At 40.1% G+C, this 144,179-nt stretch overlaps 2 protein-coding genes across 5 annotated transcripts; one reads left to right on the top strand and one right to left on the bottom strand.

Annotated features, from left to right (window-relative positions):
- The first annotated feature begins 33,414 nt into the window (after positions 1-33,414).
- On the top strand, positions 33,415-87,574 carry APPL2 (adaptor protein, phosphotyrosine interacting with PH domain and leucine zipper 2). The gene is made up of 21 exons (XM_065938359.1): positions 33,415-33,662; positions 41,638-41,736; positions 52,481-52,540; positions 53,097-53,168; positions 58,596-58,683; positions 62,585-62,626; positions 62,739-62,797; positions 63,766-63,912; positions 67,190-67,272; positions 70,470-70,628; positions 72,231-72,419; positions 73,838-73,880; positions 73,968-74,024; positions 74,125-74,213; positions 77,834-77,992; positions 78,165-78,217; positions 79,770-79,944; positions 84,011-84,047; positions 84,236-84,376; positions 85,157-85,204; positions 86,458-87,574. Exons 1-21 carry the CDS (start codon positions 33,609-33,611, stop codon positions 86,590-86,592), a joined length of 1,989 nt encoding a protein of 662 aa, XP_065794431.1. The 5' UTR covers positions 33,415-33,608; the 3' UTR covers positions 86,593-87,574.
- WASHC4 (WASH complex subunit 4) lies at positions 86,790-143,478 on the bottom strand. Of its 4 annotated transcripts, none has more exons than XR_010663475.1 (34): positions 143,351-143,478; positions 140,371-140,510; positions 139,437-139,490; positions 139,274-139,339; positions 138,455-138,500; positions 137,923-137,990; positions 134,676-134,758; positions 133,125-133,167; positions 132,375-132,478; positions 131,678-131,798; positions 129,931-130,054; positions 129,701-129,828; positions 128,704-128,864; positions 124,369-124,495; positions 120,749-120,874; positions 118,828-118,935; positions 118,186-118,332; positions 117,990-118,069; positions 116,701-116,806; positions 116,055-116,171; positions 114,753-114,921; positions 113,929-114,083; positions 111,423-111,497; positions 111,066-111,170; positions 108,757-108,891; positions 106,689-106,797; positions 102,445-102,511; positions 101,869-101,955; positions 99,042-99,189; positions 96,190-96,286; positions 95,386-95,582; positions 94,960-95,059; positions 90,817-92,959; positions 86,790-86,917 (listed from the first exon to the last, which is right to left on the bottom strand). XR_010663475.1 is itself a non-coding variant. In XM_065938347.1 (34 exons), the coding sequence occupies exons 1-33, from the start codon at positions 143,409-143,411 to the stop codon at positions 92,892-92,894; spliced, it is 3,522 nt and encodes a 1,173-aa protein (XP_065794419.1). In that variant the 5' UTR covers positions 143,412-143,478; the 3' UTR covers positions 86,885-86,917; positions 92,884-92,891. The 4 variants fall into 4 exon arrangements, 3 of the variants coding, with proteins under 3 accessions (XP_065794419.1, XP_065794409.1, XP_065794397.1); XM_065938347.1 differs by having other exon boundaries at positions 86,885-86,917; positions 92,884-92,959; XM_065938337.1 differs by lacking the exon at positions 86,790-86,917 and having other exon boundaries at positions 90,457-90,943; positions 92,884-92,959.
- Between the last annotated feature and the right edge of the window lie 701 nt (positions 143,479-144,179).

The raw sequence follows: 144,179 nt of genomic DNA, 5'->3' as shown, positions 1-144,179 counted from the left end.
CATGGGATTCTCCAGGCAAGAATATTAGAGTGGGTTAAAACCCAGGAGTAAAGGTCTGGACACTTACATGGGTTTCTTGTAAAGTTAGTCTATATTAGTTAATGAGCAAGTGCCTTCACCCATCTGAAAGGAAGGGTTTCTTTGGTTTACAGAGGTTCCCAAGAGCCCCAGGCAGATGTTGAGTTGAAGAATACATTCACCCTTTCCAACCCTCAGCCTAACAACTTTTTATTATTGGCACCTGCATCTATCCAGCTTGTATCAGCCTTGACTCCACTTGCCGTTTCCTCACTGCTAACATTAGCTTCCCCTGGAGAAGGCAACGGCAACCCACTCCAGTATTCTTGCCTGGAGAATCCCACGGACTGTAGCCTGTCAGGCTACACAAGATTTGGACATGACTTAGTGACTAAATCATCACCAACAACATTAGCTTCTTCAAATCTCTATTGCTTCATTTGTAACATGGGACTCATTGTATCTACCTAATGGACTCCAGGGAGATCAAACCAGTCAGTCCTAAAGGAACTCAACCCTGAATATTCTTTGGAAGGAAAGATGCTGAAGCTCCAGCACTTTGGCCACTTGATGTAAAGAGCCATCTCATTGGAAAAACCCTGATGCTGGGAAAGATTGAGAGGCAGGAGGAGAAGGAAGTGACAGAGGATGAGATGGTTAGATAGCATTAGCAACTCAATGGACATGAATTTGAGCAAACTCTGGGAAATATTGGAGGACAGAGGAGGCTGGGGTGCTATAGTCCATGGGGTTGTAAAGAGTTGGACTTGGCGACTGAACAACAAAAACAACAATAGAATTGTAGGGTTTGAATGAAATGATGTGTATGAAGCACTAAATGCATAGTTAGTGCTGAGAAAGCAGCCTTTGACACCCCCTGCACTGCTGGTGTGATGTTCCCAGACAGGCCATGTGGTTCTCTGGCTGGACACAAACCATCTCACAGGACACTGACATCAGAAAAGGCCACTCTGAGACCACGATGACACGAGAAAGAAGAAGTTGTGTGCAGCCCGCAAAATAGCGCACATGCCTCTCTCTGCTAAAATGAGTGACTACTACTTCCTTACCAATTACCGCATCATCCCTGATGATGGGATGCCCTCCCTAGAGATAAGATTTATTGAAACGCCCAATCACGGTATTGCTGCTGCTTCCTGATAAGGCCCTTGCTTCATTAGCCTCTCCCCAAGATTCCTCAACCAAAACCTAAATCCTATCATAGGTTCTTTCTACCACCACTTACTGAAATGCGCACAGTTCCACTGGTGTGCACAGTCCCAGCTGCATTGAGCTATAAGCTCAGCCTGTCCAGCCACGGGTGTGTTCCTGGTGAACTGAACAAGCTCCTTTGGCTAAAGGATGCTTACAGTGCTCAATCAATGACTGTTACTACTTTGGGAGTCAGTTTCTTATCCTCTTCTGATGTGCAAAAGGTAAATATTGTGTTTCTCACTGCTGTTAGACTGGGAAATCCTAGCTTCATGGTTCTGAAAGTCTGTGATTCCGAACTTGACACTACCAAAGATAGAATTCATTTATTCTAGTTACTTCATTTACAAATATATAAAAAACAAACCTCACTGATAGGCTCATGTATAGCACCGATCGGAAAGATTGAAGGCGGGAGGAGAAGGGGACGACAGAGGATGAGATGGTGGGATGACATCACCAACTCGACGGACATAAGTTTGAGTAAGCTCCAGGAGTTGGTGATGGACAGGGAGGCCTGGCGTGCTGCAGTCCGTGGGGTCTCAAAGAGTCGGACACGACTGAGCGGCTGAACTAAACTGAACAGCATTGTTCTTAAATTTTGCTGTAGTAAAAAGTCAGTTTCAGGAGAATGGCCAGAGTCATGTGTTCTCTGTTAAACTGATGACATTGTGGGTTAGTTTCATGAAAAAAACAAAAAAATATCTTGGTGGTATTTTTAATCTCTTCTGGGATCACTGAGTACTGGCTAGAAAGGAATCTCAAGGTATCGCAGAATATCTTCTCTTTGTCTAGAATTCCCTGCACGGCAATTGCTAGGTTATTACTTGGCTTATAATCACTCTGCCCTTGTTAGAGCAGTGTGTCCCAGATCTGAAAAGATACAAAGTGTTAACCTTGTTTGTGCAAAGGCCTGTTCTTGATCCAAATTCAGAAAAAGCCTCTTAGGACTGTAGGGACATGTTAGTCCCTTAGATTAGGGAGGGAGCCAGTGACCTTGGCATTATGAAGGGACATCTGAAATAACGGTTGATAGATGGCTACCACTCCCTCTTTAGTTTTCCTTTTATCAAATCCACTAGGAGATGGTTGTTCAATCACTCAGTTATGTTTGACTCTTTGTGACCCCATTGACTGCAACACACCAGGCTTTCCTATCCTTCACCACCTCCCAGAGTTTGCTCAGTCCTTTTAATTCCAAAATTCTATCAGTCTAATATTATACTTTAAGATCCTTGCTCTAAATGGCTGTCATTCTATTCTTCTCCACCCTATGGTTGCTGGTTGAGTCACTAAGTCATGTCTGACTCTTGCAACCCCATGGACTGTAGCCCATCAGGCTCCTCTGTCCATGGATGTCCCAGGCAGGAATATTCGGATGAGTTGTCATTTCCTTCTCCAGGGGATCTTCCCAACCCATGGATCAAACCTGTGTCTCCTGCATTGCAAGTAGATTCTTTACCAACTGAGCCACTTCCATCCTATAATATGGCATAAATTCAGTAAACATTTTCTGAACACCTACGATACACAAGGCACAATGTTAGACATCATGGAGACTATAAAGATGAATAAGACATATCCTCACTCCAAAAGCTCCAGAGAGTGGGTGGATGGGAAGATGACACAAGGATACAGATGAACAGGTTCATGTAGAATGTAAAAAATGAGTCTGTGACCTCCTGTAGGGAGACACCTGGTTAGAAGGAACTTGAGAGAGAGAAGTTGCCATGTAAGAGCTGCCAGCTGCTTTCCAAATGGAAATAGCAAATCATCTTGGTGCAGAGTTTCTCTGCTCTGGGAAGAATCATGTAGGTGGTTTCTCCTAGTGGTATGAAGGTAAGGAAAATTTCTACCTATTGTACTGGAGGAGGATGTAACAGGACTCTGATATGACAAAAGCTACCCTTGGGAGGATCTAGGATATTAAAAGCTGTTAAAAAATGAAAAGTTTTTTAAAGATGGTGTCATCATGACTCTTGTATGTGCATGCATGCTCAGTCACCAAGCTGCGTCCAACTATTTGTGACCCCATGGACTGGGGCCTGCCAGGCTCCTCTGCCCATGGGATTTCTGAGGCAAGAATACTGGACTAGGTTGCCATTTCCTTATCCAGGGGATCTTCCTGATTTAGGGACCCCCTCAGCTTCAGCATGGGCAGGTGATTCTTTACCATTGAACCACCTGGGAAGCCCAATCATGACCCTTATACAAATGCAAGTTGAACACTCATCAAAGACTTGGTTTAGTAGCCATAAGCACTTACAATCAGTTCAATGGAGAATCCATATTGCCACACTTATGTAAGTCAATCATGAGTGCTAAAATAAATTTAGAAATAGGTGCAAAACTGGCTTCTTTGGTTGAAGAGTGGGAAACAGTTGTCCTTATAGTGGAGAGGATTTGCTTTTATCCATGGAAAAGTATTGACATTGCTATTAGCTGTCTCAAAACAATAGTTATAAAATCCCTTTAAGACAGCAAAAGGCACAGGGCCCCATCCAACAGATAATCCAGAATGATGTGCCAGAAAACACCTCGTTTTTCACTAAAGACAAATGGTACTCTTTGAGTTCATCTTAAGGACTTTAACAATTTTCCCTACAAAATTCTCTAAGACACTGAGAATGTTCCACTTGAAGCCCATTGAGAGAGAAGGACAGCAAAGGCCCAAGGAGGAACTCTTTAGATGGAAGGGGAGACATACTCAACAGCGAGGTCTAGGGTGTTGGTCCCAGCATGTGGCAAAGTGGTTCTTTGCTCCAGAGCCCTCAGGCATAGTGGTCCTGATGCAGGAAAGGAGACAGAGTATGTGGATGTGAGTCTGGGACCTGGAATGTTGGAGACCATGAAAGAAGTCTGTACAGGTACTTTGGACAACAGAGGTGTCCTACAATAAGAACTCTGTGCCCCAGGTGGGCTGTCAGTGGTGGTACTGATAATGCTGAAAAGTGGATCCCAAATGGACTGATTAGATTTTTTAGTTCTTCAGCTTCATGAGGCATTTGGAAATAGTCCCCTGGAGTCTGAATATTTCAGAGGAGGCAAAATTCTGAGAAACTGCAACTTTTAAAGAATAAGCAAAGAATTGAGGTCACACATTTCTTAGATAAAACTTCAAGGAGAGTGACAGATGTAGATGCCAGGTTGTAAATGGTTGAGAAGTGAATGGGAGGTTAAAAAGTGTTGACAATGAATCGTAGTGATAAAAGGAATAATAATAACATAGGAGATACCATTTTCTATCTATATAAAGCAATTAAGACTGGTTATTGTTTAGTCAGGAAAATATCTAAAGCATGGAATCATAAACATAGTTCATGGATACCTTGGGCATTATTTGAATTTAAAACACATAATTGTATATACAGTCACCAATCAACTGATATACTATAGCCACAATTTTCACTTGAGTAAAGGTCTGATATTAGAGATCTACATCATGTTTCTTCACTAAACCACACTTGTAAACTATTTGGTGAGCAGAATCCTTCTTGAACTTTACTACCTTCCTCAATCTTTTACACTAGTTTTGCTCATCTTTAATTTCATAGTAATTCTTTTTAGTAATTTACTTCTATCAACTCTTTCTAGTAAATACATAAAGCATTCGAAAGACATTTCACAGAAATACCTCTCCTCTCTTTTTGCACTTCTAGGACATTGGTTTAGTAATAATTATGTTAATATAATAAGAAACACAAGTGGTATATACATGTTTGGGAACAATCGCAACTCAAAAGGTGGGAATAGAAGTGTCCAGACATTCAGCAAGTCATAGATGCATTCTAGGTGTCTATCTGTGCATTTTGAGAATAGAGAGAAGTTTAAGCAGGTGGATGAGGTTAACAGAGCTTCTGTGAAATATAACATTGATTGAGTTCTTACTAGGTCCAAACATGTCAGTGTTGCTTTAGTCTCATTTAATGTCAGCAACTAATGAAGTTTAAAGAGGTTAGGTCATTGTCCAGCGACATACCAAGTTAGTAAGTGGCAGTAACAAAATTTAAACACAGAATGTCTTATTCCAAAGCTGGTATTCTAACTCTTTCTTCATAATATTTCCTTTGGAGAGTGAAGATTTCCTTTGGAGAGCTTTAGGAGTGAACCCGAGGAGAAAGGGCAGAGGCAGCTTCAAGGATACTGTTCCTATTGTTTAGTCATTAAGTCGTGTCTGACTTTTCTGTGACCACGTGGCCTGTAGCCCACCAGTTTCCTCTGTCCATGGTATTTCCCAGGCAAGAATACTGGAGTGGTTTGCCATTTCCCTTTTCCAGGGCATATTCCTGACCCAGGGATTGAACCTGCGTCTCCTGCACTAGCAGGCAGATTCTTTATGCCTGAGCCGCCTGGGCAGCCCACAGCCTCAGAGATACAACATATATCAGTTGTTTTGCCTCTCGGGAAGAGCACCCTGATTTTCTTTTCAGTTAACACTCCTTCCTTGCTCTCAGGTCCACACACATCATATAGGATTTACCCCCTGGCTCTGGCTCTAGTAATAAACACGTGACCCAGAAATGGCCAATGAAAACACTTCATTCCTCTGACCACAGTGATTGGCTAAAATATGGACACATGGCTCACGTCAGGCTAGTGAGGGTCATGCTTAGGACCATTTCTAGTAATACTGAAAAAGTAGAGTACTTCTCCACCCTTTAATTCTCCACTCCCAGGATCACTAGTGAAGAACCATGGAAGCAACAGGCATCACTGATGTTGGCAAAATCCTGTCTGATTATGAAACCAACATAGGAAAGTAGAGTGATGAGAAGAAAAAGACCAGTGAGTAATCAATCAGTTTTTAAGCTTCTGGATCCAGCCATACCTGAACTCTGCCAGAGCAGAGACTAATGATGTACAAAACCCAGTGTAAATTCCAGTTTCTATCTTCAAGGAGCTGCTTGTTGAACTTAGATCCCAAGGATATGTTAATCTATATCAAACAAAAAATAAATTTAAAATATTTTTATCTAATCAAGTGTGTCTTTATCTACTTGTCTGTCTTTATTTACCTCCCTTTTTTCCTTACTCTTTATCATTTCTCCATTACCTTTCTGACCTACTAAAAATGACTAATTATAATTTTTTCTTATCTGGAAATATATTTCCTGTCTCAGTCTACAGAAAGACATGCATGTACAAAAGCACAAATATTTTGGCTGTGCAACCTCTTTTCAAATGAAATCTCATCTGGAATTTCAGGATATAAAATTGTAGCTCTTTGGTTTGAAAGGTGACCCGAGGAGCACAGACAACCCCTGCTATGACAATGCTTCTATCTGACAGGTCTCTGATTTATAATAAATGATGGTGGATCTTGACAAAGTACAGAATAGAATTTTGATAAACCTAACAGTTTTTGAAAGCTCTGTTGAATCTTGTCAAATACTACAAAGATCCATCAAAATGACAGTCTGCACACTCTGCCAATATTGTTTCTTTAAAACAAGCAGAAAATTCATTAAATTAAAAGAAAAAAGAAAATGTAGAAATAGTTGTCTCGTGTCATCATTTCTTTTTGTTTTAACAAGTAGCTTATAAAACAGGAGTTAGATATGGAACCAACAAGGTAATTTGACCAGGGAAACAGTTTCAAACAGATTATATTAGGAAATAGAGAAAGGAGTATCTTTGGAGAGTTCAAGTCTGTATTTTAAGTGCCCGTGGCTGCAGCAAACAACAGCAACTCTGAAAAGAAAAATGTAAGAGTAAACCATTTTAAGCAGTAAATCAACAAAATCATCATCATCACCACCAGCACCAGTGCCATGATCATTATCACATTCATTACCGTTATCAGTATCATCGCCTTCACTGTCCTCCTCATCATTACTCTCAACACAACCACCACCAGCATCATCACCATCTTCATCCCCATCTCTACTGTTTTGATCACTGATCCTGAATTGGACACTATGCAAAGTGGGCCATGTGTAACATCTTGTTTCATCTTTAGCATGGCCCTCTGAGGGAAGTATACCCATTTGAATGTAGAGTTCCAAAGAATAGCAAGGAGAGATAAGAAAACCTTCCTCAGTGATCAGTGCAAAGAACTAGAGGAGAACAATAGAATGGGAAAGACTAGAGATCTCTTCAAGAAAATCAGAGATACCAAAGGAATCTTACATGCAAAGATGGGCACAATAAAGGACAGAAATGGTATGGACCTAACAGAAGCCAAAGATATTAAGAAGAGGCGGCAAGAATACACAGAAGAACTATACAAAAAAGATCTTCACTACCCTGATAGCCACGATGGTGTGATCACCCACCTAGAGCCAGATATCCTGGAATGCGAAGTCAAGTGGGCTTAGGAAGCATCACCACAAAGCAAAGCTAGTGGAGGTGATGGAATTCAAATCCTAAAAGATGATGCTGTTAAAGTGCACTCTATATGCCAGCAAATGTGGAAAACTCAGCAATGGCCACAGGACTGGAAAAGGTCAATTTTCATTCCAATCTCAAAGGAAGGCAATGCCAAAGAATGTTCCAACTACCACACGATTGCACTTATCCCACAGGCTAGTAAAGTAATGCTCAAATTTTCCAAGTCAGGCTTCAACAGTACATGAACCATGAACTTCCAGATGTTCAAGCTGAATTTAGAAAAGGCAGAGGAACCAGAGATCAAATTGACAACATCTGTTGGATCATAGAAAAAGCAAGAGAATTCCAGAAAAACATATACTTCTGCTTTAGTGATTACACCAAAGCCTTTGACTGTGTAGATCACAACAAACTGTTGAAAATTCTTCAAGAGATGGGAATACCAGACCACCTGACCTGCCTCCTGAGAAATCTGTATGCAGGTAAAGAAGCAACAGTTAGAACTGGATGTGTAACAACAGACAGAAAGGTTCCAAATCGGGAAAGGAGTACGTCAAGGCTGTATATTGACACCCTGCTTATTTAACTTACATGCAGAGTACATCATGTGAAATGCCGAGCTGGATGAAGCACAAGATGGAATCAAGATTGCAGGGAGAAATATCAATAATCTCAGATATGCAGATGATATCACCATTATGGCAGAAAGTGAAGAGGAACTAAAGAGCCTCTTGATGAAGGTGAAAGAAGACAGTGAAAAAGCTGGCTTAAAACTAAACATTCAAAAAATGAAGATCATGGCATATGATCCCATCACTTCATGGCAAATAGATGGAGAAACAATGGAAACAGTGACAGACTTTATTTTCTTGGGCTCCAAGATCACTGCAGATGATAATAGCAGCTATGAAATTAAAAGACACTTGCTCCTTGGAAGAAAAGCTATGACCAACCTAGACAGCATATTAAAAAGCAGAGACACTACTTTGCTGACAAAGCTATGGTTTTTTGACTAGCTTTGCTAGTTAAAGCTATGGTTTTTCCACCAAGAGTTTAAGAGAATTCTCTTTTCTCCACACCCAGGAGAGGGAGATTTTTGAACTAATGGAAATAGACAGTAGAATGGTGGCTGCCAGGGGCCGAGGGAGGGGGAAATGTGGAGATGTTGGGGAAGGGGTTAAAATCTCCAGTTGAAGAAATTCTGGGGATCTAAAGTTCAGCATGATGATGATAGTTAACAAGACTATTATATACTTGAAAGTTCCTAAGAGAGTAGATCTTAAATGTAATCATCACATATACTCACACACACAAAAGTTAACTATGTGAGGTGATGGAAGGGTTAACTAACCATATTATGTCAGTCATTTTATAATATATACATATATCAAATGATCAAGTCCTATACCTTAAACTTACACAATGTTACATGTCAACTATAGCCCAATAAAAGCAAAGGAAAAAAAGGAGAGGTAGGTTTTATTATTACTTACATCTAATCTAAAGAAGAAAATACAGACCCAAAAGATTGTGAAATTTTCCAGGATTATAATAGGAATCCTTACTAGTAAAAGTAATCTCTCTGTAATAAACCACTGGATTTCATGCTAGAAAGGACTTTGGGCCTGAACCCTGATTTTTCTAGCTCCCAATATTTGTAATCTGGGGTCTAAAGGGTGCCTTAAGAACATGATCATAATAGCTAATATTTGTTTAGCTTTTACAAGGTGCTTTATATATATCGCTTATATCTCATAGCAACCCTTTTGAGTAGGTGCTATTATTTCCCCCATATTAGAAAAAAGGAAATAGAGGTTTAGAAAGGTTTGGAAACTTGCTCAAGATGACAAACCCAGGTGGAGGCAAAGTCAACCTTTAGATTTCAATCCATTCTACTTCCAATCCATTTTTAACCTGGTACAAATCAGCATGTCCAATGTACAAAGGGATTGTGTTCTAATCTGTTTGTTCAGAATTGGTACCTGTTTTCTCACAGAAACAATTTCTAAAGGGTAGGGCTCCCAGATCAACCCCCAGAGGCTTATTTATGCCTTGATGTTGTTCAGTTTTATCTATTTGCAGGAAAAAAATGCAGGAACAAGATGTTTCAATGGTGGTAATGAAAGTAAATAACAAAAGTAGATGCAGTGAATGAAGAATGCTTTTTAAATCTTAAACATCTGTCTTGGGGAACTCAAAATTGACTAAAAGAGGTAAAGGAGGTAAGTGAAAAGTTTTGTTAAGATTACAAACATTTCTCCCAACCAATTTTGAGCACTTTAGAGGTGATTACTTACTGACTGTTTGTTGTGAATTTCCCATTCCTTGGTCCTGATACACCAGCAACATTAGTTGTATGAGTATCAAAAAAGATAAAAGGTTCTTTTTTTCAGTTTTGCACCGAACAAAGAGGCGTTTGATATAAAATAAAATGCTAGAACTTTGGAGCCATACAGACAAGGATTAAAAATCAAAGCTCTACCAAACAGAGAAGCAATTAAGAAATCTCAGTTCTACTTTAGCAGGGCTTAAGTGAGTTTGTAAGTGGAAAGCATTAACTTTCGGAGTTTCTGGTCATTTCTCTAAAGAGAATAGGATATGAGATCTTGGGCATTATATATATTATGTAGTTTGAGTAATTGAGTGACTAAGAAGAAAGACTGAAATTAAGACAGGTGAAAATTTATTATGAGAAACCAAAAAAAAAAAGAAATCTAAATGAGCAGAAATTAGCACGTAAAAAGCATCAACTCTGATTCCAGCCTTGAAAAAAATCAGTCTATGAACAAAATGGTACTACTAATGACTGTGAAAAGAAGAGGCATTGAACTGGTAATCTTCCAAGATGTTCTTCTCTGCAGTCAAGCCATAAAAGAAAAAAGATAAGAGATGGTGAAAATGGAACCAGTTACATTTTTTTTGTTCTTGCTCAAACTGCTTTTACATAAAACCAGAAAGCAAATCTTGATCCATTGTTTAAAAATACCCAGAAAGTACTGCAAATCTTTTCTCAAGAATAATTGTTAGGGGACTTCGCTGGCAGTGCAGTGGTTAAGACTTCACCTTCCAGTGCAGGGTGTGTGGGTTGGATCCCACATGCATACTGGCCAAAAATCCAAAACATAAACAACAGAAGCAATACTGTAACAAATCCAACAGGCTTTTAAAATGATCCACATTAAAAAAAATTATTTAAAAATAACGATTGTTAGAAATTGACATTCTCTTGAAAACTCGATAACCATCTATTTTTATTAAATATTTTGCCTCCTTTCAATTTGTACTCTTGCAAAGAAGCTCTTCAATAATGTTGACTGGGAGACTAATAGCTTTAAAATCCAAATCAAACTCTCACCCTGATATTTAAGAACCAACTGAATGCAGCTATTTACAGTTCTTTTTTAAGACAAAAATAACTTTAAGTACAACAGGTCTTTTCTCAGACTGTCAATGATACAGTAAAGAAAGATTTTTTTAAGCCCGTAAAATGTCAGTAAGTATCTTTTGTATGAAAGGTAATTTCTAAAAAGGTATTTATTTCCCCAATTTGAAAAATAAGCATGCAGATAAATCAACAGTTTCTATTGGGTTCCTTTTAGAGTTTTGTAAAACCAAGAAGAGTTTTATCTTTTGACAGCATTCTTCTTTACATAAAAGAAATAATGCTTAGGAGCACATTTCATTATTTACAAATGGAGTGACCATGGCCACAAACAGAAATGAACAGGGAGGTCTGTTAGGCATCTTGAGAGGAATGGTTCCCTTGGAAGGTGGCAACACCCCCTGTTTCCTCACGTCTACTGCCCAGGGGAGGGGGGTCACACATCCCCTGGGTAAAAGGGTTGATCTGGGGCTTGCATTTGGGACTAAACCACAGACTGAGGGCAGAGGGAGCCACGAAGCCATCTGCTGGGCCCCGGGAGTTCTCTTGTGTTACTTCTTCAAAAATTGTTTAAACCTCTGGGCGTAGCAATCTAGATCCTGTTTGTATAATATATACTTAATAATGGGGTGATTATCTGACTTATAAATGGGCCTTTTCTCTCCTGCTGTAGTTGGTAATATGTCACATTCCCAGATCAAAGTAAGCATGGTTTAAAAAAAAAAGTAAGCCCTGTTAAAGCTACATTCAATAAGAGAGCAGTTGGCCTGGTCTCAGGACCCCAAGGACTTCATATATATGTAAAATTTGTTGAAGAGTTGTTGTGTGCCAGGGTTTACTTGACATACATTTTCTGCATTAATGCTCACAGCGACCTGATAAGGCTGGTATTAATCTTTAGGTTTAAATACTGAGACGAAAGAAGGTTAAAATTTTGCCAGGGATCTTCCAGCTAGTCATGGTGTTCAGATTAGTTTACACCGACTACAGTGGTTAATGATGCAGCTACCACCAGTATCCCCCTTAGAGCCCTCGCCGACTGTGTGTGCTCCGGCTGATGGGGCTCTGAGCATGGGCATCTTGGGACCTAGAGGGCTGTTTTTGGAAACCTGTAAAGCATTTTCAAAGACATGTGTTTGCAGCAGGCTGGAAGCACCAGGAAATTATTGCAGCTTTGCCTCACTCCAATGACCCTCCTGCTCTATCTACCCCAAGCCCTGGTCCCTCAGGTAGGATTATTCTGAGATGTGTGTTTCATACTGTTTCCCAGAATTTCCCTATGGTGTTACATTTCAGTTGCCCACTGAGGCCACTGGTTTCATAACACCCTCTTTACTGGCCTCATCCGTTCCCTGTAGCACTTGTCCATTCTCCTAACGGTGTCCCTTGCACTTGCCAATAAGCAACTTAACATTCAAATCCTTGCCTAAGGGTTTGGTCTGGGAAGAAACTCTGAGACAGTCATGTAACCCAGCTCAGATATATAACTAGTCTTCAGATCCATAACTAGTCCTTAGGAGTACTTCTTTTCAGGTTTCTACAAAGACCACAAATGAAGAGTGTAATGGAACACAATATAGAAGGAGAATTATATGCATTTTATTATTCACTTAAAAATAATGGTATTGATTAAGGTAAGGAAAGAATAGGATGATCAAATAGTTAGCTTAGAAACCCTTAGAGTATTGTTGATAGAGAGAGAACTTTAGAGGAATTTGGGAGACCACAGTAAGAATAATGATCACTCAAGAAAATAATGGGAAAATTCTGAAACAATGTGTTCCTGCTTGACTCATAAAGCAAAACAAGTCACTTTGCATCAAAGCCAGACAGGCTTGCCTAATGATGAAATCAAGCTAACTTGCTTAGCAACAAAGCAATGCAACAGAGATAGGAGACATGCCCCCAAACAATAGAACATTGGTGGCATGAGACCTACATCATGCCCAGTGAGCTGAGTGAATTAGTAACCGCAAAGCACGTTCTTTGGTCCCTGAGACATGTTCTTTGTACCATGCCCCCAAAACAATAAAACAATAGTAGAAAATAAGGCCTACAAACTACCCAATGAAATCATCAAGTTAATGACTTCCAAAACAGGTTCTGTGCATACACACACACACACAAAAAAAAAAAACAGTCATTTATGGGAAGGTGACTTTTCAAAATGAAAGAACCTCATTGTACTGACACCTGAAAATATTTTTCCAAAGCCTTACGACAGTCCTGGCCTGACTGTATAGGGAGGAAACCTCCCTGCCCTACCTGGGGGAGGAACTGATGATGGAAACATGATGTCTACTCAAGAAAGACAAAGAAGATCAGCTCCCCCCATTTCTTTCTCTAATTATAAAAACATAACCCACTGAGCAACCAAGGCAGCGAGCAAAATGCTTGCCTGCCAGCTTGTGACCCTTATTAGCGTCCTATTCTAATAAATCACTTCTTGTCTATCACTTTGCCTCTCGCTGAATTCCTTTCTGCGTTGAGACATAAAGGATTAAGGAGCCAGAGCTCTTCAGACACCTATAACCCCTAATGGCTTCAGTATCACCCACTGCCAAGTAGTAGTCTGAAGCCATTCATTCTGCGGATATCCCGTGTGCACAATTCTGGCAGGATGCAATCTCTGCTAATGGACTTTTTCAAGAATTAACTTACATACCATTTTCAATCAATTGCTCCCCTGTGGAGGGGCAGGAATCCAATTCCATTACTCTTGATGGACGGCGTAACTTCCTGGATGCAGTTCAGGAAAGATTCCTCCCCGGGACCTGATGGTAGGTAACATCATCAGCTATAATTTGGGACCACAGGAGTTACTGCTCAAGGCGGCTTTCTTCCCCATTTCATTTTCAATCCTTTTCTTGCTCAGTATGCTCTGAAGGTCAGTGGTTCCCAGGCTCACTTATCTAGTGTCATTTGAGAGATGACGGAGTTTTCTAATGATTTACACTTATGGTTTTTTGAATTTGAGAAGATTCCTGTTATCCTTCTAGTAACTGGGTTTTTGGTTTCCAAAGTGCTTTCTCTAGTAAGAAAGAAAGGAATGGAACTGAAGCTAAACCCCAGGGACCTGGAGATGGAAATTTCCTCAGCACACGGGAGTGGCATAGGGATGACTGGGAACTCCTGGGACAGCAGGCTCCAGTCACATGAGGCAGTACTCAGCATTTGGGAAAGCTGACATGAAGTTGGGGCGGGAGGAGGCTAGGGAATCAGAGACTTGACGTTTTACCAAACAACAACACAATGATTTATTACGGCCCTGTCATTATTTAAAGAGCTTTATATGCATTATCTCGTTTAATACTCAAACAATAAGAAGCATTTTTACTATCACACTCATTTTTTTTCCCAGAGAGTTAGAGAACCTACCACAAGTCACAGAGCAGCAGGGTGGGAACTGAACTTGGCAAGTCTGACTCCAGATTCCGTGGTCCTCAATAAACTACATCACTTTGATGTTGAGACTCGTCTCAGAGTTTCTTCATGTTAATTCCCCCATTCCCAAAAACCACCCCTTCTGTTAATTACATGAAATTAAAATGGAGAAGAGGGCAGGCTTCTCTGCTACCATCGTCACTTATTCATTTGCTTATCCATATATTAAATTGACAACTTTATTGAGCATCAACTATGTGCTAGGTGCTCTGCTCCCTACTTGAGGATACAGCAGGAAACAAGGCAGAAAAGATCCCTCCCCGCTCAGGGGAATTATACCCTTTAGGCTTGAAACTGACAATAAACATATAACAAATAAGAAAACTGAGACAGTGATAAGTTCCCAGGATATTATAAATGATGGAGAGGGTCTAAGGGACAATTTTAGATTCAGTCAGCAATGACATCAGGGCTGAGACCTGAGTCACAAGAAAAGTCTTAATGACAACATCTGAGTAAGAGAGCCCCAGTCAGAAGATAAAAGAACCAACCTGATGTCTTTGAAAACAGATGAAAGGACAGCATTCTTGGAGTGAAGCAAGTGTGGGTGGGGGCCAGGGAGCATAGGTAGGCAGGGACCAGATTAGGTAGAACCTCGCAAACCATGGAGAAGACTTTAGATTTTATAGTAATTTGATGAGGAAACATTGGAGAGCTTGAACTGGGGAGTTAGATGACCTGCTTCACATTTTGAATGCTTTTCATTCCCCTGTGTCACTGCTTGTAGAAGGCAAAGTTCCCACGTGATTGATAGACACATATCTTTGCCAGTGTTGATCCTCAAACAGGTAGCTGCCACTAAGTTCCTTTCCTTATTTCTGGAATTCTGTTGCATGTGTGCGTGTTCAGTAGTATCTGACTCTTTGCAAACCCATGGACTGTTTAGTCCATCAGGTTCCTCTGTCCATGGAATTTTCCAGGCAAGAATACTGGAATGGGTTGCCACTTTCTACTACAGGGGATATTCCCCACCCAGGGATCGAACCTGTGTCTTTTGCATCTCCTACAGGTAGATTCTTTACCACTGCACCACCAGAGGTAATCTAGTGGTACAACTTCCCAGGCTGTGACTTACTCTTACAGCCCATGATTAGGCTACAGTATCATCAGCCAGCCCCTGAGGTAGTGCCCGAACTGTCTGGCCTGTGTGCACCTCAGTGTGTGGAGAGCCTCCTGGGCATCCTCTAGCTTCCCAAAGAGATCCCTAAGCCGTGCCTGCTAATTTGTACCCTAATCTTTGTGACCCCATGGATCGTAGCCCACCAGGCTCCTCTGTCCATGGGATTCTCCAGGAAAGAATACTGGAGTGGGTTGCCATGCCCTCTTCCAGAGGATCTTCCCAACCCAGGGATCAAATGCAAATTTCTTATGTCTCCTGCATTGGCAGGTGGGTTCTTTACCTCTAGCGCCACCTGGGAAGCCTGGAAACATTAAATTCACAGCTCATCTGCATGACAAATATGTGGTATGTGTGGGAGAATCCCTGACAAATGACTCTGTTTGAAAAAATTAATAACATTTGAAAAGGTAATATTGGGCAGATACATATTGAAAAGAGTTTGCACAACGTGAGAGTTGCAAGTGAAGCTTTATTTGGGGCAAAATGAGGACTGCTGCCTGGAAGACAGCGTTTCAGATAGCTCTGAGAAGCTGCTCTGAAGAGGCAAAGGGAGGAGCTGGAATGTATAGGAGTTTTGCATCAAAGTGTATCCATCTCTCTTTACATTTTGTGGTTGAGAAAACTGAGGCCCATGAGGGTTGTATGCTTTGCCAAGGTTACACATTTAGAACATGGCAATGTTGGGCTTTGAACCAAGATCTTTTGACTTCAATAACTGGATTCTCTACTTCAGGACACATTATATTAAAGAAAATGTTAAAGAAGCATTTGCTTCACCTAGATGTCCATCAGCAGATGAATGGATAAGAAAGCTGTGGTACATATACACAACATAATATTACTCAGCCATTAAAAAAAATGTATTTGAATCAGTTCTAATGAGGTGGATGAAACTGGAGCCTATTATACAGAGTAGTAAGTCAGAAAGAAAAATACCATTACAGTATACTAATGCATATATATGGAATTTAGAAAGTTGGTAATGATGACCCTGTATGTGAGACAGCAAAAGAGACACAAATGTATAGAACAGTCTTTTGGGCTCTGAGAGAAGGCAAGGGTGGGATGATTTGAGAGAATAGCATTGAAATATGTATATTATCATATGTGAAACAGATCGCCAGTCCAGGTTGGATGCATGAGACAGGGTGCTTAGGGCTGGTGCACTGGGATGACCCTGAGAGATGGGATGGGGAGGGAGGTGGGAGGGGGTTCAGGATGGGGAACACATGCAAATCCATGGCTGATTCATGTCAATGTATGGCAAAAACCGCTACAATATTGTAAAGTAATTAGCCTCCAATTAAAATAAATAAATTGATTTTTTTTAAAGAAGCATTTGCTTCAGACATAAATACATTGTTGGGAACACAATAATGATATTAAGTAACATTTCTTTGAAACTCATTAAGCACTGGGCACTCAATCCTTGCAGCAACTTATGATATAGGCAACTGAGACACAGAGAGGTTAAACAACCTGTCTAAAGTCACACAGCTAGAGAGTGGCAGGGCTAGTATTCAAACCCCAGGTTCACATGCTTACTAGCACACAGCCCCTCTGGCTAACTGAGTCTACCACCTTGCAACCTCTTGTGCTGGAAACCTAGGTGTGGCTCAGGTAGAGGAAGACCCTGGCCAAGAGGTTGGTGAATTCTTAAGAGTCAAAAACAAAAATCCTCGGACTTCCCTGGCAGTCCAGTAATTAAGACTGCCCTTCCCCTGTAGAGGGCATGAGTTTGATCCCTGTTCAGGAAACTAAGATTCTACATGCCATCTGGAGTGGCCAAAAATGAAAACAAATCACAAAAGTTCCCAAGACAGGAAAGTAAAAAAAAAAGAAATGAGAGCAAAATTGTATCTGACTCAGGAAACGGTAATCCTTCTCAAAAAACTGCAAAAGCAGAAGCTAATTAAAAGTAACTTAAAAGATAGAGAAAGAAAATAGGACCATCTTGAATACAAATCCAGTGGGCAACAAGAAGTTTTATAAATTAATAGTGACATTTATTGTTTGGGAAACTTTTATTGCATTTCCTTGAAATTACATAGTGAAATTATTTCAAAATGGGCCATTTACATTGATTAGCACTGAAGATCCCTCCCTAGCATGAAACAAGAGTCTAACACAATTGCTACTTTTATTTTACTTCATCCTTATTTTTTTCTGCTGAAAGCAGCATATTTTGCATACAGACTTTGTATCTTTCTCTTGAATAGACTCTAGGCTTCTCAAAGTCTCCCATCCCAACTGCAGGAAGGTTTATGTCACGCTTAGCAGTGCCTCGGATGTTTGAATACTTTTTCTTCCCCAGATTCTGATGAACTGAAGTCCTTCTGTGCTCTTTTAGAAAGAAGTTCTTAAAATTATCTTAAATCCAGTTTTGACATGTGATGGCTTCTATGTTTATCGTGCCATAAACATGACAGTTTTGTAGACGTGTCATAAACGTGACAGTTTTGTAGAATCACAGTCTACAGTGTTTAATTTTTTATCCAGATGCATGATAAAGCTTTATCAAGACATTTTTCACAATCGACTATAGGTATTTTCAGATTGTACATGTGAGTTTATGTTAGAATATATGCATGCTGGAACAGAATAGAAAACAAATTGGAATTTGTAACATTACATGTGTTAAACAGAATTTGAGAAACAGAGACCTGATTGAAATAAAAAGATGATTATTTGGGGTTTGCTGGGACTGTAACTCGGGAGATACAGATTCAAGAGGCACTTGAATTGCTTTCTGTCAGACTACAAAATGGAGCAGACCTATATAGGCAAAATCTCAAGCTTACAATTGGTTACATGAGTTATTTATCAAGAATTATAGTTGGATCTGTAAGAAGATCAAACTGGTCAGTCCTAAATGAAATCAACCCAGAATATTCATTGGAGGGACTGATGCTGAAGCTGAAGCTCTCATACTTTGGCCACCTGATGGGAAGAACTGACTCATTAGAAAAGATCTTTATGCTGGGAAAGATTGAAGGCAGGAGGAGAAGGGGACCATGAGGATAGGATGGTTGGATGACATCACCAATTCAATGGATACGAGTTTGAGCAGACTCCAGGAGATAGTGAAGTACAGGTAAGCCTGGCGTGCTGCAGTCCATGGGGTCGCAAAGAGTCGGACACAACTGAGCAACTGAACAATAGTTGGATCCGGCAAGAAGTAAAGGTGTTGTTAAATAAGGATTGGCTGTGATCCAAAATGGTTGCATAGGTACAAGGGGAGACCTTGAGATCATAAGGTTGTAGCTGGCGAGTGATGTTCTGAATATGGCTGGTGATATCCTTGGATCTGGTACAGTGCACAGAAAGTTAGTTCTCGACGGAGAAGAGATGTGCCTGAGACCAGATCCTCAATGTACACCCAGTTCCATGTTTATTTGCCTGAACTGTACTCCATTATTATTTCAATTTATCATCACTTGTATTCAATATAGAAAATTCCACATCCACATTCAAAAGAGGCTTAGTAACTGAGGGAACCCGACATTGCCAGGAATGAGAAAATCTGAGTTCCTCCCATAATAAAGCCCAGTGATTTGGGAAAGCTTGTTGTTAACTTTATAAATTCATTTCCCTATTTGTAATCATAAACTGATACTGGTTTTATTGCTATCACTGAAGCTTTTCTCCCAGAGCTTTGATTACTTTCTCAATGAGATTATTTTCTATATTTTAGCAGAAATTCCATATCATATAAACTTCAGCTAAGTCTGACATTTAGTACTGTTAATCTGTTTCTAAAAAGAATCTTTCTGCCCCATATCAGTTCAGTTCAGTCTCTCAGTTGTGTCCGACTCTTTGCGACCCCATGGACTGCAGCATGCCAGGCTTCCCTATCCATCACCAACTCCCGGAGCTTGCTCAAACTCATGTCCATCAAGTCCATCTCATCCTCTGTCATTCGCTTCTCCTCCTGCCTTCAATCCTTCCCTGTATCAGGGTCTTTTCCAAGGAGTCAATTCTTCACATCAGGTAGCCAAAGTATTAAAGTTTCAGCTTCAGCATCAGTCCTTCTAATGAATATTCAGGACTGATTCCTTTAGGATTGACTGGTTTGATCTCCTTGCAGTCCAAGGAACTCTCAAGAGTCTTCTCCAACATCAGAGTTCAAAAGCATCAATTCTTTGGCACTCAGCTTTCTTTATAATCCAACTCTCACATCCATACATGACTACTGGAAAAACCATAGTTCAACTGACTAGATGGACCTTTGTCGGCAAAGTAATGTCTCTGCTTTTTAATATGCCATCTACGTTGGTCATAGCTTTTCTTCCAAGGAGAAAGTGTCTTTTAATTTCATGGCTGCAGTCACCATCTGCAGTGATTTTGGAGCCCAGGAAGATAAAGTCAATCCCTGTTTCCATCATTTTCCCATCTATTTGCCATGAAGTGATGGGACCAGTTGCCATGATCTTTGTTTTTTGAATGTCGAGTTTTAAGCCACCTTTTCCACTCTCCTCTTCACTGCCCCATATACAGTATGCTAAATTAGCTCTTTGTGAAAAGTACTCAATATTTCAGGGGAAAAAAATTAGGTTAAGACTATAAGTGGTCCAGCCAAGTTTCATCACTGAAAGTAAAAAATGATCATTGCTTTACATTCTTTTCTTCTCCCTCTGCATTCCATTTCTCTCTAACTTTTTGCTTGAATCCACTTACTTACGCCGAATATCCCTTTCCTATAGTGGAGAATGTTCGCAGCAGTTGGCTTTGGGCTCAATTCTGCTCATTTCTAAGAAGCTTCTCTTTATCTATGAAGGTCCCAAACAAAAATTATTTTCCATGAGGCCTCCTCAGGCCATCCCCTGTAACCCTCTCCCCCAGAAAGTTTAATCATTCCTTCCTCCATATCCAGTAACACTTTGTAACCACCGCTGGTACAGCACATAAAACACTGTACTATTTTTATTTGGGGAGGAACTGTTCCTTACTTATCTTTGTACCCTCAGTGCCTAGATTTATGGCATGTATATCAGTGCCAAGCATAATGCTAGGCCTTATTATTGAATTTATTGAAAAAATGCAGTAAAGTTTTAGGGACCTCACTTAAGATCCTTGATTATGATGAATATCATGAGGAGAAGGATGGGTTTTTATGGCAGAGACTGTTTACACTCTTCATTTTCCATTTCCTCCATTATAATAGAACCACTGATTTTTGGTTGGGCATATGGCAATACCGAATAAAGGCTGAATTTCTCAGCCTTCTTTGCTGTTGGGTAAAGCCATGTGACTCAGTTCTGGCCAATGGGTTCTAAGCAGAAGTGTCATGTGACAGCTTCCAGGAATCCTCCTAAAAGGAGGGCAAGTTTATACCATCTGTTCTTTCCTGTGTTTACTTCCTCCTGCCTTGAATTAAATTTGATGGATGAAGTTGAGCAGCCCTCTTGGGTCATGAAGTGACTCAAGGGATCAATGTATGATGAAGCATCAAGACAGAGAGAGGAACAACCTAAGTGTCTGTGGATGGATGAATGGATAAAGAAATAGATAAATATACATTTTTACCTTAAAAAAGAATGAAATCCTGCCATTTGTGACAACATGGATGAAACTGGAGGGCTTTACACTAAGTAAAATAAGCCAGACAAGGATAAATATGGGTTTCATTCATATGTAGAATTTTTTTTAAAAAGTCAAATCTTAAAAACATAGTTGAAAGGTGGTTGTCAAGGGCTGAGGATGCGGAAAATGGGGAGATGTTGGTCCAAGGGTATAAACTTAGCCATAAGATAAATATGTTCTGAGGATCTAATGTACATCATAGTGACTGTAGTTAATAATAATGTACTGTGTACTTGAAATAGGCTAAGAAAATGGATCTCAAGGTTTTTCATTAAAAAAGTAACTATGTAACATGATGAATGTGTTCATTGACTTGATTGTGGTACACATGTATTAAAGCATCAAGTTGTACACTTCAAATATATATACTTTTGTCAATTATACATCAATAAAGTTGGAGGTGGGAGGGGATTAGAGACAGCCTAGATCTCTGAGGACCTCGCAAAGTGCCATCCTGACACTAGACTGCCAATTCTGGGCTCTTATATAAGAGAGACATTTCTATGTTGTAGAAGCCACAGTTATTTGAGGTATCTGTTGCTGCTGAACCTAATCTTGATATTGTATTGCATTTTGTTGCTTCCTTGTTGGTATATTTTGTAATATCTTATATCCCAAAACCTTGCCCCAGAGGTTTAGATGAATCATATCTGAAATCCCTAGACTAGAAAACTGAATTTATTATGTCATCAATTACACACACACATGCATTAGGAGCATCAAGTAGCTTTTGTTATTGACTGCTTAGTGTAGGCCAGATATGATGTTATACTTTATGTGCATGACTTTATTTAATTATTATAAAAAAACTTATGAGGTCAGGACTTTTGTTATCTTATCCTTATCAGTGAGGAAGCTGTAGATCAAGAAGCTAAGTAAACGGCTGGCTGGTAACCAAAGCAGGGCAGTCTTCCCTCTAAGCCCATGTATTCACTGGACCCTTGCTACAGGAGGTCTCAGGAGAGACCTTTCCTCTGTCTACCCGTCAGAGAGCTTTACTTGCAAATCCATTGATTGCCAACACTGTAGATGCCAGGAACTCCAGGAGTGAAATTCTGCTATTGGCCAGGTAACCTGATACCCTCCAGGGAGAGATCCAGAAAACCAAAGGGTAAGGAAGGAATCCCTCTGCTGACCTCTCTAGAGAAAGCCAGAGCCCAGAGGAACTCACCTTGTGGTGAGTAAATTGGTGGGGGTAGTGGGAGGTGAGAGTGGGATTCACAGCACAAGCAGAGCTAAGAAAATGAAATCTGAAGTCAGAATGACACAGCCACACAGCAGCTATCAAATCAGCTTCATGTCTGAAGATTTAGAGCGTCAAGGACCTGAAACTCACATTCACAAGAGAGGCATTCAGGAAAAAAAAAAAAAAGATTTATACGTTTTGCCACCCTGACCACAATGATAACGCCCCAAACATGCTGAAAGGAGTTTGGGGTGGAGACTAGGAATAAAGTAGCCTGTGCTCTGGGAAAAACTGGCAGAACAGGCTTTCAGAGACTTAAAATAAATATTTTCAGGAGGAGGTTTTATGAGCTCGAATTCTTGCATCTTGTCGTATCTACAAAAGCACTAAAATCATTAACAGTGACATCTGCTCCTCATGACTAGCAACAACTCTCTGCCAAACGTGTGTCTGACTGCACGTACCCCCCTCTCCACTAAACCCATCTGTAACACTGACCTTCCTGCCGCTTCTTTGAAGCAGTTCCTCAGAGCTATCTGAGAAGCTGTCGCCCCCTGGGGTATATTCTCATTTTGCCTCCAAAGAACTTAACTCACAGGTCTTATGTTGTGCTTTATTTATTTATTTATTTATTTTTCAGAGAACAGTGATTATGTTCCCTTCATCATCCAAGGCATAAACACTCATTGATTCAAGAAATATGTATTGAGGGGCTACAATATGCAGTGGCTTTGCTAAGCAGGGACTGGGTCACACCAGGAAAGGAAGGAGCCCTCCAAGGATGGTGGCATCAGGTAGGAGACTCAGCTGTAAACAGATCTTTATATTGCAGGGCGCCATCCATCTTTATGGAGGCAGATACAGTGAGAAGCCATCTTCGGGTCATTGAGTGTCCAAGATGATGGGGCAGGAGGGACATCTAGGAAAGAGTTGCAAGAGAAGGAGCGAATGCTCCTTAGAAAGGGAGGTGCAAGTGCCCAGAGAACCTGTTGCCTTCCAGAAAGTGTGTTTTCTCAGAAAGGCTGGAGCCCAGGTGTAAGGACAGAGAGTAGTTCTTAAAGTGATCAACTTCATGAAATGCTGCAACAAATTTACATTTTTCATAGCTCCTGCCCTCACTTTTCATGGTGTTTGAAAAACATGATGGTTTTAGACTCCTCTCCTTTTCGAACTGTGGTGCTGGAGAAGACTCTTGAGAGTCCTTTGGACAACAAGGAGATCAAATCGGTCAATCCTAAATGAAATCCACCCTGAATATTCATTGTAAGGACTGATGCTGAAGGACTGAAGCTCCAATACTTTGGTCACCTGATGGGAAGAACTGACTCATTGGATAAGACCCTAATTCTGGAAAAGATTGAGGGCAAGAAGAGAAGGGGTTGACAGAGAATGAAATGGTTGGATGGCATCACTGACTCAATGGACATGAATTTGAGCAAATTCCAAGAGATAGTGAGGGACATAGAAGCCTGGCATGCTGCCATTCATAAGGTTGCAAAGAGTCAACCCACTGCCACTTTCAATGTGTCAGAGCTCAGCTAGGATCATCATTTAAATGCAAAAAGTGTAGCAAGAGACTGAGGCAGTAGATGTGGTCAGTCTGGACTCTAATAGGCCCTGGAGGAACCCAAACTGTTCAACAGTGACAGGCACTTAACAGATGTGTGTGGAAATTATGACCTCTGCAGACTAAGAAGTCCAAGATCAAAGCGCTGGCCAATTCCCAGTGAGATCCCTCTTCTTGACTTGCAGACAATCATCTTTTCACTGTGTCCTCACATGGTGGGGGAGGGAATGACCTCTCTTTCTTCTTCTTGTAAAGCCAGTAACCCCATCACGAGGGCCCCACCCCATCCCATCCAAGTCTAATTACCTCCCAAAGGCTCCATTTCCAAATACCATCACATTGAGGGGTCACATCACATCACAGCCTTGTAGGGTTTCAACATATAAATGAGTTGTTGTAGTTCACTTGCTAAATCGTGTCTGACTTTTTTGTGACCCCCATGGACTGTAGCCCACCAGGTTCTTCTGTTCATGGAATTTTCCAGGCAAGAATATTGAAGAGGGTTGCCATTTCCTTCTCCAGGGGATCTTCCTGACCCATGGATCAAACCCGTGTCTCCTGCATTGCAGGCAGATTCTTTGCCACTGAACCATCTTGGAAGCCCATATGAATGGGGGGAGTGCATAATTGGGTCCATAGTATGCCCCAAATGAGACTTCATCTCTTAAACATTTCTACAATTCTCTAAGTCATAAATAACTCCTGAAAGTGAGGCTGGTCCGACTTCCCAAAGTATTTGTGTTTTTTTAGCCATGATTAAGTGTGAAACATTTTATCTCAGCTGGGAGAACATCAGGGAAAAATCAGTTCTGTATGAGTCAAAGTTCTTGAATACAGAGGCTTTGTGACATTCCTCTTTCCTAAAGAACACTTAGAAATTACACGAGGGCAGAAGGTCACAGAGAAGTGAAGGGAGGATGGAAAATAGTCCTATGTCACCCAGAACTCAAGCGTCCAAAGAGTTCTGTTCTCTTGTTTGTTAGCCTGAGCTCAACTCTGGAACCAATTGCACAGCAAATGAGACACACACAGTTTTGACTACCAGACATAATATGTGTTACAAGGAAATACCTCTAATTTGTTTATGTTGGCTGTGCAGCATGCAGGATCTTGGCTCCCTGACCAGGGATAGAACCCATGCCCCCTGCAGTGGAAGAACGGAGTCTTAACCACTGCACCACCAGGCAAGTCCCATAAATCTCTAGTTTGTGAGATAGAAACAATTAGGGGAAGGGAAGAGGTTAAAAACAGTAGTCAGCATTGAGTGATTTTCTTGAACTAGGAGGAATTATCTCTGGAATAATTTAGTGAGATGGCCTGAGCTGGTGCAGAGGCCAAAAGGCTGATTTCATGTTCATTCTACACTGATCTCTGCAGTGGCTGAAAGAAATGAAACAACTCTGGCAAGATCAAGCATCCATCTCCTGGTACCTGACAACGAAGCAGAGAAAGAGAATCCTGAGCAGAAGGTGGAAACAGAGATAGTCTTACAATATGTATGGCTGATTTGGTTACCTCTTAGGAGGCTGGGGAAAAGGGAGGAAGTGAAATCACATTTCTTGAGAGCTCACTGGAATATGAGGTCTTAGAAGGAAGGGAGATGGTCCGTCTTGTTCACTAGTTTGTTTCCAGCTCCCAGCATAGGTCCTGACATGCAGTAGACATTCATATTTGTTGAAGGAAGGACAGACCGAGCAGTGGCAACCATTAACTACTTTTGAAGGAATGAATCAATAAGTGAATACCCACTGCATGCCAGGCACTGTGTCATTCTTTCATTCAATTTACAAATGTTTTACTGAATGAGCTCCTATCATTTGCCAAGAACTCTGCTGGACACCATGGATTCCAACAAGAAAAGAGGCAGTTCTTGCCCTCAAAGAGCTTACAGTCTTAGGGACATAGACCTACAGGCAGTGGTGATGCAATATATAATGACCACAGGCTGTATATCAGAGTGCAGGCAAGCATAGAAGAGGTCTTAAATCCTCCTGGAAGAACCAAGGCAATCCCCACAGAGGAGGCGGCCTCTAAACTGAGACTTAAAATGCGTGAAGGATCTCAGACATTTCAGGCAATTAGGATGGTGTGAGAGAAACTTATTCACTACAAGAAGCTCATCTTTGGAAGAGAAAAAAATTCTGTGCAGCAAAGAATTCTATCCATTCTGTGGGAGAATGGATAGAGAAAGGAAAGAAGAGGCTTCCAGCTACTCATAAAAGGTCCAGTATTTCATTTAAAACAGCTTGAACTCACCCTACAGAAAATTGAAATCAAGTTCAGCTTCATGGGTGTGTAGCCGGTACAGTCCCACGGGGCTTCATGCTTGGATGGGCCCCATGCTTGGTCTAATGCTCTGCTGCCAGCTGTTCTGAAATTCTCAGTAATTTAATCTTTCTTCTTATTTATTTATTTAATTGAAGTACAGTTTCTGATGTACAGTATTACTTAAGTTATGCTCACGTTTAGTTGTGTCTGACTCTTTGTGATCCCATAGGCTGTAGCCCAACAGACTCCTCTGTCCATGGAGTTTTCCAGGCAAGAATACTGGAGTGGGTTGCCATTTCCTACTCCAAAGATCTTCCCAACCCAGGGACTGAACCCTCATCTCCTGCACTGACAGACAGACTCTCTACCACTAGCATGTATTATACAGTGATTCACAATTTTTAAAGGTTTATGGTTATTATGAAATATTGGTTAATATTTCCTGTGTTGTAACTTACTTTTTCTAAATTTCTTTTTTTTTTTAATTTATTTATTTTAATTGGAGGATGATTATTTTCCTTGTAGCTTACTTTATACATAGTAGTTTGTAACTCTCAACCCCCCCCATGTTGCCCCTCCTACCTTTCCTCTCCCCACTGGTAACCACTAGTTTCTTCTGTCAGTCTGTTTCTTTTCTGTTATATTTGCTAGTGTGTTGTATTTTTTAGATTCCACATATACATGATATATATGGTATCATGGTATTTGTCTTTCTCTCTCTGATTTACTTCACTTAGCATAAGACCCTCTAAGTTGACCCATGTTGTTGCAAATGGCAAAAGTTCATTCTTTTTTATGGCTGAGTAGTATTCCATCATGTATATATTCATACATATCACATCTTCTTCTATTCATTCACCTGTTGATGGAAATAGTTTTATCTCTGAACTTGTGTTTTGTAAGTGACATCCAATAAGACAATGGTATATACACACAAGCAGAGGAGGTGTATGCCGTGTGTACTTCTGAATTATCTTGCTGCTCCACTCACATATGGCCTTCATTGATGCTCCATGAGCACAAAATTAAAGTAGGCATACTACAGCCCCTTAGGCATTCTCAGCCCCTCAAAGCAAGAACAAGATAAGCATATTATGAAAGGCACCAGCTGCCCCTGAGTGCTGATAGACCATGTGCATTTTAAGAAGTGAGATAAGACAGTTGGGCTAGTTTTGTTCTGTGGGCTATAAATACAAATTATATCACTTCAGTGAATCCTCATATGACTTAAACACTCATATTTCCATTTAAAACTGGCATGCGCAGATGAACAGTAAAGTTCATGCTAACCATTTCTCATTCAAATTTTTCTTTTCTTAGAACATTGTGGCAAATAAAACTACCATGACATGTTGAAAAATAGATGACCAAAAAGGGGAGAACTTTATATTTTAGTAAATTTAATGGCACTTTCCCCTTGCTTTCTCGATATTTTGCACCAGGTCCCATAAGCTATGTAGCTGGCCTTGATGGGGAGCCGTTAAAAAATCTTGAACAGAAAAAAAAAAAAAAAATCTTGAACAGGGAAGAAATACACAAAACAAGTTATTTAGTTATTTTTTCTTTAGAAAAATAACTCTCAGCAGAGCGAGGAAGTTAATACAGAAGGAGGTACAACAAAAAGAAAGAAGACCCATTATTAGCGTCACACAGAAGAAGGATGGTGAGTCCTGTGCCAGGGTCGTGGAGGGGGATGGAGAGAAAGTGATAGATGTGGGAGGAACTTGCAGGCAGAGTTCAAGGGCTGGGTGAGTCACTCCACTGGAGGAGGGGAAGATAACTCGACTCCGGACTCCTGGCTTCAGCTACTAGGTGAAATTATTCACTGAGACGTGGAATAGAAGAGAGAGTAGGGATGGTGAGGGAGGAAGGATAGGTTGAAGGCTGAGGTTGGTCTGGGAGAGGGGGTAGACTCCTTAAGCCTGAATTTATGCAGTACTTCCTCTGTTGTTTTCCGGTAACTAACCCCATCTCCTCCGGCATCGAGGGTGTGGTCCTGACCTGGGCCAAGCCCCTTGTGTTTCGAGGTAGCATGTGCACACACAGCCACAGTTAGTGATCCAAGGAGTGGATAGGTAGGGGTCCTAAAGCAGGATTACCAGAGTCCTTAACTAACTAAAGATGGGAGACATCCCTTTGCTCTTCAGTGCCAGAGATGAGCCTGCAGCTGCCAGCAGACATGATTCTAGAGCCTGAGACTTGGGGCTGAGAGAGGAAAGCCCACGTGGAGAGGATGACTGGTGGAGAGCCAGCCCTGAGGACTTTGAGTTTCTCCTTCCAACAGTTTCCAGCTTCATGCCTGCCCTTCCTGGTTAGACAGCCTCAGAAATCCAGCCTTCCCTCATGCCCCTCCACTTTCTCCCTGCTGTTTATATTTTCCTTAAGCTAATCAGAGTTAGAATTCTGCCGTGTGTGACTGAAACAATCCTACTTAAAACAGTACAGGTGGCCAGGTGCCCATGGAAACAGGCTACGATATGGGAATACTATCATTCCCATATCGTAGAGAAGTGATCTGAGGCTCAGAAGGTTTGGAAAACTTGAATAACTTGCCTGAAAGTTTCACAGCTAGCAAACTACGATGCCAGGACTTGAATACAGGTCTAACTGCAAAGTCAGTTATCTTTTTATAATGCCACACTTTCCTCTTAATCTGTTCATTATTAGCATTCTTTTCTATAAATATGGGGCTTCAACTTTAGGGATGGTCTTCCTACTGAACATCCAAGTTTCTTGGTTGATAACCAAGTGCTATGAGGACCAGACAGTGGTTTCTCTGGAGCATTTCCCAGGCTCTGACTATTCCAATTTTAAAGTCACTGGTAACAGAGAGCCAAGTTGTTCATTTTGCAGAAGTTTAAAGTCAGTGACCTTATGACCAAGACACTATTTTCCTAAACTGTTTTGTTTTATGAGTTCAAATGGAAAGTCAAGTCTTTAATCTTCAGCAAGGAGGTGATGATAAACTGAGCCCATGGCATTAGAACTTGAGAATATGTCTCTGGGAGTTTTCTCAAGCCTGCTTCTCTGTTCATGTCACGTACTCTTCTTCTTTTAAAAACTGAAGTATAGTTAATTTATAATGCTGTGTTAGTTTCAGGTATACAGAAAAGTGATTCAGGATACATACATACAACCAGATTCTTCTTAATGCGGGTTACTATATCAAATACACAGTAGGTCCTTGCTTATCTATTTTATATATAGTAGTGTATATCTGTGGAGAAGGAAATGGCAACCCACTCCAGTGTTCTTGCCTGGAGAATCCCAGGGACAGAAGAGCCTGGTGGGCTGCCATCTATGGGGTCGCACAGAGTCGGACACGACTGAAGTGACTCAGCAGCAGCCGCAGTGTATATCTGTTAACCTCAAACTCCTAATTTATGCCTCCCCTTTTCCCTCTGGTAACCGTAAGTTTGTTTTCTATCTGTGAGTCTATTTCTGTTTTTATAAATAAGTTTATTTGTGTCATTTTTTAGACCCCACATATAACTGATATCATATGTTTGCTTTGTCGAAAATGCTTCACCTAGTATGATAATCTCTAGGTCCATTCATGTCACTGTAAATGGCATTAGTTCATTCTTTTTCATGGCTGAGTAATATTCCATTCCTAAAGGAAATCAATCCTGAATATTCATTGGAAGGACTGATGTTGCAGCTGAAACTCCAATACTTTGGCCACTGGAAAAGACCCTGATGCTGGGAAAGATTGAAGGCAGGAGGAGAACGGGACAACAGAGGAGGAGATGGTTGGATGGCATTACCGACTAAACGGATGTGAGTTTGAGCAAGCTCTGGGGGTTGGTGGGAAGCCATTGGTCTTCAATGGGTAAAAAGATTGTAGCTCCATAGAGTTCAGCTGTCTCTCCCCAGAGGACATGACAACTTTAAATTGCCCATTTCTCTTCTTCCTGTCAGTAACCTCACAGCTGTCCAGGGATTTCAGATACAGCTGGGTGGATGTTTGAAGTCTATCCTCATAAGAGGTTTATAGGGACAGATACTTATAATGAAAAATGTCTCTTGTTTACATAAAAACTCCTCTTACATAGTTTTGCACAGATTAACTATTGAAGAGGAGAATCCTTGGCTTCAGAATTTAATGAGAACCACAAAAAAGACAGTAAAATAAGTGGGAGACAGTGCTTAGCATCTAGCAGGGTATATTTATTAAATGAATGAATAATTGGATAAATTAATGAAATGAATTAACCATTTACAAATGTGTTGTATTCCCAGGTTGGTTTTATAACTTAGTTGTTTTGAATTTGGGATGCATTTTCTCATAGAAACAATTTTATAAATGGTTCTTAAGTGCCAAGAAATGCCACTAAGGCTGTTTAGCCCATAATGTAGCAATAAAACATAGAAAAGTAAGAGTATCATGTAAGAACACAGTTTAAACAATTTTGAATACTGGTGTTTGAGGAAAAGTAACTTTAATCAGGAGATGAGGGGGTGCATGAAAAATATGCTAATTCCCAATGGGACTTCTGAGATCTTTCAAGTATTCTGTCCCCTTTTTACATCTATTTCAAATAAATTTCATGCAATATCTCTCCCTTGGTACAATCTTGTACTATTCTTATTTTCAGAAGGACTTTTACTGTTTGTTTGGTAGGCAATTAACAGCTGTTGTGTTTCCAATTGAATGGAAGGGTAGAAACAAAGCAAGATGGAAGGTTGAGGGAAATTCCTCTTAATTGGAAAGGAGTGGAAGAAGAACTAAAGAGCCTCTTGATGAAAGTGAAAGAGGAGAGTGAAAAGTTGGCTTGAAGCTCAACATTCAGAAAACTAAGATCATGGCATCCGGTCCCATCACTTCATGGCAAATAGATGGGGAAACAGTGGAAACAGTGACTGATTTTATTTTTCCGGGCTCCAAAATCACTGCAGATGGTGACTGCAACCATGAAATTAAAAGATGCTTACTCCTTGGAAGGAAAGTTATGACCAACCTAGACAGCATATTAAAAAGCAGAGACATTATTTTGTCCACAAAGGTCCATCTAGTCAAGGCTATGGTTTTTCCAGTAGTCAGGTATGGATGTGAGAGTTGGACTATAAATAAAGCTGAGCACCGAAGAATTGATGCTTTTGAACTGTGGTGTTGGAGAAGACTCTTGAGAGTCCCTTGGACTGCAAGGAGATCCAACCAATCCATCCTAAAGGAGATCAGTCCTGGGTATTCATTGGAAGGACTGATGTTGAAGCTGAAACTCCAATACTTTGGCCACGTGATGCAAAGAACTGACTCACTGGAAAAGATCCTGATGCTGGGACAGACTGAGGGCAGGAGGAGAAGGGGACAACAGAGGCTGAGATGGTTGGATGGCATCACCGACTCGATGGACATGGGTTTGAGTAAACTCCGGGAGTTGGTGATGGACAGGGAGGCCTGGCATGCTGCAGTTCATGGGGTCGCAAGGAGTCAGACATGACTGAGAGACTGAATTGAACTAAACTGAACTGGAAGAAATGAGTGTGCTATAAACAGCAAACTTGTATTATGTGTCTCAGTATTCAGAATATATGGAAGGTGATACAGAGAGACTCACTATAGACAGAGTAAGACCTGCATGTAGAAAGAAAAGGCCCTACCGAGTAAGTCATGCTGGATGACAATCAAGTCACTTCGGATGACAGTCAAGACTCAGAGGAGGTAGCAATCTTTGGTGCCAGGAAGGGAGAAGAAAGTGTTTGAGTCTGACCTTGTGGAAAAGGATTTCAGTCACAAAAGAGCTGGGAGAGTGTGTGAGGTGAAATTAACTGAATGATGTGCATGAGTGCTAAGCCATTTCAGTGGTGTCAGACTCTTTGCCACCCTATGGACTGCATCCTGCCAGGCTCCTCTGTCCATGGGATTCTCCAGGAAAGAACACTGGAGTGGGTTGCCATGCCCTACCTGTAGGGGATCTTCCAGACCCGTGGATCCAACCAGCATCTCTTACACCTCCTGCATCAGCAGGTGGGTTCTTTACCACTAGCTCTGAATGATACTTGATAGAAAATACAGGAAAAGGAAGAAACACGGTTTGAGCATGATGCTACCCAACAAGAAGGAAGAATATGGTGGGGGAAGGATGGTGGACGATTTCCCCATGGAGCCTACACCATGGCTCAGGAAAGGTTAGTGCTGTCTAGAGCCAGACAGGGAATAATGGCCTTGGAGCTTTCAAGTGATCAGGCAGAACATCACTGGCTTTTCAGAGGTGTTTGCAATTCAGACTGTGCCTTAATATACCCAGGTGTTTCTTATAAAATAGAGAATTTGTATTTTTTTTAAAAATCATATTCTGCTTGCCACTTTTGCTTGTTGGTTTGGTTTTGGTGTTTTTGTTTGTATGTTTTTGGTGACATGTCCTATTACAAAAATCTTAGATTCCTAAAGAAGGAGATTCTGAAACCCTTACCTTTGGTATAAGAAGATACCAAGTTTCATTTGCCAGTCTTCACCATCACCTCCTCTTCCCTCTTTCTCTTCTTCCTCTAGCTTCCATTAACTGACTCTGACCAAATCATTCTTTGGGTCCCTTTAAAAAAAATATCTAAATGACAACACTGAACTAGATCATTCTACCCTAAAAACTTAATTAGGACATTTTCCAAAATGATAAAACGTAGCAATTCACGAGGATGAGACCTAACCATGTTGGCCAAATAGCTGTGGTTTCCCAAAACGTTACTTCTAAATACCACAGATGATTCAGTTACCTATCTTTTTTCCCCCTAGAACTAACCTCTCTGCTCTCAGAGCTGTCCCGAGGGCACGGGGATTTTTCTAGAAAAAGTGGTGCGGGGAGCTTAAGATTTTCACACAGCATTTCACAGATTTTCAAAACCTATCGACTCTTAATCTCGTTTACTCAAAAAGTCTGGGTACCACAAGCAGATAAAACCTTATCTTTCCGCTCTTGTGGCTCAGCTGGTAAAGAATCTGCCTGCAATGCGAGAGACCTGGGTTTGATCCCTGGGTTGGGAAGATCCCCTGGAGAAGGCAAAGGCTATCCACTCCAGTGTTCTGGCCTGAAGAATTCCATGGACTGTGTAGTCCATGGGGTCGCAAAGACTCGGACACGACTGAGCGACTTTCATTCGCTTCCGCTCTTGAGTTCCCCGTCCTGGGCTTTAGACGCATTGACGAGCTTAAGCACCGGCCCCTTAACCACCGACCCTCACACTCTACAGGCTCTCTGGGGCCCGGCGGGGTATGCGGTTTCCCGCGAGAAAAGGGCGCTGGCGGAAGCGGGGCCGCCACACTTCCGGTGGCCGCGTCGGCCGCTCGCCACACTTCCTGTTGATCCTGCTCAGCTGAGGGCTGGGCTGAGAGGAGGGCCGGCGGGCGGACGGCGACGGCCACTGGCCAGGCGTGGGCGCGCGCGGGGCCACCCAGGGCACAGAGCATACGCTCGTCGCCTGGGCCTGGAGCACCCTCGACTGCCGCGCCATCCGCCCTCCGTGCTTCCATCCGGCCCCCGGCCCCCCGCGCGGCACCATGCCCGCCGTGGACAAACTCTTGCTAGAGGAGGCGTTGCAGGACAGCCCCCAGGTACCTCCCGCCGCCCGGGTCCCCCTCGCCCGAGAGCTTGAGGCCGAGGAGGCCCTTCCAGCCACGGGGTGGAGGCGGGGAGTACGCCGGGCCACCTTGGGGGCAAGGAGGGGGCGGGTCCCGGCCCAGCGTCCTGAACCGGGGATGCTCCGGGACATGGCATCCCTCAGGCAGAGCTGGAGACACCGGGAAAGCAAACCCCCTGTCTTTGTGTCCCGACCCCTTTCCAAACTCAGCTGAAACGGGGGCTGCTTGGCCTACACCTGGACTCACCGCTTACTACCCGAGTGCCCTGGGCAGATAATCTTTTTCTGCCTCAGTTTCGTCATCTGTGAGATAGGGATAATGATTGTACCTGCCTCCTAGAGTTGTAAGAATTAAAGAAATGCCTGTAAAGGTGTTAGCGAGTAATGTCTGGCACAGAATAAGAAGGCAGTCTTATTACTGCTGCTGATATGCTGAGACCTGGTGGATTTAGGGCCAGAGTGAAAGACAGAGAGCCTCGACCTCTTTCCCAGCGGTGCCAGACCTCCCCTTGGCCCTGTTTTCCCATTTGTGAAGAGGAAATTGTAACAATACAATACCTCTCTCATTTGTCGCCCGGGGAAACTTCATTAGCAATCCCGAAATGAGATTCAAGTCCTTTGAGCTCTGCAGAAAGCTGGTGTGTAAATATAGTGAGTGCAGATTGACTTTAGTTCCTAAATCAGTGCGTCTTTCCCCAGGGCACCTTTCTTCACCTTCATTAACGTTTCCCCAGCTTCTTATTTACCCTAGTGGCTCTGCATCCCTGGGTTATTTAAGTAGGTCTCTTTATTCCCTAGTGTCTCAACTCTTGAAAAATGAGAGTAAGATTTTAAGAGTAAAACTGTTTTTCTCTCACAACTTCTCTTCCCTTTTTGCTTCCTTTCGATTTCCTTCTTAATGAATTGGGCCTCCTGGAGAAGATCCTTTGATGAACTTACCCACTCTACATCTCTCCACTTCAGACTTAGTAGTCAGAGGACTCTCTGCTTAGAAACTTGTGCCCATTTCTTTGTGATCTTCCTTACATAGTCAAGAAATTGTAAGGAAGCTGTGATTTTTTTGTCTGTGTTTTAATTGGCATCCTCTGGTCTGATTGACTTTTTCAAAGTCTGCTTTGAAGTTTCTGTACTTCTGGCATTTTGATGGGACAAAAGCCCTTGGACTAGAAGTCATTTGGTCCATCCTCACACCTATTGTATGGGATCTGAAGATAATAAAGTGGGATTTCTATCATTTTGAACAAGGATTTCCCCTTGCTTTGTAGTTGGAGAAACTGAGATGCAAAGATACAGTGCTTTCCTAATGGAGCATGGTGATGGCCGAGCCAGGTTAGAGAGGCTGCACTAACTGAATCTCAGTGTTGCCCTCACCGAGGAGTTGACATTCGGAATTTTTGGCTTTCACATCAATGAATTTGCACTAGTTCTGAGTGGTTTTCGGACGTACTCAGCTGTGAGGCAGGCTAAAGAGGACTGGCAAGCAAGTCGGGACACCTGGGTCCTAATTGTGGCTCTAACATTAATTCACCATTTGATTTGGGTGAATTCCTCATCTCTGTCCTGTGACTGGGGCTTCCCAGGTGGCAGAGTGATAAAAACACACGTGCCAATGCAGGAGACACGAGACCCGGTTCAACCCCTGAATCAGGAAGATCCTCTGAAGGAGGAAATGGCAACCCACTCCAGTATTCTTGCTGGGAAATCCCATGGACGGAGAGAGGAGCCTAGTGGGCTACACTCCACGGGGTTGCACAGAGCTGGGCATGACCGAGCGACAGCACGAGCCCAAGCGTGTGACTGGCTCGGTTTTTCTTATCTGCAGAATGAGAAGCAGATGATCTTTAAGGGGCTTAAAGTTTTATCATGCATGAGGAAGAAGAGGTATGGAGGCCTTGTCCTTCGTCTTTAATGTTCCTCTTTATGTGATGAATTTGTCATTGCCTTTGAGACATGAGTGTTACTTATAAGGGTTCTTGGTGAGGTTTGAAAGGAAGCTGACTTCTAGGACACATCAAAGCATAGTGTTCTTGTGTGGGGCCTGTGTCTAATGCATCATAGACTTATAATTGGAAGGAATCTAATCCAACTCCTTCATTTTATCTATAAAGAATAAAAACCATAGCAAACACCTGTATCATACATGCATTTTATGTGCCAGGCACTCTTCTCAATACTTTACATATATTAACTCATCTAATTCAACAATCTTTGAAGTAGGTCCTCTATTAAAATTACCAAGGAGCAGAGAAGTTAAATAATTTGCCCCCAAGATTATACATTATAGAGTGGAAGAGCCGGGATTGGAACTCAGGCAGTCTGCCTGTGTTGTTCAAGTTAGCCCAGCTACCTAGCACCTGACTTTTCTGTTATTGGTGACCTAGAATATTTCACTAAAAGGAAGTGTTCTTAGAAACCATCTATTGTTTGTTTCCTCTTGTTTTATATGGAGTATTTATGAGGGTTACTCTAGTAACCTGGTTGCACAGCATTCATTAATGAACACAGAAGCTTTTATGTTTAAACTCAGTGACCCAAGAGGAGCTGAATAACAGTTCACTGACCTTAGATACATCTATTCACATCCTTTTTTCTTTATAGTTCACAGTGCTGCACAACGTATTATAAGACTAGTTGTTGGGTGTACATGTATTATTTCTGGTTCAGTTCAGTCGCTCAGTCATGCCCAACTCTTTGCGATCCCTTGGACTGCAGCATGCCAGGCTTCCCTGTCTTTCCAGCATCACCAACTCCCAGAGTTTATTCAAACTCATGTCTGTCGAGTCAGTGATGCCATCCAACCATTTCATCCTCTGTCATTCCGTTCTCCTCCTGCCTTCAATCTTTCCCAGCATCAGGGTCTTTTCTAAGGAGTCAGTTCTTCCCATCAGGTGACCAAAGTATTGAAGCTTCAGCATCAGTCCTTCAGTGAATATTCAGGACTGATTTCCTTTTAGGATGGGCTGGTTGGATCTCCTTGCAGTCCAAGGGACTCTCAAGAGTCTTCTCCAACACCACAGTTCAAAAGCATCAATTCTTTGGCACTCAGCTTTCTTTAAAGTCCAGCCCTCACATCCATACATGACTACCAGAAAAACCATAGCTTTGACTAGATGGACCTTTGTCGGCAAAGTAATGTCTCTGCTTTTTAATATGCTGTCTAGGTTGGTCATAACTTTCCTTCCAAGGAGTAAGTGTCTTATTTTTACGGCTGCAGTCACCATCTGCAATGGTTTTGGAGCCCCAAAAATAAAGTATCTCTCTGTTTCCATTATTTCCCCGTCTATTTGCCATGAAGTGATAGGACCAGATACCATGATCTTCATTTTCTGAATGTTGAGTTTGAAGCCAACTTTTTCACTCTCCTCTTTCACTTTCATCAAGAGGCTCTTTAGTTCTTTGCTTTCTGCTATAAGGTTGGTGTCATCTGCATATCTGAGGTTATTGATATTTCTCTCGGCAATCTTGATTCCAACTTGTGCTTCATCCAGTCCAACATTTTGATTGGTGTACTCTGCATATAAGTTAAATTAGCTGAGTGACAAATATACAGCCTTGACGTCCTCCTTTCCCGATTTGGAACCAGTCTGTTTTTCCATGTCCAGTTGTAACCGTTGCTTCTTGACCTGCATACAGATTTCTCAGGAGGCAGGTAAGGTGGTTTGGTATTCCCATCTCTTCAAGAGTTTTCCACGGTTTGTTGTGATCCACACAGTCAAAGACTTTGGCCTAGTCAATAAAGCAGAAGTAGATGTTTTTCTGGAACTCTCTTGCTTTCTCAGTGATCCAACGGATGTCCACAATTTGATCTCTGCTATATGAGAGACAGAATATTTTAGGGATTAAGATACTGTTTGGGAGCCTCTGATCCTGGCTGTGCTAAGTCACTTCAGTCGTGTCTGGCTCTTTGTGGCCCCATGGACTGTAGCCCGCCAGGCTCCTCTGTCCATGGAATTCTCCAGGCAAGAATACTGGGGTGGGTTGCCAATACATTCTGCAGGGGTTCTTCCTGATGCAGGGATTGAACTTGTGTCTCCTTTGTCTCCTGCATCCGCAGGCGGGTTCTTTACCACTAGAGCCACCTGGAGAGCCCCCTGCTCCTGGCTGAGTGCTGGTAAATGCTGGAATGTAGTGACAGATAAGACGAGAGTGCCTGCCTTCTGCTGGTTCACAGTCTGTTCTGGGAGACAGACAAGGACGCAGCAGTTGCAGCACTGAGTGAGCACCACTGTGATAGGAACACAAATGCAACTGTGAGCTGCTGCAGCTTGCCCCTCTCCAGGGGCTGGTCTTTTGCCTGTACGTGGTGTGCTTTTGAGATAAAGGGAAGCGCTGTTGCTTGCTGTTTTGTTATGATATTTGTTTCCTTTGCAGTTGGCACAACTGAAGCACAGACAACTTAAAGATAAAGTTCTGAGATCACAGTGAGAGGTCCAGCTGGGAAACCAGACCTTTCATAACTGATGCATCAGAACATTACCTAGTGGTTTTGTCTTCATTGTGGAAGACTTTTGTCCTGCTGTACTCTTTGTTTATAATACATTTTTATTTCAGTAGACTTGGTTCTACCAAGACATTTCTCTCCCTCTCCCATAATATGGGAATAAGAGTTTTGTTTTTACCTTAAACATATATGTGTAATATTTATCCTTGTATATACTATATGTGATAAATATTGAAATATTTTAAGTATATATAAAATATACACGTGTGTGTATATTTTACAATCACAGCTATTAAAATTGTGCCATTATATAATTAGGTGCTGTTTTTAGGCATGAAAAATGTTTAGGACTATTTTATTAGATGGTGCTTGGTTTCTTTATTCTGAGATAGAGGATAGTGTGTAGCTAAGGCTAAGGTGTTTGGTTTTGTTCTTCTATCCAGGCATACTCTTGAGAGTACAGACTAGTAGAGAAAGGATGGAATTTAAATCTTGATCCAGCGGGTGACTCAACCTCTCTGAGCTTGTGTTTCAGCATGTGTAAAATCAGAATGAAATACTTGCTTAATTCTCATGGAGAATAAGTAACGTATGTAAAGTATCAGTATCTTCATGCTTGCTTATCACAGTGACTCCTTAGAAGATTGCTGTTATTGTCCTTATAATTATATGCAACAGTGTCCTCTGGATTTTTTGGTAGAACTTTCCAGCAACTAGTGTACCTTTGACTGGTCCTGTTCCTTCTTCATATCTCAGAACATTCCTGTTGTTCCATATCTAAGTTTAAACAGATACCAAGCTGATAAATGTGGATGTTAAAACAGTGTCTGAAACAGCTGGGTATTTTTTTTGAAGGATGATCATGGCCTCATTTAGTTAGAGAGGGACGATAGAGTTTTTGTTAGCTTTAGTGAGTATCATGGTGAACATGTTCAGGATACAAAGAAAAAAAGATTTGTGACGTAGTTTTGGCTGTTATCACAGGTGAGAGCATGATAGTAGGATGGCCAGAGAGAAGCCAACTCCAGACAGCTGCATCCTGCCTCCAGACGGGATGGTGGGCTGTGGGCCAAGGAGCATGCCCGCTGATGAGACCCATCTTTGCTGGGTGATGGATGCAGACTCCTATGGTGGAGAAAAGGTTGGCCATTGGTGCCAACCAGACCTGGGTTTGCATTGCAGCCCTGCTGCTCCCCAGTTTTGGGAGGTTTCTTAACCTTGATGAGCCTCAGTTGTGTCATCTGTAAAATGGAGTTAGTTTAACTGTGGTATCTAAGTAAAGTTGGTGCAAGGATTAGATGAAGTAGCGTTTAGTGCTCGACACAGTGTCTGACACTTAGGATGTACAGAGTAAATGGTAGTTTTTAGTTTTCTTTCTGCTTTCTTTGTGGAGGATATTTATACAAGCCCTCTCATTTCATCCTACAGCTCATTTTCCATTCTGTTTTGTTCCTAAGAGTTTTAAAAACAGTAAGTAGGAGTCAACTAAATGGATGTCAGTAGTGTTTTAAAAAATTAAATAGCCTCAGTCCAGTTGTATCACTCTTTTTCATTCTCTTAGACATACTGTTACAGCAAAGAAGGGAACCCGAATCATAATAAACATTGAAGGACTCCTTCATCATTGACACCATGAATACCGAACGGTTCTCTCCTATTAGCTGATGTTTATATCAGTAGTTAACGGTGTAGATGATGATGTTGCCGTAGTGTTGAAATGAAATCATACATGTGAAGCCAATGTGTAATAAGCAGCCGACATTCATTATCTTCTTCATGATCACTCTCCTCCGATACCACTATGTATTAGACGCTGGTAGGCACTTTAAGTGCTTTCTTTACTTGTAGGGCTACCTACAAATTAGTGTTAGGGCCTGAATTAGGACCCAGGACTGACATGGCCCCAAGGGGATCACAGAGCCTTTGAGAGGCCCCAATAGACTATAAGCTTCTGGAGAACAGAGTTGGTTCTGATCACCACTGAATCTCAATTCCCATCACAGTGTCTCATCCAATATTGGATGAAGGCCTAAGTATATACATGAATGAATGACTCCAGAGTAATAGACTAGTCACTGTAGGTTCCAAAAACATCTTTTAGCAATCTTCTTTTTTTTCAAATAGTATATTTGAAAGAGATGTAATGAAGAATTGTAAACCAGTGCCTTTCACCTACTCATTGACATCCAGTGATGGATTAAGAGATCCAGTGGGTCACAGCCATGGTTTTTGTTTTATTTGTTCGGATCCTTCTGTTGATAGGAATCGGTACTGAAGAGAGTTCACTGGTTTCAGAGAAGGTATTTTTAGCCATAAAGACCTCCGGCAAAGCCAGGATAATATGTACTGCTGTGAAATGCCCCAGAGTTTGTCAACAAAATCAAAGGTCGGATGATTCAAACGCCTGGATTTCTCTTCTGGTTTACTGGGGGATGCTTTTGGGTCAGTTATTGTTCCCTTACCTGAGATAAGTTAGAAAAAGAAAGAAGGAATTGAAATTCATTTGCAGGGAAACTGCACCTTAATGGATTTTTCTTTGTAAGCTGCCCTGGTATCACCTTATTAAAGACATTTCTGTAGTTTACTCTCTGTTCTGTGCCTCGTGGCTTGTTTTCTGAAATAGAGATCCCATTGTCACTAATGTTTCCCATTGTGCTGGACACATTAACAGTAGTCCCTTGAACAGACATGGTCTGTTATGTGATGCCGTGATACTTCTTTAGACATCTTCCAATATATAAATATTTTCTTAGTGCTCAGCAGATCAGGCACTCTGCATGAAGATGATAGGAAATATCTTTCATCTGAGACGTTGGTCAGCTGTTCTTGAAACACTGAGTAGTCTTCCCAAAGGAATGGAGCTAGCGTTCCTAAGTTTCTGTTTGAGTTTTGTGCCCAGAACTCCTGCTGGCATGCCCACCGTACACGAAGTTTCCTGGCCATGAGTTTAAAAACTTGGTTGACTAGAATGTGATGAAAGACATGGAGATTGACTGTAGTGTCTTAAGCGGAAGCAATGACACACTCCCGCAAGGCACTCAGGATTGCAGAAAACCAGACAGGTGGTTAACTGCTGTGATGATGCAGTGCCGGGTGGCCGCGCCCCGGGCACACAGACAGGACTGACGGTGAACTCAGTTTACAGGCTTGAAGGGAGAGGCCGCCCTTTCTAACACTGCTTTATTGGGTGAACTTTACTGGCGCTTAGGTAGAGGCTAAAGTCAAGACAGATAATAGCCCTTGAGTCTTAACCCTTTAGAAACTGGCTTTCCTTCTCTGTTCCCAATACTCGAACTGTATTCAGTTTGCCCTTGCACTGTAGTCTAATGGATTAGAACAGGAATTCTAAATTAAAACTCCAGGAATCAACTTGTATCAGTATTAGGAATAAAAAAAGAAAGCCAGAGAATAGGCATCTTCCCTCCCCATTTTTGTGTGTGTCTGTGTATTTGTTTTACTTCTTTGTAACTTTCCCACTTAGAAATAATATTGTCCTCTTTTCTTCCAGACTCGCTCTTTGCTGAGTGTGTTTGAGGAAGATGCCGGCACTCTCACGGATTACACCAACCAGCTGCTCCAGGCGATGCAGCGCGTCTACGGAGCCCAGGTATCCTCCTGCCCACTCAGATGGAGGGGAGCAGAGTAGGAGCCCTCTGCCCTCATCTTGAACTGCTCTCAGGAGGTCGAGAGATTTGAGTCAGAACACCCCCTTTTAAATTTTTGAAATAAAATCACAATTGTTTTTCTCTTCTCTTCACCTTAAGAAACTAAGGACAGTTTGTTTTCATAGCCTAAGAAAGAGGGTGATTTTCCTGTAACGAGTAGAACCAGTAGCAAGGTACCACATCACTGCTTATTTAATTTAAAAAAAAAATGCAGTCCCAAAGGGAAACATTTGAGTCTCTTCTTCCTACCTGTGAATGAGTGGGTTCGTATTCTGAGGCATGGCTCTTTTCTTTCTCATAAATGGTCAGTCTTAGATGTCAGTACAGGCGCGTAGAGATGTTTTTTTCAAGTGCTTCCTCTGAAAAGACTTGAGTCACAGTTCTAGAACAGTTGGGTGGTTCTTTGTTTTGAGGAACAAGTATCTTTGTCTTGCAAGACCTTGGAAAATAAACTGCTGAGTAGCAAAAGTGAATCTTTTTAAGATTAAGAATTGCCTATGTATGTTACTTTCTAGGATAAAACTTGAGAGTTACTTAAAAATAAAATTTGTTACGTTACACATCAAAATATTATGGCAACCGATTTTGTTATTAATTCCTTGCTGACTTAAATCTGTCTTTTTCTCACCTGTGATCTCTAAATAAATGCCACATTCAGTGTATAATAGTATATGTTAGTCATCATGTGTAGTCATTTATTATTACATACTTACTCTTCATGTATAATCACTTATTATCATTGTTTTATTAATCACTCGTCCATATCATATATGGGAAAAAGACTCAGTCCTTGCCATTAGGGAGCTTACAGCTGGGTTGGGAGACAAACAGTTACCAAAGAGTGTAGAGGTGCTGGGCGAGAAAGGGCACCTAACCCGGAGGAATTGTGCTGGACACCCAAGAGGAGGAGGATTGTGACAGCTGAGATTTATTGACTACTTCTTAAGTTCCAGGCACAGCTTCAGAAGCTTCTACCTGTAATCATTTCATTTAAATTCACTCACAACTCTGTGAGGTGAGTGTTGTTACTATTTTCTTCATTTTCTGGGTCAGGCGATGTAAGGATTCTGGTGATGAATGGCTTCCCAAGTCCACCCTATTAATACGTGGTATAAGCCAAAGCCCAGACTCTTAACTACTAAACGTAAGGGAGGTAGCCTGAGCTGGGGCAGTGGCAGTGGCAGTAGGAAGAGTCGATTGGTGCTTGACTGAATGTGAAGGGGTCAGGTCGGTGAAGAGGGAACCAAGCGTGATGCCCAGGTCTCTGACTTGAACGACAGGGTGCACAGCTGGGAGAACACAGGAAGAGGAGCAGGGTGTGTGTGGGGGTGTGTGTGACCGTGACAGGAATGGCAGAGATGCAGGTCTTAATTCTTGAAAGGCCGAGATGTCCATGAGACATCAAAGGGGGGAAAGAGATCATGTTGAAGGTTCAGATCCAGAGTTCAGGCTGGAGGTAAGAGATTTGCAAACTACTGTGTTACAAAAGTGTTACTTATTAATTGGAACTAATTTTAATGACCAAAAGAATCACACACTTATTTGTGGTTTTGCTTGTCTGTTTAGGTAAAGCACTCAGAAACTGGGAGACCCACTTCGTCAGTTTTTTAAAAACCCTCTTTATTTCAATTACATTTTTTGTATTTTTTTTCCTGAATATTCATAATTTAAGAGAATAGAAAATTTTTTTTTACTGAGCTTGTACTGAAATTTGCTTGCTCTTCAGGAATTTGAATATTATTGTCAAATGATTGGTCTCCTGTTTAAGGTTTAAGAGTCCCAAGACTTAAGGGACTACGACTCCGCCACTCCCAAGAGTCTCTGCTCTGCTTCTCCATGTCTGTCAGAATCATTTACTTGGAGATGTCCAGACACTCTCTTATGTATTTTTTTTCTTCTGAGCCCAGAAAACTGCATTTTTCCAAAATTAAGTGGGTCTTGCATTCCAAGAGACTGTAACCAGTTTTCAGTTCACACCACATGATCATCACATGGGCTCTTGCGCTGGCAGAAACCCTTCCTTCTGCCTCGGCGTTTCCTGTGGCAGAAGCTTAGCAGGAACGTCTGGCTGATGCTGCCAGCTCAGTGACGGATTCTGGCAGTGTCCAGAGGCACTCAGATTGGCTGAGGTCAGGACTAGTTGGGTCAGGGCTACTTGTTTTTCAGGTTTATTTGAACATGTTTTGTTTCTTTTTAATTAAATTAAAAAGAAAACTTTTCTAACTCCTCTTTGATCCATTTGTTTATGTCTATGTATGTGGTTGGGAAGAAACAGAGAAAGAAAGAGAGGGAGGGAGAAAGAGAAAGAGCTGCCAATATTTTCATTCAGCATTTCCCCCTTAGGTTATGTTTTCTTGGTTTTATTTAACATTCTTCCTTAAATATTTTACACCTACACCTGTTAAATTATTTTAATAGAGTTTTGTAATTTCATTTTAAAATACAGGTGCTTAGCAAGATGTTTTTCATTATTACATTTTTTAAACCAGGTTAATGCTGTTAATGATAAATGTTCATAAATGATATTTTAAGTCAAGCCACATGGTAACTTACTAGATTCTAATACAGTTAACTTGACCATTTGGGCCTTAGTTTTAGAAAGAGGAAGAGTGAAAAAAAACTAGAGGAAAGTTCTGTGAGCAGTTTTGCTGATATTGGCTGGTTTGGGGAAAATCTGTAATTTTATTTGTCTTAAGCAGTAGAATGACGCTATGGGCTCTAAACTGTTTTCAGCATTTTGCAGCAGTCCCTGGATCACATGTGGTTTCCTAAGTGTTAGACATGCCTTTGCACACGCAGGAACTGAGTACTCTATTGTGGGTCATCTAAATGAAAGAACTCGTCTCCTGCAGCAGAGGTGGTTTACATACTTAGAAATCTCTTCTGTCTTTGAAACTATTGACTAAGTTTAAAACTTACATAGTGTTTAAATATATGCACATGTATACATATTCAGTAAAAATCTGCTCAAGTTTTGCATTTGATATATTTCATATATTTGTTTTGATTTTGTATATCTGCCTTACTTTTGTTTCTTTCCTAGAAAGGTTAGGATTAATGGATTTATTAGGGATCTGGCAAGTTTACTTTGGTAAGATACCTTCTCTCAGACACTGTACTGAGGAAACGGGGAGGTCAAATGATGTTCCCAGCAGTGTTAGTGAAACCTAGCATCTCCTAGAACCTGTCTTTCTCCTCCAACAGATGACAAGTCTCTGTAATTGGTGCCTTCAGTCTGGATGGATTTTTTCATTTGTTCTGTTTGTTTTTTTAAAATTACATTTTGGATGGAATTTTTTGATGTGAGAACCATGGTTCAGGCTCTTTGCCTTTCCTTCAGCAAAACTGACTTGCTTAAACATGGTCTCATCTTTGCAGCTGTTCCTTTTTTATTTAACTTTTTTCTTTAAATTTTTTTTTACAAGTTTAAAACGCTCCCTGCAGCATATGGGATCTTAATTCCCCGAACAGGGATCGAACCCATACCCCTTGGATTGGAAGGTAGAGTCTTAACCACTGGACCACCCAGACGGTCCCTTTGCAGCTGTTCTTAAACAGACCTTTTGGAGTGCAGAACTCCTGATTCTAAAATGTAAAAGTCCACACTGGAGTTGGGAATCATATCTTTTCAAATTGGGCTTAGACAGCAGGAGGGGATAGGAGTAAAATACTTTGCAAGATATGCGTACATTTGTTATTATAAAAAGGAAAATACTTTTCTTTATAAATGATGATATATATATATGGATGGATAGATAGATATCAAGCTAAATAAGTCAGTGTTCCTCTTGGGAAACAGAGTGGTGGGCATCCAGGAATGTGAGCCTTAATGGGGGAGAGAGAAGGATTTGGGAGGCATAGAGGATCAGAACTGTGTACTTTAATAATAAAAATAGTATGAAACACATAAATGTACCACACACTTGGTGAGACACCTTTTGTGTATAATCTCATTTAGCTTTCACAATAGAGATGTGTTATTACAGTAGGTGTTTACAGGCAGGGAAACGAAGAGAGGTTATGCAGCTTGCCTATGATCACACAACTGACGAGAGGCAGGATCAGAATTTGAACTCAGGTCTTTGGCTGTGAAACTTTACTGCACTCTCACTCTGCACCACCCCTCTTGACATTGGTCTCTGGACGTGGCAGCCGAGGCTAAGGAAGTGGGAGTCTTCCACAGTTGTTCTTGTCATCACAGAACAACCCTGCTTAGCAGCCTAGCAGCTTTGTAGTGTTAAAGGTGGGAGCCAGCTCCTTTTTGTGTCCCGGGGAAACTCCCCTTGTTTAATTGGATTTACTCATAATGGTTTCAATCAGTGCATTTTAACAGCTCTCAAAAACAGTCACACTGAGGTTCATATGACCCGGACAGAGGAGTATGTGTAGCTCAAGGAACAGGTACAAGGTGAGGTACAGGAGCAGAGAGCCCCTGAATGGTTCCTGGAAGCAACCTCAAAGACCTGGGTTTTTGCACTGGGTTTGCATATGGAATCCACAGCCTTCCCTCATGCCAGCATTGAAGGCTTTCAGATTGGTAGAGAAGATTATTCGGGGCCAGGCTCATTCCTTAGGTACAAGGTTAAGTGTGTGACCTTAGCTGTATCAGCTCTGAGTTCCAGTCTTGGCCACTTGCTGGGTGACCTTGAGCAGGTCACTTGATTGCCTGAGTTTCCTTATCAGTTAAACAGAGGTCATATTAATATTAAAAACCACCTCATAAGTTGTTGTGAGGGTTAATGGAGCTAATACCTGTAAAGTATAAGGTCAGTCCTTGGCAGGAAGTGCTCACCGTTAACATAACCACCTTCTGAGCATTAGAATAATCATAGTTACAATGGCACTGTACCCTGGGTCCACTGGTTGGGTTAGATAGAACTTGGTCCTCTGATCTTGACTTTCCTGAGGGAGCAGTGTACCTGCGTTCTAACTCCTCACTGCATCGTTGATGTTTGCTCCTCATTCTAGATTCCGTCCCCCGCTGGCGCACAGGCCGCCTGGTGCCTGGTTCCCAGCCCCCGTCCACCGTCCCTCCGGGGCAGCCCCTGACGCTGGTACCAGCGGCCCCTGCACAGCTCTCTTTGGCCCCTGTGACAGCGTCTGTCCCGAGTCTCTGCCCACCATTCTTGGTTGCTTTCTTGTGCTGGCTCCCTTTGCTGCCTACCGCTTAAGTCTAATTCCACAGGAGCCCGTCTCTGGCTAGTCTCTAGCCTCCTGGGCAAGGTCACTGCAGCACAGCCTGGCCATTTCAGAGTCTATTTCTAGCCCTCATCTTTAGGTTCTTGTTACAAATGACTTTTGCCTCTTGTCACTGTGGAGAGTGAGTTTTCCGCTCTTACCTGGGCTACTGCAGCACCGTCCTAAGCAGTTTCCCTTTAGTCAGAGGATTGTCTTTTGCTTTTCGGTCCATTCTTTACCCTCAAGCTACCACATCCAAACCTTCCCTCCCTCCCTCCTTGTCTTCAGATGCTTCTGTGGCTCCCTGTAGCCACACAGCAGAGATGAAACCCCTCAGTAAGGCACGCAAAGCCCTTTGTGAGCTGAGTCTCAGCCTACTCCTCTAGTTTCGCCTTCAGCTGGGCCAATGTGCCAGGCCCGCCACACATCTCGAGACTTTGCTGTGCCATTCCTGCAGCCAGGAACCCCCATGGGCCCCTTGTCCTGGCAAATGGCCTTCCCAGCAGATGACTTTTAAGACTGACTGCAGATCTGAGGTATCTGGCGCCTTTCCTTTGTTCTTTTTCTCCCTTCTGACCGAAGCACCCGGATACCCTGTACTCTTGTTGGTCAGAGCTCTGAGGGACGGTGTGTGGGGGTTTTTTTGCCTCTCTGTGCACTGTGAGCTCCGAGAGCAGATTTTCTTTGTCTCCAGTGCCCAGCACCTTGCCCGGCCTCATTCACCATTTGATATCTAGGTGTTACGTGAAGGACCGACTAGAATGTCGCGTACCCCCACTGTGTGTCCCTCCCAGATCTGTGCCCCGCCATCAGCACCGGAGCTTGGAACACTGCCATCGTGGGTCAGCCGGTCTAGGGTCCAGCCGTCTTGGACTCCTCCTCCTCCCCCGTTCACTCAAGCCTGATGCTTTTGCCTGGGCGATACCAGGCAGATCTGCTACCTTCTCTACTTTCTGGCTTGGCTTCAGCCTTTTCTCTGTCTCACTCAACTTCAAATGGTCTCCTGACCCTCATGTCATCCTCTTTCTCCCTTCAAGGTTTCTTTTGCAACACAGCCCCTTAGGAAATTCTGCTCACATCTGACCTTGTTATTCTCTTGCCCAGGTTCCTCAGGGCTTCCCTGGTGCCTGCAGAGTATTGTCGGAGTCCTCGGTGGGTACCCCTCAGGGCCTGCCCCCATCAGGGCCCTCTAACCTTTCTCCTTGCCGCGCTCCAGCCAGGGCTCCTGATCCCGTCAGCTTGGGTGTAATCCTGTGATGAATGAGACTCTCAACCACTTGACTTTAGGCAACGCTTCTGGCCAAATGTGTGGTGGAGATGAAAGCAGAGCCTCGCTGCGACAGTGACCAGTGGACTTCCCCCGCCCCGGCCTCTCCTCCCCTGTCCGGGGCCTTCAGGTGGCTTCAGGTGACAGTTGCACTTGGGGAGTGCTCCCTGCCACCATGAGGTGAACTGTCCTTTGTCCAGATCTCAGTTTTCCTTCTGGGTTTGTCTACCAATGGTCTTTCTGCTCCACACCAGCCTTGCGGAGCGCTGTTTAAAATAGAACATTCTGTCAGTAAGCCCCTCATCAGGTTCTCTCTCTTAAGGATTCTTATGACACATCTGATAGAGTAGGTAGTAACCAGAGAGCTATTCCAGAGTGCTGAAGGACGCTACTCCCAGAACTCCATTATTCATAGAGTCTACATTTTAGACCACTGCTTTTGCTGAACTACAGCTAGAAAAATAGAGAATTTATGCTGATATTTATAGGCCCTATGAGGCCTGCCCACAGAGTACGACTAAATACAGTTTTGGATTTTGGATAGGAATAGTATTGGGTTGGCCAAAAAGTTCATTTGGGTTTTATAAATGAACTTTTTGGCCAGCGCAATATACTGTTAAGAACTTGCACTTTAAATTTTGAGTCTGACAGATCTGAGTTGAGTTGTTGCCGTTCCGGGTACTAATTGTGTAGTTATAGAAGAACCTTTCTCCTCATTTGTATGAGAATAAGAATATTCTCTACATTGTAAGTGCCTTATAAGGATTAAATGTGATGATATATAAACAATGCGTAACAGCAATTCAGGTACCTAGAAAAGACTCAGTAAATATTAGCAGCTACTTTTATTATTGTTACTGCTAATATTTACTCTTCACACAAGTTCCAGTTTTACAGGTCTTATTGCAGGGATAATTAAGCAGGCTTACCTCACAGGGTGTGGATTAATTAATTGATGTTGGTAAAGCGTTTCATGAAACCTTTGTGTACATTATAAAGTATGAGTTAAGATTAAAGTTGGTCTAGTTTAAAAAGACTTCATGTTGTGTGCTCTGTACAGGGGAGTTTCATTTCCTTTCAGGGCAGGTGACAGGCCATTTTGTAGCATGTATTGTTTTTGTCCTTGGTGGAGTCACGCTGGTGGAACAGTCTTGCGCCCTGGAATCACACACATGAGATGCACAGCATTTTCAGAAACTCTTTCTGGTAGAGACTTGGCAGAGGCCAGCGTGCACAGGAGTTCTGGAAGCGGCCGTGTGCATTGCTGGCTCCGCCCCGTCTCCCCGAGCCTCTGGAGCTGTGCACCACCCCCTCCCCGGGTGCACCCCCTTCCCCGCAGGCCTGGGCACAGTCGGGGCCGGCGGCTCCCTGGCAGGTATCTCCACCACATGTGAGGGTACCTGCCAGGACCCTCTGAGGTAGAGAAGGATTCAAGCAGCCTGTGGCCCTTGCTTGTTATGAAAGCAAGGAGTGTGGTTATCATGTTGATTGGTCTCTAAGGAGGCAGATGTGGGGCAGTAATATTTTAGACTTAGCTAAAATAAAGAAAAGAATGGACTCGAAGAGCAGAATCTGTTCCTGACTCTAGAAGGGTTGTAGCTTCATGGAGAGCCTCCTGAGGGAGGTGAGGCAGAGGACAGTCTTGTGAGACGTTTACTGTCTAAACAGGACCACCACTTGATGGCCCTTGGACTGGCCTCTTATTTTTGTAAATAAAGTTTTATTGGAAACAAAGCCACACTCATTCGCCCATGAATTATTTATGGCTGCTTTTGTATCATGACAGAGACCATCTGTCCAATAAGTCAAAAATAATTGCTATCTGGCCTTTTATAGGAAAAGTGTGTCATCTCTAGCCCAAAGTAGTGGTCTTCTCAGATCTTTTCTATTAGCAGGACTTAGGATCTTGGAGAATAGTGTTTAAGAGCATGCGTTTTAGAGTCAGACAGACCTGAACTCACATCCCAGCCCTGCTGCTAACTAGCTATGTGACCTTGGGCAGATGGCCTAATGTGTCTTCTTCTTCTGTAAAATCAAGTTAATAGTTAGAACTTGTCTTACCGGGTTGTCAGAATGAAATGACACAATGCCAAGAATGCACTTAGTGCGATATCTGGCTTGAATTAAGTGCTCTGTAAATGTTCACTGCTATAGTTAGGATGATTCTGTGGATCTGCAAATCATAGTCTCCATTGTGCTGTCTGCGGTGACTTGAACAGATCCATCTCAGACCCACTGACTCAGAGAAGAGGAGTCGGGGGTTTTCTGATACCGCAGAGTAGCAGCTCAGTGAATGGGCTCAGACCTTGTTCCCCTGCGCCCTGATCGTCAGAACAGCACTGCTGAAGATGGTCAGCAGACCGTCTCCTGGCTGACTGCATCATCCCTGTCCACTCTGTACTCTGTTCCCCCTTGTTTGTGATGCTGCATTATACAATGAGGAAGTATTTTTGCCCTTACACTATGATCCCAGGTATTGTTTAAAAACTTTAGGTGAATCTTCTAACCCTCTCTGTCCCTCCACTCATCACGCACTTGTGGAGCACTTCTCTGTGCCAAGAACGGTTGCACACTCCTGTCTAGATCCAGGACACGGTGCTTCTGGATTTGTTCCTTGCCTCCCTCTTGGCTACCTGACTGCCAGCTCTAGTTTGTTTTCAGAGTGGTGGCACCCCGGTAGGATGCCAAAGCTAGGAATTTTCATTATGTTTGCCTGACTCTGTTCTGGGGGAGAAGAGAGCATACCATGTTTCAGGGTCTACTGATGGCTGTTTCTTGGGACAGATGAAGGAAATTGGGGAACAGGTTGACCAGTTATCTGCAAAGAAGGCCAAAAAACCCCACAGGATTGGGTTCTGATGGATCTTGCAAAGGAGGCCCATGAAAAATAAAACAAGCTCCAGCAGAACTCAGGCCTTCACCCCTAAGGCACAGAAACCCAGGAGAATTAGAACAACAGTGGAGGTCAAGGCTGGCCAGTACCCTCCCCTCATCTGGCACTGTTCCTCTCTTAGGAGTATACCCCAAACCTAGAGAGAAGCCTTAACTGAGCTATAGAAATGTAAGACACATTTTCTAGGCCAGATGTGTTGATTGTGGGAGGATAGTGGTAGACAGCTGCTGTGTAGCCAGAGATTAGAGGGAGAAATACAACAAGATGAAAGTGGACCATGTCTGCCAGTGAAAAACAGTACAAAAGGGACCTTCAGGCATTGTAGCTGTGCTTCTGAGTTACCATCCATCATTGGTAACACAGTGATAACCCGTGGATAATGCTGACCTAGTGCCGTGGTTTTGGTAGAATCCAACTATGGGTCCTGTCGTGATGCTGCTTACAGCTGGGCCGCAGGAGTCCTGCATGCCCTCCCTCTGCCTGCCTTGCCAGGCTGGTCTCACTTCCACACCCTGTACCCCAAGCTCCAGCTGCTGCTGCTGCTAAGTCGCTTCAGTCGTGTCCGACTCTGTGCGACTCCACAGACGGCAGCCCGCCAGGCTCCCCCGTCCCTGGGATTCTCCAGGCAAGAACACTAGAGTGGGTTGCCATTTCCTTATCCAATGCGTGAAATTGAAAAGTGAAAGTGAAGCCGCTCAGTCGTGTCTGACTCTTCACGACCCCATGGACTGCTGCCTACCAGGCTCCTCCATCCATGGGATTTTCCAGGCAAGAGTACTGGAGTGGGGTGCCATTGCCTTCTCTGAAGCTCCAGCTACACCCCTCTTTATAGCTTTTCAAACATGCTGGGTTCTTTTCTACATACCCATCCCTCCTGGAAAGCTCATCCCTGTGGCCAGTTCCTGGTCTTTCTCCAGGGGTCTGTCTGCTTAAAACATCTCTTCATTAGAGACCGTCCAGCTCCTCCAGTCAGAGCCTCCTAATGCACCCAGTCTTTCCTCTGTGGGTCTCATCATGCTTGTAACTAGTTTTTAATGTCTTCTTCCCCAACAAACCCTGTGAGGGCAGGGACCACACCTTGGTTGGATGTTTGGCACATTTTAGTGGTTTACTACATTTGTTTACTGACTGAATGACCAGAAGGAGGACTGATTTATAAATGGTGGGTATGCGGAAAGCTTTTTTTTTTTTTAATTTTTGTTTTGGTCTTGTATTTCAAATAATTTCTGAACAAAGTATTTTATTATTTCATAGATACATATTATGTTTAAGGGATTTTCTGAGGTGGCATTATTTTCAGTGTATGTGCACTGGACAAATCTTACTTACTTTTCTCTTTTCCCTACAGAATGAAATGTGCCTGGCTACTCAACAGCTTTCTAAGCAACTGCTGGCATATGAAAAGCAGGTAACGGATATATATGTGGCAAATGTCTTAAGAGAGTCCTAGGTGGAGTTCTTATAAAGGAATTTTCTATGGGCATCCTTTAGAGACTTTCCTTCTTTCCTTTGTTTTTTTCCATAGGCCAGTTCCATTTTTTCTTTTTCTTGCCTTTTCCTATCCACTGATAAGTTCTAACTGATGATTATGCCAAAGTCTTTATGACATATTCTTATGTATGCTTAAAATTAGTTTACAAAAGTAATCAACTGCCCTGAGGGTTCATATTTTTTGAGGGACTACAAGTGCATCAGCACTAAGAATTCCAGGCAATAAACTGAAAGATGCCATTATATTGAGACAGAGGGGTGATGACCAGCAACGGGATAGCCCGGGAAGGGCTATCAGCGTGGCTGGGGCAGACCAAGGGAGAGCTCTGGTCCTCTGCCGTCAGACCTCTGACATCATGTGCTCTGGGAAGAGAGGAGGTCGATGTGGAGGGCAGTGTCTTGTGGGATGATGCTATAGTGCCAAATTCCCTGGCATTCAGCTAACACCTGGTACTTTTTATCTTTGGTCTTAGAATTTTGCTCTTGGCAAAGGCGATGAAGAGGTAATTTCTACACTCCACTATTTTTCCAAAGTGGTGGATGAGGTAAGATAGCAACATGGCAAATTTTTTTTTTTTTTTGATTGAAGGATAAAGGTTTTACAGAATTGTGCTGGTTTCTGCCAAACATCAACATGAATCAGCCATAGGTATACATAGCACATTTTTATTTGATTCTTTTTCTGAACTTTCTTTCATCTTTATTTCTGCCTACTTTTTATTTTTAGATATCTACTTAAATATCTGAGAAGGTATCTCAACTTTATCTTCCAAGGCTCATTTCATAAATGAGGTTGTGTGTGGTTATGTTTGATTTTGGCTTGAGGGGAGGGGCTTTGGTACACATAAGCAATAGACTGAAAGAAAGACTTCTAAGAATTCAGTTTCCTAAGGCGGAAGAATTAGTGTCTTGGGGCTGCTATAATAAAGTTACACGTAGGTGGCCTAAAACATTGAAAATGTATTCTCTCACAGTTCTGGCGGCCACAAGTATGAAATCAAGTTGTTGGCAGGACCACGTTCCCTCTGCAGCATCCAGGGGAGAATCTGTCCTTGCTTCTCCCACCTCCTGGCGACTCTGGGTGTTCTTGACTTGCAGCAGCATCACTCCAGTCTCTACCCCTGACTTCACGTGGCCTTCTCGCCCTACCCTACCAGCATGTGTTTTCTTCATCTCTGTGTCTTAGCTTCTTATTAGAACACTTGTCAGTGGGTTGAGGGCCCACCTGGATAACCCAGATCTGATTTTGAGATCCTTTATTGTATCTGCAAAGATCCTTTTCCCTGAAATTCACATGGTATGACATAACTTTGCAGGAGCGTGAGTCAGCCCACTACAGAGATTCTGACAGCTGTTCTTACGGCTCTGTTGTATAATATATGTGGAATATTTGTGAAAAGTGCCTAAATCCTAATTGTAAAAAACTTCAGAGCTCAGGTGCTGCTGGTGCTGGGCAGCACCCTCTGCCGAATTAGATGAGCATAAACGACTTCATTTTTCAAGGCGTTTGTAGTACTTACAATAGAATGTCTTCAGAGAATAAGCAAACAAGACAGTGCACAGGTGCCATTTCACTGGGCAACCATTGAGGTGAAGGTGACACTGTCTTCAGCTTATAAAATGAGAAACTAGCGTTCACATAAATTTGTGCCAATTGTTTGTTCATTCAGTTCACCAAGTCGATATTCAATCAACAAATACTGACCACCTGCTATTTAGCAGATGCAGTTTGAGGCACTAGGGATGTAGATACAAACTGTCCAGTTGGTAGTGAGCTTTGTCCTTTGTTCCACTGCTGGGGCTCTTTGTATAATAATACGGATGCATGTCTAGTCCAGAAGAGGAGGAAGATAAATGGAAAATGGAATTAGAGAAGAGCAACAAGTGAAGAAGAACTGAAGAGCCTCTTGATGAAAGTGAAAGAGGAGAGTGAAAAAGTTGGCTTAAAGCTCAACATTCAGAAAACTAAGAACATGGCATCCGGTCCCATCACTTCAGGGCAAATAGATGGGGAAACAGTGGAAGCAGTGACTGACTTTATCTTTCTGGGCTCTAAAATCACTGCAGATGGTGATTGCAGCCATGAAATTAAACGACGCTTACTCCTTGGAAGAAAAGTTATAACCAACCTAGATAGCATATTAAAAAGCAGAAACATTACTTTGTCAACAAAGGTCCGTCTAGTCGAGGTTATGGTTTTTCCAGTGGTCATGTATGGATGTGAGAGTTGGACTATAAAGAAAGCTGAGTGCCGAAGAATTGATGCTTTTGAACTGTGGTGTTGAAGAAGACTCTTGAGAGTCCCTTGGACTGCAAGGAGATTCAACCAGCCCATCCTAAAGGAGATCAGTCCTGGGTGTTCATTGGAAGGACTGATGTTGAAGCTGAAACTCCAATACTTTGGCCACCTGATGCGAAGAGCTGACTCATTTGAAAAGACCCTGATGCTGGGAAAGATGGAGGGCGGGAGGAGAAGGGGACAACAGAGGATGAGATGGTTGGATGGCATCATCGACTCAATGGACATGGGTTTGGGTGGACTCCAGGAGTTGGTGATGGACAGGGAGGCCTGGCATGCTGCAGTTCATGGGGTTGCAAAGAGTCAGACATGACTGAGTGACTGAACTGAACTGAACAAGTAATTTTGTTGAAGGTGAGAAGAATTTTTCTTAATTAACAGTAAATGAATAACCCAGGGGGAGAAGCAGTAGTCCACTCACTGAAGTTATGTTTTCTTGACCAAAAGAGGGTTGCTAAGGAAATGTGGATTAGGATTAGAAATCCTAAATTAGGATTTCTACTTTAAGATCTTTGCTCATGACTGTATTTTCCTGGGCAGGAATGATGATTCTTTTTTTTTTTTTTTTTAATGAATTGATTCTTATTGAAACATAGTTGATTTTTCAGTGTTAGTTTCTGGTATGCAGCAAAGTGATTGAGATATATATTTTTTCTTTCATATTCCTTTCCATTATAGTTTCTTACACAATAGTGAATGTAGTTGTGATTCCATAGTAGGACCTTGTTGTTTATTTTATATGTAGTAGTTGATATCTGCTAATCTCAAACTCCTAACTTATTCTTCCACACCTTTCCCTCTTTGATAACTTTAAGTTTGCTTTCTATGTCTGTGAGTCTGTTTCTGTTTTGTAAATAAGCTCATTTGTATCATATTTAAAATTCCATGTCTAAGTGTTACCATATGATTTCCATAGTAGCTGCACTAGTTTCCATTCCCACCAACAGTATAGGAGCTTTCTCTTTTCTCCATGCCCTGTCCAGCTTTTATTATACCTCATCGTAGTTTTCATTTGCATCTCTCTAACAATTAGTGATGTTGAGCATCTTTTCATGAACTTATTGGCCAGTGATGATTCTTTCCGTGGGGAGTGATCATTCCAAAAGGATGAAAGCTTGGAAGTGTGATTTTTATAGGCAGTATCATAGCCTCCTGGAAGCTTAGCACTGTGACTTTTCACACAAGCCTCTTCATGTCAAGACTTAAGCCAGTAAAAGCAGTTAACTCCGGTGGGAAGTGGAGAGTAACTTTTGAGGTAGTTTTCTCTACCTGGGTCTATATCAGGTTGACAATTTTTCAAAAGAAGTAATTTGACTCAGAAATTGAAAAATCTAACTAAAAGTAGAGATTTGTGTCACTTATATTTAATAGGATGTGTTGGATTCAGATCTTTGATGTTATAGGCATATAGAGATTTTTATCCTGGATGATTTCACCAAAAGCAAGGTTTCTAGATGACTTATTTTTAGTGCATCTGAGACAGAAAATTTTTGACATTATTGATTCCATTGCCCAGTGTGTGTCAGGCCCCTGCTCTGAGTGTTACTTATTCACGTTATTGTTTTATCCTCAAAAGAGTCATGCAAGGAGCATGCTGTGATGCCCATTTTCTGTGTGATGATACTGACGTGCCAAGAGGTGGTCTGTGCTCTTTGCACACTTCTCAGCAGAGGTGGTGTGTTTGAAAGTGATTATCCCTTACCTCCCAAAGCCCCAAAGGAAAGAGTTGGCGACACAGATCCCTTGATCCTTAAGAAGAAATTAGGAAGAAAATGAATAATTCGGAAATTTGCCATTCCTGAGGTATAGGACCTTGGGAAAGGAAACCATTTAACCCCTCTGTGTTTTGGTTTTTTTCATCTGTAACTAACAGAAGCAGCATAGTCCACTTAGCCAGGCTGTTATAGTGATTAAATAATTAGAGCATTCGATGCAGAGCCAATTCATTGAATTCATCTAATTAACTGTTAGTTAAAACAAGAAAAGGTACACTTCTTATTGCAGTTATTCAGGAAAAGTAGTTAACACATTCTATCCTAATGCATTTTTTGGCATGGCTGTCTTCATGTGTTCCCCCACAGGTAGAAAAGAAAACAAATGCCATTCTTGGGCGTGATTGAAAGATAAGGGGAACATTGACTGTTTGGCCAGCTGCTCCCTTGCCTGACAGATGGTTGACCTTAGGCCAGTTTTTAATCTTATCAGAGCAGCCCCTGCAAGCACAACCCTGAAGGACCAGATCTGTTGGGAGATCTATGTGCAAAAGGGGGATGCGGGCGTGTGACTTTGATCACTGCTGAAAGAAACTTCGCCTAACATTTACCCCAAAAAACAGTCGCTGGGTGATTGCTCCTTATACACCCAACAGGAATCCCAGAGCATCCTCATAGTATCTGGAAGTCTGGGCCTTCCACTGTGTTCATTACCAGCTACCACACGTTTAATGTTTTGGCCACTTTGTGAGCGTGAAAGACAAACTCTGTATCCTAGACATTGTTTTGAGAAGAGCATGAATTTTAGATCCCAGTAGCCAGAGATTAACATCCTAGCTGTTCCACTTATTTGCTCTCTAGATTTAGAGATTTATTTGCCCACCTATAATACTGAGGATAATAAATAATACCCATCTGACAGAGTAGATGGGAAGTGAGTGATATAAAAGCACAGAAAACTGGCACACACAGTGGTACATGAGGTGCTCCAAAGAGCTAGTGCTGGTGGGGATGATTTTTATTTCTCCTAGACCTTTTACCGGAGAAGGCAATGGCACCCCACTCCAGTACTCTTGCCTGGAAAATCCCAGGAACGTCGGAGCCTAGTGGGCTGCAGTCCATGGGGTCGCTAAGAGTCAGACACGACTGAGCGACTTCACTTTCACTTTTCACTTTGATGCATTGGAGAAGGAAATGGCAATCCACTCCAGTGTTCTTGCCTGGAGAACCCCAGGGACGGGGCTGCCTGGTGGGCTGCCATCTATGGGGTCGCACGGAGTCAGGCACAACTGAAGCGACTTAGCAGCAGCAACAGACCTTTTACAAAGACAAGATTTAGTAAGGCCTTGAGATGAAAGGGAGGAAAGAATCAAGAGCTGTTAAAATTATCTGGTGAGGAGGAGCATATCTGAATATCTGAATATAGCCTTCTTGCTCCTGGAAAGGTCTGCAATCTGGCTGGATTGTCTCCACAGGGAGCTTTCTCTCTCCAGGGCAATTCCCAGGTCCCCAGTGCCTACAGTTGCAGGGTAGGTAGGTTCCCAGTGGGCCAGTCTTTAAGGTATGACCTCAGCCTCGTCTGAGAGAGCGCATGCGCACAGAGGCCTGGCAAAGTGCTAACCTTACTGCCCACACATCAGAACTTTCTCCTTCTCTAGGTGCGTGTGGCTCACATCGAGAACACAGAGCCAGAATTTGCACAGTAAACAAACAATAACCATGGGCTCAGAAATTCCTTTAGGAAACTTAAATGGTGCTCTGGTCAGTTAGAACCTTGCCTTTAGTTTTTAATACCTCTTAGCCTATGTCATTTACTGCTTTATGAAGGGTAATTTGTTTGCTAAGAAGTCTAACTGAGCTCTTTAACCACATGGAAGTGTTCAGTGTGATCGCTCGGTGAAATAAGACAATGTCAGCAATAGTAGGTATAATTTTCTTCAATAGATTTCTCTTTCTTTCAGCTTAATGTTCTCCATACAGAGCTGGCTAAACAGTTGGCAGACACAATGGTTCTACCAATTATACAATTTCGAGAAAAGGATCTTACAGGTAAAGTATCTGAGTTCAATGCCATATACTTTCAGAATATTAATTCTTTTAGTGTTTTTTTTCTGAAACTATTTAAGTGTGTGGATCATTGAGAAATACCCTCTTTTTCAGCTTTTATTAAATCCTCACAGTGTTCTTGGCTCACCTAAAGGAAGTCAAAGGCTAATAAGAAAACAGAGTTGGAAACAATTGTAATGTGACGAGGGCAGCAGGGTAGAGCTGTACAGGGAACAGAGACAGCATACAGAAAGGCGTGATTGCCCTTTTGAGGGTAGGGTGCCAAGGAAGGCTTCCTAGAGAAGAAGATGATCTCTGAGCTGGGTTTCGATAAATAAATGTTTACCAAGTAGACAGAGATAACAAGGCTCATATTATAGGTTGTTGTTGATCAGTCGCTGAATCATGTCCAACGTTTGTGACCCCATGAACTACAGCATGCCAGGCTTCCGTATCCTTCACTGTCTCCCGGAGTTTGCCCAAACTCATGTTGGGGGCATTTGTTAAAGGCATGCTGTTCTTGTGGAGCCAATGAATACTTTGGAATGTAAGTGGGAAGCTTCAGGAGGAAAGGTCAAAGTGGGGACCTGCCGGGGTCCAGCCTTGGCAGGATCCAGGGGGTACCCTCGGGGTGAACGGCGTCGGCGAGAGAAGACACGTGAGACCAGCCTTGATGGGGCCAAGTCTGCGATGGGGAGAGAGAGGGAGGGAGAGACCAGACGGGGGTGTTTGCAGGGTCTGGCAATGCTTTATTTTTTACTGTAGCTTTTATACCATAAGTTAGTACATTTCTAAGGGGAAGATAGCTTAACATTACATCAGCTTGTTCTTCACGAAACCAGGGTGTTTTCTGCATACTTCTTTGTTTATGAGGATCTTGTACATTATCTTTTGGCCTTGGGGCCCATTAACATTTTATGCAGGTCAGGTGAATGTAAACCTATTTTCTGTTTCTGTGGTGACCTTAACTGAAAGGTAGCAGTCTCATAGGGCAACAGTACAGCGTAGAAGTATAACCTTGTTAACATAAAGATTAATCCTTCTGCAGATGTTGTCAGTTGAGTTTATCTAAGAAGTTTACTCCACACTGACTCTGCGACTTTGGTGAGGCAGCCTCTGCCTAGCACTCCTGGGTGACAATTCACAACCATCTCATTGTTACCACACTAGGCCTAAGCTCTTATTTTTCTAGATCTATAACTATATTAACAATGGTTTCCATAACACAACCTTAGCACATTAAGAGCAAAAACACAGCAAGCAAATGTTAATCCAATAACCACCTTTAGAATAATTTTTCTTATGTTTTCTAATAGGACTCCTCTACCCCCCAAAAAGGCTGTATGTCTATTAGGGCCTTTATATGATCAGGTTCTTTATGCTATTTTATGATTAGGGTATTATGAGCAGTCATGCATATTAGTACCAAGGGCAGAAACGCATTTGCTAAACAAACTAGAATGCCAGCAAAGGAGTTTAAATTGAAACACTCCTTTCATCCTGGATAATCTCATAAGATACCACCACCCGGGAAACTTATTGATGAAAGTTCTAAATTGATTCTTATTTGGAAGGGGATCAGGGAAGGCCTTCTGCCTGTGTCACAGAAATTAGGGAGTAGTCCATTGAGGCAGGCATCAGAAAGACAGATATCATCTTTAAGGTGAGCACCGGGGTCAGCTTTTCGGAATCCCTGAAAAGCTGATCCACCTGTCCTGTCAGGCTTTCTCCTCGTGACCTTGTCATGGGTGGGATATCGTAAGCTGGCCTTTTTGGAACCCCTGAAAACCTGATCTGCCTTGCCTGTCAGGTTTTCTCCCTCATGACCTTGTCATGGGTGGGATCTTGTGTGCTGGCTCCCAGCAGGGACCATGCAGTATCCGTGCTCGATTCTGGGATACAGCTATGAACAACAACAGTGGAGCTCATTTAGTGGGAAGGAGTACCTGTGACTAGTTCAGAGAACCTAGTTGCTCTTTTCGGTTAATTTTGGTTCTTCAACTAAAATTAAACTTTAGGATAATTTTATATCATTTGAAATGAAGGTAGTGAAAAAATAAATATAACATAATCTTAGTTGATATAAGATTATAAGATATAAGATTATATAAAGTTGATAAAAAACTTAGTTGATATTACTTTTGGGAATGTGGATTTTCTAGTCCTTTTGTCCATTGTTATTTCATTGAAAATATTCATTGCTCAGAGAGTAAAGAATTGTATTTTCTACACCACCGATATAAAAAATTATAGAACAGAAAGTCTGAACCTGAGTACTGAAAGATCCGTTGTTTAGGATAGTACTTCCTCTTTAAAAATACAACACCTTCAAGTTTTCTTTTTAGGCAGAAAAGATAACCATTCATGGAAGGCCAAATCTTAAATATGAAGTTTCTTCCCCCTCACTTTGAGATCCTCTGTGATCATATCACCTGAGGCCTACCAGAGAGATGGCAGAAGTGGCATAAACTCCACCCAAGAGCAGTTTGGCAGCAGTAACACTTAATAAATAAAAAATAATACATAGTATGTCAGCTTGTACGAAGAGAAATCTCGATTGAGCAGAATTTTTTATGTTTTTTAGTGTTGCTCATCTATAATGGCATGTAAATCCCAGACCTAAATACAATTGTGTTGTGTGCTGTTTATCCAGTGGTAACTGAAAACTTCATTGAGTGCGTTTTAAAAAAAGATTTTCTCTAAATGAAAATACTAGAAATGTGTAGGTGGTGTCATTTAAAAAACAAACTCTAAGTCTTTTGGAGACAGAAGAATTTCTCCTGACATCTCGTATGGTCAGACTGATGTTTCTCAGGTTTGTTGATGGGAGCCTCGGCTTGAGAGTGCCCCGCGGCCTTGATGACGTGGCTTTTGTTAGTCCAGAGGGCTCAACTTGTGGAGTAGTAGTATTTACCAGGATGTTAATTTTTATTTTAAGAGAATAAAAATATCCAGTAGTAGTTTTGAAAAGAGAAGTCTCTTAGTATCCATGAAAAAAGTTGTTAACCTTTTCTGATGACACCAAGACAGAGATTTGAAGGGTTTGCCTTGGGTCATACCAACTCTTTAGCAACTCCATGGACTGTAGCCCACCAGGCTCCTCTGTCCATGGGATTTCCCAGGCAAGAATACTGGAGCGGGTTGCCATTTCCTCCTCTGGGGATCTTCCCAACCCAGGGGTTGAACCTGGGTCTCCGGCATTGGCAGGGGGGTTCCTTACCACTGAACTATCTGGGAAGCCTGCACACCCACCAGTATAAGTACATAATCTGAATTAAGATAATACAAAAGTTTTTAAGCAAGTGATTTAAAATTGATAAGGAAAAAACTCTAAAACTGCTCCAATGGGAAGTAAAAGATAAGAAAGAAAGAAAAATTAAAGAATAGAAAGGTAGAAAGTAGCCCCCATATTAGAAAGAACAAAAATGTAAGGAGAAATTTGTAAGCTGGAGGCAGTTTTGAGACAAAAAAACAACATAGAAAATGTGAAAATGCTTTTCTCTGTTGATAAAGTAAAAATGGATTATTTTAGAATTGTAGAAAGTGCCACTTCCTTTTAAATATCTCCATGCTTTTAAGTTTTTAACCTTGGACGATCATTGCTGTCTTAACATTGACTTTGATTAGTTGGTCTTAGACTTTGTTAAGCTGTCTTTATATATGATGTGTGTGGCACCTACATGAGGTAACATTTATTGGTGTTGGCTTGTTGCAAGTACAGTATACTAGATCACTTCAGATGTTTTTCATTAAAGCAAGCGTCCCCAGTCACCAGGACCTGGGAGTGCTGGTGAAGACTTTCCCCTTCCATGTACATATCTTTATTTTCCTGGGAAAACACAGAGCTCTGGGTTGGCATACTTTCTTTTTCCTTGTTTTAAGATGATTCTTTTCTCTTATTCAGAAGTAAGCACTTTAAAGGATCTTTTTGGACTCGCCAGCAGTGGTAAGCATCTTCTCTGGTCTTGGTATGAGGGTTTAGTTTGTGGGTAGAGATGCTGAATGAATGTTCTTGCCTTTCAGCCCATCTGGGTGCTAAAATATCTCTTTATTTTTAGAGCACGACCTCTCAATGGCAAAATATAGTAGGCTTCCTAAAAAAAAGGAGAATGAAAAGGTAAGAAAACCTACCTTCCATGTTATTTTTCACTTCATTTATTTAAGCTCCTTTTATGTTTTTCTGTTATAAATTTGTGGCATTGAGGGTATCCTGATGAATTCTTTTTTTTTTTCCCCCCTACACATGGATTTTTAAAAATATTTTTTCTGAATCTCTTAAGTAGACTTCTGCTTCTCTGTTCTAGCTTTTCAAACTGGTTTATTAAACATGAACTTGGAACCATTGTAAAATGATAATCATATAATGATTCTAACTTAAGCTTGATACCTCATATGATTATCTGACTCATATATACTCAGGCACTTGATCTCCTTGCCCCTGGATGTAGACTCTGATTCTTTAACTCATGCTTTCTAGCTTCTTAGCTGCTATAGAGAATATCAGGGACTTCCCTATAGCTCAGATGGTAAAGAATCTGCCTGCATTGCAGGAGACCCGGGTTCAGTCCCTGGGTTCAGAAGATCCCCTGGAGAAGGAAATGGCAACCCACTCCAGTATTCTTGCCTGGAGAATCCCATGGACAGAGGAGCCTGGTGGGCCGCAGTCCATGGGGTCACAAGGAGTTGGACACAACTAAAGGACTAACACACACACACAGAATGTCAAATATTTTCAGGTATATAACTTTTACTTCCATTCCGTGAATTCCTGGGAATACAGTCTTACGAGTCAACCAGAATGTCTGTGGCTTTGATTGCATGCTGCCGTATTGTTTCCCTAAAGGACTGTAGATCTTTGTAGTTCTGCCAGCAGGAAGTCTTGTCTTCACCCTCCCAAACACTGAGATGCCATTAATTTTGGTATTTTTAATTTGACTTTTTAAAAACTTGAGAGAGAGCCTTATGTTTTTTGTCACAAATATTGCTCTAATGAGTAGACAAACATGTTTTGAAGTTGCCAGCTTGTACAGAGTTGCCTCTTGCTTTGGACAGCTTGCATTGGTCTTGCTTCCCCCCTTTAACCAGGTGAAGACTGAAGTCGTGAAGGAGGTGGCCGCAGCCCGGCGGAAACAGCACCTTTCCTCCCTTCAGTACTACTGCGCCCTCAACGCGCTGCAGTACAGGAAGCGCGTGGCCATGATGGAGCCCATGCTGGGCTTCGCCCATGGACAGGTAGGCCGGTCCCCCTGCCCCGAGGCCTCAGACCTGACCAGCTGTGGAGAACAGCATGGGGTTCTGCTGACGTAGCCCCTAGGAGACATGGAAGCGTCATCAGAGAAAGAAACACAGGTGCACAGCCTTCCTGGAAGCTACTAGGTGCAGCACCTGGAGAGCTTCCAGAGGGGCTGGGTCCTCAGTAGCTGGACTTGTTAGGCTGTATGTGCAGGAAACAATGGCCCATTCCCAGGACTCCCGTGGGGAGGAGCCGGCATGGCCTTTGTGTCTGATTCCAATGAAAGCCAGGCCTGGTTCAATTTTCTGAGAAGCCTCTGACTCCCAGATTGGTGGAGCTGGGCCTGCAACCCAGGACTCTGCATGTTCCTTTGTTTTCTGTGTGGAAAGGGCTCTTCTCACAAGATAACCTTGCTGAGGTTATTGCCAGCACCTTGGCTTCTGGGGCATGCGGAAACGTTGCCGCTGCCTGATGAAGTCTCTGTAGAATACTGATCCAGCTTCTTCCTCCCACTTCACGGGCTGCTGAACACTGTCTGCAGGGAGGCTACAGTTTCAGGATGGGGCCTTGACCTGGGGCACCAGCCCTCACCCTCCACCCCTGCCCTGCGTTTGCCCCACTTAGCTTGGCTCCAAAACCTCACTTGGGCACGTGAGAAACACACCTGGGAATCCTCTCAGTTAACCCTCTAGGAACAGAAGGGAATGTGAGGAAGCAAAACATTGAGAAGAAAAAAAGCAACTTTAAAAAAAGCCCACATGTGAGCATCTGTTATTTTTAAAATACACTTTAAAAATACATATACTTCCAAAAAATAAAATATTCGTTTCATACAAAAAGAATAAGAGAGAACCTTCAAACATTTAAGCTCAGCTATCTTCTCAATACGTTTGTTACATTGCTTAGTGGTGGGGACAGTAAGGTCAGCTTATGTCTTCGGAGGTAATATTTAACTAGAGCAATATAATCTGTGTGTCAGCTGAGTAAAGCTGGATTAAACCAAAAACTGGCGCTGTCCAGCTGTGGGCTCCAATCCTCAGCAAATCCCTGGACGCTGCCCAGCTTCCTCGGAAGGGGCACGTGTATCTACTCGTGTATGCGCACACACCGTGCTGCCCTCTGCTCTCCTGCTAAATACTGCCCCCTGCCCCTGCCCTTGTCCTGGCATAGTTAGACAGTGCCAGGACCCCCTGCTCTCTGACTGATACCTCTTCTTACACCCGACCTCCTTGATTAGCAGTTCTTGCCTTTGGAGCAGTAATTCCTTCTCAGTTAGAGGCCCCGAGTCAGGGAAGGACCTGAACTCAGCATCTCAGAAAGATGAACAGCTCCAGCCCTGACGGGTCAGTGCTTGGGGAGCTGGGTTGGTCAGAGCAGGGTCCTCACAAGGCCTGAAGAAGGATGGGTTTGATACTGGCTGGTTTCACTGGCTCTCACCGTCAAGGATTCCAGCACGTCTCCCAACCTGGCCGCGGAGGGGAAGACAAGACATCGGGTGCAGTAGCGCTGGTGTGGCCCTCGCACCTGGGAAGGCAGAGCAGCGCACACCATCCGTGTTCGATGGTGGCAGCGTCGTTTTTGAGGGCTGAGGATGGCATGTTTAATTTTTTATATGAAAAGTATGCAGATTTCAAGACAGAAGGCTGGATGAAAGTCTCACCCTGCAGACTTTTAAATTCTGATAAAAACTATAGTTCCTTCCTGTAAACGAGGTTGTTGTCTGACACCGAATCTTTGGGTGATTCTGAAGCTTTCGCTGTCCTCCTGCCTCATCGGCCCTTTGTACCCACTGCCCACGGAGCACCTGCTTTGGTAGCGATGGCCACATGACCACAGTACTTCTGTTGTTCACAAAGGGCCACAAGCTGAGGTCTTCGAATGACCTTGCCCCAGATGAGCACCACTCACTTTAGTGGGGGTGGTTTGACTCCGTGTTTTCCTTCTCTGGCCCTCAGTAAACAGCTTTCCAGTTAAGCCATGATTCAGGCTTGATGCCTGCCTACAGATTGAGATTTTGTTATCTGTGTACAGGCACACGAGAACACAAAAAATGTTGTATTTACAGGGTGAGTTGTACATCATATGGTTGTAGAAGCCAGTGGCGAATGCCTTCCTTCCATCAGGTTTTTTTTAAGAATTGCATGAGCCTCTGCCCTCGGCATTTACGGAATAGTAGAGGAGCTGAAGTATGGACTTGAGTATCAATTCCAAGGAGTTCAGGGAGGGGAAGCAGAGGAAAACCACCTTCATGCTGTGTCCTCAGAAATGTGGAATGCTCATTTAACAGACTTTGATTAGTTTAACGTTTCTGGGACTCAGAGTGGCATTTACAATGTTGATCTCTGTATGGGTCCAAGATCATGGAGCCAGGGCATCTCCTTGCAGGTATCCCTTGCGTTAGGAATACCCCGAGCATTGTGATTCTGTGCCGTGAGAGCTAAGTACACTGGTGTACGTACCGCCCCAGGGTGTCTGGGGGGCCAGGCATAAGGATGCCAGACTGTACCAATGACACCTCCTAGCCTTTTCGAGGTGAGAGGTCGATTTCCGTGACCACCACCCAGACAAGACCTGCTTCCAGATGAGAATGTAGGGGAGCAGGAGGGCCCCGCCCCCAGGGTCCAGCACCCATGCAGTGCCACAGCCCTGCTGTGTCCTTCTCATGCACGATCCCCTTTAAGTTGATGTCAGAGTTGGAATGGCCTTTTCAGGATCCTCAGCCCCATTTCCCCCTGCAAGCTGGCAGCCAGGTCACCGTCTGTCCGGCCTGTTTGGAGCCACACGTGGCTCGGTGAGCAGGGCGGTCAGTGTGGCCTGCCCCTCACTGAGAGCCGCACACTGCCTCTCTGCTTCTTGCTGGTGCTCTGCATTTCACCGCGGTAGCTGCTGGAGGTTCAGAGGTGAATAAGACCTAATACTGACCCTGAAGAAATGACTTTAAATTCACACAGGAAAAAGGCGGATGATAGTATCTAAGTAATTATCAGTAGTAGTTATTGATGAGGGGAGTATGCACCAAGCACTTACACCACCTCTGGTCTTCACAGACTTTCGGCGAGTTAGCAGGCTTCACCCCCCTCCCTCTGCCGACCGCACCGAGGGCTTTGGGAGTGGCTCTCAGCTGGTGAGGTGGGGCTCAGCTAGAAGGCAGCCAGTGCTGTAGGCAGGAGGGCCTGCTAGTGTCTTCTGCCCTGGTGCTGTCAAGCTCACATTTCATGAGTTTTATCAATCACCTTTCCCAGACAGTTTTCAGAATGTGATAATTGTATCTTTCAGATTAACTTTTTTAAGAAGGGAGCAGAGATGTTTTCCCAGAGCATGGACGGCTTCTTATCCTCCGTCGCAGACATGGTTCAAAGGTAATGCTGTGCTCTGGTTTGAGTCTCCTTTGCCTTTTGTCTTTTCTCCTGAGTCAGTCTCTCTGCAAGGTGGAGGGAGGGCCCCACAGAGCCCCCCGCCCCGACCGCCTCCACTCAGTAAATGCTCAGAGACCACACCCATCTCTTCGCTGTGCTCTTTGTGAGTAGTGCTTGGAAAGTCATGATATCTGCAGTTCTTGACTTGTATGGAGCCAGAGTCCTATCTACTACAAATTGTAAATAAAAATTAAGACGTCCACCAGGGTACTTTCCCATTAAGTCCAAGATCCTCTTCTTAAGATCTTCTTTTGTTAATACTCAAGTTTCACATTATAAGCCAGCAAGTTCAGTTTAGAAGAGATGCTTGCTTTTTTCTCTTGAGAATTAATGGGGTTATCAGCCAGAAGTGCTGCAGCTTTTCAGGAAACTTGGCATCACTTGTGAATGACAAATAGACAAATAAGACATTAAGCCTTTTTAAAATTCATTTAACAAACTGCAGTTCAGCCTTGCAAATGTAGACCGTCCTGCCCACGTTTAATTGAGGCTGCGGCTGCTCGGAGTCTCCTTGCTTCCTGCCATCAGTGTTCCCGGTAGTAAGCTCATGGAAGGCGCCCAGGCACTGCCAACACCAGGCTCATTTCATTAACAGCACAGACGCGCAGTTCCTTGAGCACCCCTCACGATTGCTGGAATATAGAAATGTTGTCTCTCTCTATATATAGATGTATAACTGATAAGTCAGTGTAAAAAAAGTATAGGATCTTATGTTGTGTGGAAAAATGAAAGTTGTTCATTTTCTTGAGGACATTACATTTCAAAGTACCTTTAAAAGGCCAAGGAGCAGAATTTATTTAGGTAACACGAGGAGAATTGTGGTTTAGGAAAGCATATATTCCTTCGTGAAAGTCCCTGAGCTGTTTCCCCCCCAGCCCACCCCAATTTCTGGATGCAGGGTAAGTTTATAATTATGCTAGAGAGCGGCTTGTGAAATCTGAATTCCGTTTCCTGCCTTGTAATTTGACTGTGAGCCCCTGGGAGTGTCAGGAGAAAGTGAAAATAGGGAGCCCATTAACTTCTCACTGCAAAACGCTCTCTCCCTTATCTCTCGCCACCTCTCTCATCCTGCCTTAACTCTCAGAATCCCGTGGTTTTCTGTGTCTCTGCGAGAATTACTTGTGCTTCAGGGTTTCTCGTGGACTAGATTTTTATGTTAACGGATGGCAGGACGTTTGTGTCCGGTTCCGGCATGCTGCAGTGCCCGCGTCCTCTCTCCTTGTCAGCCTCTCTCTGAACCATCCCCAGGGCACCAGCTGTTCCCAGAGTCTCGTGACTGGGCCCTGGCCACACAGCTTGCTCCCAAGGGCTGGGTCTACTTTTGTGAGTTGCGTTACGTTTCTGCTGCCTGACGAGGCATTTTACTACAGAGGCAGCAGCTGAACCTGGGAGCCCCGGAACTTCCTGGTTCAAACAGTGAAAGCATTCAGTGAAGAATTCTCATTTTCCTGTCCCTTACGTTTTCTTCTGGTGAGTAGATAAGTACTGCTGCCCCCCGCCACCCCACCGGGAGGGGTCGTACTGCTGCACTGCCGTATGTCAGCAGCCAGCCCACCTGAGAGGCCGAGGAACAGTGTCTCGTGGCGGCTCTGGGCTCTGCAGTGCTTCCCCGGGAGATGGACGCCTGGCCTCCCATCCAGGTGTGAGAGGATTCAGAACCCAGCCTGAACCCAAATGGGTGGTATTTCAAACCACACCTGGTGCCAGGGGCTTTGCATTTAATCCCTACTCCAAGTGATAACACTTCAACCTTTTTTCTTGGTTCCTCCTCTCACACACTTTTTAACTAAATAAAACATGATTTTGTGAAAAACAAAAAAAACTTTGAAGGGAACATATGAAGATGGTGACCTTTCTACCCTGTTCTCTGAATTCCTGCGTTAGTGCAGTTTCTGAGCCTGAGTCCACATGGGTGGGGAGGGGAGGGGGCAGTTACTAAAAGCTCCCTGCAGCTGTGCGCACGATGTGTTGGTTCACATGAGGGCTTTTCTGGGGGAAAGCATGCTTACCTTTCATGAGATCTTCAGAGGCTTCTCACAAAAGCTGATGAGCCTACGAGGTTCTGTATATGTTTGGCTTCCTCTTTCTACGTCCTTACTGCTTAATTTTTTCCCCTCATTTCTTTCAGCCTTGGCAGTGACAGGCAGGTTAAACTAATGAGGTTCATTGGTGGAGCCCCAGGCATTCCATTCAAATGTCTCAATAGCCAAAATTAACTCAGACTGACTGCTTGTATCAGGGCAACATTAAACAAGACCCAGGCAGTAGACACTGTGAACCTCTGAGAGGAGAACGTGGAATGACCAAGCCCGAGCTCACTCACCTGCAGAACGCTTTTGAAGGAAACACTAAGGCGCTCACTCTAAAACCCTGGACTCACTGGCCCCCAGGCTTCCTTCTGAAACCAACACTGGAGTTCAGTCCTGCCTCCTTACCGCAGTGGGGACGTGGAACAGTGCCTCCAGAGTTTGTTTTCTTGGGCGGAGGGACCATCCTGGCAGATTGTGTTTAAGGCTTTATAACCAGGCTGTCCTCACTGGGTGGGGTAGCTGTTGAGGCCTCACCTTACGGGGGAGAAAGGGCAGCTGCTTGTTTCAAGGTAAAGCTTCCAGGTTTTCCACACTTCAGGGCACAAGGAAATGAAAGCCAGACCATGGGCAAACTGGCCCGCCAGCCCGTGCCGTCTCAACTCAAGCAGTTGAGTAGCTATCACACCAGGCAAAAAAAAAGCATTGGCCTTGCCTTTGTGTTTGCACCTCCACTCCTGCCTAGGTGGCGGGTAGGTGGGTGCATGAGTGACGGCCGTCTCGTTCTCACCTCTCCGGCACTTCTGCAGCTGCCAGCATCTGTGGCTCCCGAGGATGGGCTTGCCTTCTCAAGCTCGCGCTGGTAGTTCTGAGCCTGGACACCGCTGTGTGGGCAGAGTAACCGCGTACCTGGATTCAGGCCTCGCCCAGTTACGCTCTGTTTGGAAATAGCAGTCCTGTTGACACTTGGGGTAACACAGACTGGAGTCCCTGTGGTCTTCAGCTTTCAGGGCCTCAGGTGGAGCCTTGTGTACCCTGCGTGAGGCAGGAAGCCATGGGGAGGCGCCGCCGTCTACTGTGACAAGCTGCTGACCTGACACCTTCTGTCCCAAGCATCCAGGTGGAACTAGAAGTGGAAGCAGAGAAGATGAGGGCATCCCAGCAAGAATTACTTTCTCTGGATGAAGCTGTTTACACCCCAGACTTCGATGTGGCTACACCCCAGATCAACAGAAACCTTATCCAGAAGGCCGGTTACCTTAATCTTAGAAAGTAAGAGTGCTCTGCTTGCCTCCTTCTGAAAGCTGTGTTCCCTAGCAGTGGCTGAAGAGCACCTGTTACGTGCCCCATCAAAGGGTGGGGGTCTGTGAGGGTGGGGAAGAGCTCCCACCAGGCGCCCCTCCTGCCTGGGACACAGGACCTGGGCCAGGTCCCAAACTGTGCTGAGAGATGGGCTTGAAACAGTCGTGTGAGTGAGAACCCAGGAGATGTGCCCAGTAAGACCCAGTAAGACTCCAGGACACCACAGGCCATCCCCTCCTGCTCTCCAGGGCCGTCTGTAGGTAGACAGCGCCTACTGGTCATCGTCCTAGACCACTGAGACCCGTCCCCAGACCCCTAGTGGGTGAGAGCAGCGTGCCAGTGGCCCAGCACGGAGGCCAGAGTCTGAGGGCAAGGAACCTTTCAGAGTCGTCTAGATTTCTATAGACTGAATCTCACATTTAACCCTCAGGTCTTCCAATTGCCCATTTCAAATTAAAGAGACACTCAGGTTTACCTGAGCAGAGCAGGTACAGTGGTGAATTCCCACTGGTCAGACGCCCTGGCTTGGCTGGGCCCCCAGTCACTTCGTTTGTCAAATAGAGTTGAAAATTGAACCTACATCATTAAATTGTTACAAAGATTAGCTGAGGTAATTCCTAGCAGGTACCAGCACTCCAATGTTAGCTGTTACCGTTTTTGGAAATTGTAATTATTGAGGCAGGAAACCTGCTGTCCCATACATCGTCACCACTCCATACACACGGAATGAAGTAAATATATTCGATGCCCCCCAGATGGAGGGTGTATGAAGAGGAATAGCCAGCTGTTTTCCTTCCAGGGTAGAGCTTTGAGAGTCTGTAAAGCTTGTCAAGATCACAAGCCACACATCTCCTTTAGTTCTGTACAGAAAACGCCACAAGGTTCTGGTGTTACTGGCCAGGAACTGGATTTTTCTCTTGTAAACAGCCCACAAAACAAAAATAACACCTAAGCTGGAACAAAACCAGCTTAACAAAACCTGGATAAAAAGCACCCAGGAGGAAGGGCCTGCGGTGGTGTGGGGGGCGGCGGGGGTGCGGTGAGCTTGCAGGTGCCCCTTCCATGTCTTCCCACACGGGCCGAGCCTGCGATCCCCTGAAGACCATGAATAAATGATTAAAGACCCACATCGATTAAAAAAAAAAAGCACCCAGGATTCTGGGGTATGTGCTGTGGGCTAAGGTGACCCTGGTAACTCTATAACTAGATTTCGGGTAGTTCAGCTCTGAGTCTTAAGAGAAGTGGTCGTCCAGGTTTTCAGTGTCTGATGGCTGACGCTGGGCTGAGCAGCAGTCTGGCTGCAGTGGCGTAGGCGCCTGCAGTCTCCCCGCACACATCCTGGAGCTGGCCCTGGGACCAGCAGAGCCTGTCTTCTCCCCACTCGTTCAGGCCGCGTGGTCCCTCCCCTGCTAGTCTTTGCACTTGGATTCTTTTCAAAGCACTTTTGCTTTAATGTCAAGAAACCCATTGTTTCTAAAACACTACCAATATCCATAAAGAGGCAGCAAGACTCTTGAGGTGCTGTTCATGCTTCCTAGCGCTGACGGGCTTTTCACAATTCAATTCTCACAGTAAAACAGGGCTGGTCTCCACCACCTGGGAGAGACTCTACTTCTTCACCCAAGGCGGGAATCTCATGTGCCAGCCCCGGGGCGCCGTGGCCGGGGGCCTGATCCAGGACCTGGACAACTGCTCTGTGATGGCGGTGGACTGTGAGGACCGGCGATACTGCTTCCAGATCACCACTCCCAATGGAAAAGCGTAGGCCACATGGGCTCCTGCGGGAGGAGTAGGGCAGAGTCCGCCTCTGTGAGGGCCTCCTAGGTCACTCTGCGAGCTGGCCCTCCTTGGGGGAGGCCCCGCTCTGAGTGATGTCGACCTTTGCAGAGGCTGGTTTTATGTTCTCTTTAATTAACCAAGGACACAGGACTATATAGAGTCCAGCCTGCCTTATATAAGAAGTCCCAGGGAGGAGACTTCCCTGGAGGTCCAGTGGTTAAGACTCCATGCTTATTACACTGCTGGGGGTGCAGGTTGGGTCTATGTTCAGGGAACTAAGATCCTGCATGCCACACAGCCAAAAAGAAGAAGTCCCAGGCAGGACTTGTCTGTGACTTTGGAGAAGGGGTGACCTACATGTGTAGAGAGTGATGGAAGGACCTATTGATCAGTAGCAACTCAGAGAGAGGGGTGGTGCCAGGCTCTTCCTGTTACTAGACAAGCCTTTGTGTCTGCATCATGGGGGTTGGCTGTGCAGCTGAAGGGGACGGTGGGTGCCTGCCTGAGGAGTCCACTCCTCCAGCTGACCCAGCTGGTGTGAGCAGGACGTTGGGCTGCAGCAGTGTCGTTTCGTTAACCCGCTGTCCCCACATACTGCTGTGCACCTTGGGCCCAGAAGAGACCACACGCTTACACAGCAGCAGGCTCGTGTGTTCACAGTGGACCCTGTCCAGGCGGGATCCCCTCTCATTTAGAGCACTGTTCTGAAACTGCTCCGCAGAGTCCGGAGCCCCGTGAGGTGCTCCAGGCCTCGCCTGCTTGTGGGGAGGAGCGACCCTGTGCTCAGAGCTGCTCTGCTTACATCTCCCTTCTCCACTGGGCTTCTGAACAGACGTTCTCAGGGGCGGGGCAGTGTTGTATGGTGTAGACCGTCTCTTCTCCCAGAATGGCAGAGCATATTTAGACATCCTTCCTCCCTGGGTGTTGGGGAATGACTTGGGAATGAAGATTCTGGATTCTAGCCACAGTTACGGAACTCCTCTGGGCTTCACTTCCCTGAGGTAAGAAATAGGGATACGATCCATGTTGCCCAGCTCCCAGAGATGAGATGAGGAACACACGAAGTGGCAGGTGTGGAGTCCCTTTAGGAGCCATGCCTTTATGGAGGTAGGGCAGTATGATTTGTGTCTTACTCCCAGCCCAGGGCATGCAGCTCTTCAGTTTTAGGAAGGTGTGGAATGGCTGCTGGTTCTTCTCTGGGTGTGGCTGGAGGAGTGGTGAGGCCACAGTTTGGGCCACCTTGGATCGTCTACGCAGGGCCACAAGATGGTCCACCTTGGGCTAGCAGGTCTGAGTTCAGCTGTTCATTGTAGAGATGGGAAACCTGAGGCCCAGGAGAGGGAGGTATGCCCCAGTCACAGAGATCTGGGAGGCGCTTACTTAGATGTTCTTTATTTCAGGGGAATAATCCTCCAGGCAGAAAGCAGAAAGGAAAACGAAGAGGTAAAGATTTCATTTGTTCCATTCTGTTGTAGTATGGTGGGTGACTTTGGGATTCAGCAGGATTTTTTTTTTTTATGTCGCCTGCAGTGGATATGTGCAATAAACAACATCTCCAGACAGATCTACCTGACTGACAACCCAGAGGTAATTCACAGCCACCCCGCCTGCTTCTCAGCACTTTTCTCAGTGTGAAAGGTAAGCATCCACCTCCTGGACCTGAGTGTGTCTTCCTGTGGATTTTTAGGCGGTCGCCATCAAGTTGAATCAGACGGCTCTCCAAGCAGTGACTCCAGTTACAAGCTTTGCAAAAAAACAAGAAAGTCCATGCCCCAGGTAACTAAAGGACAAAAGAAAAGTAGCTTTTTGGAGCCAAACTGTGTATTAGGAATTTCACATGTACTAGAAATTTCATGCTTCCAGACCTCCCAGTCCAGCCCTGTTCTACAGAAACAGTAACTCTGACCAGGAAAGGGTAAACACTTGGCTCAGGGTCACCCCACAGATGGGGGGCCAAGCCAGGATTCAAAGCTGCCTGCTTTCAGCATCAGCCGCCTTCCCCGCGTCCATGTGGCTACAGCCTGAGCAAATGCACTGACCAGCATGTCTGCTAGTCAGGAGTTCTCCCCACATTCGTATCAGTATCAGCAGAGTTATGGAACCAAAACAAAATTTTTTAAAATAAGGAAGAAAATCACCTTTTGTGTGTCCATGTTACAGCTGTAGGCCTTCTCAGCACATACAGTGGTATTTTCATATCTGCATGTTTCACATACATATTTTTCATATTTTTACTTTTTTCATAATTGTTCCTTTAACTCCACACTATTCCATCAATTATTATTATTGTCTGTTTGAGTACATTGGTTGTCTTCCCTTTCTTTACTTGCTGTTGTCATTTATAGTGAGCATTTTCACATGGACAGCTATCCTCTTGTTTTGAATGCTGCATTAGGATTTATTCTAGGAATGCTGCCCTTTATCTAAATGGGATTTTCCACTGGTTAAATAATAGCAGGCCGATTTATCTGTTATGCTGATGAAAGCGTGGTATCAAAGGGTGAGTTAAGTCATGGGTGTGTCAGGCACCCATCTTCAGTGGCATGGGAGGAAGAACCCTGTTAACGTGTTTTACGGCTGCTGTCCAGTGATTCCAGCAGACAGTTGTCAGAAAGCGCAGAGTGGTTAAGTAACTTGCCAGGGTCTCAGTCCAGTGCAGTGTGGAGCCAGTGTTCACACACCCAGCACGGGGACGGGAGGAGGAAGAGCGCACGATGAAACAAGACAGGTTGAGTCCAACCGTGAAAGAATGGCAGCGGCAGGCTCTGAGAAGGGGGGGGGCAGTCGGAACACCATGGCCAGACTGCTTGGGGGCCCTTCCTAGGAGAGAGTGGGTTGGGTGGGAGAGGAGAAGGGCAGAGGGCCCCCTGCGATGTCCTGTGAGGAGAACCTGAGCCAAGGGAATGAACATGAGGAAGAGGCAGCAACTCTTGAGAACACTCCAGTGCCCTAATTTAAGGATACCAGTTTACACACAAGTAGCATGCTTATCAAGTGCAGCTTTAAGGAAAGCACTTTATGAATGGAAATGGAAATCCAGATCCAGTGGGGCTCCTCTCTGAGCCTCGGATTGGGTGTCTGTCCTCTCTTTGTAAAGCCACGCGAGTGTGAGGGGACAAGAGTGTGAGGGGGACAGAGTGGAGAACATGCCCTAGACTCGAGTTAGGAGACGTGGTCTTACCAACAGCTCTGCTCTGAACACAGATGGATGTCCCTGAGTGAGTCATCAACACTCCAGGCCTCTGTCCCGACTCTGACATGAAATGAATTAGACCACCTCCGAGGCCTCTTCCCACTCTTAAAACACTGTCTGTCTGGGGTGCCAAAGTTCAGTTATTGTTAGTAATTAGGTGTGATTGGCTTTCTGAAAAAACAGTTTGCAGCTCAGATTCAGTAACTGATTTTTCTCTTCTGTTCTAGAATATGTAAACTACATTCTTAGAAAGGACCCCATAGAAGAATCCCTAGAAAAAAATGACTGTAGCCAGCTGGCTGAATCAGCCCAGAGACTGGTGGGGTGACACATGGCTGCCAGGTGGCCTCTGAGCAGTGGAGGGGCGGGGTACTCTCTTAGGGTCAACTCATTAAGGATAAAGAAATGTTCCGATGACAGTGAGGGGATGAAGCAGAGAAACTGTGTTCTTGGGGACAAATTGCTGTTCACTTCCAAGCAGATCTCATGTGTGGCCTTCACTCATTCTGCAGTTACTTACATATAATACTCATTCATTTATCCTGTTGTTCAGCACGTGTTTGTTAAATGTCCAGTATGTGGCCAGGCAGTGAGCTAGGGCATGAAACCTAGAGACTCGTAGGGAAAGACAGGCAAGAGGTAAATAAGTTAAAATACAGGAAAGCACTGTTATGGTAAAGCTAAGAATGCTGTCGTAAAGAATACAGAGGAGACCAACTTAGGGCCCGTCTGGGGAGATAGCATTTAAACTGAGAAGTAAGAGATGAGAAGTAGCCTCTCTTGCAGAGAGCCAGACATACTGCATTCCCACCATCAGCTGTGGCGGCTGAATGGCAGAGAAGAGCTTGGTGCCTTTCGGGAACTGAAAGGATATCAGTGTAAGTAGATGATGGTCAGCCAGGGGAGGCCAGAGAGGAGATGCGCTTGGGAAAGAGGGAGACAGGGACAGATTGTGAAGGAAGTCAGACTCACACCTTCCTCCAGTGAGTCACCTGTATCATACTTCCCTCTTAAAGACTGCACTGAGCAGCAGGTGTGATTCTGTCATTCTGCTTACTAAGGCAGTGTGACACTGTGGGAAAGACTCAGTTCTTAATCTAGCTCACCCACCAGATAACCGAGTGCATTCAGGATCATCAGCTTCTCTAGAAGCTGTGGATTCCTTTTCTGTTAACAGTGGAGGTTAAACGAAGTGTCTCTCCTTGTAGTGACTATCTACTATTCTGTCTGTTGTGTCTCTGTCCACTTTCCATTCATTATGCTCATTTGTCAGATGATACTATAAAATAGTTCTTACAATGTATTAAGTTATTGACATACTTGAGAAATTTGAAATACTGATACACAAAATATCAAATGAATGGAAAGATACTGAGAATCTTCTTTTGGTTCAAATAATGTAAGAAATTCAAAATGCTTTTACATTCTTTGCCCCTCACAGGCACTTACACTCTAGCTGAGGAGAAAAGATTATAAACATAGGAAAGGTTAAATTACAGCATGCTGACACTGGAAGAGGACAGACAGGGTGAATCACTGTTCAGACAGTGCTCACTGTTCTGGCCACAATCTCCAAACAGCATGTGTGGGTCCAGTGCTGAGCCCCGGAGGCACACGGAGGTTCCCGACTATCCTCCTGCCTTCCTGAGAAGAACTACAGGACTGCAGAGGGAGAGGGTTGGGCTGGCTTGAAAGGCCTGGTGGACGGAGGGCGATCTGAGCTGATGCCTCAGTGGAACTGAGGCAGAGTCGGCAGGAGGAACACAGCGGAGGGTGCGCTGAGGCGGGGAGAGGGAGACCCTCAGGAGGAAGGACAGCCAGGGTGTGACCGCTAGGCCAAAATGTAGTATTCATTCAGCAAACATTTGTGAGTGCCTGCTGTGTACCAAGCAATAAATATGATTTAGCTACAGCTCTTGCCCTCAAAAACCTGTCTTAAAGAGAGAAAGATACAGGAAATTAATAGGTAATATAAGCAGCAGTCTAGCATCATATGGAATGTCATGCACAGAACCAGCTGTATCTAACGAATTTTAACCACGGATGTGAATGACAACTTAAAAGATTTACTGGCAGAGTAAGTTAGATCTTCTCCCTTATCTACCTGTAAAAGTCACATAGGCATTCAACACGTATTCATTTGATTGTAAAAACTTAAGGTCAAGAGGCATTTAAAAATTTTTTTTCCAACTTTGTTCTCTAGCCAGAATGTGAAAAGTTCAGAGATGGAAAATGACAAGATTGTTCCAAAAGCAACAGTCATTACACCTGAAGCTGAACAACTAATTGCACCTGGAACACCTATTCAGTTTGACATTGTACTTCCCGCTACAGAATTCCTTGATCAGAACAGAGGAGGCAGGTATGGGCTAAAAAGGGGGTTTATCTCTGGGAGAATGTCATTTCCAACCCCCCCCCCCACCCAGGGACTATCCCCTTCTGGCATAGAGTTCAGGTGTTAACTGTTGTGAACTGTTGTGAACTGTTGTGAACTGAAGCCCTCGGGATTGTTTTGACTCTGGCTGTCCCCCTAGGCGTACCAACCCCTTTGGTGAAACTGAGGATGCGACATTTCCAGAAGCAGAAGGTAAGTGGCTCGTTTTGTGTGCTTTTTCTTTCCCCAGCACAGAATTATCAGGGCCCTTGAAGTAAGATGTGAAGTCATGTTAGGACAGGTCTAGCATAGAAACTGAGGGGTGGCTGACACACTCTCTGCAAGCGTCATACCATCTAGCCACATCCGTAACCTTTTTGTAGCTCCTGCAGAGCAGTGTTGCCGAATCTGAATCTGCTACCATGTTACTGCAAAACAAACTCCGAGAGGGTAAAATCCAGGTGCGTCATAAATAGGCTGTTTCATTTTAGAAAAATAAAAGCACAAAACTCATTGTTAAATTTGAAGATGATATGAAAGATGGGGGGGAGGAATAAAAGGTATTTAATTCATTGTAACTCAGATTGTCGTTGTCTGATTTACACTCCTGTAAGGTACATAAGAACACACCCAGTAGAGCTAACCGTAACCTGCTACTCCACAGTGCAGCTCCCAGCCAGGACAGTTCAGAAGTGCTGGCAAGGCCTTTTGTTTTAACACAGCTTCCTGACTGAAGCCACAGAATGTCATTAGCATGAAGTGCCACTTATGTAAATTTAAAAGTAGGACTTGTGAAGAGGCATTTCTCACAGCTTTAGGCAGAAAAAGGAAAAATGATGTTATTAAATAGGCTCTGCCTCAGATCTGCCTCTCTAGCTGACTTTTCACACAGTCCACACTTTGTTACTGGTCTATACAGAAAACATCAGACTTGTAAAAAGTATCTTCATATGGGGGTAACCATTTATAACATCTCAGTTATATTTTCCTAATTTGTTTTTTAACCATTTAGTTATTTTTTAGGGGCTAGGATACTAATAGGGAAGAAAAGTGAAGAAAATGTAGGCTGCTTACTTTCAAATGGTAAAAAGGAGAACTGTTGTTCTTACAGAAAAAAAGATCTTCCAAACCTTCTTCATGATTTTCCAATTGTGATTGCTGTTACTCAGCTTGTCAGGTTATGTGTCATTATCAAGAAGCCAGTACTGTAAGCTCATTAGCATCAAATAAGTTAAGTTTGAGATCTCCCAGAGTTGACGGAATGTCATCACTGCCCTTCAGTAATAAATGATGTGCATAAATTGAGTGAGATCCAACATCAGGTCTTACTTTCTTCAAATAAATTTTCTTATATAAGAGAATTTTATCAGCAGGCCAAAGTAATGAATGAATATTCTATTATCTGGAAAAGCTCATTTTCGGACAAAAGGAAGATGATACACTTTCTTTTACATGTGGTCACCTAGAGTTTTAGTACTAGAAGGACATTCATCTGGTTTCATTTTATAGATGAAGAAAAAGAGGTGCTTTTCTAGTCTAATGAATATTTTCAAACAGACAAAATATAGACAGTAGAAGATTCAGAGCTTTGGCGGTTTGTGGTTTACATAATCAGAGTACTGAGAAGTTTTGGCTTTAGAAAGCCCTCCAGAAGGCAAGGAGAATCTGAAGCTGGCCTGTCTTCAGACCAGAACGTGTGCCTCTTGTACGTGGGTCGGCAGGCAGGAAGTGAACATGATCCTGAGCGGAAAATGCTCTCTTGCAGATTCTCTTTTGCAGCAGATGTTTATAGTTCGGTTTTTGGGATCAATGGCAGTCAAAACAGACAACACTACGGACGTGATTTACGAAGCGATGAGACAAGTACTGGCTGCTCGGGCTATTCATAACATCTTCCGGATGACAGAGTCCCACCTGATGGTCACCAGTCAGGCCCTGAGGTGGGTTCAGCCTCGCTCTCAGACTCCCTACAGCTTCTACCAACTCCCTGTTAAGGCGCGTCTAACCGTCTAGAATGCTCACAGTAGAATACTTGTTTGATTGGATTAAGTGAAGACACGGTTCATGTTTCTGCTTTGCTTTTTATAATACATTTTGATTTCATAAGATACACTGGCTCAAAGAAGTGCCCTTAAAGACGAAAGCTGGTACTTTTAGAAACTGGTTATTTTCAGTGGTGAGTGAATCCCACCCCTTGTGCATAAAGATGCTGTCCTTTGAGTGTACTCTCTCTCTGAGCTTGCAAATGAAACGGGTTTTGTTTTTTCTTTCACCTCAGCTCAGAGTACTGTTTAATAAAACCTTAAAAACTGTGAAAACAGAACATGAGCCTGCCTGAGATAACTAGACCACCACAAGGAAAATCTGGTTAATATTTGTTGGGCTGAAAATAAAGTCAAGCCATACCAACTACATGATTTGGGGTTTCAAATAATAAGACCTGTATGGATGATGGCAAACAGTGGTCAAGCTGTGGTTGACACAGGTTTTATTAAGACCTGCACTGTCCATGCTGCAGCTACATGTAACATCTGAAACCTAACTCATCTGAGCTGAGAAGTGTAAAACACATGCCAATATTTAAGCTCTCATACTAGGGTTAGGGTCAGGGTCATACCCACCTGAAAGAAAGCAAAGTAATTGTTATGTTAGTAACACGTCTGGCTAGTCATGTTTTTGATCTATTATAGTAGTATATTAATTACACTTGCTTTCACTTTTTTTTTTTGATGTGGCTGCTAGAAATTTTTGAATTACATATAAGGCTTACATTAAATTTCTATGGGACAGCAGCACTGCTTTAGAGTCTTATTCCTGACTCTGGCATTTATTAGTTGTTTGAACTAGAGCAAGTTACTTAACCTTTGTGCCTCAGTTTCTTCAGTTATAAAATGAAAACAACCATATCCACATCACATAGTGTTGTCATGAGGAATAAATGAGTTAATTCATGTAAAATACAGCCATGACTGTCACATAGAAGGTGCTCAATAAATGGTAAGTTTCAAAACAGTTAACCAGTACTTTGGCAAAAATCAGAATATAGTTTCTTCCATTTATTAAAATCAGTCCTTTTCATTTGTTACAAACCTACTTTAATTGGTGGTTTCTGCCATACAGCAACCTGAATCAGCCACAGGCGTACATGTGTCCCTCCATCCTGAACCCCCCTCCCCCCTCCCCCCCGACCCCTCTGGGTTGTCCCAGGGCACCAGCTTTGAGTGCCCTGCTTCAAGAATGAGGTTCTTATGAATAAGAACTTACATTTATTTAAAGCTTTTCTCCAAGTATGTCCTGGACCTTTCATAGGCATTGGCTCATTGTTCTTATAATCACCACCAAAAAGATTAAATATATGTAAAAGCACTGAAAGAAAACATAATACATCAGAGAACACGATCCAAAAAAAGGGCAAAGACCACACACAGAATGGGAGAGAACATTTCAGATCCTCCTTATCTATCAACAAGGGAAAACCTCAGTTTAAAAATGGACAAAGGACTATCTCTGCCTCCAAAGATATGTAATTGGCCAACAAGCATATGAAAATATGCCCATGTCATGAATAACATGTAAATCTTACCCAGAACCACTTCATACCCACTAGGATGACTACAGATTTTTTTAAAGAAAATAGCAGGTGTTAGCAAGGATGTGAAGCAACTGGAACCCACTGCTGGTGGGCATGTAAGATGTTCAGCCACCGTGGGAAGTAATTTGGCAGTTCCTTTGTAACTTAAACATAGAATTCCATTCCTGGGTTGATAGCCAAAAGAATTTAAAACAAGTGTTCATATAAGAGTACTATCCACAATAGCCAAAAGGTAGAGAAATAATCCAAGTGTCCGTCAAAAAGATGAATATATAAACAAAATAGGGTATATATGTACAGTGGGTACTACTCAGCCTTAAAAAGGAATGGAGGTTCAGAGGGAGGGGACATATGTATACCTATGGCTGACTCATGTTGATGTATGGCAGAAACCAACACTATTGTAAGCAATTATCCTTCAATTAAAAATAAATTTTAAAAAAAGGAATGAAGTACTGGTATATACTACACAGATGAACCTTGAAAACATACTAATTGAAAGACAGACACGAAAAAGCCACATATTGTATGATCATTTACATGAAATATCCAGAATAGGCAAATCTACAGAGACAAAGATTAGTGAGAACTGCCAAAAGCTGAGAAGAAAGTAGAATGGGAAGTGACTGCTCTAACGGATACAGAATTTCCCTCTGAGGTGATGAAGCTGTTCTAGAACTAGATAGTGGTGATGCTTGTTCAATACGGTGTTGTGGTAAATGTCAAAAATGGTGAATTTGATGTTAGGTGTATTTTACCAGTATATACACACACATCCTTGTATGGGAATTCATATGTTTTTAGAAGACACACAGAAAATCAGATCTTAAGAAGCAAACACAGGTTACCTGATATACACAGCAAACTAAAAGTTTTAAATTTCCATTTATAGAAAACTTACAAAATACTTTGGTTATCCCAACTTGAGGGAAATCGTTTATGATGTATATTTTAAAAATCATTAAATTCATACTCACTAATGAAAGTCAAAGAAAGTGAAGTCGCTCAGTCGTGTCGGACTCTTTGCGACCCCATGGACTGTAGCCTACCAAGGCTCCTCAGTCCATGGAATTTTCCAGGCAAGAGTACTGGAGTGGGTTGCCATTTCCTTCTCCAGGGGATCTTCCTGACCCAGGGATCGAACCTGGGTCTCCCACATTGCAGGCAGACACTTTATCTTCTAAGCCACCACTAATTAGTGAGCTACTCACTAATGAAGACATAAATAATTATTTAGCTTTGTAGCTTAAAATTCCATGCATGTTCTGTTAATCACCTCTTTGAAGTTTACAGAGGTTCTTATCCCAGTTTTACAAAGCAGATGAGAGAAGGCAGGGTGACTTGCATAAGATCATGAAGTTAGTATGCAGGAATTTAGTCTTGAACCCTCTGATGATAAATCCTATGCTTTAACAAATATAAGTGTATATTTTTCAAATTGTTACCATGGAGTGGGGGACAGCTTTATTGAAATATAACAACATACTGTACAATTTACCGATTTGCAGTGTTTTTTAGTATGTACAATTTGTACAACTGTCACCCAGACACTTTTAGAACATTTTCATCATCCCCCCCAAAAAAACTCAGACCCATTAGCAGTCACTCCCTTTCCCCTGCAACCTGCTCAGTTCTAGCCACTAATATGTCTTAGCAGGTTTTCCTATTCTGGACATTCCATATAAATAGAATTATAACCATCTTTTAATAAAGAGAATAGATATTTCACTTTCACTTATGAAACTTACAGCACATCAATAATAATTTATATACACAATACTATGTTTTAGAAAGCAGAAATTTGTATCTATAAAATAACGGTAAACTCTATATTTTCTCAGGTCAGATATGGATGATGCTTAAAATGCTGTTGAGAGTATCTAGAATACCTTCCTACAGTTATTCCTCCTACACCCAAACTGACAGTTTGGTTAAATTTGGGAACAGTTCTGTTAAATCTCTTAACTGTTCTCACCTCTACCTCCATGTGTTTGAGAAACTTCTTAAAACTGAGAAGTATCTGCTTCTGGTACTTAAGGGAAACAGGCTGATAGGAATTTCTAAGGCGGCGGCTGCAGAGTATTATCCATCTACGTTAATTTTTCTGGAGAATTACAATGCTGCCTCTTTGGATAAGCACTAAAATGCCGTGAAACCCACTGTTTGCCATCATCTTCCATTAAAGATGCCCTGAGGTTTAACTGCACCGGTGCAATCAAGGCAGAAACCAGGGCACTCGCTCCCTTTGGATGGTCACAGGGTGCGCTCACCTCGCCCTCAACCAGACAAAAACATGTGAAAATATGTTTTCATGTTTAAAGTTTTATATGGTTTCCTTCTGAAGTTCTACAGACTCATCTAAGAATATAATTTTATCCAACATTTGTGATATAATGAATCTCTTAAAATTTCAGGTTGATAGACCCCCAGACTCAAGTAACAAGGGCCAATGTAAGTACTCTGCTGCGTCTAACTGTAGTGATTACTCTCTAATTCCCCTTTATAGTCACCCGAAACACAAAGTGTGCACTTAGAGTTTACTTGCCAGATTAAACGTCACTAGTAGTGTGCACTGTTTCTGGAGAATGACCCTAACTCCAGTTTGTTGCGTCCTAACAGTCTATTCCTGTTTTTTCTAGTTTGAACTCACCAGTGTCACCCAGTTTGCTGCTCATCAAGAAAACAAGAGACTGGTTGGCTTTGTGGTCCGCTTGCCTGAATCCACAGGCGGAGAGTCTCTGAGCACATATGTTTTTGAAAGCAACTCAGAAGGCGAAAAGGTCTTGTTCTTTTCTTCATCTTAAGATGCTGCAAAGGTGGCTGAAATAGCAGCTCAGTTGGGAGAGCATTAGACTGAAGATGCCATAATATTTCAGTCCAAAAATAGATATTTAAAGGGTTATTTTGCACAGACCTCTTCAACATTTAGTTAACTATTCTTCAGGTCCCCACTGAAAACTGGAGTAAAATTTCCATGTGGAAAGTACCTATCAAGCGAAAGAGTGAAGAACTTTAATGGTGAAATACAGTTGCTTAGGAGAGATCAGGAAATGTTAAAAAGCAGTTCACCTCAACTTTGTTCTTTTTTTTAAAAGTTACAATGGAGAAAATCTTTTCTCAGGGAGGAAACCAAGGAAGCAGATATCAGGAAAGCACATCTTAACTGTTCTTTTCTTTAGTATGAAACTTTGTGGCTGCCTTCGCTACTTAGAAGTAATCAAAATGATTCAACCCTTCTTTCAGGAAGTATCTGTTAAGCACTGTGTGTATGAACATGCAGTGGCTAAATATGGTTGAGAGAAAGGAAAAAAGTATCCGGTAAGAATTTTAGACTATTTAATAACGTCAGTTTTCACTTAACATAAAGTGGCAACAGGAGACCAGTACAGGTGGACGCTGGTGTTCAGAAACCCCACCTGACGAACTTCCTGCAGCCAGGTCCTCTGCCTCCACGGTGATGGAAGCAGACTGTGACCTCACTGTACTTTCAGGATCACATCATCTTCTCAAGTTCTTATCCTTCTCTGCCAAACACTGCTTTTCTTGTTTTTTTTTTGCAGATATGTTATGCTATTAATTTGGGAAAAGAAATCATTGAGGTTCAGAAGGTAAGGTTCATTTTAGTGCTGGCTGAACAACTCAAAAGTTATCTGTACACTTAGCTTTCTCTCAGAAACGACGCTCAGTAGGCAGGGCGGCCACGTCTGGGCTTCCGTTTAGGCCTTCTGTGTGTTAGGCATTTCTGATCAGCTGGTTCCTCTGTCACTGGGAACACGTGGCGTTGCTAACAAATGCCATGGCTACAGCTCCTGCGGTGGTTGGCCAGGTTTCCTGTTTCAGATTAAAGGACACCAACCAGTATCTGCCGTGTGGTATAAGGCCTCACCACCCAGAGTGGCCACAGGCCCAGCAACACTGAGATGTTTGTTATCTGGAAACTGGAAGTGAAGGCTCTCAGACCTCTCTATCAGTAGTTTATCTTCTTTCATTTAGCCAACTAATTTTTGATAGCAGATTCTGTGTAAGAAAAATCCTTGCAGTTATAGCAGTGAGCCAGAGACAGTTCCTGCCCCCAGGGGCTTCTAGTTCAGCACTGCCCCGCAAAACTGCCCCGCAAAACTTTCTGTAGCAACGGAGACGGTCTGTTTAGTATGCAGATTGAATGTGGCTAGTGTGACTAAGGAACTGGATCTGAAATTTTTAGTTTTACCTAATGTAAATAGTAACGTGTAGCTAGTGGGTATCACACTTGTACAGTTCTACTCCATCAGGGAGGGGCAGGCAGGTCAAGGACGAGGACCAACATGATGAAAAAGAGCACTCGTGGCAAGTGTGTATTTTACGGTGTAGGTCAGAGTTGGCAAACTTTCTATACAGGGCCAAACCTTTCCAGGCTCACCATCTCTGCTGCCAAACTGCTCAACTCTGCTGTTGAAACACGAAAGCAGCCATAGTACGTAAATGAGCTGGCATGGCTATATTCCAGTAAAACTTTATAAAAACAAGTGCTGAGCCAAACGCCATAGTTGGCACTTCTTGGTAAAAGGAAATAGAGTAAAAGGAAAAACAGGAGTTTAAAGACAGCGGTTTAGGGGTGTGAAAGAAATTCACAAAGATGATTCTGACTTTGCTATGTAAATGATATTTTGGCTGACAGGTAGAACCTTTGCCTAGTTTTTGGGAGAAGTAACACAATTGAGGTGTGGTGTTTTTTTTTTTAAGAGATGCAAGAAGGCATACCTAAGACAAGAGTCAGAAGAAATGAGGCTAGATTACAGAATATAATGACAGCCAAACCAAAGGGGTTTTAAGTGCATTTTAAGTGTTTTCTTTTCTCCTTCTTAAACTCCCGTAACTTCAGGATCCAGAAGCACTGGCTCAATTAATGCTGTCCATACCACTAACCAATGATGGAAAATATGTACTATTAAACGATCAACCAGATGACAATGACGGAAGTCCAAGTGAAAATAGAGGCGCAGAATCTGAAGCATAACTTCCTTGCGCCTTTGGGTGAAGACCACCCAGGAAGGAGAGCTACCTCCTTAAGGGTTTTCAACTTCTCTGATACATACAGGCACACCACCTGGTTTCAGAATGCTGACAATCGCTTGTGGAATGTACTCTTGATGCCTTGGTACTGAGACTTGGGAGGGAAACAGTAAGGAATGGTTGACAACATACCCATCTACAAATGTTATTTTAGGTGCTTTGTGGTAAGTCCTTTTCTTAGATTGCATTGTTCAGTGCTCAGAATGAAAGCTATGAAAAGAATACACTGTTCACTTTATTTCAATGTCCTCTTTTCAGTTTCCAGTATCCTTAAAAAAAAAAAAAGGTAAAAGTCTAGATTTATAATTTGATAGACACTAAATATTTCCTATTAATATAATCTATTTTTGTATTTTAATGAAACTGTAAGTGCCTGTCGTTCTGAAATTGGTCTGTTTATAATCAAGTCTGTCTCATCATTTCGACCTAACAGCGTTAATTTGTGCAGTCAGGTGATGAGCCCTGTGCTTTGAAGTCCGAGCACTAGCAGAAATGCAGCTCTAGTTTTGGTGATTGTTCAAACATCACACAACAAAAAGACAAGCAGATAAGTACCACAAAAGATGTCTGATTTTACAGTGGAACCTTAATGAACCAGCATTTGGGAGTGTATGGGCCTTTAGATACTGTTGTAGGGGTGGAGCACCATGGACAGTGTGCAGCTCTACCAATTTCTATTTCTTCTGAGCCAGACCCTCCTTAAAGAAGGGACCAATGAATTTTTAAACTCACTTGAAGCACAGCTGGCCATGGGGCTTGGTAGAAAAGTACCCTGACACACAGGTTCCAGACATCCTAGCCCATTAGGAAATAAGCATAATGATCTTTAATTGATACAGTGTATTTAATTATAACCAAGTTCAACAGAAATACCACTGTCTTTGTAATAAATTAACCTAGCAATAAATGCTAGCAAATAAAAACTATCATTCTGTTTCTTTTTGTGGTTATTTTCTACAACATCCATGAAAGAAAACTAAAGTTGTTTCTGTAGCTTTAACAGTTAATTAAAAAAAAACAAAAACCAAACCCCAGGACATAATGAAATCACAGCAGAGGGTATGTATTATGCAAGGTAAGTGGAATAACCTTGTGATCAAGCGATCAAGGCCAAATTTTTTAAAGGTGCTGCTTTTAAAATGGATTAATAAAACTTTTGTAACTCAAAATTAAACCGGCACCATCAGAAACACAGTAAGCTGGTCAAAACAGTATGAAATTATACACCATAAAATCATAGCATAACCATAGTGGCTCATAGCTCAGTGACAAGCTTCAAGAGCCACAACCCCCTGAATTCTTGCTTAGAACCGTTCAGGGTATAAAATATCTACATAATAAAACAATAAAAATCAATGTTTTTAATTAAAAAGTTTTAATAATGTATAGCCTATGGAAAATAGTATGGAAGTTCCTTAAAAGATGAAACAGAGCTACCATATGTATCCAGTAAAGATGAAACTTAATTTTTTTAAAAAGTCATGAAAACATTTCACAGGAAAAAGACTCAAATAGAAATATGTTCAGTCATATAAAATCAAGGAAATGCAAATTAAAACCACACAGATACGATATTGACCAGACTGCAGAAATCCGGCTCCTGGCAGGGAATGGGAGTCTCCTCGCCCACTTCCGAGATGGGACGACAGCCTGGCATTCTCTTCCAGTGAACCTGCAGGTCCAGCTGGCCCTGCCACCAGGGAGGCTCGCTTGTGACACAGCCCGGGACACTGCACACACGCTCCCGGGCAAGTACAGTGACGTTAGAGCAGCCTGGTCACACTGTCCCAAACTGGGGAATAACCCAGGTCTTATCAGCAGACTAGACATCTATTCATGCAATCCTTGGACTACATGGGTGTACATGAGTGAAATAAAGCTAAACGACTAGATCTATATACATCAATGTGGATGAATTTAAAAAGTGATACTGAATTAAAGTCATGTAAGCACACAGTAAGAATACAAATAACTTTAAAAAATAACACAAACATCACCACATTATTTTTTTTAATATTGACAGTTGTAACTTTCAAGAAAAACGCAGTGCCCTGGGGATTCCTCTGCAGTAGAAAAGGGATTATTGTAGGAATAATGGGGGCATCTAAGGTAATAAGCTCATAACTCACCTGGTGGCTACACAGGCGTTCTCTTTTCAGTCACTAAATAGTACATACATACTAATATGCTTTTGCATGTATCAGATTTTTAAATAAAAAATTTAAATTCAGAAACAGTGGGTGACTCCCTTTCTCTCAACTGAAATGTGCATTAATGCATAGGAAAGCCCTCTGAAAAATTCACAAGTGCCAGGTAAATGAAAGGTGGAAGGGAGGAAAATGAGACCTTTTATTAGGCAGCTAGCCTCACCAAACTGCATCTCCCAGCACTGCCTTTCGTTGTTTAGGCACCTGTCAGACCAGCTTCAGGGAGGAGCAAGACCTGCCTCACGCTGTCACCGCTCCACTGAGCTATTTAAAAAGGAAGATTTTATGAGACCAACAGAGAGTCAAATACAGACTGCTTATCTCCAGACTTTTTGACAGCTAATCATCACATGCCAAGTGCATTTCTGCCTATAGGAGCAAACATAGTAATAGTATTTATAGCAGCTACTGCTTCCTAATAAAGTGGCTTTATAGCAGCTACTGCTTCCTAATAAAGTGGCTTTATACATATTAACTAAATCCTCAATCTATGAACAATGTTATTACACCGTTTTAGGCCTGAGGAAATGAAGCACAGAATGTAAGTAAACTTGTAAGCGGCAACTCAGGATTCAAATCACTCTTGGTTCCAGAATCTATGCTTCTGCTATACTGTTAGCAGACAGAAAACCAGAGACAAAGCAACCTCCAAATGTTCCAATGCAGTCATCTCTGAAGATTCTGATATTCAGTAACTGCATCAACTTAAAAGTGCATCTTTAATGCCTTATTACCTTTTGTACAGATTCTGAAATGTTTACTGTAATAGTACTACCTTTATATAAACAGGAAATTCTGGGTATAGAAGTGTTAACTTTTTGGCCCCTCACATTAATGATAATGACGGCATTATGAGAAAATGTTTCAATACACAAAGATCTTACATTACAGAATGTACACCTTAAAGGTGACTCCAGAATTATGACATCAGATCTACACAGACTGAGAGAGAAATTTCACCTATTTTCCCTGAGTATGTTCTCCACTCATGGAAACAAGCAGTGCTATTAGGTAAACTAGGTGATAAAGAACAACCAAACTATTACAATAGAGGAAAATATCCACATGCTTGCCCAAATCAACCTTTCCTATAAGAAATTCCTATATAAACTAAACTCTCATTTGTCATCACCATCACTGCACACTTCTATGACTTCACTTAATAGCTACAGACCCACTTATTCTGGACTCCTTTTTTAAAACTGAAATCTGTGACAATCTAAACTTTTAATTGTCCTAACATCTAAAAACAAACAAGAAAATGTAGCATTAAATCTCTTAAGAAAAGGAATACCATCAGTCTGAAACTTCTGCAACTTAAGCTGGAAAAAGAACTAAAATTATTAAAACTGGCTAAAGTCCACTATTTATATTTGGCCAGTCCAGCATAATAAAGTAAGGGAACAATGTATGTGATGGTACTGTCTCAGCTTTCCCACAACCTTACAAATTTACCACCTCAGAAGAGAAGAGCAGAACATTTTTCGAGCATAGTATTTAGAATGCTCTTCTTTATTATACTGTTCCAGTCCAAGTCATGACTGCAGATGGCACTACAGCACCACAGATTAATGATCCCTCCCCAGGAGTAAGATTTAAAATTATACATTCATTTGGGTTCTTTTATTTGAAAACAGCAAGCAACAGAAAGATTAAAAATATAAAAAGGAAAGAAAACAAAAAGTTCACCTGGGCTACACAGAGTAGCCAATGTCAATTTTATACTTGAAATTTCTTGCCTACATGCATGCAAGTATTTGTTTAAAAGACATTTCCACATACTATTAAAGGGAACTCCAGAAAGAGTAAGAACTACTGGTTTAAGACATTCAATTCTGAACAAACATCCAAAGGAAGTAAATTTTGGAAATTGCATTTATTAATGTTCTATTATACATATTGTATTCTCTTAGAACTGGGGGAGAGGAAAGCCCCCACTTAAGGGAGATAACAAACTTAACCATCTTTTATAAAATCTAATTAGAATTGACAATGTTATGGTTAGTCCTTAATTCCTGAGAATTTGAACATTTAAGTTTTCTGTGAATTTATAACAAATGCTTACACAAATTTTAAATTGCAGTATGTCTGAAAAAAAAGAAAATGTTAACATTAATACATTGGCAAGGAAAACCGTCATCTAAACGTGTACATTAACTTAGGTGTGAGAACACTCAGCCCTGTTGCTCTGCACTTTAACAGCATTTAAATATGCTTAATCTTTTTCAGAGATTTTATTTCAAATAAGTAAACTTATTATACCCTATCCAGTCTGCAGTGACATTATTTTGAACGAAAGGTAAAATATTGATCTGTCACATTTTTCGTAATCATAGGTATCCATGGAGTCAGCATGTGACCTCTATCTAGTATGGATAAAATAACTGACATATGTGGGGAAAATGACAGAAACCTTTGATTCTCTTCTAATTAGAATTTCTAATTTTAGGGAAGTTAGAGAACAAAAAAAATAATACTGTTGCTATGAAATGGTAACCAATTTGATAGAGTCAAATGCAAGATCATTACTATAAACAATGATAATGAAAATATAAATTATTAATTATGCAGCATGCTTCAGGGCCATTTCTACAGTTAGTATGAATTACAAATATTAAATGTCTTTAATCCATCCATTGTACATAATTCTGTAAGTCATGTTGACACAATAAAAAACATTTCCTACCTATTCTGTTTCTTCTGAATTTTAACAGTGAAAATGTTTATTTTGAGCTGGGAAAGTTACCCTGACTGTGATCAATGAGAACAGACAGGGCATTGGACACCCATTCCAAAAGCTGAAATCAAACGACGTTAGAATTACTCCCAAAATTACCCAAAGAAATGCTTTATACGCAAGTGCAATGGCAAAATCAAGTATTTCCTAAAATAACATTAGTATTACATGTAAAGTTTCAAACTTTGTTTTCACTGTAAAGGTATCATTATATTAAAATATTATAGGCCATGATAACTGTTTTACTATTAACTGATATAATCTTTACAAAAATAAAGCTAATAATTGCTTGTCCGGAACTAAATTTACTCTAAATCTTTCTGTACTTTTTAAATCAGTAAATGATTTAGTTATTTAGAACTTCATTCTCACAGTGGTAATTTTTTTAAAGCCTGCACAGTGCTAAATCTGATTTCTTAGATTATACTTGGTTTAAAGAAAAAAAATCTGCCCAAACCATCACCAAGACTTCAACTGAACCTAATGTAGAAGAAACCTGAGTTTGGATGTAGAAGTAAGAATTCATTCAGTTTTCTCTGGTATAAATATGCCTTCAGCCAAAAGTAAAGCATCAAGCAGGAATCTATGGCTTTATCTGTATTTTCCTCCATCTTGAGTATTAAGTAAATCTTAAATTTAAAGCAGTTGTTGGAGGTTAAATAAGTTCTCAAAGCAATGTAAACGAGTTATAAAATTTCTCACTGGACAGCAGCAGCTCTTGTGAGTCACATGAAATTAACAATGAACCAGTTGACACTGTACATAAAGAATACACTAGTGCCTCACCTCTAGTATCAATACCATCTTCATATATCCCTTTTATAAGAATATTGGTATGTATGCTTCGTGAATTTCAGGCTCAATTCCTTTTGTTTAAACATATTTACTGGCTGAACATAGTATATGCACTGAATTTCCAATGACTGAGACAAATACAGACCAAAGACCTATGCAAATACAAATTATAAACATTCGTGTAGATTATAAGAGATCTGAGGTGGCAGTTTAGGAATGTGGGTTAACCCTTCTAACATTTCATTTCAAACACCGGTTTCCCAAGCAGGCACATCAAGCCTAAAGTCCAAGAAAAAAATCTTATTTTAAAATCTCATTCTCAACCTTTGAAAAGTACAGCTTTTAGACGGAGAATGGACTTCACTTTAGAGCACTGCCTTAGAGAGATGCAGCATCTAAATGCTTCCCAGAGATGCAGCCCAGGAAACACTCTGTTATTAGCTTATAACATCCACTTCACATACAATTCTGATGATCTCACAGGGGCAACGCATACCATCAGTATCATTTGACAACAGGATCTGCAGACACAGTGCTGTCGGACAGGTCTCCGTTGCTTGTTTTAGTCTCTTCTGAAAGCATGAGTGAAAATGGACATATTTATGTTCATTTAAAAAAACAAAAAACAAACTAAAATCAAGGACAATACTGCTAAATTTCAAATGAACAAAATGTTGCATCTACCAAATATTTCTCTAATATCACAAATTATATGCAGTTTATCTACCTTCATGTTTTAGAACTCTAGGCTAAATACTGCAAATGTGATGTTCTGACTAGTTTGAAATGGGGGTGTGGAACTGTTGAGACATCAGAACTGTGTCTGGAGTGGGGTTGGTTTCACACTGCACGTTCCTCCACCTGGGCGAGGAAATCGTAGGGCTGTTACTGGTAAAAACATGACTGCAAATTCACATATAAAACTGTCCAGAATGAATACCTTCCCAATTATGTTTATAATTTATTTTTAAATGTGATTTTTTATTATGAACATAATAAAATGAGTTTCTGACTTTTTGTGAAAAATGTTATATGCATATACTTCATTAACATAGAAAAACTATTTAGCTAATGTATTTAGCAACTCTGAGCAACCTTTAGCTAAAACAGCCCTACAGCAGAGCCACCGCCAAGGCATCAGGCAGATATATGAGTAACATACATTAACCCCAAACCCCAGAGAGTTGCTGAAGAACAGCAGTCCAAAGCAAGGAGCTCTACTGAGACTGCGATGCTCATTTTGTCCTAATGCTTAGGCCTTAAAGTAAACATCCAGTCCACCTGCAGACAAGGTCCTGGCATCATGACGGGCCTGAGCACAGCCTATGTACTGCAGTAACTGAACTACTGAATCTAAACTCTCAGATTCTAAGAGTTCAGTTACTGAATCTAAACTCTTAGATACTAATCTAAACTGAACTCACACTTCAGTTACTAAACTCTTCACAGTTTAGAGTATACTGACTCAGATTCTTCCAGATGACTTGGCTAAATATTATTTTTAAATGAGCCCCAAAGTAATAAATATGTATTTTTTCACTTAATAAATACTGATTATATTCCAGGCAACAGCCTGAAATCATTTTTCAAGCACACAATTATCAATACTTATTTAGTATAGACACGAAAAATGCCTGCATATGCTAGTAATACTGATGTAACATTATCAATAGGGAATAGGGTAATGGATGTAAGTGGTCTACTGAAATGAATGATCTCTCTTCAGTGTGAAATATATATTTTAAAAATTTAACTGATAAGATTAATAAAAGTATCATAGTTCATGAAGCTCTTTTATTCTTGGATTAGTGAAATAAATACACGAAAAAGGAAACAGCAAATGTGAACCTGTCAAGTTGCTGTCCCTGGTTTTGAGCTTCCGAAGAGGAAGCCCGAGTGGCATAACTTCCATAACAGAAAAAAGGAAATCATCACTTTTCAGAGAAAACAACTGGCCCTAAATTTCAAACCTGAGAGAAACGGTCATGAGGGTCCCTTAAATACGAAATACTGCAGGATTTACACCCACACAGACTGTATCGGACGGAATGTCTCCTCGGTGACCGTCAGTGGTTGCGGCTGGACTGCTCTGCCTCTCCAAGGTCTGGCCATGGAGGAGCACGGGAGCTATCACTCTGACACTGAAACAGTCCTGACCGTTCCCTGCCCTGAGTCACCTGCCCAGGCCCTCAGTCATCTAGTCGTCAGCAGACCTGCCCTCGGCGGCATGTAGTCTCCTCTTATCCGTTCCTTCTCATCTGCTAACAGTTAAAGGGCAAAAGAAAAAACCCAAACTTCGTAAAATTTTAAATTAAGATGAACTGAATAAAGTGTTATTCCAGAATGAAATGCATGTTAAATTTCTTTTCATTTTCACAAATGATCCACTTAGGCTTTACTTTAAAAAAAAAAGGACATTTCTAGGTTTATATATTTTTTCAAAAAGAAAAGTCTGACTAGATAAATAGTAGATTTGGGTTATAAATAGTAGATCTGGACTAGATATGGGGTATTCATATCTATTATTGATAAAAGATTTACTAGTCTTTCCAAATAAAAGCCACTCACTAACCTTCTTTCTCTTTCTTTTCTTGGTTTTCTTCAGCCGCAGTCTTGTCAGCTCTGAAGAAAATTCTTGCGCTGCTCAGTGAGAAATACAGCAATTCAAATTCCTAGGTAAATAAAAATATCAGAAATAAAAGTTGAAAATACATATTTTAGCAAAATATCAAAATTACCATATTTAATATCTCTTCATTTTCTAAAATGCTCTAGTGAGTGCAAATCATAAATACAGAAACTGAACTAAGCAATCCATCCTTTTTTAAAGATATGAGTCAAATGGCTTCCAAGTATCATTCATTTAAAAATATACTCTTTATGACCACTATTCATCTCACCTATTGAAAGGGGAGTTTCAATATGACTGACATTTTTCAGTGATCAGGAAGTAATGGGTATTAAAATCAAACCAGATGTGACTATTACTCTGCTCTACCTGCAGATAAACATCCAGTCGTTTCTGAGTGAGATTCATGGTCTGTAGTAGTTTTTCATCCTGACTAGTTGACTGTACATTCTGTTGCTTAGCAACTGCTCTCATCTCCTTCAGGTATTTCTCTCTAACAGACTGGAACCAGTGAAGCGAGTCAAATTCCTGGTACTGATCCAGAAGCTTCAGAATGTAAGCCACACCTGGGTCGTCAGCAAAACCAAAATCAAATTACAATGTGTACAGAAACTGTATTTTACTCTACCAATAATTCTTAAAATTAAGTTAACCGTTTTAAAATTAATCCTCTTTCCAATTACACTTTACAGCACAAATAAAAAGTTTAGCAACATGGCTTAATTCCTCCTTAAAAAGATGTCATCCTATAAAGAAATTTTTTAAAAAAAAGCCAATCAAGAAGATAAAAAGAAATAATATGGCTATGAAGATCACTTGGTGATAAAACAGGGCTGTAAGACTGGTTCTACTGCTAAACAGACAAGTGAGGAAACTACAAGGAACCCAGAGAAACTAAATAAAAGATGGTCAGACTATAAACCTAGAACAAAAAACAAAGCCTAAATAATTAACCCAAGTGATTAGCAACACCAAAGGAGCATGAACAGTACAAATGATGGGAAACAAATATTACCAACCAGATGACCCAGCTAAAAGTAAACAGTAAACACACACAGCTTGTGAAAAACCAATCTACAAAGAGCACATAGATCTATTCTCAAGCAAACATTTTGAAAAATTCATTGTAAGGTAAACACAAAATTCATGGGAAAACAATTTCATTAAGCTTACCCATGGCAAAGCCATCATCAGTAAAGGCAGCTCCAATTTTATTTTTTTTATTCAATTTCTCCTTGCAACTAATGGAATGCTCTACAAAGTTGAGGGTCTAAAAAAAATAACAACGTATCAGAGAAACAACTGTGCTAAAAAGAGTCAGCAGAATTTAGTTCCTAAAACAGACATTTCAAAAATTATAAATAGGATCTCTTCTAAGTTCCTGCCTTTTTTATTTGAAACACTTGCCTCATATAAAAAGCCTCTTGGTGAGGTCACAATATGTGTAAGTATCTCATAATGGCTCTTTTCCAAATCCTTTAAATATCAGCACTCCCTCAATCACCACTTAACCCAAGCACACTGCCTTGCTGTAAGATTCATTCTAAAATATCATGGCATTTTACAGAAGAAGGGACTAAGGCTTGAGAGGTTTAGTAACTTCCCTAAAGCCATAACCTAAAGCAAAGTTGAGTCAGAAAAGTAGGTCTGCTTTACTTAAAAGCTTAAGTACTCTTAAACACAGCAATCCTTAGTTCTGCCCACCCAATTCATGCTTACCATATTCTTGGCTTAAAAAGCTTAGTGGTCATTTGGATAAACAAATTCCCCCCAAAAAGCATTTCCCTAAAAATTTAGCTCCTGTAAAATACTTAACTAATCACAGCATTTATTCAACAAAGATTTACTAAACTTGCTATGTGTGCTTTAGTTGTGTCTGACTCTTTAAGACCCTCTGGACTGTCCATGGGATTCTCCAGGCAAGAATACAGGAGTGGATTGCCATGCCCTTCTCCAGGGTATCTTCCCAACCCAGGGACTGAACCCACTCCTCCTATCTCTAATACACTGAAGGTAAACTCTTTACCCACTGAGCCACGGGGAGGCCCAATGAAATAATTACAGTGAAAAAAATGAACACCATCTAACACTCGACAGGGCAACACTGCTGACAATGGCAGGAATGCAGGGCATCTACGCTGTCCAATCCAGTAAACCACCAGCCACATCTGGCCACTGTGCACTTGGGATGTGGCTAGTAAAACTGAGTAACTGAACTTTTTATAAAATTTTAACTGATTTAAATTTAAGTGGCCACTTGGGGCTACGACAGCACAGCACAAGAATAGAGAGAGGCCTGTTTAAAAATAATTATGGTACAGTATGACAAGTGCTACAATAGCTTACAACGGAAACAAGATGATCAAGTTTCACTTTTTTTTTTTTGCCTGTAAAACTTACTTGGCAATGAACTGCATTTTGTAAAATCTTTGTTAAAGATTTCTTCCTTAGATATTTTATGGTTTTTTCTGAAATTAGATTAAAACTCAAGGAAAACAATAGTGTCCCATACTTTTCTTCTTTGTAGTGTTCTTAACCCACCTGTTTTCTCCATCACTAACTGAATTTTGACAGCTGCCCTGCAAAACTCCACTCTTCCTCAGACCCACAAATGGTTCCTCACTGCTGTTTACTATAGCTTCAAATTAAAGAAAGATGGTGAGAACTCACCGTGAGTTAACTACATTATTACTGAAATATAACTAAGATTTGCCTCCAGTCTCACAACTATCTAAATATGAAAAGACAATGCTTATCAGATAAATATGGACATTTTTGCTACATGGTATAACAATTATTATGACAGAATATTAACAGTAATGTATTTAAAAAAGAAGCAACAGAAAGGAAAATGCATGAAGAAAAAAGCTATCCGTCCCCATCAGATACTTTGAATTCATAATAATGGTTCTAAGTTGGCAGACTACAGTCCATGGGGTCGCAAAGAGTTGGACATGACTGAGCGACTAACACTTCACTTTCGGGTTTCCCTGATGGCTTAGACTGTAAAGAATCTGCCTACAATGTGTGAGACCCCGGTTCAATGCCTGGGTCAGGGAGATTCCCTAGAGAAAGGAATGGTTACCCACTCCAGTATTCTTGCCTGGAGAATCCCATGGACAGAGGAGCCTGGCGGGCGACAGTCCATGGGGCTGCAAAGCGCTGAACAGGACTGAGCAACTAACAGTAGTATGTGAGAATACATGTGTTAATTCAGGCGCAACGTGAAAAAAGTCAGTACTCTTGATCAAAGTTAGATGTGATCAGAAGTTACATCTGCTCAGTGATATTTAGACTTTAGAGCTATTCTTTTACAATTTTTTTTAAGAGCTTTGTTAAAGAAACCTTTAGAGCAGAATAACTCTTTTTCCTAATATGTACCTCTCTAATCTCTTAACTCCATTTTCCTCACTGTAATAACTGTTTTCATACTGCAATTGTGGGTATTTTTAAGATGTCAACTACAGAATTAGAGCAGCACACACTGTATATGATAAAAAAAAATTCAGTCTAGATGCTAACATTCACTACTGAGTAGAGAGATGCTATGCTATGCTAAGTTACTTCCGTCATGTCTCACTCTTTGCGACCAACGGTCTGTAGCCTGCCAGGCTCCGTCTGTGGTTCCTTACCATTAGCACCATCTGGGAAGTCCCTTTAAATAGCATGCTTTTAAGAAACACTTCACACTTTAACAGTCTACATTAGTCACTTAAAATGACTATATAATTCAGTCCAAAGATTACATGGTATATATATAAAATAGAGTATACTCAAGTCATTTAAATCACACTAGGATTCCTCTGGCAGTTATTAACTAATGAGAATCTATCTTAGTTATAAAGAAGTCTCATTCTGCATAGCCAGTAAGTGAAAATTCTAGGCCACATTCACTGAGACCACATTTAGTTTTATCTACAACCAAAAAGTCAGCAGTACAGTCTGCATGCATTTCTTGCTGTAAAAAAACTGGATCTATTTATTAACTCTTTAAAAAATTCATTTTGGGTATTAAAAATACTCACCAGAGGGGGAACAATGATATAGAAATTTCGGAGATGTATATTCTTTGGCCTTCGAAATTCTGGAGCAAAAACATCCACAAGCATTTTGAAATATTCTGTGCCTTCAGCAGAATTTCGTGTGTGATCACTAAGGACTGAATCCAAGTGCCTAAAATGCAAAAAAAAAAAAAAAGAAGAAAAAAAGTATTTGGTTCCTTTCTCAAAAGAAGAGGAAGTTTTTAAAATTCATCTCTTATTAGTTTAGATGAGAGCACTCAAAAATAAGAATTACTATAAGACATCTCTAAACTTCCTTGGAGTACAGGATGAACTTTTTTTTTTAATGGACAGAAGCTTATCATTGTTTAATTAACTTAGTCCCTAAAACAGAATATGTAGTGCCTCTTGAAATTTTAGTTTTGTACTTCTTCTCAAAATGAACCCTGCAGAAGTCCATTTCATTGTAAATAAATTCCTTTTCATCTTAACTTTCTTCACTAACACTTCTACACTTCCTGACTTCAACTGTAACCGATCTCCTTTTCAAGAATCTAGTTTCTCACTCAAACTTCAGGCTTCCCTCATAGTTCAGTTGGTAAAGAATCAGCCTGCAATGCAGGAGACCCTGGTTCGATTCCTAGATCGGGAAGATCCCCTAGAGAAGGGACAGGCCATGCACTCCAGTATTCCTGGCCTTCCCTTGTGGCTCAGCCAGTAAAGAATCTGCCTGCAACATGGGAGACCTGGGTTTGATCCCTGGGTTGAGAAGATCCCCTGGAGAAGCGAAAGGCTACCCACTCCAGTATTCTGGCCTGGAGAATTCCATGGACTCTATAGTCCGTGAGGTCGTAAAGAGTCAGAAACGACTGAGCAACTTTCATTCACTGAGTCAACCTTCAGAAACATTAGCTGCTGCTTCTACATCCTTATGTATGACCATTATCACTTTCAAATTACTATTCCTCCACCAATAAATGGTAGAAATCTCTCCTTTGAGATGCATGTGACCCAACTATGTCCAACTATCCAACCCCTCCCTCTGGAAAGTAGGCATCTATTAACCATTTTAACCACTGCCCTTCCATTTATCTTCAACTGTGATACCTGTGGCAGAAGACATTAATGTCCATTTAGAGAATCGATTTATTATCATAACCTCCTCACTCCCTGACATCACCTGCCATAAACCTTGTTTCACTTGACAAGTAAACATTAAGGCAAGAACACAGCACAGTCCCTTGCCATCACACTGCACCAGGGGGCCTATGTCAGCATGCAAGGAGGGTACATCAGTCTCTCCATCGGGAAGGTGGTTTTCTTCCCCTTTGTGGTTAATAATCAGTCTGTGAGACAATGTTTCCACACTGAATATTCTGTTCTCCAAAAATGTTTGAGAATTCATTGATGATTTTTGTCTGATGTCAAGTACTACAGTGGTAGTTGCAAAACTGGTTTTTTCCCTAAATTTTCTCATCTCTTTCATATTTACTAGCTGGCAAGCACTGTAAAAAGGAACTTTCCCTCTGTCTCTCCAACTTTTATTATCACTGTATCACAGATTCTTCTTAAAATCAGTATTATAATCAATTTCTACCATTATTCTTTTTGATATTCAAATTTTTTCCACTTTGTCCAAGGGTGCCCCTTCATGCCTGACTCAATAACTGTTACAGTTATTAATAAGAAAACCCCATTTTCTAAATACTTGCTTAACAATTCTGCATGCCTTTTCAAATTTTAAATTGTGTTCCAAAATCACTACTTAAAAGTCTATACATCTGCACTGTTCAATCAGATTGTCATTAGCTATTTAAATTTAAATGAAATAAAGATTTTATTTCAGTTCCCTAGTCCATTAGCCCTATTTCCAGTGTTCAACGGCTACATTTGGTAGTGACCACTGTACTGAAAACTACTGCTCCAGGTTACATGAAAGGACGGACCAGTATTCTAGAGCCATGCTGGCAAAGAGGAATATTAAAAAAGAGTAAAAAGAAATAGGTAAGGGGCTTCTCTGGTGGCTCAGTGGCAAAGAATCCACCTGTCAAGGCAGGAGACATGGGTTTAATGTATAATTCGGGAAGATCCCGCATGCCGTGGAGCAACTAAGCCCATGTGCTACAGCTACCGGGCCTGTGCTCCAGAGCCTGGGAGCCGCGACAGGGAAGCCTCCGCAGTGAGAAGTCCATGCACCACAACTGGGGAGCAGCCCTCACTCGCCACAAACAGAGAAAAGCCCACGCAGCAACAAAGACCCAGCACAGCCAAAGATAAATAAGTAAATACAGTTATTTTTTTAAGACAGGTGAAATGAATTTTGTTAATGAGATTTTTTTTTAAATTTCTACTTCTTAAAAATTATTTGTCTGCACCCAGTCTTCAGCTGCAGCACAAGAACTCTGAGTGGCGGGGCTTGTGGGATCTCGTTTCCTGACCAGGGATAGAACCCAGGTCCTCTGCATCGAGAGCGAGAAGTCCTAGCCACTGGGGCCACCAGGGAAGTCCCAATTTTGTTAATGAGATATTTGGCGTTCTTTTTTAAACACTAAATCCTCAAAATTAGTTATGAACTTTATACTTCTGCACATTCCATTATGGACTAACCACATGTCAAGTGTTGAACAGTCACATGTATTTGAGGGCACCGTCTAAAAGATCCCTTTTAGTGACATTGGAAAGATCTCAGAATACTGTAGTCAAAAAAATTATATTTCATAAACAGACCATTATTTGCATAATAAAAACACTGACATATCAGTTTATATGTTATTCTCTAGTCTTTAATGTTTAAATGAATATAGATTTTTTAAATCTCCAAATTTAACTTATTTTTCCAAGATTAGCTTACCTTGCTGCTTTTAATGTTTCTTCTGCAAGACCTTCTTCTTTGACTAGTTCTTCAAAATTTACAATATCTTCAAGATCAGGTACAAATCTACATAAGAATTTTAGAAGGCATTTATTAAAGCAAATTAAATATATGAAATTGACAGACATAAAAGCAGTACTGTAAGACTAAATTTTTCAACAATATCTTTGGAAAGAACTTTGCATTTCAGTTATATTATTAATATCACCACTTATATTTGGAACAACTGAGTTCCAAAACTCAATTTCAGCATTTTTAATTATTTACATGTAATCATCAAATTATAATCTTTAAAAATTATGTAATCTACAGAACATTTCAAACTGCACTGATAAATCAACTTCAAAAGATACAGATTTTCAAGTCTGCTATAGTCTTAAAATGAGAAAAATACTTTAGTAGGATTAATGGTTTTATTCCGTATCTGATCTCAAAATATATCAGTAAGAAAAGAAAAAAGCCCCTTAAACAATATTACTTACAATAAAGACAGATTTAAATGACATAAAATTTCTACATGGCATAAATAAGGCAAAAATATGTTTGCATCCATACCTAATGGCATTGCTGCTACAATGAAGGCCACCAGATCTTATCATTCGTACATAGCCCATAGCATTACCTTAAAAACCACATACACACAAAAAAATCAGATGTTTATATAAATAACTCTAAGTTCTAATAATCAGGAATAAAATTATATATAGCATTTAATTACAAGGTTTGAATTCGTAAGTACCAAGAGATTTTGCTGTATTTTACTTCAGTTTTTTTTTTTTAATTTATTTATTTATTTTTTTTTTTTTTAATTTTTATTTTTCAGTGGGTTTTGTCATGCATTGATATGAATCAGCCATAGAGTTACACGAATTCCCCATCCCGGTCTCCCATCCCTTTACTTCAGTTTTGTTCCACAAAAATAAAACTTCATATTTGTGCACTTAAAATATTGTTGCTCAGTCACTAGAGTCCAACTCTTTGAATATAAATGTACATAAACTTACACAACCTATATTAAATATTTTAAAAATAAGTGTGTTTCAATTGATAAATGCATTAAATTGAGCACATTTTAAAAAAACATTTAAAAATTACTGTTACCAATAGCTTCTTCACTCACATTAAATAATATCTCTCTCTCTCTCTCCTACATACACACACACACAGCTGCAAGTGGTATCAAGAAATCCTTATTTGATTCCTCCCAAACTAGTATCTCCAACCAAGACTATTCCTCTACGCTTTTTTTATCCAATGCCTACATCTCCATGTCTAAGAAGAATTTTTAATTTAAGAAGTTTAACTCCAACTTAAGATCTTCACCCCCCAGTTATATTTTCTTCCTCAGAAACTGACAAGTCTATCCTTCCAGTAGCTCAGGCCAAACGCAGTGAAGTCCTCTCTGCCTCCTTCCTTACCCTCAATGTCGTTGTTTCGTTTAGGTAGTAGTGTCCAACTCCCAGTGACACCATGGACTGTAGCTCGCCAGGCGCCTCTGTCCATGGGATTCCCCAGGCAAGGATACTGGAATGGGCTGCCATTTCCTTCTCCAGGGGATTCTCCCTGTGGATCAAACCTGCATCTCCTGCATTGGCAGGAGGATTCTTTACCACTGACCACCAGGGAAACCCTCCTTTCCCTCATACTTTAATCAATGGCAAATTACACTGGCTCTGTCTTCAAAATGTCACCAGAATTCAACCAGTTTCCTGACCTTCACAGCTCTCATCCTACTCCAAACCACCGGCAGTTCTTGCCTAGAATACTACACTATGCAATGGTTTCCTGATCTGTTTCTAACTCCATTCCAGCCCCTGACTGGTTTCCAAAACTGCTAAGCAGACTCGGGACTTCAGCATTTACCGCCACCTCTTCCTGGTAAACTCTTTCCTTAGCCATGCATGCACAGGGCTTATTCCTTCGTGTTATTTAGGTTCCTGCTCTCATGTCACCTACTTAGAGCTCTCCCTAAATATCATTAAACTATATCATTTCCTGAATATCATTTTAAATCATTGTTTAATGATATGTCACCTTACTCAGCACCTATTACTGATACATATCTTTTTGTCTGTATCTCCCCTCACTAGAATGCAAGATCTATGATATACCTTTTGTTTTCTTCACTGCTCCACCCCTAAAGCCAACATTTCCTACTTAAATGAAATGGAAATACTTGTGAGTAAGAACAAAAAGTTAAGAAGCAGTCAACACTTCATATATTATATGATATAATTACACACTTAACAGACATTATCTTATCTGATATCTTTAAAAACCTTCAATTAGGTATCACTGAATCCAAGGCTTATCCCAATATAAGAAATGATGTTAAAATGCTTCTTTAACATGCATCTTAGAAAAATGAGGTATTTGATTGTTTTCCTTCAAATTGTCAAATTGGTCAAATTGTTTTCCTCCAAATTGGCTGAGCAAAATATACTAGTGAGAAGCAAATAGGGAGCAGCAGTAAAGAGTAAATCTGTGAAGCTAGACTACTGGGTTTAAATCTGAACTCTGTGCTTTTTGGCTACAAAACCTAGGTTAAGTTATAAACTTTGTATCTTAGTCTCTTCATTTGTTAAATTAAGCTATAAAGGGTTAAATACTGGGTTTACTGTCATAGATATTACCAGCACCTACTGTACTGTCCTCAATAAATATGTGGAATCAGTGAATATAATACTTACTTCTCAGCATTGAGTTTTACATGTGTTAGAACATATAAAGCACTCAGAATAACTTCGGCACATAATGAATGCTCAATAAATGTTAATGGTGGTGATTATTCATTCAGTAGGCAGGTTATTAGACAAAAAGACTTCTCATTTTGCTCCTAGCTCTAGATTCCTTACTCCTTTTCTCAACAGTTAACAGACTCAAAAGCACATTACAATTTTTACAGGCAGAGGTAAAGAACTTATATTTCCTAAGAAAAGAATAAAGAATAAAATACTAGAACAAACTGAAAAGGATAATATTCACCAACTGTGCAATACATGGCAGGGGCGAAGATTACATGATTTTTTGTGTACTGGGGAAAAATGTGTATTTTGATGTATACTGGGGAAAAATGACTAGCGTCCTACGCTCATGAATTAATGATTATTTCATAGTACAAAACTGTACTTTTAGAAAATATAAAAACATGAAATAAGTACTACCACAAGCAGTATTCACAAGGGGAAAAAACTTATTGGTGTCTGAATTTAAAAGTTTTAAGCAACACTACTCTGAAGAAACAGCTCTTAATTTGAGTACCATGGACTCTCGCTTTGGGCATCTGACCTCTAGTATATCTTATGCAAAATTATATGTGAACATGCATGGGGCATTATTTTGAGGAAAATCAATTCAGTATTTTCATCAGATTCTCAAAAAGGGTTAAAAACTATTGCTCCATAAATTTACAATCCAATACGACATTAAATATCACTATGAATAAAATAATACCTCACTATTAGACAGTACCTCACTATTAAATTGCTTAAAATTAAAAATTTACAAAAGTAAAGTTATCTAAGTTCTTGTACTAATACAAAATAGAAAGTTTTAATGTGTAAACCAATTAATCTATACAATTTAGCTAGTGCTGACTTTATTCCCTAACTAAATGTTTATCATACCTTTCTCACTAGTAAACTTAAAGCCTCTTGAGAACAAAGGCTATTTGTATTCTCAGCATTGAGAAAAATATTTGGTTAACAAAGCCTTTTAAAATGTTTGATAACAATGAATCAGTGAATCTCAGGAGGCCAAATTTTACCAAATTAGAGTCAATAAGGGACCCCAGTGGGTCAGGCGGTAAAGAAATTGCCTGCAATGCATAAGACCTAGGTTTGAGTCCTGGGTCGGGAAGAGCCCCTGGAGAAGAAAATGGCAACCCACTCCAGTATTTTTGTCTGGAGAATCGCAGGGACAGAGGATACTGGTGGGCTACCGTCCATGGGGTCACAGAGTCAGACACGACTGAGCGACTAACAGTTTCAGTTTCAGAGTCAATAAGAACTGACTGAACTGCTTGCAGTCTGCAACTGTGAAGAATATGAAACATCTTCGGACTTGGAGCCGAAAAATCCTGGTTAAAATCCCGGCAACACCACTTATTTCTGAGTTTCTCTTTTTTCATCTTTAAAAAGATGATTATATGCCTATCTCAAGGGTTACCATGAGGACATTAATAGAGGTAATGCATATGAAAAGCTCAAGTAAGTATACAGTTTTTTTAATCTTGGATTATTTTTAAGTGAAGTTCTTCCTTTTAAATAGTGTTACACATTGCAGAAAACAAGTTCTACTTGTAAGGCAGAAGGACAACTCAAGAAATTATATATAAATATAAAATGGTGGAGCATAGAAAAATTATTAAATAATTTTTCACATAAACCCTGCACAACTTTGAATTTAGGCTTAACTTGAGGGACCCTCTTTTAAAAGTCTGAAATAGGACCTTGAAAAGAAAAGGCACCCAATAAATAATTACCAGCTGATTATTTACTGAGTATGGCCTTTGAGATGAGTTAGTTATATTTTTAATTTAATTGAAGAGGTTTTATTTATCCACAAAATATTTATTTATACTATTTTATTTATAAATATTTTATTTATCTATCAATTATTTGTGCACCAACCATCTAATCATACTTGAAAAACTTTTGGTAAGGAAAGGAAATTACTAGTGCAATAAAGCTAAACTCAGGCACACACATATTAAGTTTATTCCTATGAGATATTTATAATATATCAGACAGATTCTTGGCATTTGTACTTTACTTTTCAACATGTTTACAATAACTTACCAATTTGGCTGATGAGCTGCCTGAACTGATCAAGGTAGCTTTGTCCCTCTGGGGTTATTCCAAGTTTTCTGATGCCTCGATTGAATTTTTCTGCTCTTTCAAAAGGATACTACAGAGAAAATTTGAAGACTGCCATTGTTAATAAAGACTCCTAAAACATAAAATACCCACCAAATCAATCATACCAGTATCACTGTTCTAATTTTGCATTTCCATTGTGTTCAAAAAAACAATTACTGAATTTAATGACAAAAAATTCATATATAGCACAAAAACTACCAATATTCAAGGTCAATATAAATTAAATATTTTTATATTAAAGGGAATAATTATGAATGCCACCAAACTCAGGTTTCCCATTACCAACATTGGTCTTCCAACTGCTCTATCAGATAGATAAAAGAAATCAATTCCTCCTAGAAACATCTGTTCAGAGATTTGTGAAAAGTTTCCATGGGCTGAAAAGTATTAGGGGCTTACATAAAAACACACTCCTTCCCAAACAACACACATCAGCTGAACTAAAATTTCTAGCTGCCATCACCGATAAAAAATGGTTTTTCAAGTCTTAGTCAATTAAAAAAAAAAAAAAATTTTAAATCATTCCTTTTATATGAGTAACAAATGGAAACAATTCTTATACAACAGCAGCACCATTTATTTCTCTGAACATTAATTTCTGATTCAATAAAAATGAGTTAATGTAATTTCCTGATAACTAATCTGTAATTTTATTAATTATTTTGCTGCTCTGACACTGAAAAGAATGAACTAATATATAAGAGGGCTAGAACTAGGTGATGCTTAAGAAGAGTAATAAAAACAGGTCTGGATGTGGCAAATCAAACATAAAATCCATCCAAGCCTGCTGCTTTCTCTACCCACACGGCTATACGTGCCTCTGTACTGTTAACACTTACAATTCTTCACTTCGCTACGGGAAAAGTCAGTCCAGAGGGCGAAAGTAAAATAGCATTCTTATAAATTACTGGTGGGATTGTCAACTGGTGCAGTATTTTTACAGTACTTGGCAACATGTATCAAAATTTTAAACAATCATATTCTTTGCCCTTTTCCTCTTCAAGGAATCTGTCTTTCAAAAACAGTCCCTAACACACAGAGATAAATAGGCAAGGATGTTATCTGTAGCACTGTTTGTAGCACAGAGAAATCAGAAGCTACTGAATAACTATTTCTCAGTAGGAGGTTAAAGGACTTACAATATGCATCTTTACTATCAACTCTGCAAAAGAACAAGGTAGATCTATGGGTACTGATATGTGATAAGCACAGTGCAAAACAGTATGCTTAGCATCAGTCCATTTTTGTTAAGGAAAAAAGCAGTATTTGTAATGCACAAATACATGTTAATCCACAGACATCTGGAGACTTCACATGACACTGTTAATAGCAACTGGCCCCAGAAAATGGAATTGGGAGAAGGCAGAAATGAAGGAAAACATTTAGTTTAAATGTTAAACAATACACTGTTTAAATGTTTCTGCTCTTGCATTATTTTAAAATGAAGAAAAGTAATACCTGGTTACATTCATCATTTACTTTTTGCTTACACTTTCACTTACAGAGAATGCAAAGGGTAAGAAATTACAAGGGAAAATACAGATAACTGGAAGTCAAACCAGGGAGTTATGTGAAAAAGAAAACAGAAATCCCTAGTAGAGTAACTCATAATGAATTTCAGCATAAACATTTGCTATATAGGCAAACACTGAAGTTATTGAAGGTTTGGTTCAAGACCGAGGAACAAGGCAAATACTGCAATGAAGTGAATCACATTAGTTTTTTGATTTCCCAGTGTATGTTTTCACCGTACTATAGTCTATTAAGTATTCAATAGCATTACATATAAAAAATAATATACATGCCTTAATTTAAAAATACTTTGCTGCTAAAAAGATAAGCAGCATCTGAAAACGCAGGTCTGCCACAAACCTTCGATCTGAACAGCGCCTGCGAGGCACAGGGAAGTAAAGCAAGCGGTGGCAGGGACGCCAGTGTAGTCAGTAGCGGAATCAAACCACCTTTTCAGAAGAATACGTAAAAGTACCTTATGATCGTTTTGGTCCTTGATTTCCCTGAAAAACCGAATATCTTTAATCAATCTGGATTTGATATGTTCATCATACATAAATTGGCTAAATATATAGAACTTCTTTTTCAAAAACTGGTAGGTGAAATTGACCTATAAAATTAAAATTGGAAAAATTAAATATAAAACTTAACTTCAAATCAGTAGTACTAAATAAAATAATCCATTTATAAAGTCTAATTCATTCTGGACCTGAGATAAATGAAGTTTTTATTGCCAAAGTTTATAAAACTTTCTAAAAGCTCCTCTTAAATATTTTTATGACACAAAAAAAGAAATTTAAAAACAGAAAATATAGTCACATAATAATACGACTAAGAGCTATAGTGAGAATCATAAACCAGATTTGCTGACACGCTAGGTTTTATGTCATAAACCACACTCAGGAGATTATTACCAATGCACATGAGTGAACTGATACTAAAGTAAAAACATGGTGCTCTTTGACCTTCCCTAAAGGAAGATGGTAAACATTCAATTATTCACTCATAAACATTTTAAGCACCTCTTGTGTGCAAGACAAAGCACCTGCTCTCACGCTAGACGCTGCCCTTGTCACCATCAAGTGTGTTCTGGTGGGAGTGACAGGCGTTTTAAGACAAGTATAATACATGCTAAACAAACTAGGAAATCTCAACTGCAATAACCTGTAAAATGAGAAGTGCAGGTGTTTTGAGACTGGATTAAAAGGTCCTGATCTAGACTTAGAAAACATTGAAAAAGTAGGATTTGAGCTGCGATTAAAGTCAAAACAAGATTAATTCTGACCCTCAGATGAAAGCCTTGCATTAATTTCCATTCCCACCACCTTCAAATATTACCAATTATTTTGGCATATGTAAGCCCATGTTAACAGTCTTCATCACCCAGTTATGGAAATGGGTGCTTTCTCAGAACTTCTTTCAGCTTAAAACACTGCTTTTTCATGATCTCCTCAGTTGTAGTAGTTCTTAGAAGATTATTACCCATCTTAATAGTGGGTAAATCTGTCAATCTCTGATCTTATTTTTTCTGTGCTCAGCTCACCATCACCAGACATCAGGAATTTACATTTATTAGTGTGGTTAACTGAACAGCAGCTGTTTCTCCCACCAGAGTACAATTACTATGTAAGCAAGAAATGTCTGTTTTTCTCATCTCAGCACCCAGCACAGTGCCTGAGACATATAAAATACAAGCATAATTACATTTGTTACATGAATGCTTGAGAGATGAGGTCAAAGAAGAGTTTGATCCTGAAAGGTTCAGAAATCTCTATGCAGATGATTCCTGACTTGAAATCTGAAACTCCATTCATGTCTCGTTTGTCTCCTGGTAACCACTAACAAAGAGCTCCAACCATATTACTTATCAGGTCAAAAATAGCTTCTCCACTACACTAAAAATGGTCCTTTGTAACCTTCCAGTCATGTAATTTTTCCTTATTCCCTTACTCCCAAATATGCTTAATAATATTGTACTATTTAAACATTCGCATTATTCTTTCCTCAAGGAGAAACTGTGACCTGAAAAGCAGGTAAATCTAAAGATTTCTCTTTTTCCCACAGAGGACAAATAGCATATAAGCTCAAATGATTCATTCTCTCACATGACTGCCCATTTTTAGGAAGATCTGAGATATTTTTAGCAAATTGCTATTTTTAAGGGTATCAAATAACTAGTAAGTGCTCTCCCCCAAAAAAGAGCACGTAAGTGTAAAGTGTTAGTCGCTCAGTCGTGTCTGACTCTTTGCGACCCTATGGACGGTAGCCCTCCAGGCGTCTCTGTCCATGGAATTCTCCAGGTAAGAGTACTGGAGTGGGTTGCCATTCCCTTCTCCAGGGGATCTTCCCAACCCGGGGATCAAACCTGGGTCTCCTGCATCACAGGCAGACTCCTCGCCTGGTGGCAGAGCCACCAGGGATGATGTTAAACAAACTATCAGTGATTTGCTTTCAAAAGTAACTTTTCAGACTGTCAGCCAACCCACATAGATATATATTTATGCTGATGTCTTCAAATCTCCAATGTTACTCATGATGATGATCTTGAGATGGTAAGACATTCTAAAGTGCCTTTTGAATCACAAAGCTTCCATTTCCATCCCTAACACAACTTCAGTGCCAGATATTTCAATTACACCAAACAGAAAAATGGAAATTCAGGTGTTATGAACAGGTAATAATATGTATTTATCAGAATATTCAATGAAAAAACTATTTTTAAACTTCCAAACTAAACAGCAGCATCAAACATCTGTACAACGTCCCCTCCCAGAAGCTTCTTACTGTTGTATTCATGATTCCTGTGCCATGGGTTCGAATTGAATTAGCAATATGTCGAATATTAATAGTGTTCAAATGTTTGTTATTACTTGTTCGTTCAATAAAAATCTGTAATAAAACAAACACAATCCATAGCAAACACTGGTCAGTTAATCTAAGAATTTTAGAACTCTATTTTATTAGAGATAATTGGAAAGTCATTCAAGAAGATAATACAGTCAAAGCAAAGAAATAAACAAGATCTCTAAACAATCATTGTTTCCTTTATTTTACTTTCACTGCTAAGAATCAATCCTTTGCCCCCAGCCTTTCCTACTATACATGCACCCACATTAAAAATTTTTTTTTAAACTTACTCACTTGATTATTGAGATTATAGAGGTATCGAGATACAAATATATGAATGTTTCTCATAATTTCCAAGACATCCAGGCCCTACAAAACAATCCACATATAAGTTCTATTATTATTAGTTTAAAATAATCAAACTTATCAATATAGTAACTTACTGCTTATATTAAGTCACCCAATATTTTTAAATTATTTTAAAGAACTACAGAAAACATACAATCAAAGGTTAGAAGAGGCTTCTGACACATACAATTGGGACTAACTGCTTGGGGAAATCTGACTGTTATACCTTTTGTGTAGACAGGAAAAGTTAAAACTTCAAAGATCAATGACTCACAATCATTTCCCTACCACTTCTGAGAATATTTGTCTTCCCAAGGAATTTTTTCTATATTTTTCAGAAAGTAAATTAACAGTCAGATTCTAAAAGGCAGCCAGAATATGTGGTGATCTCTAAAGTATATACTATTTTTCAGGCACTGTGCAAGGTCCTTTACATGGAATTCTTAAAAAGATATTATTCTTCTAAATTCCACAGCTGATCACCCTCTGCTTTTTCAGTCTTTTATTTTTACTGAGGCTTTCAATGGCTAAGTTAAAGATCTCTCTTTGGTAAAGGACACATTGCACTTAAAAATGTGGACTATTTTCAAGTACCTTTTGATATTGATTTCTAACGTAATTCCACAGTGATAAGAGAACAGACACTGTATGACTTCAGTTACCTTTAGACCATGAAATTTTTACACCTTGTTTTTTATGTCCCTGGATATGTTCCAGTGTCTCCAGGTTTATAGTCTATGGGAACTTAAATAGAATTTGTATCCTGCTATTGTGTGAAAATTGTATAAAACTTAATTATGTTGAATTGATTCATAGTGTTTTTCAGGTCTACTATATCCTTCTACTTTTCTATTCATTTTATTAATTTTTGAGAGTCTGATAAGGAAATGCCAACTAAAACTCTTAATTGATCTACTTAAAAAAATAATTGCAATGTATAGTGGACTATATGTAACTTTGTTCTGCATTTTCTAAATCTCCTATAAATGTGTTACTTTCATAATTTAAAAAATAAAAAAGGAGGAAAAAAATAAAATTCCACAGCTGAAGAAAATGAAACTAAGAGAGTTCTGCAAAGTCAAAGAGCTAGGAAGAGGCAGAACCCAGGGATTTTAGAAAGTCTAATTCCAAATCTTTATGCTTCTTTTAATTATACTAGACTACCTTGAATATAAGGACTTCTCAGATGACTCAGTGGTAAAGAATGCAGGTTTGATTCCAGGGTCAGGAAGATACCCTGGAGAATGAAACTGCAACCCACTCCAGTATTCTTGCCTGGGAAATTCCAAGGACAGAGGAGCCTGGTGGGCTACAGTTCATGGGTTCATAAAGAGTAGGACAAGACTGAGCGACTGAGCTTACCCATATGTACCTTTAATATACAAGTTACCTAGTAAGAATCCTTCAATCTTCAGTGATTACTCTAACATCTAGTGAAAGGTATCATGTAAACTGTTCCATAGCTTTTCTAACTGGGACTCAAAGTATTATCACAACACCCCTTTGATTAAGTTTTTATTATAGATTTTCTCGCATTTTAATCTAAAAATTCATTTACTCATTATTTTTCTCCCACTAGGCTACAGGTACCTGAGCTAAGACTGTTTCTATTTATTTTTGCATCCCTAAACACACTGAGGGCTTCACAGGAGACTCGGTGGTGAAGTCTGACTGCAAAGCAGTCCATGGGTTCACCCCCTGCGTCAGGAAGATCCCTGGGGAAGGAAACGGCAACCCTCCCCGGTAACACAGCGCAGCGTCCAGCAAGTTTTTGAAAAATATTAATTTTATAAATAAGTGAATGAAAGGATATACAAACTGATCCTGGAACTGACCCCTATACATGCAGTAAGATGAACAAAAAATTATGATTTTCAAATTTTGGAACTAAATTAATGGATTTTAGTAAATATTATATCTGGATTATCTTAGAAAGAATTACATGCAAATTAAATGAAGACAAATCTTTGCATTCCTGAGATACAACCATTTTGCAAATTAGCTTACTGAATTAATAAAGCTAAATATTTTGCACTCAATTTAAAAACAAATACAATTTTATAAATTTAACCATTTTTCTAAGCTATTAAAGCACATATATCTAGTTTAAAATTCTTAACTGTGACCTTGACTAAACTTGTAAAAGTTCAGCAGAAGTCACCTCACTATCCTAATTTGTTTCTGAAAAGCTGTATGTAAATTTATGTATGTACCAAAATTTCAACAAAAGGTAAAGTATAAACATTTGGAAGCATGTGATAAATTCTTTCATAAAGCAAATCAGCACTAATTTTTTATTCTTCTCAACTATGAGGTTTTTTATATAGCAAATATTCTCTTTTCACTTTCAACTTTGAAATATAAACACATACTAAATAAAATTTTTTTTTAAATTGTCTTAGAGAAATACTATTAAGCTACCATTAGACTATACTAACACTTTATACTATACCTGTTCCAAAGTCTGACTAGGAAGATGGGCCTCTGTCATAACCAATCCATAACGCTGAGTTGCTAAATTTCTCATTTCACTGTAAGTAGCCCAGTCATGAAGAGCTACTGTCGTTAGATTGTAGAAAGTCTTGTCTAGGTAGTGAGTTACATAAGCTTCAAAACAAACAAAAAAATCAAAACTTTTTTTGATTCATGATAACAGTAGGAAAGGAAGAAAAATGACACTAAAAAGGAAACAACTTGTCTTTGAACATTAAATTTCTTCCTTTAAAATAAGGTGCTAGGAATGGGACTTCCCTGGTGGTGCAACGGATAAGACTTTGCCTGCCAACACAGAGGACATGGGTTCAATCCCTGGCCGGAAGATTTCACATGCCATGGAGCAACTAAGCCAGTGCACCACAGCTAATGAGGCTGAGCTCTAGGGTCCACAGGCTGCAACTAGCGAGCCATGGGCTACAACTACTGCAGCCTGCGCTTCACAAGAGAAGCCACCGCAACGAGCGGCCCACGCACCACCACGAGAAGCCCCTGCTTGCTGGACTTAGAGAAAGTCCACACACAGCAACAAAGACCCAGTGCAACCAAAAATAATAATAAAAAATGAATTAATTAAAAAGAAACGACTGAGAGCTAAAAAGTGTTCTTTAAATAATAAAATAAGCTGCTAGGAAAACAAAAATGAAGAAACAAAAAGGAATTCAAGAATAAATGGACTAATACAAAGAAAGATTTTTCTCAAGATTTCATTTTTGTTATTTGTTCTTTAACAGAGCAAACACATATAGAATATGACCCTAAGAAGAAAACCAGAACACTCACCTCGAATGTCAATGAAACGATTGAAAAACCGAATTGGATTCAGAGAGAAAAAAAGGGCCAGGTCTTTCATGCCAACTTTGAAAGGGTTTCTGTCATCCAGCTTTAAATGAGTATGCACAGAAAGTCGCAGGTCCTTCTCTATTTCTTTGCACAACTTGTCCAGCAAATGCTATTGAGAAAAGAATTGATATCTTAAATTTTCAAAATGATGTTCCAATTGTATGATTCTTCTAGATGTCCATGTTCTCAGTGTGAAGAGCTTTATACTCAGTACAATGATGAAAAAGCTTGTCAAACTGTCAAACTAAATACTCTCTGGTAAAATACTGTTTCACTGGGAAAGTGAAATTATTTTGCTATCCATTTTAAATCAATGACTTTTTTTTTAACCAGGAAGCAGTCAGATGAGTTCTAATGAGTTCATTAGTATTTTAAGTATAATACCCTAGGAAAGAAAATCAAAAGCTAATGTCTGGTAGTTTCACCCCAAGGAACATGAATATACAACATGAAGCATAAAATTTATATAAACCAGAACAAAGGAAGAAAGAGCCTGAGAACATGCAAGAGAAAAATTTTTAAATGCTTCCATGTAATAATTATTAAAAATCACAAAACTCACTGAGCTAACAGCAATGAAATTAATCATCTTTTTTGGTGTAACATGGGGTTCTAAATACTGACCAAGACATGTACCTTATTTTCTAAATATGAATATTCAGCACGAGAAATTAGATTAAAAACCTCACATTTTTAGCAAACCTGAGTAAGATTTATACTGTAAAACTTATTTTTAATTCCTTCCTCCATATAAAAATAATGCTGGCTGAAAATATAGTTTTAAAGATAGCACTGTTTACAACACACACTTCATTAGAACAAGGAGAGATGCAATTAAATTGTTACACAAGAAACAGGGTTTACTTTTAAATATAAAAGATTTCAGTCATTAGCTCTCAAAATGAAATTCAACATTGATAGTTGTCTTAATTGTATTACCATGAGCAGCAGACAGTATTCAAACCAATTGTGCATTTGCAGTCTTCTAATGAATAGGACTTTAAATTCAAATATACTACTTACTAAAGTAAAAGAAAAAAAAATTCCAAATTCCTAATCTGGATTTCTATACAAAAAATTAGGAATTAAAGACCAATTAAGCACAACAGTGACAGTTCCTTTGTTCTAGACAGTGATTTGTAAGTAAGAATCATAAATTTGTGAAAGTCTGCTTCAACCCAAAAAGTTTTTCCAAACACTGCATTCCAAACACGTCTTAAGCTTTTCAATCTCAAATGTTACCTCATTTAAAATTTCCATGATTTCCTTGTCATAGCAATCCAGAAGTATTTCATAGGACTCCAAATGCCTCGCATGCATCATGGCAGGTACGCAGTCACGTAAAGCACTGAACATGTACTAAAGAAGAAAATTAGAAGGTACATGAATTTAGAAAAACTACATCTCTAAATTATATTGCAGAAGTCACCTATCTTAAAAGACAAAGCCTCAATCTGAAGGCTGTTTTTCTACACATGACTATCTTACTTTCCTAAGTTAAGAGTTGAATTTTATTCTCTAAAGCATATACTAAAACCAAAAAAAAAAAAAAAAAAAACACATTAACTAATCCTTTTTATCTTGAGCATTCAAATACATTCATTTCCATAGGAAATGGAAAGATCTGAATACCTTGCTGACAAATAAGTCAATTATTTTGACACAAACTAAAACCCAGTGAAATGAGAATGATTAGGAATAAGAGAAGAGTTATATATTCAAATTAATTTGTATTAATATAAAATTTATATGCATAGCACTGTTAAAAAAACAGCACCAGTTTTTAAATGGTTTATTAAATGATCTATTTTAAAATTAATTAAAATGGTTTGACAGTGAATTTAAAAAAATGAAGAAATAATGTTCTTTACACTATTCTTTTACTTACATGTAGTCTGGCTGCATCAACAGCATTTTCATATACGTCATCTAAATAAATTGGGAAGACAGCTCGATGCCAGTATAGAAAACAACAGTCACATTGTGTCTGGACTCTACAATGTAAAGCAGTCATCAGTGGTACCAAAAGGGAAGCAACCCCCCAAAATAATGAAAAGAATGACATTACATACTGTAAAGGTAAGAGTGTCTATTCATATCTGTATTCCCTATATAATTTAACTCAAAATTAGCACAGAAAAGTCATAAAATAAATATTCTTCAAATAATGGTAACAAAACAGTCCAATATCTGACACTGTCAGAATTTTATAAATGCATTTTAGTTTTAAAGCATACTTAAAAAATATATAACTTTAATTAAGATAGTTTAAATTTTCAGTATTATTTGATATGACTAGACTTACAAGACCTGCACCACATGCACCATTTTACCTGTCTCAAAGTTGAAAAGGAAACCTTTCAAAAAACTGTGACCAAAACAGCAACCACAAAAACCAGTGGCACTCAACCTATTTATTATCTTTGCCAAGTGACCATTTCATGCTTTATAGGGCAACAACTTGATCATAAATATCTTATAGTGAAGAAAAGTTCAGTATTTCTCCCATGGATAGAAAGTGAAATGCCACTAACTACAAAAATCTGAGCTTCTCCGAATAACAAAAACATTATGCTATAAATAGGAGCGTTAAATAAAAATTGTGCAGTAATCTTAGTTCAGCTGGAAATCAAAATTCAGAAAACCCATTTTCCTCTCTAAGAAACTCAATGCTTATTTGATAAAAAGAAAACAATAAAGCCACAGGAGTTATACAAATAAGCCTTCCAAAAATGAATCCATCTTAGTGATTGTCTAACCAACAATGTAACTCAAATTCTGTCCCAAATAAAATTATGGAAGACCATGTGAGATGGCTCTAAGTCTCTCACAAGTAGATGAAGGCTTGTTACAAAGCAGCAACTGAGTCCATCAGAGATACCCATCACAATAAGCACAATAGTTCCAGAGTCTGCCAATCCTCTAAGGGCTATATCACATTTTTCAAGTGAGATCTTCCAAAAGCTTCATCCTTACTACAGAAGACAAGTAAAAGAAATACGAACCCTTGTCAGAGTCTCATTCTAGTCATGGCACAGATGTTACAAGGAGGAACCAAAGGTCTACCTAGATTATATTCCTTCTATTGCTAGCCTATTTAAAAAAAAAAAAAAAAAAAAAAAGCCCTGATGTTTCCACCACCCGTATCTTTTGTTACCACTGCAGACCCCTACTTACCTTTCTCGAAGTTCACTGATAAGATCCAGCTTTTTCATGACTACTTGAAGTGGAAAGAGTTCTTCATCTTTAAATGTTTTCTATTAGGGAGGGGAAAAACACAGAGAAGTTGCACTTGAAGGACAGGTTTCTTAAGTCAGTAAAAAGGGAAGTGTGAGGTCTCATTTTTACCCTGTAAGTAACAGCAATCCCTTACCATCTGTGTGCCCACACTCAGCGCCAGAGAAACAATAAGTCGTCGCTGCTTTGTGCTTGGTCCATTTAGAGTGTTTTCAGCCAAAACTAGAGCAGAGAGCACATCAAGACGCTGTTCACTATATTTTTTGTCAGAAATTACTCTTTTCTTAAAGATAAAAGGAAACAGGACAGAGCAGCTTTAAATTTGAGGCAGTAACAAAAGACTCATGAGGAAAAATTTTTCAGTTATCTTTTCCATGATTCAACTTAACAGACAAATACTTAAAATACTTAAGAACAGAGAAATACTTTCCCTGTTCACTTCTTATGATAATGTCAGATGCTTTATTTCCATAAAATTCTTGCTGAGCACCGTCAGAAACAGCAAATTACTAGGCGTATCTCAAAGTTACTTTATCAATTTAACAAGGAAATAATTTAAGAAAGACACATTATTCTAAAAATGCACAGTATGTCCTTTTTTAGTAGAACTGTGTTAATGCTGGAAATTCAGGCTAAAGATAATCCTGATCACTCTCAGTAAAATCATGGAATACCTTGGAGATAATAACCGAGAATACTGTGGATAAACAAGTTTAACCAGAAAACACAAAACAACAGGACGGCAAACCAGAAAGATAATACAGTTGTGCTTTTATACCTTGGCCACAGAAATAGCATTCAGAGCCTGATGCTGGAGGTGCTGTGTTACATGTGAGACCGAATCAGCCACAACCATGCTTCTCCTGTAGAACATATGCTCTATCGCCTAAAACAATCAGAAGTCATTCTGTGAGAATCAACTTAAAATATTTAGGCACAATTCTAGAATATCCTTATGACTTTGGGCCTGGTAAGAAATTTATAAATGAGATGAAAAAAGCACTACCATAAAGGGTAAGACTGGTCAATTCAACTATATTAAAATGACAAATTTCTGTTTATCAAAAGCCACTATAAAGAAAATTAAAAGATAAACCAATGTATGAGAAAATACCTGCCACACACAAAGGATTAGTACTCAGGATATGTAGACACCAAACGAAATAAACACTTTTTTTAAAAGGCAAATAATTCAACAGATACCTGAACAAAAGACATGAAAATATTTTTCACAAAAGAAACAGTTAATAATATTTGAAAAGATATTGTCATTAATCATCAGGGAAATGTTAAGTATAAAGTCATCTATAAACACTAATTCATAAATACATGTGCATACACACACAAACAGTTGATAATACCAAGGTTGGCCAGGTAGGGAACAACAGAAATCTAATATATTGATGGAGGAATGTAAACTGATGTTAACTACTTTGAAAAATAATCTGGCATCATCTTAAAAAGCTAATTATATACATAGCATAAAACCCAGCAATCCACTCATAGGTTTATAACACCTCATAAAAACTTCTGCACAATTATACCACAAAACATAAATACAAGAATGGCAACATGATTTAAAACAGCAAAAACTGGAACAACCCAGAAGTCCAACCCCAGGAAGACGACACAGTAATGATAATTAATGAACGACAGCTACTCATTCCAACATGGGTGAGACCAAATAAAAAATTCTGATTAAAAAGAAACCAAGACAAAGAGTACATAAGACATCACTCCATTAGTACAAACTTCAAAAACATTTATAACTAAACAATGAGTGGTTGATAAGTTCAGTCATATGCCACAAACTGAAAAGAAACAAGGGAATGATAAAGTTCAGGACAGTGGGTCCTCCGAAAGGGTAGATTAAGCAATCTGGGAAGGACAAGACAGGGGGCTTTGAAAATACTGGTAACATTCACTTTCTTAAATGGGATAATAGATTTTTAACTGTTTATTATTTTTAAATTATGCTTACATATTAAATAAAAGATATACATGCATTTATACATATATACACTTCTGCATTTGCATTTTATTAAAAATAAATAAAATAATATCTTAAAGGAAAAAACTGCTAAAAATCTAAAGACAAGATCTCCAAACTATCTTTATTTCCTAAGCAAATCTAAAGCCACTATTAACAGAAATTCACTAGCAAATCTTTAGCTCAAGTTTTACAAAAAGCTACAAGTAGGCTCTCCTGCCTATGAGTTTTATTTTTTTACTTAAGAGTATGCTAAGAAACATTTTACCACATTTTCAAAAGCAATCAAATCCCAAGATTACAACACTTCCTCTAAATTACAAAATACAGAGCCTCATGCTGACTAGCTTCATATGCATTTTAATGCTATAAAATATAACGTTTCATGTGTAGTTTTTAAAACTCATGCAACACACTTAGAACTTTCATGAGTAAAACTACTAATATTTTGACTAATCTTTTCATTTTCCTTTTTTTCTGTTTAACTACATGTTAACTTTTAATAAAGTTTAAGTATATTGGCCACTCACAGAAAATTATTCAGAAATTTCTGTCACTGGCGAGTTCCTTTATCTAACTGAGAGACAAATACATTCTCATAATTTTTTATACTCATAATCATGAAGTCAAACCGTACCCCCCCAAATCCTACTCTATGCTCAGATCATTTCTCAATTATAATGGCCAGGTAAAATAATCCAAAACTTACCTTGAGAAGTTCAACAAGCCTGCATAATGCCTTAACTGATGTTTTGGTCATTGGCTTTTGCATGGACATGTAGAGATTCATTGTGGTTTTAATAATGGTACTAATACTATATGCATATAAAAAGCCCTATAAAAAACCAACATAAAACATCACTTAAAATCACAATAAAAGGTTTCATTTCTTCAAGATTTCATTCTCTATGTGATAATAATCCTTCAACTCACCAATATCTAATGTTCCTAAAGTGCATTTAAGATTTTGAAATACTCTTTACACACAGTATTATACATGGTGGTGAAGTTTCAAAGCACCCCTTTAAAGTTATGTAACCTATCACATATTGGAAGGTTGGTCCTATTGACATTACAGTACATAACTGCAATTAAAGAATTGTGAGCAATGTATATAGGAAGCACTAAAAAAAATTTAGTGCTAATAAACCCAAAGAAAAAGGACAGAATACAAAACAAGAAAAAGGGTATTACCTCTCAAATATATTTTCATTTAGCTCCAAGAAGGACACACAGAAACAGAAGAGTGGAGATTCCTTGAGTTTATAAAGAAGGACCAAAAAGAGATACATGTACAGTTTAGAGATGAACCTAAACTATATTATTGCGAATATATCCAAGGAGTCAGGGCAGCAGTTATATGCCAGTGATTCTCAACCTTTTCCTCCACCTCCACCGTAAGTGACAGTGGCTGACTAAAGGAATGACACAATGCAGGGAGGGGAATTTCTGTGAACCAGTAACAGCTCTACGGTGAAGAGATGCGACAAGTAAGAGGACTAAGAAATCAGAGAGCAGGTCGCTTCCTAAGAGGTGACAGTAAGATCAGAGCTTGGGCTGTGCATGCAGGAAAGAGTCGCAAGTCTTACCTGTCAGCTACAGGCCTGTTACACCAGACCCTGAACAGACTGTAGCACTGGGCAAAGTCAGAAAGCAAGAGACAACGAACAGGGAGAGCTAACGCTAAGGCGGGCAGAGAAAGAGGTGGGAGGGGGCAGAGAGGTCACGAGATACTATCACCTCATTCCCAGACGGTCATTAACTTGTGAAGGGTACACAAGAAGGATGTATTTTAAGCATCTAAATGGGGTGGGGGAAGGTCTGGGGTCTGTTTCTGTCAATGGCAGAATAGATAAGTTGGACCAACCTTCCCATATAAAACAACCAGAAAATCTAGACAAAACATTTTTTTTTAACTCTTGGAAGATATTAAAGAGCTATTAAGAAAATAAGGAACCACAGAGCCACCATAGGGAGAAGACAGAAACCCAGAGACATGAGCCCGGCATTTGAGGCTGCTTTCCCATAGAGGCATCTGCCCATTCCAAAAGAGGATAACAAAGACAAAAGCCAGACATATCTTTCAGGATCCCTGAGGATAAAAATAGGAGCTCATGGCCCATCAAGGAGAGGAGGGAGTTCTGCTATATCAACCAGGCTCTGAGTTGGTATTCTTAAAAACTACCCCCAAAAAGTAAGGGTGAACTAGAAAAAACAGCCATCATACAATTTAGGTCCCAATTTAGATCATCTAAACCCATGACTGGGCTGAGGTAATCTCAGTTACTAGTTGTGCTAGACTAATGTGTATAGGAAGCAAATATTAAATCCTCTGTGGAGGAAGAAAAACAATACCCAGATCTTCAAATTATGTCTATAGTTCTATATACAATTTGTGTTATTAAAAACCACCAAGCATACAAAGCAATAAGATATATCCAAAAAACAAACAACAAAAAACAGACAATAGAAATAGCTAGATAATGCAATTATTGGACATGGGCTTCAAAGTAATTACACTGAGTATGCAGAAGGAAATAAAACACAAAATTATTTCTGAAAATTGGAAACTATAAAAAAAAACTGAAAATTAATTAAGAACTAAGAAAAAATTTTAAACGTCAGTAGACAGGTTTAATAGTAGGTTAGATGAAGAAATAATTAAAAAAGAGACTAGAACAGGAACAGTACTTAAGGAGTTGATAACTGAGAATTTTCCACAAATTCCAAAAGCTTTACAAATCCCAACTAGCAAAAACACATAGAAAACCTCATGTAGTTGCATCAAAGTAATATTGCTTAAAAACCAAAAAGCAAATTTTATAAGCAATCCAACAAAGACATATATTGAAAAAAACAGCAAAACTGACAGCTGTCTTCTCAACAAAAACAAAGGAAGCCAGAAAACAATAAAGTTAAGTGAAATTTTAACAGGTATTCCACAAGTAGAAAGATGAGGAGATGCAAGAAGGATAAAAAGCAACAGAACAGGTAAATATATGGGTAAATCTAAATGAATACTATTAAAGACAATAGTAACAATGCCTTATGTGGTTTAAAATATACACAGAATCAAAATACATAACAGCAGCACAGGTGAGAAGGGGTAAATAGAATTAAAAGGACTTAAGAGCCTTATACTGTCTGGAGAGTGAGCTACTCATTTATATTGGAGCTTAATGTTCAACAATGTATCTTAAAATCTCTTCAGCAACCACTAGAAGAACAGTAAAATATTGAATGAAAGTAACAGAAGGAAAAATAAAATAAATAAAAATAATTCAAAAGAGAGCAAGAAAGGAAAAGAATACAGACACAGAACAAGTGAGACAAATGGAAAGCAACTAATCAGGTGCTAATTAAATATGAGTATCAGTACTGACATACATAAAAGAGTTTCATTGGGGAGAAATATATGTTGCTTAAAGGAGACACACATTAAATAAAGGAGCCAAACAGGTTGCAAGTAAAAGGATGGTTAACACACGGACCTTGCAGACAGACCTAATTAAAAGAAAACTGGTACAGCTATGTTACTATCGCACAAGAGACCTATGACAAAAAGCATTACCAGGTTTGCTGTCAAAAGGTTTGACTCGCCACCTCTAACAATTCTAAATGTTATGTGCCTACTCAGTCTCAAAATACATAAAATGAAAGTTGACGAAGCGACAAAGGATAAATAAGACAAATCTATAACACAGTGGGAGATTCCAACCCAATTAATTATCTCAGTAACTGACAGAATATTCAGACAAAATAACAAACAAATATGATCCTACTTGATATGTATAAAATACTATAACCAACAACAAGCAAACTACATTCTTTTTAAGTGTACATGAAATGTGTGCCAAAGTTGTCCATAGCCCGATCCACAATGCAAATCTCAACAAACTTCAATACTGAAAATATTTTCATACTGGGAGAAATCAGTAATAAAATGGTAACTAGGAAATCCTCATGCCTTTGGAAATGAAGAATTCTATTTCAAAACAATCAAGAGAGCAAAGTAGAAATCACAATAAATTTTTTAAGTATTTTGAAGTAAAGAATAATACAGATACAACACATCAAAACTTACAGGATACAGCTAAGAAGTCAGGACTTGCATGGAGTGTAGATTTGCATACATTAGATGCATATATTAAAAGCATATATTAGAAAATCTAAACAAGTCACACAGATCCAAACTCACATAACCAAATCAATTTCAGTTTTAAACACAAAAACATATCCTACCCTTTACAGTTCTTTCACAGTGTACCTTCTGTACACTGGATTAACAAATAAATAATCCAAACATTCTAAGAAAGAAGGTGCAACTACCTGTATAAAAACATTACATCTACTGGTGAGGTCTTCAGCAAATTTATCCGTTCTCTGCTCTTTAGATAAAATAGATTCCATTTTCATCATCCATGAGCTCACAAAGACGTAGTAAGACTGTACATCTCTAACAAAGGAAAATATTGAGGTTATTCAGCACAGGAAATAAAGTTTACTTCCATTTCTTCATACTGGCTAGAATAAAATATTTCCTTGCAGCAGCCAATTCAAAATACACATGTTATACACACACACATAATTTGCTTAAGCAACAAATATTCACTCAATGTCTATACAGGCCAGGCACTAATTTTCAGTACTAAAAACAAAAAACAGCAGTAACAAAATAGACAAAAAATCTCTGCTCCCGTGAACCTGACATTCCAGAAAGAAGAGTTGTGCAATAAAGCAATCAGTAACTGAACTCTGAGATGTCAGCTATGTGCTACGGAAAAAATACAGTGAAGAGTGACTGGGGCAGCAAGGACAATTTAAACACAGTGATCAAAGTAGCCTTATTGAAAAAGTGATCGTGAGCCAAGATTTGAAGGAGATAAATAAGTAACCCATGAAAATATACAACAGATGAGAATTTTAGGAAAGTAAACAACAAATGCAATCATCTCACAACAGAAGAGTGTGTGCCATGCTGAAGTGCTAAAAGAAGTCAGGATGACTGAAGAGTAGAGAGGAGGGCTGAGAACAGAAAAGGAGATCAGAGATACACAGGGGTGAGTGGGTGGAGGAACAGGCAGAGTGGAGAGTAGGAAGGGGTCTGTAGAAGGCCTGGGAAGGACTTCAGTGGAAAGCCTCAAGTGAAACTGCTCAGTCGTGGGCAACTCTTTGCGACCCCACGGACTGCAGCCCACCAGGCTCCTCCGTTCATGGAATTTTTCAGGCAAGAGTGCTGGAGTGGGTTGCCATTTCCTCCTCCAAGGGATCTTCCTGACTCAAGGACTGAACCTGAGTCTCCCACACTGCAGGCAGACGCTTTACCTTCTGAGCCACCAGTGAAGCCCCACTCTAGACTCAACCTTGTTGGCACCAGGGACTGGTTTTATCCAAGATGATTTTCCCACAGCCTGGGAGAGCTGGAGTGAATGGTTATGGGATGATACAAGCACACTGCATTTATTGTGCACTTTATTTCTATTATTATATCAGCTCCACCTCAAGTCATCAAGGCATTAGATCCTGAAGGTTGGGGACATCTGCTAGCGGATTTGAGCAGACTAACTCTGAGGAGGATCAATATCACTTTGGTTGGCATACTAAAAATAAACTACATAGGGGACAATGGTACAAGCAGGAAAACCACTTAGGAAGTTCCTGTGTAATGCAGAGGAAACGGGATGACAGCCTGAACCAGACTGGAAGTATTTAGAATCTGAAAATAAAAGCTAACATTTACAGAATGCTTATCACTGTTATAAGAACTTAACACAAATTAACTCATTCCAACCTCACATTAACCTTATAAGTAACTAACATATTATGATCTCCAATTTACAGAACAGGAAATTGACACACAGGGAAATTAAGTAATGGGCCCAACATCATACTAGTACTCAGCTGAGCCAGGACTTAAGCCCAAATCTAGGAAACTGTCCCAATCTGGAAAAGCTGAATCAGTAATAAAATTCTACTAAGCAGGCTGCTTATTAACACTACATCACTCTATCAATGCATATCAAATCACTCAAGATGAGAACTTTCAGGGCACAACTATTTAAGGTATAATCCTCTTTTATTTTAAAAATAATAAATTAATTTCAATTAATTCAATGTGTTTTAAGGAGGTGAAACCTCACCATCAAACCTGAGAAAAATTATTTCTGCTGAGCCAGGATTCCATTAAACAAACACCACCAACAGTTGCACTCTGCCTCAAATGGTGCTAAAATTTATTATTTGACTTGTGGGTGATTTGATTTAAGACCCTGCAGCACAGATAAAGGGCAGAATCCCAGGGCAACGCCTCCACTTTGAGGAGAATGTGATCAGGACTCAAGCAGGACTCCCCTCTCCTGGGCTTTACTTCAGTGTTGTGAATTTGAGGTTTCTTTGGCGAGTTCTGAGAATGAAAAAGACACTGCCCCCTTCGCTCAAAGGTGCTCTGCAGGGACTACAGGTTTATGTTTGAAATAAAAGAATTTAGAAACATTAAAATGTCATCATACGGGGGGACGAATCTTTCCAAGTCAACTTATTCATTTTTCACTAAAGAAGACTCAGTTCCTACAGCACCGTGGACTGCCTGCAGCGCTGGTGTAAGGGTCACTGCTCCTCAGGGCAGCTTGCACAGCTCTGCTGCAGAGGCCAGGAGCAGGCTGCGCACGGGTCTGCCTGGCCTCTCTGAAACGTACCTAGCTGTGTGCCCTGGTGAAAATGGGATGAACACAGTACTTTAGAGCAGTGTTAAGGGCTTTTGCTCTAGAGGTGAACTCCTTGCTCTGCCACACATTAGTTGTTTAAATTTGTGTAAGGTCACTCTCTCTGTATCTCAGTTTTCTCACTTATAAAATGGCCATAACAGCAGCATCTACCTCACAGGATTTTCTGATGATTAAAAAAGAAGACACATATGAAGTTCTTGGAATATACTGGCTTATTGAAAGCACACAACTAAATATTAGTTGTGATTTTACTATTTCCCACATGAGAGGATTGTTACAGAGTTTATGTAAGACTGTGTTTAAATCCTTTAGCAGAAGGCCTAGGACAAGCTTAAAAATATTGGCAATTATTATTAATATCTGTTCATCCTCTGGTTCTGACTGAACTTCTGGAGCCACAGGAATTAAATCTGTTCCCTCTTCAACCTGAACGCCCTCCAAATATTTAATAGAAAACACATCATTCTTCAGATTTCTCTTTTAAAGGTAAAACCATATAGAGACTTTTCCAGAGTCTTCAAAGGTCATGGTTCTCAGATCTAACATCCTGATCAGCTTCATCCACGGATGCTGCACTTTGTGGCCCTCTTAAAACGTGGCACCATCAAACACTAATTATGTGACCAGTAAGAATTCAATGCCACTATCAATTCCCCTAGCCTAGACATGACAGCTAATTTCCAAAATTTGGGTATAATTATTAATGTAGTCTAAATACAAACTGACATTTTTAGCAACTGTATTGCATTGTTAAACAATGTTAAGCCTCTGATAATAAAAACATCCAAATCTTTTTTAAGATTACTGCTAATAAATCTGATTTCCGTCTCTCCATCCTACTGAATTCATCTCTGTAATCTAAACCCAAACTTATGTCTTCATCTCTCAACTCTGTCTTACCACGTATTGAAGAGCCCTGAGATCTCTGCCCTGAGTAGTCCTGCCTGAATTGAGCTGCTATCACTCTCCATGACTTTAATCACAGGACTTGGGAGTACTAAAAGATGCTTTAGGGGATCTCATACATCCCACACACCCTCCTCCTTTCCCACCGTACAGGAGTGACGCAACTACCCCCTCAAAAGTGACGATCAACAGAAAGTGGGTAGTTTTCCGTATTATCATATAACCACGTTACAGATAAAAACCGTGATCAGCACAGGACCGTGGCAAAGTCCCATGACACTTCACTTAAAGTCTTCATCTAGGTCAACATAAAATTTTAGCACTGTACTCCAGGGAGGATGAAATATACTCCAGTGAGTAAACTTCACTGTTGAGCCAGATGATGAGAATATGGGAGTTCATTATACTATTTTCTCTATTTTGTGCATATTTGGAATTTTACATAGGAAGAGAAGCTAAAAGATATAAATATTAAAAGAAACTTAAGAGTTAAAAGTGTTCTTTTAGGGAACAGGACTCAGATATAGGGGATAATTCAGAAGAGGACAATTAGTTTTCCCTTTGAATCTTTAGTACTTTTTAACTTCTTAAATATGTACATACATTACTTTCACAAAAATAAAAAAAAAGGATGGCATCAGAGTCAATCGTGCAAAAATCAACACTGAAGCATGTGCACGCAATGTTAACGTCATCAGATGGCGTCGACATCAGTGGCTTCAATTCACACAAACACCACGCAATGCCCAATGAAAGATTATGTGTGTATATGTGTGAGAGTACACACAGGTACATGTATTTCCAAAAAGCATAATTTGTCCACATCTTAAGCTGAGGTTTAAGCCTAGAACATTTAAAACAAGAACATACTCCTAGAAAATAAATCTCCAAGAGACTGTCCAGCCTTTCCTCTGGTAATGAGTAACTATGTTTGATCTTATAATTCAAATGCTTTCCATATGTTCAGAATCAGTGTAAGAGTTGAAATATAAAATATCTAAGTATTTTCATTATGGGTACTTATAAAACCTACTTGGTAAGTGACTGAGCTTTCTGCTGTAGGAAAGTCTCTCTGTGTATTTTAATGGCCTGAAGACTTTTTTTGTCCAGAAGTTTGGCAGCTGCTGGTATTTTCTGGATCAAAAAATTATCAGGAAACCAAATAATATTAGCAGTTAGAGTGATGGCTGGTACCTGAAACAGGAAATATAACAAAGGGGGAAATCACTAAATGCAGGCTAAATAATGAACTGTTTAATAGTCCTACAACAGGCAATGGAAAGCAATTTATTTCCAGAAAAATAATGATAAAAAGATAATCATTAATATGAAAAATTATGTTAACATGGCACAAACTTTATGGCAAGGCATTCCTGTATCTGGTGTGGAGCATGACGTTAATCTTATTCTGTCTAAATATTAAACAACATACACATGCATGTGCACACACACTTAAACACACTCATGGATTTTCAGATGAACAAAAATATGTAAAAATTAAACAGAAACTTGAATTGTTACAACCTTTACTTTCACTTTATATTAGTGAAAAAATGCAAAATACATATCCAAGATGGCTCGCGTCTCATGGTCACTATACTTGATTCTACACAATATTTAAATTTTCAACTTTGAAATCAGGCGCCACACCATGGAAACAGCAAAGACAGAAAAAAAAAAGTATTTCATTATTTTTCCTACTTCAGTAATGGGAATGAATGACAAAAAGAAGGAAAAGAAAGAGAAGAGAAAAAAGTATTAATAGTAATAGGAAGTTAACGCACAGGGAAAGATCCGGAAAAGCACCTACTAATCTGTATTTATATGATGTGAAATTATGGGGTATTTTCATGTAAGTTACTCATTTCTGGACAGCTTAGTTTTTTAAATGAATACTATGCTATTAGTTTTGTAACTATTATTACAAAATAATCTTTTTGTAAGCAGGAATAAAACTCATTTTAAAATATCCAGATCCAAAATCTTTTCCATCTATTCAAATTGAAAAAACAGAAGTTACAAATTCTTACCTTCTTACAAATGTCCAATAAAGACTTGTAAAACTTTTTATCAACGGTTCGAAATATTTGAAAGTGCAATACAAAGAGTCCACAAACTCCCACATACTTGTCTCTCTGATCAATTTCAGAAGGTTCACCTTATAAAACATCATGAGAGAAAAACAGAGTGTACTTAAAGTTCTCCTCTAAAGGAAATGAAAACCTTACAAACAAAAACCAAAAAATGCATTTTACATTACCAAGTCTGGCTTCTACATTTGCAAAAATTGAGCGAATACTATGTGCAAATTCTTCAGCAAAAGTGCTATTTTTAGACACAGAAACTCCTCCATTGAGAGAATCAAACTGCTGTTCTATACAGGCCTACAAAGAAAACATTTAGAGAAATTTAGACTCTCATAAGTTATTATGACTTAATATGCTATGAAACAGAATTAAATATAGAATGATAAAATCCTACATTCATCATCTTTAATTTTACTAACACTGAGGCTCAAGTTTTTAATCTAATCCAATATCTAAATCTTTCTGAATGGGGAATGTATATATACTTACATATTTGAGCATCAGTTATGTGAAAGTAATAAGACTGAACTGAAAATCTATAATCCTACATGAAGGGACACAGTGGTGCTTGGTGATGTACAGAAGGTATATCTGATGAAGCATGGGAAAGCATGTTTTATTATTTTAATTTACACTTTTAAGAAGAGACTATTTTTTCTGGTTACAATTCCTCTCCTAGCACTTTATTGCATCATGTGTAGAAATGGCTCCTAGAAAAAGAATCAACAAAAAAATTCTTCTAAAATTAATGGATTAATAGTTAAATTGGTATAAACAAAAGCTGTGATCATTCTGTAAAAATTGTGACCATCTAAAATGTAAATTAAAGGTAACCTTGAAACAGATTTTAAATGGAATATACATTTGACCCTTGAACAAGTGGGGGTTAGATCACATATAACTTATTGCAAGCCCTCTGTATCCACAGTTCCTCTCCACACTTGGAGTCAACCAACCATGGACTGTGTAATACCAGAGCGTTTACTACTGAAAACTACCCACATACAAGTGGACCCATGCCGTTCAAACCCATGCTGTTCAAGGGTGTACTGTAATGCAACTTCTGGCGAACACTACCAAAGCAGTGTCATCTCACAGAACTTCCTGTGACGATGGAAATGTTTTATATATGCGCTGACTGGTATGACTGTTAGCCACAGTTGACTGTCCCCCCCGTTTTATTGAGATACCACCAGTGTGTAACACATGTTAAGTTTACAGCGTGAGGGCTTCCCTGTGGTTCAGCAACAAAGAATCTGCCCTCAATGCAGGAGGTGTGAGTTCGATCCTCGGGACAGGAAGAGCCCCTGGAGAGGGAAACGGCAGCCCACTCCAGTACTCTTGCCTGGAGAACCCCATGGACAGAGGAGCCTGGAGGGCTACAGTCCATGGGGTGCAGAGAGTCAGACACGAGCGAGCACACCCAAGTGTGACAACTATAATACATGTGGCTGTTAGGCATTTGAAATGCTGCTAGTATGGCAGAGGGTGACTTATTTTAATTTAAATTTAAATAGCCACATGCGGTTAGAAGCTACCTGAATTGTATAGATCCAAATTATATCTATAATTTGGAAGAAATAAAACAGACTTTTAAGAGGCTGTTTCACAAACCTAAAATCTAGAGATTAACAACAAAAAAACACTTGACACAACTGTTTATATACTAATCCTCGAACAGTTCTATCCTTTACATAATTAAAAAAAACTTTATCCCAAGTACAACCAGTATACTACTAATTTCATTAGCTACTAGATACTGACATAATTATACCTTACAACATAATCACTGTTTCAAGCTTAAGCACTTTTAAAGAAAAATACAGTCACAACAATGTGTTATCAAAGTGCCCCACTATAATTCTGAGCTGGGTCTACTAATAGAAGCTCATTTATTACAGTCTGATACAGCTCTCATACCTGAAATATCATTCCATCAAGTAACTGCCCTTCTAGTTTCAGCAAGAACTTTTCAAATGGCTTTAGCTTTTCCTCCTGAATTCCAAACTTTGAAGGATTGTGATGGACAGATTTCAGTAACCTTGTAGAAAAGTAGGAGAAGACCTTCAATTTGCCAATAAATTCTTAAATTAAAAATATCCCTCAAAATTAAAGTTCTATAATTTGTCATTTTTTATTTGGCTCAATACATTTGAAAATTTGAACAAAAATAATCCTAATATATTTAAATTTATAATCACATACCTTTTTATATCATCTTTAATTCAGACACCTGGTATTCTCTAGATAAAAGTGAATACTTAATAGACTGAATAAAATGCCTTCACTTTAAAAAGTTTGGAGTATAAAACAAAACAAAACCAAGCTGAGAATAAATAACTGTTACTTGTATAGAACAAGGAAAATAAACCTGGGTCCTAAAGTAGTCAAATTAACATTCACTATACTTTAAGAATTAGGATGCTTTATACAAGTATACCATACTCTCAAAAAGTTCATCTGCAATTAAAAGAATGGTTACTGTCTTCAAAGAATATCTGAAATAAGATCCTTCTAAATATATATCTTCAGGTCTCTTAAAGGATCTGTACTATTTATTTTTTAGTAATACATTAACTGTACAAAGAGAGTATTTTAAACATTTTGGTTGGCTCACCTTTTGTACATAGTCCAGTGGTCTTTTAACGTGATGTGATTATCAATAATTTCATCCAGAGTAAGCAAAACTGTTAGCAGCTCTCCCAAGTGCTCATACATAGTCTGTCAAAAAACCTTTAATGATTATCATTTAATCACTAGTTAGAAGTTAAGCTTCATGTGGATTTTAAAGTTAAACACACTTGGGATAATTACTAACTTAAAGCAGTGGGTAAGTTAAGCTACAGATGAAACTACTAATCCTCAAGATGGAACAGTCAGCCTAAAACTGGAAAACCCTTCACCCAAATTTCATCCTTAATCACGATACTGTAGATTCTCTCAGACCACTTAGAGCAGGGGTCCCCAACCTTCAGGATCTAATGCCTGATGATCGGAGACGGGGCTGATTTAATAATAATAAATGCACAGTAAACGTAATGTGCTTGGATCATCCCCAAACCATCCCCTCACCCCCCTTCCCCCACCCCTGTGGTCTGTGGAAAACCGTCTTCCAAAAAAGTGGGTCCCTAGTGCCAAAAGGTCGGGGACCACTGAGTTCTAGAGTCTGCACTGGGCCAATGCTAGGAAGAGTTACACGGACAGTGGGTCAGTAACGCCTCATCAAGTTCACAGATGAGAGAACAAATGCAAAAGCAAGAAAGAAATCCTTTAAGAGTCTTGCAATAAGTGTAGTACTCCCCAATCATATAAATGCCAAAGTAAAACATACTAAAATTTATTGTTTTACAAGTTAAATTACTTTTACCTGAAAATGAACTCCAGTTGTTTCTATAATTTTGGGTGCAATTCTGTAATAAAATAACATCCAAGTTTAAAAGAAAACCTCATTTTTTGGTCACAGTTCATGTTTATTTTAAGGAAAACGTCTCTTGGAATTTAAAAATGTCTTTACTTTTATTTAGGCTTTAGTCACTAAAATTTATGCAACACAAGTTTACTATCATAGTCCACTCCCAAGAAGAGAACCAATGTTCCTCTCCTTGCCTATACCCAACTCGGTATACGTCAACATGTGGCCCATCTAGCTTGGGATGAAGCAGAGAAATAACGAAAGTGATATTCATTTATTTCTAAACTATTAGAATTTCTCAATTTTCAACTAGAATCTTTAATATCCTACCCAAACTGGCATTTGGAAACTAGTTCTCTCTTCAGTTGGATTTATTTCTAGTTTTCATTCCTACTGAGAAAACAATGCATATAAACGGGATTATACCAAAGTCAAAACCCCAGGATAATTCAATTTTATTTCCCAGAGAGTCAACCTACTCAACAATAAATAAATTCTTATATAAGCACATATATATAATACTTATATAAGCACATATAAATATTCAGCATGATAGAATACCTTAAAAATGAAACACAAAATTCAAATAACTTTCGTCTTTCTAGGACCGGGGTGTGGTAGAGAAGGGTCTCTTTGAATCACACACCAGGTTCTATAGGGGTTGGGGTAGCTATGCTCTCATTCCCTTCTGCCACGAGGAGAACTTTAGTGAGAACACAGAACATAAAATAAATATCTTACAGAGCAGAAAAACACGAGGCTGAGAAACAACACACTCTTCCACTTTATAAAGAGAGTTAAGACGCAGCATGGCAGAGGCGGAACAATGAATGGACTGGTGACCAAAAGGACCAGACTGAAATGGCTATGAAATCCTGGCAAATCCTTCCTTTGGGCCTCAGTTATCTCTCTTCTCACAACTGAGAACCCCTAATCATACATCTAAACAAAGTAATTAAGATTGTAATTGAGTGGGAAAAAATAAGTATAAAGTTTTAATCAAATGCCAGATATTACTCTGTGGTGGTTAGGAATACTATGACAATTTGATCATTTTTCTTGATTTAGGGCAATGATATCCAAACTTGGAAGATCATCAGAAGTATAGATTATCTAGTCCCCTCTCCCTAAGATTCAATAGTTTAGGTGTTACATGATTCTAATGAGCCAAGAAAACTTCACTTCAAAAGCAATAAGTAAAGAGAACTCAGTACATTCTATATTAGCCCTTTTCTCTACAATTAAATTTAAGATTATCCTGTCAACATTCTCAGACAGATAATGGGTTCCTGCACCAGGGTATAAACTGTCTTACTAACCTCTGCATTACACACAACAAGGAGTGTCTTAAAACATCATGAGTGTTCAAAGAAAGCTGAATAAGTGAATGAAGGAATGAGTGAATAAGTGAGTAAACACACAAAAAAACTTTTATTTAGCTAGTTTAAGAAAAAACATTCCCTGCATTTCTATCAAAAATGCAAAATGATTTTTAAAATCCATTACTTGTTACTGATATAGAGGGCAGCCAACTGATGGACTACATTCATCACCACTTCATAGCACCTGGTAACAAAACAAGACAGTTCCTGAAATGACAAGTTGAGTATATGTTACAAGTTGAGTAAATGTCATCATTTCTGACCAAGTTTTATGTTAACGATGCTAAACATAAACAATAGTGTTTTCCAGTAAAAATCTCCAGTTAATCTGCAATAAGACAACTGCAAGCATCCTTCAAGCAATCAGTTCTTCACTCACCTTCCACAGTCATTTCTACCTCTTTGCCTCCATAGAATTTCATTCATTCTTGTATTTTAAGTCTTGCTTTCACTGCTCATATAATTCCTAAGTGACAGAGACTGTCTTACTCCTTTTTTGAATAGCCACTGCCCAGTATGGTGGCTAATCTTCAATTGCTTTTCAATTTCCGCCTATTAAATGAACATCCGAATGAATGAAGCTCAAAAGCTGCCAGTTTAGAAAGGGAAGGGAAAGGGTCTTCAGAAATCACTCTGAAATAACTTCCAATGTTTATAACCTTTGACCCTACCTATTAACAGGCTTGGCACACATTAAGTGAAATATAGATTATCCCAGGAATGTGTTTGTCATTAGCTAACTCACACCTATCCTAAAGTATTTAGAATCTAATTAAATGTATGGCTGTTCTAAAAATAAGCTCTCTTTGGGCAGAATTTGTCCGTTTTGTGCACTGCTGTATCCCAGACAGCAATGACAGTTTCTAACATACGCCAGGCTCCCAGAACATTTTTTGACTGTACAAAATGAAATTATATGCAGCTGTGAGAGCCACAATTTAAATTTTTAAAAGTGAAAATAATGCATTTCAATTTTATTTAAACAGCTTCAGTTATATATCTCTTATTAAACTTCTATAAATCTAATAAAAGCAAAGCAAAGACTAGAAAATGCAGGACAAACAGCACAAAGCAAAAGGCAGAAACGAGTCCTGATACATAATAGACTATCTATAAAAGACAGAAAAAGAACCAATTAAAACACAGAAATTTTCAGACTATATGAAAAAGCAAAATCCAAACAGACCCAGTTTTAGAGAAACACAACTGAAACATAATGACACTGAAAGGTTGAAAGAACAAAAAAGAATTTTAAAAAAAGAAAACGCTAACTAAAGTAGAGCTGGGGCAGTGACAGTAATATCAAATAGATTTTTATTAGCATTAGTATAGCTAATTAATATATATGTAACTATATATTATATACATAATTATTATCACAGTTTAAGAAGGTCATCACACAATAAACAATTCAATTTACCGGGAATTATTAACAATTCTAAACTCATCAGCACCAAATAAAACGTCCTCAAAATAAGAAATGCAAAATTTGACAAAACCAGATGGAGAAGCTGACACCTTCACGTCAACCCTGCAAATCAACATTCCATCAGACCGCAGCCCGCAGGCGTCCTGTTAGGTCTGTCAACAGGTGGCACTAAAAGGAGACTTAAGGCAAGCAAGGGGCATCCTTTCCATTTCTTGCTGTTTTTAGCAACATAATCCAGGCAGGAGCAGTGCAACCTGGCAATGACAACCTGCCCAGGCTCTAGCGTCTCTCAGCACTCCAGAAGCAATATTCAATTTTTAACTCTACCAGCACAGTCAAGCTGCACTGATTCCCCAGAGCTGTGATAATAATACTAGTCCCCTGGGGCCCCTCCTCCTGGCTCTCAGAGTCTAACAACCTGAACCTTGCTCCTTTTTCACCCTAGATGTAGAGGGGATGCATCCTCTGGCTTACCTGCTTTTTCTTTCAGCCCTCCAATTCTTACGTAACCAATTCTCTGTATTTAATATAAATTCTTTTTTCTTTAATTGAATACAGTTATTTACAATATTGTATCAGTTTCAGGTGTACAGCAAAGTGATTCAACTATATTTTTTTCTCAGATTAGTTTCCATTATAGGTTAATAAAAAAAACTGAGTACAATTCCCAGTGCTATGTGGTGAATCACTGCTGTTTACCTATTTTGCATATAGTAGTGTGTACCTGTTAATCCCATACTCCTAATTTATCCCTCTCCCCACCTTTCCCCTATGGTGACCATAGCTTGTTTTCTCTGTGAGTCTGTTTCAGTTTTGTAAACAAGTTACTTGTATTATTTTTAGATCCCACACATAAGCGATATATTTGTCTTTCTCTACCTTCACTGATGGTATGATAACCTCTAGGTCCAGCCATGTTGCTACAAATGACATTACTTCTCTGTGGCTGAGTAATATTCCACTGTGTATGTATATTCCACATCTTCTCTATCCATTCATCTGTCGACAGGCACTTAAGTTGCTTCCATATCTCTGCTACTATAAACTGTTGTATTATTGGGGTGCACGTTAACTTTTCAAATTAAGAGTTTTCATCTTTTCAGAATAGATGCCCAAGAATGGTATTCCTGGACCAAATGGTAGCTCTTTTAAATCTCCCCTTTTGAAATATCCTGTGTGATACTTGCTTTTGGATTGAACCCTGACTGACACATACCATCATAAAGGACAACTGCAACAAAATGCTCTCAATTAGGTGAGAAGACCAAAACAAAGCAGTAAAGATGTAAAGGATTTGAACATATTAGCATGCTTGATTCAATGAAATGTATCAAATCTTATATCCAACAGTCAAAAGTAAGTGGGATTATGGCTACCATTTCCTCATTTCCAGTTTTTGCTTTTGACATATAAGCACTGCTTTTACAACAGGAGGGGAGAAACAGAACTAATTTCATTCTTTTGATAAACCAAAAGACCTAGCATAACTTTACACTGTAAAATAAAACTTTACAGTAATGAAAAAAGTACATCTAAATTGAAACATCTGGTTAAAAGCATCATATGCTGCTGCTTTTAAAACTTCATCCTTGTCCATATAATAGCTTAATGAGCTCCATTAACCACTTTTTCTAACATAAATTATCTTTTCCTACCAGGTACAAAGTTTAAAATTTTTTTAAGAGGCATGGTGATAAACTGTCCATAAATGAAATTATACAAAGAAACATTTTGAGAGTTTATGTCACTAAAAATGCTATGAAAATCTTTCAGGAATTACAATCTCCTTAAATATAATCCAATGCCAACAAAGTGCCTTACCCTCAGAGTACAATTTCTTAGCATTTGACATTCCAGGACTCTTTTCTGATTACATGATTTACTCAAACTTTTTTGGGAGAAAAAAAAAAAAGAAACTCAATAAAAAGTAAAAACCACTTACCTGTAAGAATGAAATAAATCTCCCCATTTGAATTTGACAATCACCTTCCACCATGCTGGAATCTGTAGCTTTAAAAGGCAACATGAAGAATATTTCAAGTTTTTATCATAAAGTGAATCAACATAAAAAAAGGAAAATAATTTTTATTCATTAGGACATCTTCTAATCTGCATAGTATGAAAAATAGAATTTTACACTAAAGAGAAAAATGAAACAATCATTAATCACACAATTAAAAGCAACCATCTGTCCCACTATTTAATGAATTCAAGGAAAATCCTCATCCAGCTATTGTGCTTTGCAATTTATAAAAATATTCACGAATCAATTTTATACAGAATTTACTGCCACTTATTTACTGAGGTTTTCACCTGTTTACTAAACAAAAACATAAACCAACAAAAAATGTGACTGTTCACTGCTCAAATTAACACTTTACATGATCGTAACAGTCCTAGAACTGTCAGTTAACTTTCTATTTCAATCTCAAAAAAGGCACCACAACATTACAATGTGAAATTTTAAAACTTACCTCCTTCTCCATAAAACAAGAGACCATTGTAAAATTTAGTTTCAGCCTGTTTAAAAAAATTAAAATAATTTTAAAGGTTGCTATTTTGTTTTTAAATTCCTAGGCTCTCTTCATTATCCCTATTTAATAATACACAGATAATTACATCAAACATACAAATGTACTTAACTTCAAAAACTGCTTATAATATAGGTAAATTCAATTTAGCTTTAGAATATCAAAGATATTACTGATACTCAAAGTTATTTCTTGATTTCTTTAGCCTTTACTTTATCTGACCACTCTTAACTGTCCAACATCCTCTCACAAGTTCATGAAAGAAAGCAACCATGTAGTATCGAAAACGTAAAAAACAAAAAAAATGTAAAGAAGAAAAGATAAAGTTTACCATCTACCAGTTTCAAAGGCTCATGGGTGACGAAACGCAAAACATTAAAAATTCAAACCTTTTTTAAAAAATCAGTTATATCCAGAAGACCCAGTGTATATGACAAGTAATACAGAAGGAATGCAGGCCCAGACTCAAACCGTTACTACCAATAAAATGTTAGATGAGTGACACCCTCTTTAAGCTTCAATTTTCTCATCCATTCCTCACGTCCCTCCCTGAGTGGTTATTAGTGTTAAGAGGGTTAGCATGGTGTTTGGTAAATAGTACTTAGTGAATGGTCTCATTATTATTGCTAAAATAAATATATAGCTCATCCAATATTCATGAAATATTTGTGCACACTTACACATATAAACACATATTTGCTTTCTTTTTCATATTTGCTTTTAAATCATGTTTTTAATCTCTTAAAGAGTACAAATAATTACCTCATATTTTAATTTCTTGATTTCACAACAAAGTGCAGCATAAACAGTGATGACTTTGTTTAGGACCTAGTTTCATGAGGAAAAATACAAAAGGAAAGAAGTAAATTATAGAAGATAATTAAAGCATTTTAAAAAATAGATTTTTAGGTTTAGGAATCTGTACCTTGTTTTCAGTCTTGATGAGTTCCAAAAGGGAAGACTGTTCATAAGGCAAAAGCTATAGAGACAAAGGAAAATAAATTCCTTTTTAACTTGAACAAAATCATTAAAATTCTAAATACACAATTGAGACTAGCTCTATTTTACTGAATGCCCTGTGCTCAGCACCCGGCCCACAGCAGATGGGGACTGCTAACAGGTACAGGGTTTCTTTCCAGAGTGGTGAAAATGTTCTAAAATCGACTATGGCACAAGTCTATGGATACACTATAAACCAAAGAAATTGTATGATACATAAATTACATCTCAGGAAAGCTGCTATTAAAAAAGTCAACACTGGTGCCTTAGGACATATATGCCTAGCACATATATGTCTAGTACATAATAAATGCTCAAAAAAGTTATTATTTAAGTAGTAAGAGGCTATAGCTTCAAAGATGAAACAAAATAGAACAACCTCAAAATGGAATAGAGCAGTTTATTTTATATAATTAAAAAAAAAAACAACTCCCATATTAAGAGCCCCTAAATAGCATAAAGGAGCTTTTGAAAAATCATGGAAATATTCTTTATCTTGACTGGGATATGAGTTATAAGAGGATAGGTGTTTGGTAAAATTCACTGAATGGTATATTTTAAATCTACGCACTTTTCTGGATGTAAAATAGTCTCAATAAGAAAACAAAGCCTGAATATGCTATTCCAACCCTCTTCATTTTCTTGATAATGAAAGACAAAAGTCAGCTCAAAGAGTTGGTCATTCTTTAAAAAAAAAAACACATGCATGGCTTAGAGAAAAGGAAATTAACCATGTTTCTCCAAGTTTCTTTTAGCTTTCTAGATTCCAAAAAATATATACACCGCATTTTTGAACACTGTTTTCAAGGCATATATATCCTGAAAATGTATACATAAATTAAAAATAAACAAATTCCAACCTTTAATGCTATAGGATCAAGATTGAAATCCCAAACATCTCCAATTGAGTCATCCAGTGCATCCTCAATTCTTCTCAATTGAGAGGTATACTCCTCAAGAAATTTCCCATAATTCTTAAGCTGGACTTCGGCATGAATTTCTAAATATAAATTTGAAAAGTTTGTGAGAAGTAATGAATTACAAGACATTTACTTCAAATAATCTCAAAAGTCACAGAAAAGTGGATACTAAGCATTGTTAATGTATCACCTTGGAATGTCTGGACTTCTTGAAAATAAAGTTCTAAAGTTAAATAGTAATAGAACTTTCTATCTTTTCCAAGTAGAACAATAATTGTACATACAGTAGATGGTACTTTAAAAAATCATCTTAAAACCATAATTTAAAGTACTATGAAAAAGTCACTATTCCATTTACCCCATAATCTAAACAATCTGAAAATGCCTTAGACAACTCAATGTCCTAATTCTATATTTTAATTGTAAACAACTATTTTGTGCAAAAAAACCTGATTTAGGTGCAAAAATCTGAGCTGTTATAGAAGCAAAATTTTTAACTGTAATGCTTAATTACACAGTAAGCTACGCCTAAAAATACACCTAAATATTGTTTTTGAAATGATTTTAGATCTGCTTCATCATATTATTTCTGTAATGCCCCAAGTTTATATTGCTAATTTTATATTTATAATGCCCCAAGATATACTGTTCTAATTATCATACTAGAATTGGAAAAGCCAGTAAAGGACACTGAGTACAGAACACTGTGTTGACATTTACAGACTTTACACATTAAGACAGGACTCTAGAAGTCACTGGAATAAACTGGACAAAAAAGTTTCCCTACTCATCAAAATTAGTGGTAAAGAAACCGCTTGTCAATGCAGGAGATGAAAGAGATGTTGGGTTTGAAAGATCCCCTGGAGGAGGGCATAGCTACCCACTCCAGTATTCTTGCCTGGAGAATCCCACGGACACAGGAGCCTGGTGGGCTACAGTCCACAGGGCCACAAAGAGTGGGACAGGACTGAAGTGACTCAGCACCAGACATTCTCTCATTACTTACTCCAAAGGGAGCAAATTCAACTCCAACTCAGATTCTCTTACTGATGTGAATTACTTTATTCAAACGCTGACTTCTTAAAAAAGTAAAACTTCCCTCTCCTCAAACTGGCAATGCAAAGCAACTATAAGTATGTTCTAATTCACTGAAGACCTAGCTTCACATTCTCCCCTATTTTGCAACTAATGTTTGGAATCAGGTGGATTCATTTAATTAACTTAATGCCTGGAATCAGGCGGATCCATGTAATTAAGGTTCCTGCTTCATTATAGCGTTAATCTAGGCAATTCTGAAAAACAATATAAATGATTCATATTCCAAAAATTAATGAAAACCAGGCCCAGAGAAGAGAGCTCTTCCCTTCCTTACAGCTTAAATTTTAAAAACTGTGTAAGACTCTCAAAATCCCAAGTATCTGTCTAATTTTCAGTTACAAAGGAAATGACCAAAGCTGCATTTAACCAGCAAATGACTTCTTAATGACAACGCTACAAAAACATGCCAATGAACTATTCATTTAGTCTGTTTGGAGATTAAAGTAGCAGGCAAGAGAAAACCTGTAATAACATTAAAGTTCCTTGCTGCTAAGTTTTTAAGTTGGTAAAAGTTAAAATAAGATCTGAAATAAGAACTCTACAGTGATTCTTCAAGAATTAAATTCCAAAAACATATTAACATGTTTATCACTTCCAAGGGGCTGAGTTCTTTTTTTTATCAAATATTTCACAGATAGAGTAAGAAACCTCTATCCATAAAACTTCATACATGACAAGGTGCAGTTCACTTTAAGGAAGGCAGACTCCTTTCCACAAACAAGTTGAAAGATCCTGTCACTACCACCAGGATTGTTTCTTCATGCTGTGTAAGAGCTAGTAACTTATGGAAAGTTTTGTGAGAAACTGCTAACCCTCCTGAATTAAACTCACCCTTTTGACAGGCTAATAAAACCTAGTTACATCTAATGTGTCTGTCTCTGTAAAAATTAAGCAAAATTTACACGTAATTTTTTAAAAACTACACCTTTTGAGAAAACTACATAAACAAATTCACAAAGCAGTTAAGGCCTAATATCTCTTATTTAAATCACCTATACAGATTCATGTTACCAAAGATAAGACACAGATTTCCAATTTGTATTCATCTTAGGTAGTTTCAATGAAATAGCTTGACCTCTAAATTTTGCTACGTGGAACTGAATTTGTGAGGTTTTGGGGGTTGGACTTCTAAATTAAAATGAGACAATCCAATTTTATCAAGTAAAATCTGCAGAAGATATGCTGTTTATTTCCAAAACCTTTCTAGGTGCGCTGGAAACCACAGGGCATCATTTTTGAAAAATACCACTAGACATAAATAAAAGACATGGAAGGTAATAAATTGACATTCACGTGTTTATTTTTCACGCATGAGTTTTTTTTCGCTACCTTCTACAGTTCTAAGAATATGAAGGCAAAAACACTCAAAACTTCCCAAAGTTGGTTTGGGAGGAAAAAGAAGAAAAACAGGAAACCGAAACAGGAACTTGGACCTCAACCTCACCTAAAACTGCACGCTCGAAGGATCTGGCGCCAGGAGACCAGGGACCAGGCCGCCCCCGCTCCCCAAGATGCGGACCTCCCCGGGGGCGCCCCGCCCGGGGCCACGGTTGCACCAAGGGGACACGCCGCGCCCCCGGGGCCACGGCGCGCTCCGCAGGACAGTCACAGCCCCATACGCCAAGCCCTGGCCCGGCCTGCCTCACCCACCATCCCTGGGGCTCCCGACCCCGAAAGTTAGGCTCGCGAGCGCGTCCCTCTCACACCCCAAGGCGCAGAAAGCTGCGCGCCCACCGCATCGCAAAGCCCTCCCGCAGGAGCGCTGCCTGGACGACGGCGGGCCGATGAGCGTCCACCCGCAGCCTTACTGCCGCTCCCTTACTCTGTGAGCCGTCGTCTACGCGGTCGAACTCCCAGTCCGGGGACAGAGTCTCCACCGCCATCACCCCGGCGCCTCCCACAGTCACAGCCCAAACCAGCCTTGGCTAAGACGGCGGCCTCACCCCGGCGGCTGTAGCAGCACGTGACTTCCGGCTTCAGCCCCGCCCCCACTCGCGAGGGCCGGCTGGGCTAGACGCCCCTGCGGGCCGCGGGGGCCGCTGGGAAACCGAGTCCTCCGCGGGGGCCGGCGGAGGCTGCCACAGCCGTGGCGGCGGTCCTTTAGAGGTCCCGGGCTTCCTACTTGGGCGTCGCAACCATCCAGTTCGTTTCTCACGCCACACCTCTATACCTTCAGTTTAGCCCTGCAGTCTCCAGGAACTTTTTAGTGCTAGAAGAGTTGCTCCCTCATTCTAGCCTAAAGAGGGCAAAATTGATGGGGTGAGAGCTTAATGGGAAGGCGTGGTCCACTAGGACACGCCGTCCCGGGCACTTGATACCAGAAGCTCGTTTAGCCAACGACTTCCCGGTCGCCAACGTTCGAGCTCTTGCCGCTCTTGTCCTGCACTCCCTATGCGGGTTGTTCTTGAAGGGAAAAACCAAAAACGGTGTGCAAGAGGAGTTACTTTAGGAACACATTTAAGCGAGGAATTTTACTACTCTGCTTATCTTGCACTCATCAGCTCTCTTCACCTTTCGTGCTTCGTGCCCAGTCATGTCCGACTCTCTTCGACCCTATGGACCACAGCCCACCGGGGGATCTTCCTGACCACGGGACTGAACCGGCATCTCCTGCATCGGCAGGTGGATCCTTGGATCACTGAGCCGCCTGG

Source organism: Muntiacus reevesi, chromosome 1 (genome assembly GCF_963930625.1).
Source record: "Muntiacus reevesi chromosome 1, mMunRee1.1, whole genome shotgun sequence".
In the NCBI taxonomy this organism is placed as follows: Eukaryota; Metazoa; Chordata; class Mammalia; order Artiodactyla; family Cervidae; genus Muntiacus; species Muntiacus reevesi.
This window is presented reverse-complemented; position numbering and strand designations above follow the sequence as displayed.

What these genes read in the sequence shown, in the direction of transcription:
- WASHC4 (XM_065938347.1), bottom strand. Translation starts at nt 143,411, where the DNA reads ATGGCGGTGGAGACTCTGTCCCCGGACTGGGAGTTCGACCGCGTAGAC. An exon ending in CACTGGACTATGTACAAAAG is followed by an intron (nt 131,799 to 132,374) that starts GTGAGCCAACCA and finishes CTTTTCTACAAG; the next exon opens with GTTACTGAAATCTGTCCATC. An exon ending in TGTAGCAGCAATGCCATTAG is followed by an intron (nt 101,956 to 102,444) that starts GTATGGATGCAA and finishes ATTCTTATGTAG; the next exon opens with ATTTGTACCTGATCTTGAAG.
- APPL2 (XM_065938359.1), top strand. Translation starts at nt 33,609, where the DNA reads ATGCCCGCCGTGGACAAACTCTTGCTAGAGGAGGCGTTGCAGGACAGC. An exon ending in TGCTGGCATATGAAAAGCAG is followed by an intron (nt 52,541 to 53,096) that starts GTAACGGATATA and finishes CTTTGGTCTTAG; the next exon opens with AATTTTGCTCTTGGCAAAGG. An exon ending in AAAAAAAGGAGAATGAAAAG is followed by an intron (nt 62,798 to 63,765) that starts GTAAGAAAACCT and finishes CCCTTTAACCAG; the next exon opens with GTGAAGACTGAAGTCGTGAA.